The sequence below is a fragment of the Sinohyriopsis cumingii genome, chromosome 6, assembly GCF_028554795.1.
Source record: "Sinohyriopsis cumingii isolate HCF-2022 chromosome 6, ASM2855479v2, whole genome shotgun sequence".
NCBI lineage: Eukaryota > Metazoa > Mollusca > Bivalvia > Unionida > Unionidae > Sinohyriopsis > Sinohyriopsis cumingii.
Window position 1 is genome coordinate 133,079,489 of NC_142966.1, and position 144,179 is coordinate 133,223,667.

At 36.9% G+C, this 144,179-nt stretch overlaps 2 protein-coding genes across 3 annotated transcripts; both read left to right on the forward strand.

Annotated features, from left to right (window-relative positions):
* Window positions 1-6,996: 6,996 nt before the first annotated feature.
* On the forward strand, window positions 6,997-13,207 carry LOC149798016 (P2X purinoceptor 7-like). Its single transcript, XM_089963106.1, has 3 exons — window positions 6,997-7,237; window positions 8,106-8,254; window positions 12,898-13,207. Exons 2-3 carry the CDS (start codon window positions 8,249-8,251, stop codon window positions 13,153-13,155), a joined length of 264 nt encoding a protein of 87 aa, XP_089819232.1. The 5' UTR covers window positions 6,997-7,237; window positions 8,106-8,248; the 3' UTR covers window positions 13,156-13,207.
* An 11,013-nt stretch (window positions 13,208-24,220) lies between these two features.
* Window positions 24,221-79,552, forward strand: LOC149798017 (uncharacterized). Of its 2 annotated transcripts, XM_089963078.1 has the most exons (9): window positions 24,221-24,363; window positions 60,610-60,723; window positions 63,315-63,389; window positions 67,177-67,342; window positions 74,251-74,822; window positions 75,852-76,053; window positions 76,362-76,442; window positions 76,660-76,737; window positions 77,146-79,552. In XM_089963078.1, exons 2-9 carry the CDS (start codon window positions 60,677-60,679, stop codon window positions 77,872-77,874), a joined length of 1,950 nt encoding a protein of 649 aa, XP_089819204.1. In that variant the 5' UTR covers window positions 24,221-24,363; window positions 60,610-60,676; the 3' UTR covers window positions 77,875-79,552. The 2 variants fall into 2 exon arrangements, with proteins under 2 accessions (XP_089819204.1, XP_089819205.1); XM_089963079.1 differs by lacking the exon at window positions 24,221-24,363 and having other exon boundaries at window positions 60,609-60,729.
* The last annotated feature ends 64,627 nt before the right edge of the window (window positions 79,553-144,179 follow it).

Genomic DNA, 144,179 nt, shown 5'->3' on the forward strand with positions numbered 1-144,179 from the left:
TTATTATTGTTTAGTTTTTTTAACAATAGATTGGTTTGTCTAAGATAATTTTCTCTTGATTTGGTGTTGTTATTAAGTATGGAGTTTATGACGCTTAGCGAGTCACTTATTATTACCGCTTGGGGTATTTTGTTTTCTTCGATCCATTTGAGTGCTTCAAGTATGGCCCAGAATTCAGCTGTGTATATGGAGCAGAGGTTAGGTAGTCTTCGTCCTACTTTAATGTTAAGTTCGGGAATTGCGTAAGCTGCTGCTGTTCTGGGTGGTTCTGTTGTTTTTTTATCCATCAGTGTAAATCTTAATGTAATTGCAATATTTTGAGTTGATCTCTTCTGTACAGATTGTGTTTAATTTGAGTTCTTGTTCGTTTTTATTTCCATATTTCGTAATGAGGGTGTTAACTGAAGGGTTGGTATTTATCCATGGTTCTTTGTCATAGTGATTTGCAATTTCTGCTTGGAGGAATTTCCCTGCTGTTTATTTGAACGTTCCGACTCGAAAACCGTGTAGGGATGTTTTCCTTCACGTCCGCGCTTTGACTATAAAACCGGGGGCAGTCTCCAGTCTAACCATCCACTCATCCTCCTACGAAGATGTGCTCTAGACTAGCTAAGCTAAACGAAGCCTACGTAAATTTGCATACTGTCAGACAGTCTGATACCGAAGCCTGAAGAGATAGAGAATGTTAGAATGTTAAAAATCACTGAAGACCTGATAGAAGAGCTCTTCAGAGAAGAAATTAACAGGGAGAAAGAAGAATGGACAGAGAAGTACAGACTTCAGAAACAGCAGAGAGAGCAGCAACAGCAACAACAGCAGCAGCAGCAACCCGAACCTGACAGAGGCTTTGTCGACTGTCGTATTGATACCAAAGAGTTCTTGTTCTCTTTCCGAAGAAGCAGACTTTATCCTGGGAGAAAACCTATCGTCAGAGGAGGCCGCAATCTTAGAACCTAAAAGATTGCCATGGCTTCAAGTTCACACACACACAAAAACAGCCCTTTTCAGGGCTACCCCACACTCTAGAAAGGAAATAACAATTGATTGCCTATAATAAGTTAAAAAATAGAAGTGCGTGTATAAGCACATGAATTATTTATCTTGTTTGGAAAGTGTGTGTGTGTGTGTGTGTGTGTGTGTGTGTGTGTGTGTAAGTATTTTATTTAAGTGGCTTGTCAAATTTTTTTAGAATAGTAATGGGTAGAATAAAATAAAGTGAGTGTTTCTTTTAGGTCCGCGCGTTGTTTGGTCATGATCTAGGTAATATAAGTTTTGTGTCTTGGGGGATGTTTTCCTTCACGTCCGCGCTTTTCGTATAACTTGAAAACCGCTCGGCAGTCTAGCTACCCTTGTTGATTGATCAACACTACAAAATGAGCAGAAGGCTAGCGAAACTTCTTGAACTCCATGTGCACCTAGAATATGCCAGGCTCATACTGAATGAGCTGGCCGCAGAGGCTATAGTGGAAGAAGGAAGGATGAAAGAGGAGGAGAAAAGAAAAAAAGAAGAGGAGGAAAAGGAGAGAGGAATGGCTGTACCACAACCACAACAAGGAAATTTCAGAATCCCAGAGACAGAAGATTGGGATTCTGAAGCCACTCATCCCGCCTCTGCACTCCCAGCACAAAGAGTGAAAGGAGACTGGAGTAGGAGATGCTTGTGCGGTGCCAGGCCGGGGAGGTGCAACCACTAACAGGTGCCTGTGGAGTTAAAATAAACTAGCACTTTTCAGGGCTACCCCATATTCTAGAAAAGAAATAGTAATCGATTTGTCAATGTGTGTATGTGGAGTAGTGTGAATATAAACAGTCACTCCTTTCCTAGTGTGATTGTATATGTGTATGTGTGATTGTGTGAGTGTTTGTTTGTAAGAGCTGAGGTAGGTTTGTGTGAATGGTAGATTATTGGGTTTTGTAAGCGATCACGTACGTTTATGTGAATAGTAGATTGTGGGTTTGATTTTAAGCTTCTCTTGTGTGTGGATAGTATATTTGGGTTTGATTTTGATGCTTATCATGTGTGGATAGTAGATAACATGAGATGAGAAAAGTAGGGGATGTTTTCCTTCACGTCCGCGCTTTACCTATAAGAACTCACGGCGTTAGTCGTTCGCACCATTCCACGGAATAAACAGAGAAGATGGAGGTGACAAAATTATTCAATCTGTTAAGAGATATCTATTTCTGGATAATAGATGTCAAATATGTTGTAGAAAGAATAGAAAAGGAATGGAGTGATGGAGATAGGAAAGACTTGTTAATCATTCAAAATAGTCTAAAGGTAGCCAGAGATCTCATTGTAGGGATGATAGAAGAAGAAGCGAATAAGTCAAAAGGATTTATTGACCCACCTTATGTCAGAGTGAGAAGTTTGAAAGAAGAACTGGATCATGTCATCCAAGTCCGGTGCTTCCTAGAAAACCTATTGTATTGGACGGAGTGGAGGAAGGTAAAATGGGGGTTGGACAAGTTGAAGAAAGGAGAAGATCTCATGAGAATGGTAATGGAGGAAGAAGTCAAGAACATCAAAGAGAAATGGAGTAAAGAAGGAAAAGAAAAAGAAAACAAAAAGAAAAAGGAAGAGTTTGAGCGGCTTAACAATAATTGGATAAAGATACAGACCAAGTTCAGAGCGTTGGGTCATCCTGACTGGATGCCGGAAAATAACGAGAAGGAGAAGAAGAAGAAGAAAGGAATGGTGGAAAAAGTCACGAACTGGATAAAGAACTGGAGAAAATAAAAGAAGAACAACAAGAAAAAGAAACCCAAAAGCCCTTTTCAGGGCCACTCCAATACCTCGAAAAGAGATTCCCTTTCATGCCTACATTTCTTTTTTTTATATGTCTGTTATCTATTATCTGTGTTCTATAAATCTCTCATATTCCATAACACTATACAGACCCACCATGTTAAATTTCCCTTGTCGCTATATAGACCAACCATATATTATCATGTTCAATTCCCCTTGTCGCTATACAGGCCCACCATATATTCCCATGTTCAATTCCCCTTGTCGCTATAAGACATTCAAAATTTTCCCATATTAAATTTCCATTGTCGCTATAAGGCAAACCCCCTATTTTAACACTAAAATCCCCTTGTCGCTATAATGCATATCATGTGCTCCCCATGTTAAATTCCCCTTGTCGCTATAATGCCAGTCCTGTATTCCCCATGTTAAATTCCCCTTGTCGCTATAATGCCTATCCTGTGCTCCCCACGTTAAATTCCCATTGTCGCCAAAGGGCAAACTCACTATTTTAACATTAAAGTCCCCTTGTCGCTGAATCGTCCCCATATACTACTGACGCTCTAACCATTAGGTAACCAGAGCGGTGAAGCAGCAGACGATGTATTAGATATGTTGTACACTAAAATTGGTATAATTCCAATACTTAGTTTTGTAAATCCAAGAATCGTGATTATAATAAAGGGAATTACATACTTTACACAGTGACACGGAGAGAAGGAAAAAGAATCTGGAGAAGCATGGCACACCAATTTTAGCTAGAACAACTCTAAAGAGACTGAAATAACCTAATCCAAGCTGTAATATATTGTCAGTGTTACAGAAACATAATTAAATAACAGAGAAGAAGAAACTTGCAGAGGCTGTAAAAATCGAAATGACAGTAACGGAAAGCATGAGTAGATCCCTTAAAGCAACGTACGATTGCAAATTTGAATGATAAGATCCAAATGATAAAAGATGCTGCATTCACCAAATTTTATTTAAAACGTATATACCATGACTGAACACTAAAACAGATACATCTTGAACTGATTAATCGTAGTGGTGTAGTAAAAGGAAGAACTGACGTAGTAGATAAACGATTGATTATGAAGAAATAACGCAGCAGATACAAATGTTTTTTATAATCAAACCCCTGGAATGAAGTGGTATAATCGATGCGGTTAAAGCTTAAGACAACATGATCATACGGACATTCGACACTGAACTGAATTCAGGAATGACTGGAAATATAGCGCTGTTAGATATAATCAGAACACGGAAAGAGGAAATTAATAACAACTAGAATGAGTGTGATGTGAAAACCAGTGCGCATATGAAATATGCAACACATACTAACTATAAAAAATATAATGACATTCGATATATGTACATAGCAACAGTTAAGATTTGAAGAACAATAGCATATGCTTTCCGCAAATTCTAGACTATTACACATATGAATATTGCATTCCAATGTTCAAGTTAATATCCTGAACTCTGATATTGATTTTATGATCGAAGGGTCTGACTGATTTTTAGCTTTGCTAGCCTGTGAAACAGGATAACACAAATAAATCTTGTAAACGCCGGTCAGGGTGAACTTTGAGCAAACAGAAATGGCAGTTACATGTTTGTGGGTCCCCTACTTCTGGTCATCAGAGAAGAGACAACGAAAACAGAAACTGTCAACACAAAAAAGTTTATTGCGGTAGCTATCAGTTAATACGTATAGATATGGTTCAGATCTGTCAATAAATATATTTAAGCACAATTCAAAATAAGAGAATGTAGATGTGAAGAAAATTGCAAAGGAAGAATTGAATGAATTGTTAAGAAGGGAGATTTTACTCCTAGCATTTAAGACCGATGTAGATGACATTATATTTATTATGTGACTTCAAGTAGAATGTGTTGTCTCCTGAGAATAGGATATGCATTTGTGATCACCACCATAAATAATATATAAGGTGCACCGACGAAACACTGCCGATAACTGTAGCAGAAGGTGAAAACGGGAAATACACAAGTGAAGGTGTACTGAAAGCTTGACACAAGGAAGTACACCTTATATTGTGGACAAAGATAGAAGGTGCTAAAAATGCGCGATACCATACACGAAAAAGGTACAGTTAAATCAAACAACCATACCAATAGTCTTACAGTATCATGAGGTGCACACATTGCAATCCTCAGAATATGCAAGTACTAGACGAAAACGATGAAGGTACTACCCACAAGGTGCACAACCCTAATATAAGTGTAATGACACTCAATACCTATTGCCCCATAAGGTGCATTGGCTCCGGCCTTGTGAGAGATACGCACACACTATGAAAGTAGGCTCTAGCCTATCGTTACAAAAAGAGCAAGTTTCGAAGATGCATAAACCACCACATTGAGGGTTCAGTGTATCAATAACAACATTCTCTGGAGATAACCACATCTCTGTGATTAAAATATTATTTCGGTATTTCGTATCCTCTATACAACAGCTTTTCTGAGCAATGTTGGGTTTTCTAAAGGTGAAAATAACGATAGATATGGAAATGTCCAGCTGAACGCTCCGAAATCAGATTGAAACTGCAGCGGTAGGCACTGCTGCGAATGGCTTTTATACTCGACAACCTAGCAACCGTGTTTAGCAACCAATCAGAACGCTCCCGAGATTTACGTACGTCACAAAGTATCTCTCGAATGGATAAGACTGCTATACAAACACATACAAATCAGATAATGAATTCAGAATGTATGAAGATTAAACAATAATCTGTGCTCAGGTTAAGTTGTACACAAACAATTATAGACCCCCACCCACACACAATTCATTGAGCAATCGCCTAAACTTACGAATAAATCCATTTTCCTAACAATATGAATGGATTCGGTCATTTAACCCAATTTCTGGTTATACATATATGAAGAATACCTTGAAAGATACCACCTAAAGAATTTATTGTTTCCCAGTAAATATTTTTTTAATCTATTTAACATAACTTAGCACGTGGTTACATACTGACATGTTTGAAATATGTTCCATGATTTTATATGCGTCATATCAGGTTCGAGATGAGAGACTATGGCAGAATTTTGTACTGCTCATACATGTATCTTGTGGTCATATCAACTCAACTCAAACTTTAAAAAATAAAAACGATAAATCAATTTATAATAGTTTTATAAAATTTGTCACAGAATTAGGCAAAGAAATAACTTGGTTTTGTCTTAGAACTATTCGACTATTTCTCGTTGTACATGCGTAGAACGTTATCTAGGGTGAATGTGTTTTTCCAGGTAAGCGACTGTATTAACATGTACCTAGCCAGAGATTACTTGTGACGAGGTAACATGACTAACATGATATGCACGGGTATTCTACCCTAACTTGTACTCACTCTCCTATGGATTTAAATAAAACCAATTTCTAAAACCACACTGGTCGTTTTTGGATCAAGTCAAGGAGTGTACACTCTCCATTGTTCTCCAGCCACAGGGGTAAGTGTTAAATTTACATTTTCATTTGATATGCGAAGCTTATTCGGTTTGTAATGTCTTATCGCGTAATAATGCATTTATTACAACGCAGATTTAAAGTATTGAATTACAAGTCACTGTTAGAGGTTAAAGTATTCATATATATCTAGAGATTATACAGAAACTATTATTATGACCAATTTAGTTTTATTGTAGCTGACTGTTATTGTAGCTGATTGTGACTTTCGCTGTGATTGTGTCTGTCGCTATGAAGTGTGATTGTCAATGTGACTGTGAATATGACTAGAGCTGTCTGAAGCTGTCCGAAGCCGTCTAAAGTTGTTTAGAGCTGTCTGGAGTTTCCAGAATATTTTTTGCTGCGTGCTGTCGATAGGTATGTATGTATGTATGTATGTATGTACGTATGTATGTCTGTGCCACGGACGTAGACTTAGCAAATTAAAAAAGGTGCTGTATGCTGTCTGTACGTGTAACGTATGACTGTACTCGTGGTGAATTCATAAAGGGTGCGAGCGGTCGATAAGAGTGTGGGCCAACCCAAGGAATCGTGCGACTGTACAAGGGGTCTAGAAGCATACGTTTGGATCAATTGTTGTTCCATTGCATTTTTATATCCATAAGATTATTTTGAATCTTAGTTGTGTTCATAAGATTATTTTGAATCTTAAAGGCACAATAGTGCAGCTGACGGTGAATTTTCTTGCAAAAATGTTGGGACATTTATGTATATCAACTGATTAAATACTATTTAAAAGGCATTACTAGGGTAATATCAAGTACGTAGGGGTTCTCGTTATGAAATACGAGCTCTCTGAAATCTTCGTACGTAGAGTAACGAATCTACCGTCTCCATGTTGAAATCCCGCTCGGCAGTGATCGGCAGATCCCGAATGAATAACACACATAATTCCGGTGACCGAAATTTGCATAATTATAGGCCACATTTTAAACACTGAAGCTGATGACGTAAAACACAACCACGCTACGAGACCGCCCAAAATGTCAACAACGGTGAGTACGATCTTCTTCTGATCTCGTTCTTTTCTTCTTATCCTTTTCCTTTCTAATTTTAATTTTGAGAGGAAACAATGAAATGTATGTAGAACTACTTTTATAGTTATATTTCAAAGTTTTTGTGGTACGAGAATAATTTAAATCGACGTGCTCTGTACAGTATTGCAAAAACCCACAGGTACTCTATTTGTTGCCCAGTAGAATTCGTACTCCCTCACGTCCCCCCCACTCAATTTTATAAATGAAAATCATCAGGGATATTTAAAAATGCTCAAAATTGAGTAATTTCATTAATCAATTTATAAATTCTAACCAGATTGTCACCAGTGGACCCCTAATACCCATCTTTCTGACGTTTCAAACAAAGCGGAAAAGAATTTCTCCAAGTTAATACTTTACATACACAAGGTTTTAATTTTTTTTTTTTTTTTAAAATCTGCGACTAGACTATGGAATCTAGGTTCAAAACTCGGGGCCATATCATAAAAAAGTACACACACAAACGTACAGTCACTTGTCAGCTGAAGTTTGACCACAGCTTTATTCTTGGACATGTTTATTGGGTATTGTGCACACTGAGTAAATAGACACATAGACTTTGCTTTGGTGCCCATTCGAGGAAAGTAGGGGCCCTTTTTAAATTTTGGATCCCCACCCCACCCAACACTTGACCTGATCCAGCCCAAAAATACTTCTATCAAATCACAACCTCTCATGTATTAATTTCTGATCCAAAGTTAGCACTATATTCCTATAAGTTTAATAAGTAATCATGAATATATTAGTTGTCAAATTATGAAATACATTTACATATTAAAATTCATTAGATAGACTTAAATCAGCTCACTTTCAAGCTCAATTCTAGAGCGACCTTTAAGAGGAAGAGGGAGGATGAGGCATGGAACAAGAAGTTGATAAACCAGATGGGGGAGAGGAGAAAGACATGCTGTGCAGCCTAAAAACTGAGCTGACCAAGCTCTACACATAGTTCAGACAAGGCAGACAAGAATGAGGGTAATTGTTTATTTATATCTTGCAAAACAAGTATTGATAGATATTGAAAAATGTTTGGTACTGAGTAAGTTGGCAAAGACTCTAATATCTATGTCAGTAGTGTTTTGCACAACTTAGAAAACGCATACTTGTATTAAACGATTAGTTATTTTACCAAACAATGTATGTTTAAACTGCTTTACTTTTTGTTGCTATTCAACACCCCACCCCAATATGATTTGATAAAGGAAGACTATGCACAGATACCATAGAAAATACAGAGGCCACCTCATTTATATGGCCACCTTATTTAATACCAAAATGGTAAAAGTATTATGGAAACAATCTCATAGAGTACCCCATTGCACGATGAAATGCATATAATTGATATGAAACTAAATACAAAAGGTTTTAACATGGGTCACTTAAATGTACAAGGTATAGTGGAAAAAATAGAACAGATTAAGTTAATGTTGTCTTCCAAGGAAAAGAGTATGCATGTTTTAGGACTCACTGAAACCAAATTAAATGCTAGCCACAATGATGATCTATTTCATTGTCAAGGCTACAATAAACCATTATGCAGGGACAGAGAGACAGTGGGGGGGGGGGTCTTGTATACATTACAAGATGTAAATGCAGAAAGGCGACCTGACTTGGGGTCACATGAAATTGAGAGTATTTGGGTGGAAATTTCTCAAAATAATGCAGAATCATTCCTAGTTGGTTTCATTTATAGGTCACCTTCCTCCAAAGCAATTTGGAATGATAACTCTCTGAAACAAATAGAAAATGTTCATGCACAGGAGAAAGAAACATATATACTCAGCAGTCTAAATAAGGACCTACTCAATACTCAAATAAGGAGTAACTGGATGGAATTTTTTGAATCATTAGGCCTAGTCCAGCTGGTAAATGAGCCCACAAGTGTAACAGAAATATCAAGCACTCTTATCGATCACATTTATACCAACCTACCAAACAATGTGGCTTGTGTTAATGTACCAAATGTTGGTCTTAGTGACCACTATCCTACTTTTTTGACAAGAAAGGTTAAATGCAACATAAATAGGAACAATACACACAAAACTATCACTTACAGATCTTTCCAAAATTGAAGTAAATAACAATTTCAAGATGACCTATATAAAGTTCCATTAAATATTATCCAAAATTTTGATGACATATGTGAAGCTCTAAAAGGGTGGACTGATTTATGAATGTAGTCTCTAAGCATGCACCACTAAATGTACATTGAGTAAAGTATGAAATCCAACCTAACTGATTTACTACTGAAATTCTAGATACTATGAAGACACGAGACCAATTGAAGGCTATGGGAAACCATCCACAGTATCAAGTATGGGGAAATAACATAACAAGTATGACTGAAAAGGCTAAAAAAACACCTTATTTTCAATCAGTGCTTGAAAACACAAAGAGCAACACAAACTCCATTTGGAAAGTCTTTAGTGAACTCATTGGGGTAACACACAAAGATCAGACAAATAAAATTCACTCACTTCTGGTAAATGACACAAAAGTCATTGATGACACTGACATTGCAAATATTTTGAGTGATTTTTTTTCACTAACAATATCACTCAGTTATAAGAACCAGTGATAGAAAACAACTATAATGAACTGAAACATGCCTAAGGTGGGATGTTTCTCTATCCCACAGGTATAAAAAAACTGCTAAACAATGTCTCAGTAAACTTGATATCAAGAAAGCTACAGGACTTGATCAGATTGGTCCACGACTCATTAAAACTTCTGCCTCAGCTATTTCAGATAGCATAACATAACATTCATAATCAATTTAAATATTGCAACCTCATCTGTCCCCAAAATATGGAAAACTGCAAAAGTAATGCCTATGCACAAATCTGGTTCTAAGAATATGCTGATAACTACCAGCCAATTTCAATACAACCAAAACTTGTCAAAATTGATTGAAAAACATGTCCATGACTCGTTCATGTCATATTTAATGAAACAGTTGCTGTTACACCCTATTCAATCAGGCTTTAGACAGAAACATTCATGTGAGACTGACTTGATCTCTCTAACTGGTAAATGGCTTCAACCACTTGATCAGAGTTGAATAATAGGATCTCTATTTGTAGATTTCAGGCAAGTTTATGGGTTGGTGTACATGAAATTCTTTTAAGAAACTGAAAATCAACCAATGTGATGAAAGCACAATTAGATGGTTTACTTCAAAGTTAAGTGAGAGAACACAACATGTTTATATAAATGTTCTGTCAGAACCTGGAACAATTAGATATGGAGTACCACAAGGTTCAATTTTAGGTCCATTACTATTAATACTATTTATTAATGGCCTACCACTTTTCACTAAGGGACTCAATTTCATCTACAGATCTCTATGCAAATGACACAACATTGTCAGACATCCAAAACACAAGCACAAACTATAAATTTATTTACAGGATGCCCTAAACAAACTGGACAACTGGTACACATACAATGGCATAGTGGTAAATACTGGAAGAACTAAAATATTATTTATCTCAACATGGCAAAAAAGAAAAAATCTTGGTAGTGATGAACTATGTCTGACATGGAAGGATACAAATTTGCAAACGGTTTGTCATGATAGACTATTTGGTGTTTTGGTAGATAATAACCTATCATGGACTGATCTTGTCAGTAAAAAAGTTAATTCAAGTTTATGGCTTTTCAGTAGGATAAGGTACAGAAAACTATTTTATAACAGTTACATACAACCCTATTTAGACTACTGTAACACAGTGTGGAGTAATTCAAATGATAAAATCATAGCAAAGCTGGCACATCTTAAAACAAATACATTCAGGCTATATCAATCCAGAAAGTAAGCAAGGAAAATTTTAGCTGGTAAGTTAAAATTATTACCTATTAAAGACTGAATCCGTTTGAGAAAAGCCAAAGTAATGTACATGATATCCAATAATAGTGCTCCTGAATATTTACAATCACTATTCAAGTATAGGCTACCTGGTAATACTCCACAACTGTGATCCATGTCTACCAAACAGTATAAAATTCCCAAACCAAATAAGGAATTATTTAAAAAATGTTTCCAGTACTCTGGAACTTTGCTTAGGAATAGTATTCCAGTTGACTTTAGAAATACCAACTCTATTTCCTTCTTCCAAACCAATATATACAGCTGCTTCAGAGATACACTTAAAATAGATAAATTCATTTATATGAGGGCCTAAAGGTAGATTAGCTAAAATCATTTCATATATAGGTATTAGTGATCTACGCTAGTGGCATACAAACATTCAATACTATTAAGGTCAACTTGATCTTTTTTCAATTTAATTAATAAACCAACTTAAGTAATACATTTATTAGTTTTATTTTTTAAAAATACAAAATGGGAACAAAACTTCTATGCAATCTTACTTTGGAGTTCAGCAATTAGACCTGACTAGATTGCAGTTTTTTTTTATAAATTTAGACATGTACAGAATTCATATAGCCATTTAAGTCTTGTGAAATAAATACTACACTTTTATTCTTCTGTTTTAAATATGATGCATGCCTTAATGTGTATTTCTAAAGCCCCAAAATATGTTAAGATAATACTATATATGCAATATCATGATAAACATAAGGACTTAATAATCCTAAATTGTTTTATTTATCCAGAATTAAGACTGACATGAAGGCTTGCAAGAAACCTTTTTTTTTCTTCATATCTGATCTAACATTTTTGGGTAAGAATTTTAATTGCCCAGTCTGCTTGGCATTCAATGTTTCCACCTTTGAATTGGTGATTACTGCAAATGATTTCTGTATAACAAATTTACTCAATTCAATGGCAATTTTGAAATTTCTTTAATTCTTTCAATAACTTTTATATATTCCTTAAGCGTGTTATTGCCAAAGCTTAAAATTTTTATGTACAAAATGTATATCACAAAAGGTATGAATAACTTGACAGGTATGTTGGCTACATTACAGAAAACCTCTTTCTGTATACAGGATATGTGTAGCACATGCCTATAAATGTACAACTTGCACTTTGTACCAATAAAATCAAAATACTACATCAATTTACAAACAACTAAAACTTTGATAGTTATTCTTACAATACAACATTAACAATGAATTCCATTTCCAAGGTGGACTCTCAAAGATTGATAATTGATGTACATACATGATTGTTGTAAATGTTATTTCTTTGCAACCACTGTGAAAGAATTTTAAAATTGTAAGCCATCCAAAAACAGACATGCATACATATGCAAATGATAAGGACTTTGTTTTAATTTACAACTGATACTCATCGAGTAGATTCTTTTCATTACCTGATTTCAATGTGGGTACCTCACTATACTAAACAAATCTAAGCTGCAATCAGCCATTCCTATTTGATCCCAATACAGGAGTCTCTGACTTCTAGAAATGCTCCCCAAAAACTTTGAGCTGTCCATCTTAACATAAACTATCAGTTCTAGTTGCGATGGAACTCTGTGTTCATGTCAAAATAAAAACCATGTGCAGTTTTGATCCACGTGTATTTCACAGTGGAATTTGCTGATCAAAGATGAATAATGTTTGAATAAGCGCATGCTCCTATTATTTCTTAAAATATATTTTTTTACATTTTAGAAATAGCATATTACAATTGAATAATTTTTCAGATTTTTCAAGATCTAATCCTTGATGAGGATGTATATGCCTTGTCCAGGTTGTACAGACGAAATGTTCTTGTCCTCAACAATAAAGTTGACTTGATGAGTGCCAACAGTCATGCTACCTATAGGCAGTTCATACTACGGCAACATGGAAGGTTGGGGCCTGGACAGAGACATGTAATTCCCTCTTGCTGTTTCTGGCAGATACATGACAAATATCCCGATGGACAATATACTGGCTTCATCCCCTCTAGACTTGCATGAACTTAAACACTTTCTTGCATGTATGAGTTTGTATATAAATGAATACAATTGATTTTATTCATTGTTTTCTTATAAATGCACATAATATTGCATCAAACAATAATGCTTTCAGATTTTTTTTTTAACACCAGTCTATTTCTGCCTATAAACAATGTGGGCACGATCATAAATAATCAATATAAAAAGTTTTCAGCAACTGCAGATACAATATTATACATTATTTTATTTTCAACTACTGATATTTCAGGATATTATATAAAGTGTAACCTGCCTTAGCTGACACCTCCATATATCAGACACTGTTTCATATTTTACATAACTAAAATCGAGAGATCTCCTTCACCACACCAAAACTAGAGTTGATGGTGGTTCTTGAGGTGCCAGGTTTCTACAAATTCTCCTGGGATCATCTTCCTTTAGTTCTCTTCTCCTCTGCATACCCTGCTTTCCTTCAAGTTGACAGATGAGGGCTTTCTTTATGAGCTCCCTGATGTGGGGATGTTTTCTTTTCCTTGCAAGGGTAGACGGACCATCTGCCACTTTTTGTTGTAACATCAATGCCTGTTTTAAAGAAAATTTTATTTTCTAACATGTGTGACAAACATCCCCATGCTAACCCATATTAACTTTTTACCCAATATTAGAGCCTCATGATCAGTTCCCAAGAAGGAGTTGTTGAGGGTTTGTTTTAATTCTTATTTGTTCTATCCACAAAATACTATGTGAGACAGCATGCATTTTTGCCCATTCCTTCAGAAAGCGACATGTTTTCATGAACAGGTATTAGCTAGTAATCATCATGATGACAGCATCTACTCCAAACGTCCTGAGGACATTCCATAAACCCCATATATCCTTAATAAAGTGTGTCAGTCCCCTGGGAAAGTGATACACATATCACTGGATCTAATTACTAGACTTGCATTGCTCAAATAAAAATAAATATTCACTAGAATGATAACAATACTAATTACAAGATCTGTATGCATGAAAATATTAAGATTCCTTACCACAAATATAAATGTGTGCCGACTTGAGAAGGAGAGTCACTATACATGTATCATGTGCACACATCTTATGAATTCTAATTTATTCAGATCTTCAAATGGTAAATATATACAGTAATTTATTATTTAGTTGAGAATAAAAATATTTAAAGTGGTCTTCACATTTTTCTTTTAAATACCATGCAATTGTTGCAATCCTGAAATGACATACCTGAAATTTAAGTAATACTCCACTGTTTAGGAACCTTTGGTCCAAGAGCACCTGTGCCAAGGTTTTCAGCACTTTGGCTTTCTTCTTGGGATCATCTTCATCAAGCCAAGGCTTTGTCAACTCTTCATTCTCCAGGTAAGGTTCATGAAGACATTTATTAATGCCTTGGCCATGTGAGAGGATCTACTCATGTGTATTGGTGATGTGATTTAGGACACTCCTCAAGATACTCTGAAAGAATGCCACAATCAATACCTTTAGCACCTAAAGCTGGTCTCTTTTGTCATGGTGACCCCATATTGATAAGACAACTTGATTTATATCATAAAGTGAAAGCTAATAGTTAATAGTTAGCGTAGAAGGATTCAAATTTTCCTCAGATCATTGTTCCTTCAATATTCCACATTACTATGACATTTCAAATAAATTACTTTTAATAAACTACATACCTAGAAAATTTGGTGATGAATATATATGGATAAAAAATACATTAAAAGAAATCAGAAGATAAGGATTATGCACTGTAATTTTGATTTCATACAAAAGTATACAATAGCAAATGTTTACATATATGTTTCAAATAAAAGGACTGAAAACTCACAAAAAATTGTCCATAGCTGCTAGCAGTCTTGCATGAAAAACCAAAACTGGTTCATGTCTTGGGACCATTGTAATAAAGCCATATTATCCATTTGTTTGGCAACCTTGAAAAGTAGGTAGATAAAATAAAGTTAAAAATGCATGAAGAGCAATCATCAAAACAGAAACAGCTTTTCAATTCCAAAAGTTTTATAACAGTAAAGAGTGAAAACCAACAAGTCATTTAATTCCCAAGAATAAAAAATGAAATTTAAAAAGAACTTACAGTATTGTAAATTAAATCCTAAATAAGTTATATCACCAGTCCTAATGAATAAAGTTCTAATGAACTGCCAGTGGTTTCCAAAAACAAACTTCAACTGTTATCTCAGTATTTTGTTTTTAAATTAAATATGTCTTATGTGCATTCATCAAGAGCTAAGTGGATAGATGGGAAGAGGGTGTTAGCAAGAACTGCATGTGGGACATAGATACATGTATAAATGGGAAACGGCATAAAGAAAGCATATGAGGCATGTAGACACAATTTCAATATACAATCACTGGTCCTCTAAGTATTGAGTGGGGGAAAAAACCCAGTATACCGGAACTTTTTTGCATAACCAAAACAATGACAGTTCAAATTATGCCTTTTTCTATGCATCAAGTGGCACAGTTGAAATACCCAACCCCACTTCTGAGAAAGCGAAATTCAAATTCTTTTTTATAACTCAAACTAAGAAAAGCATGAAGTGGGAACTCAACCTGCTGGCAGTTATAATAATGTCCTTTATCAGCATTGCATTTGTTACATCATTGTTTTCAGCACAATGACAATTGTAAGACAACCCCCACCCATGCACAAAAAAAATCTGCAAGAAATTTGTCGTTTTTACCTTCCTGATTCAATAGCAAATACTTCAGATACTGAAGGTGTCTTCATTCTCTCAGCATGTTGCAAAAGCACTTGGCCAGGTGTTGATGTGAAGCATGAAAATGTACTGGCCATCGGTTCTGTATGCTTGGGTTCATCTTTTGCTACATTCTTTGTAACTTAAAATATGAATTAAATATTCATTTGTATTATAAGTTATGCTTTAAATCTGTTTCTTTGTGCACTGTGTTAAACACTTAGAACTGAAATACTTCATTTAAGCAAGAATACATAATAATAGATCTAAAAAAAATTCACATCAATAAAACTAACTTGACTGCAGCTCAAAGCTTTAACTGATAACAATCTGCCAGCCATATATTCTGGTAGCACTACAACATCCTTTCCTATCATGACTAGAGCTCCTTTTGTAACTGTAGTCAATACAGTGCTTTATAATAGATTTACTAGTAGTTGAAAGATTTACAATAAAATCTTATTATTTGTTCCATCACGTTTACATGATAAGGTTATTACACTTTTATGCAAGTAATGTGCATGTCACATTAACCTAAGGTGTGTGTGTGGGGGGGGGGGGATAGATTAGTCCTACATGTAAGACGTAGCATATTTTGATTTTGTAAGCAACAACATAAATATCAGCGTCTGGTCTTACAGGTAGGACTAGGGGATAGATATGATATAAATAATGATAACGCTTGTAAATGTATCTAAGTTCCCTCGCCGAATTTTTTTAAAAATACCTGTCTCACGAAGATAATTGACAGGTGTACAAAATGACCTTTATGAGCAAGCTGTTATAAAAAAATAAATAATATATTCCACCCCAACATACAATATACACAATGCATTCACGGAGTGAATTTCTGATCAGCGATCACATCTATTTTGGGAATATTACAAAGCAAGTCCTTGTGCAAACATTGTATTAATAAAACAGTGTGGTTTCAAACATACAGCAGGAACAAAATATTGAAAAATGGAGAACGCTTATACATAGACATCAGTCACTTGATTCTGGGGAAACTAATGTGTATCACCATATAACACAGACATTGGCTTACCTGTCCAACAACAACTTCGCCCTTTCAGTGCCTGATGCCAGTCCTAACTCTTACATCAATGCTCTCCATCGAACAAACTGGTCCCCAAGACGAATCCTTGATAAGTCCCGTTCGGTTTCTCAGTGTTTCGACGTTTCTTCTCGGAAAGCGACAAGCGCGGGCGACCTTTACGTTTTTGACTCTCACGTGTATCCGCCATTTTTGTTTATAGTAGATATTTAAATTACAACCACGTGACTCATAACCCGCCCACTGGACGAAGATGACGTATACGTTTTTGTGGTCACGTGAGGCTTCCGTAACAGTTCGTGACCTACAAGTTTCAATTAAAGCGGGCCCCCACAAAAAGTCATTTTCTCTCGTTTATTTATCAATTGCACAATTTAATCTTCTCAAACTCTAGGTTATTTTGAATTATTTCAGCTTATAAGTCGACACATTTCACTAGTTACATGATCTGTAACATTCACAAAATTACAAACACTCTGCACTATTGTGCCTTTAATAGAATTCATATTCGAGATTATGTGAATCTCTTATAGTGTAAAATACTGTGTGAAGCGTATCTGCAGTCCATGAGGTTTCTTGGATCTGTACTTCACATTGATTTAATATTTTTGGTTTATTTTCGATGTGTGAATGTTGTGTAGAGTGATTTGAGTAAATCGTATGTTGAGAGCGTGAGAGAATCATTGTATTTTTACATCATATTTTTATCATTATTAATTCGTTCATAAATTTCCATCTTTCTCACATTGTGTTTGTCTTATTCATTTAGTCCAAAAATCCACTCGGTTTTTATTCCGCGACAAAATTTAGTAAGTAGGAATTTCTCAAGATCAGAGATGGTTTCGGTATTTGGCAGTCAAATAAGAAACAAATTTATCTTTACTTCCAGTAGAGTGTCGATCATTAAGAGTGACTTATGTTTTATTTAAAGTCTCTCTCATTTACTTCGTTTCAACTGAAAGAAAACAAATACTACTTTATGGCAGTGAATGCATCGATGTACAAATGTCATAGAATGGTTAGTTTGCCAGGTATTGGTCGATGGTAGTAATGGGGGTGGGGTGGGTACTGAATTAGCTTCTGGTAATTGAACATTTTCAAGGGGATGTATATATTCCATCTTAAACCAGACCCAAATAGGGATTACTTCATACCTTCGTGGCAGCTCTCCTGTCAATAGGCATTGTTATTCTCTCCACACTATTGCCACACATTAACATTTACGTAATTTTAATGTGTGGTCAGTATCCACTACACCAGCTATATTTGGATATCCAAAGTTTTTAGCTTTCCCTGCATATATTTGGCATGTGTTGTTAATGACGATACCTTTCCAAGCTCTTGAAAAGTGTAGTTTAAAATATTCATTGATCCTCTTCCATAACGGCTTCAATTCAAACCACCATAGAAGGACCTCGTTAAGGTCAGAGAATTCCAGACTGTGAAACAAAACGAAAGAGAAAATAAGTCTCACTGACATATTTACTCATCAAAAGGAGTCATTGGTGCATATAAAACCTCAAACGTTTAACATGACGTCTGATAAAGTAGAACATGTATTTATATTGATATAGTGATGTCTTATCTGAGAAGCGATATGCGATGTAGATCGGCAATAATGGAAGCACAGATGGATACATTTCAGAAACATATAATGAAGGGTACTTACAACTGACAGCTGCTAAAATTCGTGCAATATGATAATACTATTCAGTAAATAAAGTCACCATCTGTCCAAAGGAAGACAATAGCAACATAAAATCTAATCTAATTATTTTTTATTAATGTTGTAAACTATACTGTATCTTCGTAGCACCCAATATATTTCAATTCCAGTTTGTCCACTAGTTGAAAACCAGACGCCACTTTATCGTAAAGTTCGTGTATTAAGTCACTGCTTTTAACCCACTGCACAAAAATCTACCTCTGCGTATGACACCGTTGAACATATGATCTAATAAAATAATATTTTGCAGAAAAACATCAATGGCACATGGAATTCTAATGCAGGGTATGTACATTCAGTGACACTGGTTTAACAAAAAATGTCTTCAGTTGTTGTCCAGGAACTAGAAAAGAAAAGATCAGATCACCTTATAATATAATCGTCAGCTAGAAGTAATATCTATCGACTCTCAAGGCTGTGCCGGTTCATGTAAGTTTATCTTTCTTAGCCCAAGGTAGCTAATTTTGTCTGAGTATGAAGCGATGAAAACAGATTGTCACTCTTTTACTTGTTTATATCATTCCTAGTATAACTCTGATACCTGCCATCCCCCTAGCTTATTTTCTATATTCTTGACGGATCATACCCGTTGTTAAATAGTCATATGTGGCTGCATCAAATGGTGGTATAGATATATAGATAGGAGTAGTAGTAGCAGTTGTAGCAGTATGAAAAGAGTATAGATAGAGAGAGCGATAGACAGCTAACTTACCCCTTACGAGGAGTGAATCAGTATGGTGACAATTTTTTTAAGTCTTTTTTTTTCTTCATTTATATGAGATGCAAATCGTAAATGGCAGATAACTAAACATGCGTCCAAGACGATTCTGGTACTGCCATATACTGCTTGCTTTTAGAACAACCATTATTAACATGTAAAACTTCATTTTAAATTACCTTCTGATAATATGTAACTTAGGCTTCGCTGATCGTGTAAAATAAAATAGGGAACACAACAAAACTGTTACTACCAGACGTATATACAATGGGACTGAAGCATATAGAAGTACATATGTTGAAAACGTAAGATCTTCATTGTTACAAAAATCGGATTCGATATTCCAAAAGAAGTTGCTAAAATGCAGCATTTCAGAAGAAAGTAAGAAAGAAATATCTCTTTTTCGATAAAAAATTGATCTCGCACATGCTTATAAAGCACTGCTTTCCTTGTTGATCCAAGCAAAAACCGTATTATTAAAGGTTGCAGAATTCAGTTCCTCGTGATTTGAAGAATGGGCAAGATGAACAAGATGTCAGTGTCAAATTGGGGGAGAAAAGAGACCAGGGAGACAAAATACATAGACTTGAAATAAGAAGATGATGAATTAAATCCAGCGCAAAATGATATCAAAAGAGAGCAATTTGAGGTGAAAGAGAAAGAACTTAAAACAATAAGGGATGACATTACCATGAAGGATCAAGCAGCCCCAGAGCAGGAGAACAAAATTCGTCAACTTAAACGAAGCGTTGAAGCAGCCTATAAAGACCTGAACTCTTTAAATCAAAGACTTTTCGACTGCCACAATGAACAGTAAGCGAAAAAGAGGAGCCTGAAAGAACAGGAAAAGGCAATGGAGGATATTAAATGGGCGACGGATGAAGCATTGACAAGGTTAATTAATGTTTGCTGATGAAGTATAATATGTTACATACAAGATCACCTTTTGTTGTCGTTCAAGTCTGACATTTCGTGATTGTTATTAGGCATTTATACAAGTAAAACAAAACGTTTTGTATACGGCAAAATTAATATGTCAAGTTAAGTCTTTTGTTCAACAATGCCACTAAGGAAGTCATGGGTATACGCCCCAAAATGCACTCGTTAATAGTTACTCCCAAGGACCCGGTGGCACACGAAAAAACCATTAGGAAACCCAAAAGTGTACCACGTGTGGTTGTGCAAAAGGATCTTTGACCTGACATGTGCGTGGCATATCTACTCAAGGAGGGCGAATTCATGAAGCGGCAAATACTATTCAGTCGCGAAAACATCACATGGCTATTTATGGTTGCACCGAAGTGAGCTTGTCTCCACTGGACATCAAGCGATATATTTTCCCTGAGGAACTCGTCATACATGTGTGCAGGATAGATACTAGCGATAATTATGTTTTCGAGGGGATGACTTGTACAGTAGCAGATGAGATACACTTAAGAGATCTAGATACAGACCTGTACATAAGCACTCGGGGGATTGGACTCTTCACAGGACTGAAGCAACAGTGGAACTTGGCATCCCAATGGGTGACTGTGCAGCTCTGCTCACCTCAGTAACATTAGGGAAGGCTATAAAAGGTGCTTGCTTGCTTCATTTAGGCTGACAGGAATCACACCTTAGCAGTCGAAAACTTAGCAAGAAGACGAAGGTGACGCAAATCCATATGAGTGTCTTCAACATACGTACAGTACAAGACAGTACAAGAGCAGATAACCCACAGCTGAAGATGGTCGATAGATGGCTAGACTCTACATCCATATAGCAGCCTTGAGTGAAACTAACCTCGCTGAGGAAGGACAACTCACCAAAGTAGGAGCCGGCTGCACCTTCTTATGGAGTGTAGAGGAGCAACGTAAAGGCTTTGACATACTTACCCATGGAGGACCTGGGAAGATCATAGCAAAATTTGATTGATCAGAGAAACATATCATCATGGTTCGGTAATTCCATGGTTCCATTCCCAGTCACCAATGGAGTCAAGCATGACTGCTTGTTGGCCCCAACCCTCATCAGTACGATGTTCTCTGCCATGCTTACTGTTGTCTTCCGTAACTATGACACTGAGATCGACACCATGAACCCAATTAACGGCAAACATTTCAATCAATACATGCGAAGACTAAATTACAGGAAGTGACTGTAAGTGATCAAGTGTATACCATCACAGCAAATGAATAAACTCTCCTGACAGTGGACAAGTTCATATATATCGGCAACACACTGTCACGTGCAGTCCACATCGATGATATTAGCAACGACAGAATTTCTTAAGCAGGTCTTAACTTTTTGCAGGCTACACGCAAATACGAGGGGCGCAGAGAAATCAGTCTGCAATCAAAACTTAAGGTCTACAAAGCTATTATCTTGCGGACCCAGTTATATCCTTGCGAAAACTACGTTGTACAGATGACATGTCTGTACGTTGTACATATGTCATGTCACGAACTTTAATCATTTTGAGATGGATTTCCTGCTGAAATTAATAAGAATATGATGACAGGACAGGGTTCAAGACACATAGCTTCTCACACGGGTATGCATTCCAAGCATCCACACTCTTCTGGTGAAAACACAGTTGAGATGGGCAGGTCACATTACCAGGATGTCGGAAGAGCGGATACCAAAAATTTGTCTACGGTGAACTGAAGGAGTGAAAACGATCTGAGGGTGAAGGGGTAGCTACCATACATAATGAAAGCATGCTTGCAACTTATCATCTCGACGAGATATGATCAACACTATACATGTTTTTAAAGGTTACCGAAGTACATTCACTTTGGCAAGTGTTTAGATGCATAAAGCTGTGAACATAAAGTTATTCGCTGAACGACGACAGTGTAAGATAAACACATTAAATATTTCTTCTTATCTCATACAAAAACTTTACAAGTTACAAATATTCACATATAAGTAATCTCCCAGCTTATATCTGCATATATCGAATGCAAGATATCTGCATATCAAATTGTAAGATAAATTTTATATGATTTGAGTTTTATGTAACATATGTCAATTAATTTTTAAGACATGCTACAAATGTAAATATCGGAAATAAATGTGAAGGCAGGACACCATGGAATTTTATCATCTAAAGATGGTCAGATAGGGAAGATTTCGGAAAAGGAAACTGAATTATACACTTTTCTTTTGTGCTAGAAGAAAACGGTCACCTTTTTACTGTTTTTCCCCTCGACGGCGACAACGGGAACATGGAACATTTACTATTCAATAACCTTATAAAATAATGAAATCATAACAAGACAAGGAAATATCATTACAAACGTATTGCTTAAATTATTCAAATTGAAATATTTAACACATTTTAAACGATATGGAAAATGCATTTGTACACCAAAATAATGAGAACCATTTGACATATGCGTTTCAAGTATAACAAGACAGAGTGCCAAATGTATCTCCCTATATATATTTCTATCTGATTAGCCATCGTACCCATACATGGCTTGTTTTTCGGTTTTATTCGTGGCGCAGGAGATTCAACCATATAACAACGCTTAACACCGAGAACTTACAAATACGTAGAACGCTTAAAGCTCTTGCCTTAGGATGATGCTGCTATACAACGACCGCTGGATACACAGGCGTTCTGTTCTGATAGGGATTAATAACACAGACTGAGGGTTTACAAATATTTATTGCCATGGATCACTATAAGAAAGATTATACTTACTGTCGGCATTTATTAATTAGTAGCGAGCGGCACGATAATCCGCCTGAATAACAAAGCTGATTTTCCAGAATGAATCGTGCCTGCATTTTGTTATTCTCTGCCACCAGTCTTGTCAGAATAAAGGTGTAGTACAGCTTGTTGGACTAAGGCACGGGCGCCCGCACATCAAGGGGGAGGTGAGGAGGGTCACAAGGGGGAGGTGAGGAGGGTCACTACATTTGTGGCCCATCCCACCTCACACAAAAAATAATTCTGCGGGCGTCCCTGGTCGAAGATCGTACATGTTGATCAAGTATATTTTTGTTCCCTTTTCCGCCTTATCTAAGCAAACAATGTGACATTTTGTTCATTAGGATAGTTTCAGTGACGTTGCTAGCATATTTGGACACCTATGCTACGTTTTCCGATGGGTCCCTGCAATGTTAAAAGCAATTTTGCTGGTCCAGAATTACGGTATTTGATGGGTGGTATATTACCTGTTCCTAGTTTATTTATTTAGTGTTAAAAAATAATTTCTTTGGAAGGGCTTGTGCACAGGGGCTCGTATCGTTGCTTACAATTGACCTGTCATACATGTACTATATAATTATATAGTACCTGTATGACAGGTCAATTTTTTAGCAACGATACGAGCCCCTGTTGGCTTGTGGACCCTCTGTATTTGTGGTGTCCTATGCTTTCCATGTTCTTGGCATATGGGTAGCCATGCCAATGGATAGTTTCGACGCTAATTATATACCTTGATGTAACTACTTATGGAAGTCGTTGTTGACTACAATCGAGTGGAGAGAGAGAGAGAGAGAGAGAGAGATTTATAATTGTTCTCTTTACTGACAGCGCACAGATCATCTCAAAAGAAATGTAACAAAATTGAGCAATGAAAATTAACCAAAATTCACAGAGATCAAAAACCCATTGAGCGCCCCTCTCTATACACATGTAAACACTTCCCACGATTATGTCTACACATGTCAATAAATTTGCACAGATCAAACGATCTTTGTCCGATTTACCATATTTTGTCAACTATAGAAATGAAAATACAAAAACATATACGATAAAATTACAACAAAAAAAAATTGTCTTACCTTAGTGGTCAAGTTTATGGATCAGATTTTGAAACCCAAGGGACTATAGACCAGGAAGTAGAATATGCGGTATCTATATATAGCGTCTGGGTTTCTATACATGCATTGTTCACCGAAAGCCTCGATTTCAGAATCGGACTTCTAACCTGACAGCAACGGTTGTGATTGTCAACACGACTTCTTGTAACATTTCTGTTTCGACGTACGAAATACGCATCAGGTAAGTCAAGCACATTGCTTAATTTATTATGTTTTAAAGCGAGAAGTATAGTGTAACACAAACTCCAAGGCTGAACTATCATGTTGTACTTAGTGCAGTGATCACAACTCAACGTTGAAGGTGTTAAGCCTCATTTTAAATTTAAACCGTTGCTGGTCTAGATAGCTTAACTCTCCAAAATCTGGAAAGCACTTTCTTTTATTTTTTATTTTCGAGCCAACGTAAAGTCATGGCATATGATATTAGTGGTATACAGGACCAGACCGGGGTGTCCATGGTTTCCGTCCCACCCCCACCACCGACCTATAAAAACAAGGTACACACACACAAACTTAGTTACTGGTACTTGAAATTTGACCATCGTTTTATTCTAGCACACCTTTATTGGATATTATGAACACTTTGACCAAATAGACATAACGCTTGACCTGATATGGGTATAGGCATATTATCACAGAATATCTGTACAAAATCTCACTGATCAATTGTAGCGATTTAAAACAAAAATGCTTCTTATTTCAATCAATGACATTGAATAACCACAACGTATTAGCAGGCCCCTTCCGAGGTTTAGGTAGGTCCGGGCCACTTCGAGAGTTGAGGCCCATAGTCCCTGGTTATATAAAAATTTGGAATGCCAAAACAAGCCTGTATAAAATTTACTATTTAAAGATTTATAAAAAAAAAAACTAAGCACACAACGATGTATATTTATTTTTTCGGAATTTTTTAATTGAATTAACAAAACTTTTCGAGGCCCCTTAGGGGCTGAGGCCCAGGCCAGATGTTCCACCACCCCCATTTTTTCTACCTAGTAGTAGGAATCAAACGATAATACCGCAGTGCGCCATTTTTCTCGGAATCAGTAAACTGTCTTTCTCCATTTTTATCCGAACATATTTTAGTTTTATGTGATTTCACCCTTCTTCAGTACATGATAGGCAATGCGTGGCGATCTGTATATTTGGTGGAGGAAGAATTACCGACCCACGCATAGCTACTAGCAAGATTTCTCATATCCCCAGGTCGGTCGAGCCGAGACTCGACCTCACACGGATCGAGTTGAGATGCATGAGTGACTTGTGAAGGCGAGCTTCCTTAGACCACTCGACCACGCGGGGCCCCTATATCATTTTTTAAAAAGTAACATGCTCTATAGTCCTTCATTCCTTTTCGCTCTCGCTCTCTCTCTCTCTGAAATGTAGACGATGTTTAGTTTAAATTTTAGCAGTTACAGTTATAAATACGGTCAGTTTCACTTAAAATATCACGATTTCTCCCTTAAACTGAGTCTTTAAAATATATTTCAAATGTTGTTTCTGTATTCATCATTTCCTCTGAACATCAAACAGGAAGTGACGTCCCATCTTCGCTAGTCAAGGTTCCGATATCTACATACGGTTGTCACATCGTAACCTTGGCTAGCGAAGATGATTAAGTCCTTACATTTTGAATTCCATTGTAAGTTTGTTGTCTGCTACGAAACATCATTATGTTTGGCAAATCTGACAAATACTTTTTTTTTTCAACTGAAATAGGTTGACTCCAAGTACATGGAAGCAAGTATTTGTAATACTTACAACTCTCAGATATTTTCAAGAGTGTTACGCTCAAGAAAACAGTTAATCTCAACTCTTGACGAGAAAATTGTTTGTGATGGGCGCATCTCTCAATCTCTCTCTCGTTTTGTTTTTCCCTTCTATTTCTCTTTTTGTTTAGTCTCTTCATTGAGACATCAGTCGTTAATTGATACAAAGAGACAGACACACATAAATTGTAATTATTTGCATTACCTTTCATTTTATAATCTAGATATGTGATATCAAATATAAATTTTGGTCACCAACATTCATAGATTGAGCAATAAACTTCCGGATCCAAAGTAGGTCATGTTTTGGAGAAAGGTAGGGAAAGAAAAGAAAATGCATCTACCTTTATAAAAGCACTAATTTGGATGAAATTGTTGCCATATAAGGAAAGTGCTCAGGTAAAAAATCGAATCGCGTTCACCGATCAAGTCCAAGTGTATAAACTTATCGTTCCTTAGGACTCTTACCTTGTGTCGCGTTCAGACATGTTCACGTATTTCCCTCCAGCGATGCAAAAGATCTTACTCTTCATATTGAATGCTAATTTGGTTGTCTTCTCTCATTATCGATCCTTTATTTAATGCTACCTACATTCGAAAAATATAGGATCAGTGCATTATAGAGAGTTAAACATTGTGTGATGTGTATTTACTACTAATAGCGAATGATTTTAATGTTACGTTTTCCTCTGAATGTATGTAAAACTGCTCTTCGTTAAAGAATATGTGTTTCTGGCTATCTTTTTATTTATACGTTGCTTAACTTACAACGTTTGCAGAGGGCGTTATATTCATAAACGCTAACTGTACCTCACAATCTCATTTCAAACTGTTAATTCGGGTTTGTGTGTACGCCAACTCCCCCCCCCCTCTCGTAAAATAAACGGTCATTGTTACGTATTATTTGTAGCTTTCTGATACGTGTTTTTTGCACAGCACAAATATGCATGGAGCATGTCTTTTTCGTAAACCCTTTCACCCTAAGAGAGTTCACTGAACCAAACCGCTATATAATTACAACTCACGCCCACTTCATCATCATTGCTAACCAAGCCTCCAGTGTGTTAGCCCTATCGAAACCTAGGTGGATCAATCAGAGTTTTCAGTGCTTCAGGTCTGTGTATTTCATTGGATGCGGCGGCAACCCATCGTATCAAATCAAAATCAAGTTGTTAAAATATGAACGTTGTTCCTAGAAGGGGAGGACTTAACTGGAACGGACTGAAACTAAGCAAATTTCCATTGCCGGTCCCTGTTAGTACAAATTCATCCTTTCCCTCAAAGACACATGTAATGTCTTCTCTCTAGTACGTAGTAATCACACTTTCGATGTTAAACTTACAAAGTATCATTTTGAAGTCAATTGTAGAAACCATTTTCGACCGATAGTAGTGAAGTGGGACACCCTAGCGACAAGGGGGACTTTAATGTTAAAAGGGGTATATCCACTCTGGCGAAAATGGGAATTTAACATGGGGAAATTTAACATGGAGTGAATGGGGAATGGAACATAGCGACAAGGGATTGGGCCACTCTAGGGACAAGGGGACTTACCATTACAAACAGGGTATGTCCACTATAGGGACAATGGGAATTGAACATGGGGAATTTGAACAGGGATGGGTTTGTATAGGGACAAGGGAACTTACCATTACAAACAGGGTATATCCACTCTGGAGACAATGGGAATTTAACCTGGTAATATATTTTGGGCTTGTCTAGGGACAAGGGAAATTGAACATTGGAATATATTTTGGGACTGTATAGCGTGAAGGAAAATTTAACATGGGAGATGGAGATAACACAGACAATAGACAAACACTGATACAACACATTAAAAAATGGGGAGGCAAGAAAAGTCAATTATTCTCGAGGCCTATGAATAACCCTTACATTCACTTCACCTATGATCTAATATCCACACACGCGAAAGAGCCAAAACTAAACACTCATCTACTATCCACACACGCGGAAAACCAAATTAAACCCAAACTATACTATCCACACACGCCAAAAAAGCCAAATCAAACCCCAAAATCTACTATCCACACACGGAAGAAGCTAAAAACATAACCACAATCTACTATCCACACACCCGAAGGAGCAAACCGAGTTCTTACTTTGCTATCCACAAACCCCAATTTATACTATCCATACACGCGAAAGAACAAAATCAAGCCCACAATTTACTATATATACACCCCAAGGTACAATAACTAACCACTAAATATACTATCCGCACGCGATGAAGCCAAATCAAACCCTAAACTCTACTATCAATAAGCTAAAAACATAAACACTCATCTACTATCCACACACGCGAAGAAGCATAATCAAACCCAAAATCTACCATCCACACACAAGGGAAGGTTTAAACAACCATACACTCTACTATCTACACAAACGTACGTAAGCGCTTACAAACCCCCAAAAAATCTACTATCCACACAAACGGACGTGAGCGCTTACAAAACCCAATAATCTACTATCCACACACGTGAAAAGCAAAATTATAACCATAATCTACTATCCACACACGCGAAGAAGCATAATCAAACCCAAAATCTACCATCCACACACAAGGGCAGGTTTAAACAACCATACACTCTACTATCTACACAAATGTACGTGAGCGCTTACAAACCCACCAAAAATCTACTATCCACACAAACGTACGAAAGCGCTTACAAATCCCAATAATCTACTACCCATACACGTGAAGAGCAAAATTATAACCATAATCTACTATCCACTCACACGAACAAGCAAACAACTAACACACATTTACTATCCGTTTAATATTTTTTTTATGTGGCAAGAAGAAATAGTACAATACGCAACAAAGGGATTGTAAGTTTACACTCCAATCTGTCTGCACTGCAATGGTAACAACGCTCTTGCGTTGGCATTATTTTGCCACACTACCTTAGGAAAAAAACAATGCATCACTCAATGAGATCGAGAGATTGAGAGAACAACGGTGGTAAATCCAATAGGATGACAGAACCAACACGATCAGTGAAGAAATAAGTTTGTTTGATACCTCATGAAGATTATTTTTTTACAATCTAGTAGTCCCAAAAGTGACTTGTAGAAAAATTTAGAACAATGACATACACCTACACGGTTTCATTAAATGGTTTACGTCAATGGTTGCTATTTCTTTGTTATTAAATGTTCGTACAAACGATATGTGTGTAAGCGAATGCTAACACACACGCACGCACACACATACAAGTGTTACTGCCTTGGGTGACAGTAGTCTGGAGTGTTTTGAGAGATGGACAGAGAGACTTAACATTACAGTGGAGAGAGAAAGAAAGAATGGGAAAAAAAAAAGAAAAAACAAACGTACGACACCATTTTTTGGTTCCGTTATTCTTGCGGTATTGCAGGACAAAGATTATTGAGACAACCATACATTCTATGTGAAATATGTTCCTTGTTTTCATTCATCAATTTCATAAAAAGGTAATGTAATGTGATATTTATTGTCGACTGACTGCTTAACATATCTCAGATTTAAAATATGTCCTGTGTTTCGCAGCACACGCTACCAACAATGTTGCAAAGTTTCCACAAATCTAAGGGCGGAGAAAGAACAGCACTATAACGCTCCTTGTTCTATCCACAGTCTAAACTGAGAGAAAATAGGTCGAATATTGTTACATATTTTCTGAACGTGTGTTTTGGTTTTAAAATTCAGAATTAACCATGGGCAGGGTTATACATTGCAATGCCACTCGCGTCATTCTTGAACATTGTTACCTTTTTCCTGAACATGTGTTTTGGTTTTAGAATTCAGAGTTAGCCATAGGCAGGGTTATACAGTGCAATGTCACTCGCGTAATTCTTGAAAAAGCCTTCTGTTTGTTTCCTTTCTTGAAAAACGGTAGATCTAATGTTAGAATTTTTTCCGTGACACATTGCAGTGCCAAACTAAAGAAAAAGCTGCGATATCTGAATTGTACAAACTCGTCAACTCAAGATTTTATTTCATCCAACGATTTACTGATTTACAATTTGTAAGGATGTAAGTGTTTGAAAAAAAAATTACTTGACAAACGGAACAGTTCACTGAAATAGGGTGACTACTGATCACAATTTTGGAGAGGTATCTTCACACAGATACCATTAAGATTTCAATCAAAACTACTATGACGGAGAGAGAGAGAGAGAGAGAGAGAGAGAGAGAGAGAGAAAGAGTTATTCCTACTGTAAAACATATCAAGACACTTACGTTTGTTTTTTACGGTATATCTTCGTGAAGAAAGATTAAAAAAAAAACACTCATTCCACTCAGATAATCACAGCCATAGAAAACTTCACCATTGTTAAATATCACCAGAGTGAACTGTTTATTATGAAAACTAAAAAATTCCTCCTTTTTTGATAACGTGGATGTAAAGCTCTCACAGAATAGTTCATCCAAATATGCTTTGATGTATTTGATTATAAAACTGACACAATTTCTGTGGGATAGCCCAGGGTACGATTGTTCTTGCGTTAGTTTTACTTTTTTTAATTATTTTATAAATCGCTTAGCAGTGAGACACGACCTATCTCGACACTGTGTGAAGAGCTACTGAAGTCAATTCGTAGTGAACGCGGTCAGAAAATAAGACTAGCCAATGAAATCGTTTATGATGAGTGATGCATTGTTTTGTTCCAAGTTAGTGTGGCAAAATAATGCCTACGCTCTTGCGTTGTTACCATTGCAGTGCAGACTGACTGGAGTATGAACTTGCAATCCTGTCTTGTGTATTGTTCCATTTCTTCTTACCACATCAAATATTAAACGGTCACAGTACTGGTTCACGTTCTGAACTGTCAATTTCTATTTTACCTCACTTAAACATTTTGACATACACACTTACATCGATAGAGTCAGAAGTGTTACAGTATTGAGTGGCATGGTTTTTTGTTTGTTTTTTGTTTTTAAAAAATTGTGACTCGGGGATTTTTATGAAGTAAAGAAACTAATGTACAGTGAACCTCAAGAATGATGACCCAAGCTGACTGTCTATTGATGCGTGTATTTACTTAAGAAGAAATATGACCTCTGAAACACAAAGATATACGGCAAGCATGATTAGAATGAACACAGCGGCAGCTAACTGTAGTAACATAGGGGGTGGTTTCCTTCACGTTCGTGTAACTTCGAGTTTCCTATCCTCTTTCAAGAAAAACTTGTATCCTTTTGTAGGGTTTGAAATAAAAAAACTGAACAAACTTAAGCACTTTGCTCTAGATATTTCCTTTTGCAGCAACAGACTATGCAGCATAAATACTGTTACAACAATAGAAAGCTTTAAATCTTCTAGCAAAAAGAAATACATAAAAGAATAGAATTAAAGATTAACGATGACTAACCAACAAATCTGAATTTAACAAATGCAATGACATGTGAAGAAATGCCTCTCACTTTGGAAAGGTAGGCGAATGTAATCTGCCATGCACCATCAACTTGAAAAATAATTATAAACAGAGAGAAACCTGAATTCAAAATTTTGAAAAAAAATGAATTTTGAATTGATCATCAACACTTGGCGCTTCATCGATATCAGTGATAAACTCGATAACATCATCACCGTTTTCATTTAACGATTTTGCATTTTCATTAAAATCCTTTAGTACATCATAGCACCGCTGGTCATCTACAGACGGAGCTAACAAATACAGTTTATCCCAACTAAGCCATCTCATTATCAAATTAAGTAGCAGGTGTGTTTTACCGCTTCCAGATGGTCCAATTATGATCATACGGACAGAATTTGGTAGCGCAGCATGATGCTTGACTGGTTCTTGTTTTCGTGTTGCAGAAAAATCAATTACGTTCATGATATATGTAAAAAGAATATGGATTTATATTGTGTGAAATGCAGGGCGCGTACACCAATAGGTGATCTAACAACCATTACAACAAAAAATAACAGACCAGCGGTTACGGGTAAGTAAGAACGATGCGGTACAAAGAAATTTAAATTTATTCCCGCTGACAAGTCAGTTCAGTCGGGTTTTAAAAAAAAACGAGGAGGTGATATTGCAGCAAAATTAACAAAGTTACCTGGAAAATCCGTGAGCTAAATATCCAGGAGAAAAACATCTTCCAGGATATAATTACTGCGGGCCTGGAACCCGACTTGATCTCAGACTTGACAACCAAGACCAACCAAAACCAGGCGAGGAACCAATACACGCTATTGATAAAGCGTGTCATGCTCATGATGAAGCTGATAAAAGTAAAAATCTACAAGATAGGCATTTCGCAGATGTGAAATTCATGCACTAAATTCCATCACTGATAAATCTTTCAAGGAAAGGTTAGCTAGTTGGTTAATAAAATCCGCAATGAAAGGTAAATTAGCGCTAGGTGCTGGTAATTTATAAATTTAATCGATATATTATTCCCCAAGAGGATACTGGAAGGGTACCGCAGCGATTAGTAAGCTCGCTGAAGCAACAAAAGTTACGCGTGTTACTGCTAAAAAGTGGTTATCCAAACAGGCAATATGGCAAATTTATCAACCACCACCTAAGCAAATTCACTTTGCACATTTCAATGTCAGTGTTCCTAATGAAGTTCATCAAGATGATATATTATTTCTGCCACATGATACCGTTGAAATCCAAACACGTCAAATAACATATAAATACGTGTTAACTGTAGTTGATGTTGCAAGTAGATATAAAGAAGCAGAACTGTTGTCAACAAAGACAGCAACTGAAGTAGCTTCTGCGTTGAAAAGAATTTATCAACGCCATAGCTGTTACAAGTTGATCCTGGCAAAGAATTTCAGGGCGCAGTATCATCGCTTATAAAACAACATAACTTCACCATCAGACGAGGGCATACTAAGATTCATCGTGATCAGGCAATTGTTGAACGATTTAATCGAACACTTGCTGAGCGGTTATTTGGATATCAATACGCGAAGGAATTCATTCAAGACAAGAGATCTCGTGAATGGGTTGCACGATTACCAAGCGTGATAACTGCATTAAATAATGAAATTACTCGAACAACCAACATGAAACCTATTAACGCAATTACCAAAAAGAATATACCCGTACAACGACGTGATTTTTCAACACAACCGGTGCTGGGCAATGACACTGTGAGATATTTATATGAGCCCGGTGAACTTGAAGGCGGTAAAAAAAGAGCGACTGATCCTATCTGGAGCATCACTACACACAAAATATCTAACATAAATAGATCCTCAGGTAGACCTGCAATCTACAGACTGGATTCAACTGCTCGTCAACGTGTATTTACGCGTGAACAATTACAAGTAATTCACGCGGATACGCAATTACCGCCCAGATCACTTAACTAGCGCCTCTTCGTCGATTACATTCAGGACAGGTCAGCATCATATTTTCTCGTGTATGACCAAGATGGTTATCTTTTCTATCTACGGTAAATTGTCTTGGGTGTTTACTCGAATATTGCCATAACATCACAATTACAGCTCGCACAGTGATTATTCTGCTGTTGTTTCAGCGTGTTAATAAATTCAACGTCAAGATCAAAGTCGCGTTTGTTTTTGTTTTTTTGTCACTTTGTTTATAACCAGCTAATTTTTTCTTATTATATCGTCGTTCACTTGTCATCGTCGTTAATTTTATCGGTTATTGACTCATCTAGGATAATCCTTCGCAGTTGAGATATTTTTCTAACTCTGGACACCGCTAAGTAAACTAAGTTCGACCATTCGATGCGATCATCAACGATCCAAACAACTGTGTCACTGATAGTCAGTCCTTGTGATGAGTGAATGTCATCGCGTATCTTAGCGTCCATGGAGATGGGTCAGCGCATAGAGCATCCTCAACAACATTGACATCTACTGCGACAATATCATTCAACACAAGATTCTGCTTCCTCCTTGACTCTGTCAAGGGTCCTCGTATATCAACGTCAGTATTCTGTAACCGCGAATCAGCTGGTCGATAACATAGCGGCACTGGCAGTGTTGGGATTTTCTCTTTGTGTAACTGAAACAACCGCTGTTGAAGTGTGTCTCTGACTATCTTTCTACTTGCCACAATGAAATTGTTTGGTCTCCATGTTTCCCAAAAGTCGTTCATAGAAGTTTCTGAAATTATTTTGCGCGCTATTTCACACTGAATTTTGTTCGGTTGCAGTCTGATTATTTTCTTGAACTCGTTTAATTCTGCATCAAGAGATCTATAATCATCAGTTATCTCCGAGTAATAATCAACAAAACTCTTCAACCAATCATGTGGAGATGGTCCAACAAACGGCGGTGGTTGACCGTGATCGCGCCACATTATCACAGCTGTATTTTTCAATAATTACCAATCGAGAAATGTTTTTAATATTTCCAACGACACTGTGCACACTTCATCCCAAATGATGATCTTTGGAATATATTTTTCTCCCATTCGATCTGGAGTCCACACACTGCCGCTGTATTTGAAAAAACTATGATAAGTACAAGAATTGACTCCTCGTTGTTTCATCTCCCTGGCAAGTCTGTGGGTTGGTGTTAGTACAATCATATCATCGCATTTCTGTCGAAATAATTCAATTACCCGAGTTGCCTTACCAGAACCTCCTGTCCCGTTCAAATAAACCGTTTTGTGTCTGGATACTGGATCACACACGGATGGCTCCGACGATAATTCTGATAATTCTGATTTCCGATAACTATCTTTGACCGCAACATCCGCGGATTCACAACAACAATGTAGCATTTCCTTTTTTATTCTCCACGAACCCCATGATTCACCAGTGCTTGTGAAACGAGCCAGTAATTCTAAATATTTTTTATTCAAGTAAAATGAATCTGTTGCAACTCTAACTGCTGTGTGAGGAAATCTGTTTATCATCGATAGCAAATTTATAGAAACATAAGCTAGCATCGAAGATCTTAAATGTGTATACTGAGGAGATTCTCCATCAATGTAACTAACAATTGTGCCCAACCGTGTTCCGTCAGACAAGTAAGCATCTTCCCGATTACAAAATATATTTCTCGCAGCGGCATCAGCAATTATAAAATCTAATTCAACATCATCCATAATCAATCGTGAATGATGCCGTTTATGATCATATGCACCACCCTGAGTAAATTTACCGATTATTTTTCTACCAAAATCTTTTGGTGCTTTTTCACTGTTGCTGAGTTCAATCCTGAGAATATTAGGAGCATCGTTAACAATGACATCAATATGAGTATTTGGGCATTCTCTTGCATACTCTTCGATGACTTCATCGAGACTGATACGCTCCGTTGTTGGTAGCCAAACCGAAGTCTGCTTCCGATATGATATAATCGCTTCACTGACCGTCAATGATATCAATACGCGGTTGTCGATCATATATCTCAGTAACACTATTGGTGCCCAACGCGTCTCCGAGAAGTGTCTGCCAAACCAAATATAACAACACGGATGAAGATTAGCAAATTCAAACGACATTACACGAGCGAATCCTGTCAGGGGGAACGATCCATTAATCGCCACTCGTGTCATCTCGTTTGTGGGATGGCCAAATCGCGCAAAATACTCACTACACTCGCCCATCCCGAGAAAACTTCCTGGATAACACGCGGTCATGTCCACAGAAATCATCTCGTTGATATCATACCCAGTGTTCCATAAACCACCGTGACCATACTCGACACAACTCGCCTGGACATCTTCGAGAAACTCAGCGCGTGTTTGTTTCCATGAATTCTTTTCTCGAGCAGCATGGGCAGCACCTGACGGAACTGTAAAACAATTGGTTGATAATTGCTCAGTGTTTTCTGAATATTTCCATGCAAGTTTTTTCATTTCTTCGGGAAGAGATTCTTTACGATATAATTCACCGTTAGGTCTTACAAATTGATCATACTCGCCATCTTCAACGCTCTTAAACAGCCACACTGACACGGGATCGCTTTTACTTATCCGGTTGATAGAATCAAATATGTTTTCACGGGAATTTTTCCCAGAGTTCTCTGACGAGTAATATCTCACAACACGATCTCGTGGAAATATTGTTACTGCACTGATCCAAGCGTGAGCGTTATGGTCAATAATTTCAATTGGTGCTCCGTTTCCCTTATTCTCTGATTCATATAAAACCTCTCCGGTTAATGTTTTTACTACCATTGGAAATTTTAATTTACTTTAATTAACTCAGCGACATCGTTTATTGACGCTCCTCTATCCTTGACCGATTCTGCCCACTTCGCTATTTTTTCACGTCGCAGATCAGTTAAACCGTTAACACGCTTCGCATTTTTAAAATGTTCTGTTACTCGCTCGGCTACACAATTTTCAGCTTTGAAAATCTCATCGGGGTAAGATCATTAATGTTAGGTCTATCATTTAGCTGATAAATTCCATAAACAACCGTGGTCAAAAGATACGATCGAGCGTAATATGGTCTGTCAATCCCAGTTAACATTCCTGGTTTGGAATCTTTACTTAACACAGCGGTTTTTCCATTAGCAAGGACAGGGTCACATTTGTCAGGGATAATCCACGTATCGGAATCTGCTTGCACAATAAACTTTATTCTGAAAAGATATTTCTGATTGAGGTAATCGATAATCACTTTCGCTCGTGCATCGTTCATTATAGCATCAATGACAGAGTCGACATTGACTTCGTCAGCGTTGCGTTTAATTTTGAATGTAGACCACACGTGAGATGCTCCATCATTACAAAATTCTTTTTTGGCATCTCTGATAATATCAATCAGATCAGTGAGAGATCGCCTCCGCGAGTCAGGGGTTAGTCTGTCAAGATCGAATCTAGAAGCCTTCCAGGGCTTCATTCTGGATAAATCTCAAACTCATCCATATATAATTAAGACAAACATTGAAATAAAAAATATTATATATACAATGTCTCAAACAAGAAATCGGCGCAAATGGTTTAAGGTAGTATCTGTGACTCCATGTGGCAAATCCTGCGTAAACGAATTCTGCGGGCAACATTCGCAATGTGTTCGTAATGGTAGTTTAGGTCCAATACCCTGCTTACGATATGACGTCGGAGTCTGGGGAAAGACACAGTTATGTGCAAGTTGCGGTGGTAAACGGTATAGAGAGCTCAAAAGATATTATGATACAAAAAACCAGACTCAGTCCCTGACAAAATCAGGGGTAGAGTTATAGCGTGTGAAGAGGATAATTTAAATAAGTTTTTAGACAAATTATAATTTAAACAAATGATATTATTATATAAAATGAACCAAGAATTTCTCAGACATCCCATCATCAAGGATTATGAAGCAAATCGTAATGGAATAGTTAGACACTGTAGGCTGAAGAAACCAGTTGGTGTTGTTAACAATCACGGCTATCTCGCGTTTGGTGCTGGGAAGAAAAAATATTACTGTCATCGTTTCGTTTTCGTATGTTTCTTTGGAGAGATCAAAGACGGTCTTGTGATCGATCATATTGACGGAAACACTAAGAACAATTATCTTCAAAATTTACAAGCTATCACACAACGCGAGAATTCTGCACGAGGAGGGACTGGTAAATATAAAACAATTGGAAAGAGGCGGATTAAATCCTTCAACATAGATACTGGCGAAGAAAGAATATTTCAATCAATGAATTCAGCTGGCAAATATTTTGATATCTGCACAGCCTCAGTACGAAAAGTCGCAGAAAATATATACAAATCCGCATTCTCAAAGAAATATAACCAAAAAATTTTCAAATATTAAGAGATAGCTAAGATGTAGTATTCACTAACTTTTTTCGGTCAGAAATTCCTATTTACATACTACTTCTTTTTCGACCTGAAACAAGGGAGATAATTCTGTAATATAGCTTTCTCCTTAGTTGTAGTCGTAATTAACTATCTACGTCGTAATTAATTAATTATCTACGTCGTAAGTAATTACGTCTTAATTAATTACGTCGTAATTAATAACACAAAGATATTTATGGTTTCTGACTCACAAATATAAAAATAACTACGGTTACACATTGCACAAGTGAGATATTTTTAGATCCGCTACGAGATACGTGTATTTCAGACCCAATTTTATCAAGGCAGAACACGCTATTATATATTTTATTCAAAAACCTCTGTTATATCTATCTTGAATGCAGAAATATACGACGTGTTCAGAAACCGATCTGTAGGTAACTATATAAGAATTTTAAAATCCTATATCAGTAGATTAGAGCCATTGGCGCAAGTGGTAGAGCGGCTGACTTTCGTTCCTTGACGTTGTCAAGGGGTCGGCGGTTCGAGTCTCGTAACGGGCATATTGTCGACGGTACCGATTTAAAGGATTTTCCTATATAAGTGGGGAGCCAGCAATAGCCCCATGTACACCCACCCCCTCATCACGTCAAATACGTGGTGAGTGCGTCATTTGCACTTGTCCCGGGATTTGATCTTGGGGAGGTGTACGTGCACAGACATTTCATTTCGCTGGCGACCCAAAATAAACAGTAGCATGGATGCATAAGCTCTAAGTCACATGGGTACATCACAGAAAGAATGCGGCCAAAAAGAAACGGTCATCGGGGCCGAGAAGATTAAAAAAAAATCTCAAACAAAGACAAAAGTCTCAAACAAAGACAAAACTCTCAAACAAAGGCCTCCCATGAAAGACACACAGGCCAGTGCAGGGAAACCATGACTGATAACCGCTCATCGTAGCTACTGTTTATTTCTGGTCTATTTAAATATATAATATTCAGTATAATGAATTACGAAAATGTCAATGATATAATTGTTGCTATTAAAAAATTAGAACATGACGGTATAAATTTATCTCATGAACTAAATCCTGAAAAAATCATTTCTGATTTTGAAACACTGCAGGAGGATAAACAACAAAGAAGATATATTCTGCCGGCTCAGTATGGATTTATAAAGAAAATTCAGACGGCTATGTATCAATCACTAGCCACAGTAGAAGAAACACGAATAAAGAATTTTGTTTCGTTGTCTCGTGCAATTGAAAAAATTAGGTCGGAATTGTCTTTTGAATATGAATCAAAAAAGATAATTCTCGTGTGAGACACTTAAGAAAAATTATGTCAGCTCGTGAAGCGATCGAAAATGAAAGTTAGACTCCCTTGATTTACTTGGAAATCTAGTACGTGGAAATGAAATCGAAAGTAGTATGTCAGTCCACCTTGTTAATACAAGGGACGGATAACTTTTTTCCTTCGCCGTTGACAGATTTAAATATTTTTTTTTTGTTTTTCACTGACAATATTATATTTTTTGTTTTCACTGAAAATTGCTGGATTTGCACGATTTTTGCTAGTAAATACCCTATCAGAATTAGCAAATCCGACGATTGTCATGATTTTTACTAGTAAATACCTTATCAGAATTAACAAATCGGTCGATTTCCATGATTTTGACTAGTAAATACCCCATCAGAATTAGCAAATCAGACCATGTGCACAAAATATATACATAAATAAAATATTTTTACTGTTGCCCGTGCACAAAAAATAAAATTATTATACTAGCCTGTGAAATCAATCGATGCACACGATTTTGACTAGTAATTACCCCTTCAGAATTAGCAAATCGGATGATTTCCATTATTTTGACTAGTAAATACCCTATCAGAATTAGAAAATCAGGCGATGAGTATGATTTTGACTACCTAAGTACCCTTCAGAATTAGCAAGTCGGACGATTTCCATAATGCTTACTAGTAAATACCCTATCAGAATTAGCAAATCAGTCGATGTGCACAAAATATATATAAATAAAATATCTTTACTGTTGCCCGTGCACAAAAAATAAAATTATTAGACTCGCCTGTGAAATCAGTCGATGCATACGATTTCAGAATTAACAAATCGGTCGATTGCCATGATCTTTACTAGTAAATACCCCTTCAGAATTAACAAACCAGTCGATGCGCATGACTTTGAGTAGTAATCACTCCTATGAAATTAACAAAATCGTGTGATGCGCAGTAAAAGAATATATTTTTTGTGCACTTGCAGATTTCAATATATTTTTTTACTTGTATCAATCTGATGAGTTAGATAATATTTCCTTAAGTCGATCAAATTTAATGCAAGAGTGTGCATAATTTAGAATTTGATCTTTATCACACGTGACCATAGAAATATGTTCTCGCTGTGCTTTATCCAACTGCGATTGTGTCAATAGAAAACTTCTTTACCGTATACATCAATAACCAGATCAACTGGGCTGACTAGAAACTGTGTAAACACTTCTTTGATGTAGTTTTCAAGTACTTGCTTGTCGTGTATGAAAACCTTCACGTGTTGGTACATTATATGATACTCGCTTGATTAATTTAAGTTAGAAATCAAGGTCTGTCAGTAAAAAATAAATTTCTTATGATGCACTTGCAGATTTCAATATATTTTATTTTGCTTTTTACTGGAAAATTCGCATGGTTTTGACGACCTTATTACTTTCCGAATCAACAAATCAGTCAACGCGCATGGTTTTGACTAGTAATTACCCCTTCAGAATTAACAAATCAGTCGATGCGCATGATTTTGACGGCCTTATTGCTTTCCGAATCGTGCAAAATGTAACATCCACCTGAGAAAATCTAAGATGAGATCTCTAGGATCGCACAAGTCAATTAATATGTATAGTTTCACCTCGAATATCCAATAAGTGGCCTGACTGGTCTGTTAGTTTGAAATGTATTCTTGATAACAGTGGACTATGGCGTCGTAGATAGACTGGATTGATCGGCTCCTGCACAATCAGAAATCTATATGGTGTTACTTTTGGTGTGAATGAATAAAGAACAAATCCTTGCTGGGCTTGATTTAATACTGTCGTGCCCGTGCTGTAGCTGCCATCAATTACATCACACACAAGATTGACCGCGACCACTGAGGTTATATTTACGATTTCCGGGGATACATGTCGTCCTTGCCCGTCTGGGTCATTGTTGTGCCGGAGAATAGTTGCCGGCGGCAGTGTTTTTTTTTTTTTTGTACTGTGCGAGTATGTCATCAAAGAACTCATCAATGATATCATTGACTGATTTTCTTAGCTCGGTTGCGTTATATTCGGGAAATTTAAAATTCGGTAATTCAGCTTCTGTTAACGAATATGCAGTTAAAAATTTCTGTTTATCGTTGTCGTAGAAGACGCCGCCAATTATTGCTTGAATTAATCGCCGGTTAATATATTCCTTGTCGGATACAAGCTGATTTAATATCTCAGTTCGCGTAATGATTTCGCCGAGTGACGATAACAAATCAAAAAGATGCTCATGAAAACTCTGGCGTAGTTTTTCTCGTTGTGTTTTATGGTCTTGATTAATGATTTTAAAATATTCAACGATTTGACTTGAACCAAAAGCAAGACCTCCTTCTCCTATAGGACCTTTCTCAGAAACAAAACGCCATTCCATACTGTCCTTGCTGAAGAATAAAAATCTATCAGTGAACCTTGCATTTTTTATCCTAAGTAAACGAGCTTTGTATGATGGTTCAGTTCCGTGGTATGAAGTATTATCCGTGACATAATCAGACTTTTTAGGTTCTGGTGGCATTGGTGGTGTTGTGGTTGAATTTCAGGCCATCCTAACACTGTTCTGATCGATGATTGATATATATTCACGGCGTAGTCAGGAGAGTTTATCTCGATGACCGAAGACAGCGTTGGTTCATGAGCGGTTATTGCTATTTTGGATTCTTTTCCTGTGATATATTTTATTCGACGTTGTAATTCCACATTGATTTCTTCGATTTGATAGCATCCGTCTGGTATTCCAACGGGTATCCAGTCGGGTTCGCCCGTGTTTGGGTCGTTTTTATTTGCAAACACAAACGAATTATTTGCTGGTAATCCGCCAAATGATTTTGATCTGATATTGGACCAACTGTGGTATACTCTCAACTGTGCCAGCGCGATTTCATTCACCGGAATCGCAGTTGGAAAATTAATACTGAATTCAGGCTTGGTTGAGCTCACTGTTATCATTGAGGTTTTCACGGGACTTGTATTTGCGGCTATCTGCTGAAGTAATTCTGTCATTATTCATTTTCGTTGTTTTCAAATGGCGGACTTGTTTGTAGTCTTCGTATATCTTTGCCATGTTCGTGAATTCGGAATCTGATGTTGTATCGTCCAGGCTTGATGATCTCAGCGACGACAATTTTGAGTATGCTGCTGTTGCTGTGTTTAATCGTGTAACCGCGTCGTGTAGTTTTGTGCTCGTGCACGTTGATATCTTTTGCGCGATTATGTTAAAAACACCAGCCGCGGCCGCTGATGATGAAATGCATATTATTACTGCGATTGCAGTTGTTACTGGCGTTAGCGCTGATAATATTACTCCAGTGGATGCAACTAACGCGGATACCGAGTACACTAACGCATCCAGGATAATTACACGGCGCTTGTGTTTTTATACTTTCAGCGTTTACTCGTTGATGGTATTTTTTAACTCTGACTGCCATTCGCGCACTTGATCGTATCAATATTGTTGCGCATCCAATGTTGTCGTTGACGCTGTCATTGTCGTCCTTAACTCCGTTAAGGGGGCCATTTATTGTTTTACGCAGTAACCAATTGAGGGGTCTCAGCTACAAATTCCAAACACCACCAGTAAGATGTTGCGGTTAATTTCTTGTCGGCTGCTTCCAGTATAAACGTTTCTTCGGTTCCGCTATTTAATATGATAGTCACAACCCCGGAAAACTTGTCAGTGGAATGTCGCCAGGGATGCGTTGTAAACATCTCAAATTTTGCAGCACTGAACATAGACAGTCTATACACTCCAGTGACTGTTGCGGTATATTTGATAGTATTATTTTGTTTTGACCATGTTACGAATCCAGATGATACCGTGTATACGATGCTGGTTATGTGCCCGGGAGTAACTCCAGGCGGGATTTTAATTAGATTAATTTTGTTAACAATATCAGGAATTCCACTTACGACATCTTCTTGTGTTCGTTTGATCGTGTCGATGTTCGTCTTGATATCAGAAAGTTTCATGCAAGCGGTGGGCGGAGTACCAAAGAATTCCTCTGCGGTTTCATTAATTTTTCTAAAGTTTCTACGGAGATTTGCAAACGCGTTTACGTGAACGTCATACTCAGCCCGCAACGTGGATAATTTATTGTCTACGGTGCTTTAGTTAACGTCAACATATTTTTTCGTCGCGGCATCTTCGTCGGATGTTGGATCTCTTAAAACCACTATTTTGTTCCCGTTCATATTGAGTTCACCTGTCATTGTGTCACGGGTGTTTTTTAAACGAGTAGCGAATATGGTTCCGACGGTTGTAAATAGCGCGTCAAAATACTTTTTCGTCGCGGCATCTTCCGGGCATGTTGGATCTCTTAAAACCACTATTTTGTTCCCGTTCATGTTGAGTTCACCTGTCATTGTGTCACCGGTATTTTTCACACGATTAGCAAATCTCTGCATGATTTCATGGATGGATGTAAACGATATACTTGAATCCCTGATTTTTCCACTGTCAGAAAATATGGGGATGTTATCCGGGGTAGCTCCAAGAACCCTGCGAACTATGTCATTCCATTTGATATTGCTGTTTTTTAGCTTGCCATGTCGGTCCTGAAAAATAACCTCATCTGGGTCTATCCCGGAGAGAGATGAAAGATTGTCGACGTCATCTTTGGTCGCATACTTCTACATCGCCGCGTTTTTTTGTTTTTTTGTTTTTTTTTTTTTCTTTGCTTCGATGAGAGATCTTCCGTAAATATCAACCATTATTCTTTAGGGATTGTTTAAAATGTTAAATCGGTCCGCGGTATACTCGTGCACGACTTTGTGAGGCGGTTTAGTCGATGCTGATATCGTTGCAAGCACATTAATTACTTCACGGTCACATATTGGTGGATCGGTTAATGTTTGTGTTGGTAGCGTTGAATACTAAACTGGAATGGGAGTACTTTGCACGTGTTTTAAGAATTCAACTGGCGGTGCTAACCCATACGAATCGAAATAAACAATTCCACATTGATGTATCGCGTAAGCAACCCAGTGAGTTCCTGGACCATTGCTGTTATCGAGATTAATAATTCCAGTTTCTGCATTATTCGGTTGTCTCGGTAACTGATCTCCCATAAAAACACATCTGAAATTTTTTATATTTAATTGTTTAGCGGCATCGATTAAATCAAAATTTGACATCGGCGTCAACGGCCTTTGGGATACCATGAGGGCGGAGTTCCTGGAAGTCTTAGACCCGCTCCCTTTTTTTATATCCTTTTCCGGTTGCTTTCTTTAATGCCATTCCAGCAGCGGTTCCAACAGCACCTAACGCAGCTGCTGTTGCTACAGCTGGGGCTGCAGCAGCTATTAACGCTCGTATTGCTCCGAGGAGTGGAAATATACCACCGTTTTTAATCATGTTGCCGATGGCTTTTGGAGCGGAACTAAGTTGAACTCCAGTTTTTGCTTTCTTTGCTTCGTTGAGGTGATTTATTTGAGTTTTAGTCAACGATAACTTGTTTGGACCACCACTAGCAATTTGATCCCGCGTTAGTGTTAACGTTGCCCCACATGCGCTCGCGTTTTTCGATTGTAATTTTTTCACCTGATTAGGAGTCAGAGTTACATTAGCGTGACTATATGACATTTTTATAATAAACGCGGTTGGTCTAATTTGTTTACATGTTTTCCGCTGGTGCATCAGTAACTCTCATTCGACCACAACACCCTCAAGTAGCATTGCTTTATCGCTGAGTATAACAGCAATTGCTCTGTAATTAGCTATAGCCCCTCTTGTCACATTAGCTCGAAAGTGTACATCAACGACAGATTGTCTGGTTAAATCAAGATGCTCTAGTGAAAAGTAATAGATTGGATAATATGTCATAAAATCCAATTGTGATATTTGCAAGCCAATATCGATGTTTATATCACGCGCTAGATATTTCGTCAAACGTTGATATACACGTGCAACATGATTATTATCAAAATCTAACAGTATGTTCTCAGATGGTTCTTGATGCCCGTTTATCCTTAAAGATACTTCAGAGACACCAAGTTTGTCAAATATCATATGACTCCGTGTTTGTGAGTTTATTCGTGTTATATCTTGAAGAGCAATGAAAATATGTCGCGGTGCAGAAACTCACTGCTGTGATGCTATATGCCACGTAAATAAACCATTATTATTACTTTGAGTACTATCTGTGGTTACTGTAAGCCATGATAACAGCAATTTACCACCTTGATCCATGAAAGAAAGTAGTCGCTGTTCTTCAGCAATTGCCGGAGTCATTACCGGCATCCACAGTGATAGTTTTTTTATTTCTACTTTACCAGCGTCACTTATGGGTCGCCATAAAGCATCATTGTCATCAGATTTTCTAAAAAGCACAACCGTATGTTTTGCTCCATAAATTACCTTTCGGACATCTCTACAAAATCCAAATATATGCGACAGCGGAATTGCACAAGAAAATTTTCTACGATCAACACTTAACATTAATTTACGTGTATGAAAACCTAAATTAAATTCTGTATTAGCACCAAGAACCACCGCCTGTACATCAGCGTCAGCGTTATTGGCATAATTTCTTGGTCGTCTGATATTGTACTGATCATTGTAAGGAAAATCAGAAGTGTCCTTAGCAAACATCATTGATGGGCCAGCTGATCTTGTATAATCATCAGAATATCTTGCCAAACCTATTATTGTTGTAGCCACATCAACATTGTTCTCAATTGACTCAATTTTTTTTTCGTCAATGAGATACGCAGCGCTTTCAAACAAGGCCATAATTCCGTTATTGACAAAGCCAACTTTAACACCATCCCCGTATTCTGTATCATCTGTTTTTATAATTTCACCTGCTACTTCAATAAATGCTTCAGCGGGTAAGAAATATCTACTTGTATCTTGAACTTGCAATTCAGTTCGTCCTCGTTGATTTGGTTCTCGTGCGTCATAAGAATAATACTGAAAATCACGCACTGATTCATTTTTAAGAACCGGTTCGTCTGTGTCAAACGCTGTGTCGGATTTACGTTTAAACATTTTATTATAATTTGTTATTGTCTAAAACGAAGACCACTTCCCGACACCAGACTTGTATTTATTTATTCAGCCCCTTGATTTATCAACGCTGCTAGTTTTTGATTTGCGGCTTGATTTATTACTTTACTGACATTTGCGGGCATCACTTCAGTACTGGGTAATTTCACTGGTGGTGATGGTTTACGTATTAATCGTGCTAGTCTGTCCTTGATTGCCAAGAATGCTTTACTGGCAACGTTACCAACAGCACCAGAAGCTTTATCACGAATAATATCCATTGCTTTCATCGATAATTATTTTGCAATTGGCATTGCTTTAGGGGCCATCCTCGCGAATAAACTCCGAACAACATCACCGAATCCATTTCCTTAAGTCATCATGTATACTGGTAATCGCGAATTTACCACCCCAACCATAGCTGGTCTACGATGAGAATTGTGTACGATCATTTTCTTTAATTATTCATTTATCTAACAACTAGTCACTGTGATAGTCATTAACAAGTTCTCGGTAAATATTAGTATCCATGATACCGCCTTGAAATAATCGTCGACAGATATCAGCTGCTTCAATAATTATTTCTGGTGAGTTATTTCCAGCTCGCTTTCCTCCTATGAGAGCTTCTAATCGTTGCACGTCCTTGAGGATATTGTTAGGACAAGCAATAAAACCACTTCCCAAACCGCTTCCGGTTGCTCCCTCTTCTGTTGTTTCCGCGCCTTTCTTAAATAGTCTTAAGGGTGATCTTTCTTCTTTTGCTTTTTTTAAGTAGCTCCTCAGACCTTTTAAGTTCCGACATCAACTGTTGTTGCGGTGAAGAAGACTGTTGTTGTTCGATCTGTTGCAGAGGTGGAGGAAGTTGATAAGACTCTTGCTCAGGCGGCGAATAAGGAGGTGGTGGTTGTTGAGGTTGTGATGTGTATTCTTTATAAAGTCTATTTATTTCATTCATAAAACTCTCAAATCTTGGATTAGTATCTCCAGCTTGTTTTTGGTCGTAATACACGCGATATATCCATTTTATTAAATTTTTATCGTTTACGGTAGCATATCCTGGTTTTAAAATTTGTTTTTTCCGATTTAGACTCGCTAATGTTTCAGCGGATAAATCTTTGTCTTTTATTTCTTTAAGTTGCTTAATAACACCTTCGTTAAATTTTGCAATCAGTTCAACATTTTCTTTTACTGGTTTGGATTCAGGCGCAGGCTCCCCCTTTTTCAAGTCGGCGACTTCAGTACGAATTTTACCAATACCTTCAAGTATTTTTTCGCCGACGGGTGGAGGTTGAGCTGCAGCCATATCAGTCGGAAGATCTCGTAAAATCTTTTTTTTTTTTTTTTTAGTTCTTGCTGCTATTTTTTTCAGTTTGCTCAGCGGTTTGTTTTAATACTGGAATAATACCCAGCTATTTTTCTTTCCTCCTCATCCTTAATATCCCCCCATATAGCTTTTTCAGTAGTCGCTGCAACTTTTTCAGTAGCTGCTGTTACGGGCCTAAATAACTGTTCTGTACCCGTAGCAAATTCAACTTGTGCTTGCTCACATTCTTGAAGTTTTTGCCTTACAGAATCACGAAAGGCAAGAGATTTTTTGATTGCTTCTAGTCGCTCTCGAGCTAGTGTAGCGGAATGTGCTTCTCCGATATTTGCCATTATTGATAACGCGATGATTTAATTCATAGCAGCAGAGAAGGTGCGGCTCCAACTTGTCACCGACACAATCGCGTATTTTCCTTCGGTGTATCACTGGTAATTTCGATAACCAGTAAGTGGGGTTGGAGACTAATAAAGTTCTCTGAACAGCGTCGTCTCATGTCGGATACTTAAAAAAAAATCGCGATTGTTGGTGTTTCCCAGGAAGGCGTGTTTGTTTCTTTACTTCATAAAAATCCCAGAGTCACAGTTTTTAAAAACAAAAACAAACAAAAAACCATGCCACTCAATACTGTAACACTTCTGACTCTAACGATGTGCGTGTGTATGTCAAAATTTTAAGTGAGGTAAAAAAGAAATTAACAGTTTCAGAACGTGAACCAGTACTGTGACATTTCAGTAGTTGATGTGGTAAGAAGAAATAGAACAATACACAAGACAGGATTGCAAGTTCACACTTCAGTCAGTCTGCACTGCAATGGTAACAACGCAAGAGCGTAGGCATTATTTTGCCACACTAACTTGGAACAAAACAATGCATCACTCATCATAAACGATTTCATTGGCTAGACTTATTTTCTGACCGCGTTCACTACGAATTGACTTCAGTAGCTCTTCACACAGTGTCGAGTTAGGTCGTGTCTCACTGCTAGGCGATTTATAAAATAATTAAAAAAGTAAAACTAACGCAAGAACAATCGTACTCTGGGCTATCCCACAGAAATTGTGTCAGTGTTATAGTCAAATACATCACAGCATATTTGGATGAACTATTCTGTGAGAACTTTACATCCACGTTATCAAAAAAAGAGGAATTTTTTAGTTTCCATAATCTTCAGTTCACTCTGGTGATATGTAATAATGGTGAATTTTTCTATGGCTGTGATTATCAGAGTGGAATGAGTGTTTCTTTAAATCTTTCTTCAGGAAAATATACTGTAAAAAACAAACATAAGTGTCTTGATATGTTCTACAGTAGGAATATCTCTCTCTCTCTCTCTCTCTCTCTATCTCTCTCCGTCATAGTAGTTTTGATTGAAATCTTAATGGTATCTGTGTGAAGATACCTCTCCAAAATTGTGATCAGTAGTCACCCTATTTCTGTGAACTGTTCCGTTTGTCAAGTAATTTTTTTTTCAAACAACATCCTTACAAATTGTAAATCAGTAAATCGTTGGATGAAATAAAATCTTGAGTTGACGAGTTTGTACAATTCAGATATCGTAGCTTTCTCTTTAGTTTGGCACTGCAATGTGTCACGGAAAAAATTCTAACATTAGATCTACCGTTTTTCAAGAAAGGAAACAAACAGAAGGCTTTTTCAAGAATGACGCGAGTGACATTGCACTGTATAACACTGCCTATGGTTAACTCTGAATTCTAAAACCAAAACACATGTTCAGGAAAAAGGTAACAATGTTCAAGAATGACGCGAGTGGCATTGCACTGTATAACTCTGCCCATGGTTAATTCTGAATTTTAAAACCAAAACACACGTTCAGAAAATATGTAACAATATTCGACCTATTTTCTCTCAGTTTAGACTGTGGATAGAACAAGGAGCGTTATATTGCTGTTCTTTCTCCGCCCTTAGATTTGTGGAAACTTTGCAACATTGTTGGTAGCGTGTGCTGCGAAACACAGGACATATTTTAAATCTGAGATATGTTAAGCAGTCAGTCGACTATAAATATCACATTACCTTTTTATGAAATTGATGAATGAAAACAAGGAACATATTTCACATAGAATGTATGGTTGTCTCAATAATATTTGTCCTGCAATACCGCAAGAATAACGAACCAAAAATGGTGTCCTACGTTTGTTTTTTTTTTTTTTGCCATTCTTTCTTTCTCTCTCCACTGTAATGTTAAGTCTCTCTGTCCATCTCTCAAAACACTCCAGACTACTGTCACCCAAGGCAGTAACACTTGTATGTGTGTGCGTGCGTGTTAGCATTCGCTTACACACATATCGTTTGTACGAACATTTAATAACAAAGAAATAGCAACCATTGACGTGAACCATTTAATGAAACCGTAAAAGGTGTATATCATTGTTCTAAATTTTTCTACAAGTCACTTTAGGGTCTACTAGATTGTAAAAAAATAATCTTCATGAGGTCTCAAACAAATTTATTTCTTCACCGATCGTGTTGGTTCTGTCATCCTATTGGATTTACCACCGTTGTTCTCTCAATCTCTCGATCTCATTGAGTGATGCATTGTTTTTTATCTAAGGTAGTGTGGCAAAATAATGCCAACGCAAGAGCGTTGTTACCATTGCAGTGCAGATTGGAGTGTAAATTCAGGGCCAGTAGTGTAGCGCCAGCCGCAGAATATAAAAATACACGTCCGAACTTATCCCTCTGCGAAAAGGTACTGAAGTCAATTCGAAGCGAACGCGGTCAGAAAATAAGTCTAGCCAATGAAATCGTTTATGATGAGTGATGCATTGTAGTGTGGCAAAATAATGCCAACGCAAGAGCGTTGTTACCATTGCAGTGCAGACAGACTGGAGTGTAAACTTACAATCCCTTTGTTGCATATTGTACCATTTCTTCTTGCCACATCAAATATTAAACGGCCACAGTACTGGTTCGCATTTTGAAACTGACAAACATTTTCAATCTTGCTCAAACATTTTGACAAGCACACTCACATCAATACAGACAGAAATGTAAAATATCGGTTAGCCAATGAAGTCACTTACAATGTGTAACACATTGTTTGGTTGTAAATTCAGGGCCAATAGTGTAGCGGCCACCCGCAGAATATAAAAAAAAAAAAAACACGTCCGGTCTTGTCCCTGTGCGAAAAGGTACTGAAGTCAATTCGAAGCGAACGCGGTCAGAAACTAAGTCTAGCCAATGAAATCGTTTATGATGAGTGATGCATTGTTTTTTTTAAGGTAGTGTGGCAAAATAATGCCAACGCAAGAGCGTTGTTACCATTGCAGTGCAGACAGATTGGAGTGTAAACTTACAATCCCTTTGTTGCGTATTGTACTATTTCTTCTTGCCACATAAAAAATATTAAACGGATGGTAAATGTGTTAGTTGTTTGCTTGTTCGTGTGTGTGGATAGTAGATTATGGTTATAATTTTGCTCTTCACGTATGTGGATAGTAGATTATTGGGATTTGTAAGCGCTCACGTACGTTTGTGTGGATAGTAGATTTTTGGGGGGTTTGTACGCGCTCACGTACGTTTGTGTAGATAGTAGAGTGTATGATTGTTTAAACCTTCCCTTGTGTGTGGATGGTAGATTTTGGGTTTGATTATGCTTCTTCGCGTGTGTGGATAGTAGATTATGGTTATAATTTTGCTCTTCACGTGTTTGGATAGTAGATTATTGGGTTTTGTAAGCGCTTACGTCCGTTTGTGTGGATAGTAGATTTTTGGGGGGTTTGTAACCGCTCACGTACATTTGTGTAGATAGTAGAGTGTCTGGTTGTTTAAACCTTCCCTTGTGTGTGGATGGTAGATTTTGGGTTTGATTATGCTTCTTCGCGTGTGTGGATAGTAGATGTGTGTTTATGTTTTTAGCTTATCCAGGGTGTGGATAGTAGAGTTTAAGGTTTGATTTGGCTTCATCGCGTATGGATAGTATATGTAGTGGTTAGTTATTGTACCTTGGGGTGTATGGATAGTAAATTGTGGGCTTGATTTTGTTCCTTCGCGTGTGTGGCAAGTATAAATTGGGGTTTGTGGAAAGCAAAGTAAGAGCTTGGTTTGCTCCTTCGCGTGTGTGGATAGTAGATTGTGGTTATGTTTTTAGCTTCTCCCGTGTGTGGATAGTAGAGTTTGGGGTTTGATTTGGCTTTTTTTGGCATGTTTGGATAGTATAGTTTGGGTTTAATTTGGCTTTTCCGCGTGTGTGGATAGTAGATGAGTGTTTAGTTTTGGCTCTTTCGCGTGTGTGGATATTAGATCATAGGTGAAGTGAATGTAAGGGTTATTCATAGGCCTCGAGAATAATTGACTTTTCTTGCTTCCCCATTTTTTAATGTGTTGTATCAGTGTTTGTCTATTGTCTGTGTTATCTCCATCTCCCATGTTAAATTTTCCTTCACGCTATACAGTCCCAAAATATATTCCCATGTTCAGTTTCCCTTGTCCCTAGACAAGCCCAAAATATATTACTATGTTAATTTCCCATTGTCTCCAGAGTGGATATACCCTATTTGTAATGGTAAGACCCCTTGTCCCTATACAAACCCATCCCTGTTCAAATTCCCCATGTTCAATTCCCATTGTCCCTATAGTGGATATACCCCGTTTGTAATGGTAAGTCCCCTTGTCCCTAGAGTGGCCCAATCCCTTGTCGCTATTTTCCATTCCCCATTCACTCCATGTTAAATTTCCCCATGTTAAATTCCCATTGTCGCCAGAGTTGATATACCCCTTTTAACATTAAAGTCCCCCTTGTCGCTATGGTGTCCCACTTCACTACTGCCGATGTACAATGCACCGCTTTTACACGCTATTGTTTAGATGTCATTATATACTGAAAGAGACAACTCTTGAAATCCAGTAGAGATCACTAGGACAAAGCGGAGATGTGACCGTCCGATCGACCTTTTGCCAGAGGAAAGTTTCGAATAAAGAATGTCTTTGGGGATCCGTCCGTCATCCATCCGACGTACATGGCTCAGCCATCTGATGCGATGTTGGCGGAGGAGTGTGACCATGCTGGGAATCTTGGCACGTTCAAGCACCTCGTTGTTTGCTACTCGATCGCTCCAGGTGATCCCGAGTATGCGTTACAGGCATCGCATGTGAAAGGCGTTCAGTCGTTTCTCTTGTGAGGCGTATAGAGTCCCGGTTTCACTGGCATACAGGAGAGTGCTTAGCTCGCAGGCACGGTACACGGAGATCTTAGTGTTCAGGGTCATCGTGGTGTTGTTCCAGACTCTCTGCGAAAATCTGGAAAGAGTTGTTGATGCCTTTCCAATCCACTTGTTGAGCTCAGCATCGAGCGAGAGGTTGTTGGTGATGGTAGAGCCGAGGTACGTGAACTGACTGACTACCTCAAGTTCGTAGTTGTTGATGATTATGCTTGGGGGGTCCACGTCCTGAGCCATCACGTTTGTTTTCTTTAGGCTGACGGTCAGCCCAAACTCATCGCATGCTTTAGCAAAGCGGTCCATCAGGCGCTGTAGCTCACCTTCTGTGTGAGTGGCTAGCACAGCATCGTCTGCGAAGAGCATGTCCCTGATGGTTGCTTCACGCACTTTGCTCTTTGCTTTCAGTCGTGCCAGGTTGGACAGCGTGCCGTCCGATTGCGTGTGCAGGTAGATCCCTTATGTGGACGTCCTAAAAGCGTGCTTGTGCAGGACAGCGGAGAAGATGCCGAAGAGCGAGGGGGCAAGGACGCAGCCCTGTTTCACTCCGCTGCGGATGTCAAAGGGGTCGGACGTTGAGCCATCGTACTGCAATGTGCCTTTCATGTTATCGTGGAAGGACTGGATCATGCTTGGCAGCTTTGGAGGGCATATATATTCGTTTGTAAGACAGCCAATCATCCTACGATTTTCAGGAGCACACTTGTTTCCTTTCTGAACTTCACGTAATTTTCTTAAGTCCACTAAATATTTTCTTGTTTGTTGTGTTTTATGTTTACTGTTTTGTCGCTATTATGTCAAATGCGTAGCTACTAAATGCTTGGATTCAGTATCAACACTTTCGATTTTTATCAGTGGGCTCTCGAATATCAGCACGCCGTCTTTAACAATATCAACTATAGTGTAAGCTTAATCATCCCACTTTAGCTACAGTTGTAAAATTGCAACTTGTACAACAGTCAACATGCTAATAGCAAATTCATCAACTATAAGGTACTGGCCATTTAATTTTTGGCTGGTGGTGAGGTCGTAAATTTTTTGTTAGCTGAAACACTTTATTTTATTTTATTTTATTTCAAGACAATTAGTATTTTTAAAAAATAATATGGATATGAAATGGTGTTATATTGCATAAATCGGAGCAAACTAGTTTTACAAATATTGACAGACAGAAATTAAATACAATAGTGTCAAGCCGCTGCCTCTAAACATTAAGATGTTAGTCCCTAATACAACTGCGGTATACCGTGGTACATTTGCTTGGTACGTTCAGGCATACCCCGGTACCCAGCTCTACCAGATATAATCTCTTATACGTTTCATTCATAAAATGGTACTTATCACAGTGTCAACAAATCGTCTACTTCACAGATATCAACAGTGCAAACAAAATTGGTCACACAACTTAATCTCGTCGATTTGAAGAATCGTTATCTAACTTGTGTGTGCATTAATATGGAAGCAGATTACCGTCATAATTATATTAATAAATTTTGTATTAGTATATGTTGTATATTCTAGTTTGAATTTTCTGTGTGTTTAAGATGCACATTCTAGATTGCATTTTTCAATCTGCCAAAAACCATGCTATTACAATAATGCAATTTCTTATCTTCAGGTTCCATGTGAATGATTTTATGCGCATGCGTTAGGACACATTAAAATTTGTAATTTGTGTCTTTCTAACTCTAAATTTCCTCTTTGCTATTGACAGATTTCATCTTATAACACACTGTTCAATATCACACTGAGCAGCCGAGTGGTCTAAGGCGCTCACCATTACGGATCACTACCATCTCACCTCTGTCTGCGTGGGTTCGAGTCTCGGGTTTGGCCAATGTGAATATGTGAGAAAGCTTGCCAGTAGCTTCTCGTGGGCCGGTGGTTCTTTCCGGGGTTTTCCCGGGTTCTTCTTCCGCCATTTATGCTGGCCGCCATGTATATCCAATTTTGTGCTGAAAAAAAGGCGTTAAACCCAACAACAACAACTATCACACTGATAACACCCTCACACACTGAAATTTACAATATAGTACAATGAAAGTTGGTCATTAGCATGACGTAAGATGCAGTTTATCAATATCCTGTTAAGACAACAAAAGGCACCGTGATATCTGAATGAAAATAGATATACGATTCAGGTATATTTGCACATTTTTGTCATGCAGGACTGAACTACGGATCCGACTAACCCAAGTCTCGATAGCAGCTTTGTAACTGATGAACAATAAGGCGAAATACATTTCTTCTTCCAGTTTATTGTTTATTTCTTTATTAGATTTTTTTGTTGGGGTTTTTGTTTGGTTGGGGAGAATCAAATAAATGCTTCTGATACAGGTGAAAAATTATGAGGAAACCACTCTTCGCATTCACTGTTGCAGCATGCATATTGATTTTCTTATTCAATTTGTATCTGTTGTAACGTCATTGTTTTAACTTTAGGGTCACATGGCTAATTGGTTATCAGGAGAATAGAAAATAGAGATGACTTTTTTTAAAGTTCAACACTCTTCCCAATCCTCCAAGTGATAGATCTCTCTCTCTCTCTCTCTCTCTCTGTGACCTTACGATATACATGTATATGAAATCAGGGATATTAGCAAGATCTGACTTTGCTGAAATAATAGTCATCATGACCATAGTTCTATCAAAGACATTCGACGCATTGTTTCTTCAGAAACTTACGATTTTGTTTCCAAATGCTTGTGCAAACCTGCAAATCAGCCATTTAACTTCATGTACCCATATGTACTATAAATCATCCGTTCCATGCCATGTGAATGAAACGTGAGGCTTGCATGACCATTTTAAAGTTGCAAAAAGCGGACTTGTGATTAATCACAGACATAAGTGCCTATCCGGATTATTTTGTTAAATGTGGCTGTTGTGATAGTTGCATAGAAGCCAAATGCCCGTACTGCATTAGAGACAAGAAATTAAAAGACTGTTTGAACAGTCAGTCATGTCTAGAGAAAGTAGAGGGAAAGCTACAACTGAAAACAAAACGCATGCATATTACTAGCAGGTTCAATACCAGATATTTATTTGCAAGAAAGACTACTGTGATTTCATAGTTTGGAAGAAAAATGACTTTCATTATGAAAGGATTCAACCTGACGAGGAGTTTCGGGGTGTTGTTTCAGAAAAGGCTAATCAGTTTTTTGAAAAAGTGATCATTCTTGAACTTTATGAGAAGTTCTTCTCAAAACCAGCAAGAATGGACACCTGTGATATTTTATCTGAAAAACCAACAAAGTCAGCTGCTGATAAATGTAAATAACAGGAATGCTGGGAAGTCATTTCAGGATTTGAGATGAACCTCAAAAACCTTGAATAACCTATGAATTGATTTTGACATTAGAAACCTAAAAAACTGAATGAAACCTAAATGAAAAAGAAAATTCAAAGCTTTGAAAACAAAATATTGAACGGCTCTGTCTCGACCCTATAGAAAATGCCTTTTTGCACACCATTTTTGTTAGGCTAGCCTAACGATCGAGAATGCATGTAAGTTATGCAAATTAAATAAATCCGACCATTTTAATTATTTATTAAATTTCACTTTATCTTCATCTCAATATTATTTAGAAACAAACTCAAAGCAAATTTTATCAAATTTTTATATGTTTAGTGCACCATGAAATTTGAAACTGCCTTGTGTCTCAAACCAAAAATAAAATTAAAACCTTGAACCAAACTTTAAAACCCATAAATTTTAATATTCAGTTTCACTTCTAACCAGCGGCGTCGCTAGGGTTGGTGCCACCCAGTGCGGTAAACTCATGGTGTCACCCTCCAGACTTCCACCATGGATTTCTTCTTCTTAAAATAACTCCAAATTGCTCCGACCATCTCTGAATCTCATTCAAATAAGCACCAGACGCTCTGCAGACTGCATGGTGGCACCCTGTGCCTGCTAGTCATGTATTTAACTATGATCGGTTATCCGCTTATGAAATCCGACTAAACCGAGCAGTGTGTGCTCTGTAAAATTTGCAGTTTTTCATTTTGGTGTCACTCCTCTGAGATGGTGTCACCCGGTGCGGTCCGCACCCCCCTAGCGACGCCACTGCTTCTAAACCTGTAATTTGTTTAAGCACTGTGACCCTGATGGTGATTTTGTCATAGGCTGTGACAACGAAATACCTTCACAAGTGACTACAATTCAGATGTGTCAACCTCAAGCGAGTTCCAAAGAAAATGATATTGTCCTACATGTCTCTCTTTGTCAAAATGTGACAAAAGGGGAATCAAGTCAAAAAGTTGAAAACAGTTGTTTCTAAGAAGACTTACTTTCTAACCAGTACTACATGCATGTGTTTGGTTTACCTAATTTATGACAATGTCTTATTTCATTTTAATGTACATTGATCTTTTATCATATGACATGTCTTGTATATCCTTTCATTTTCATGTATATTGAAAAGTCATAAAACTAAGCAAGTGTTAACTTTTGAGTATTCAGCTCTTTAAATATCTTTTTTTGTGGGGGGGGGGGGAACACCATATCCCTGGTGTTAAAATTATTATTTTTTAGGTTGAATAAACTGTGTAAAACCATAAAAGTAAATCTTTGTTGTTTATTTGCGTACAACACCTCTCTCTCTTTCTCTCTCCTATTGACTGCTGTGCTAGCCAGCTATATGAAAAAGCATTAGATCAGAAACAATCTAAATGTGTTCAAAACAAAACATTTTATTTTCTGATGCTGCAGTACGTGAATCAGCATGTCTTAGGTTCTTGGAAAGAGTACACCTTTGTGAGTCATTCATGCATTCTTCTGATAAGTGATACATTGTCTCAGAGTAAGGAATGATTTAATATTTAACTTTTTCATCATTACTTCTAAATGAATCCTCGGAAAACTCAGTTTGTATTTTCTGACGTATGTGCTCGAGATTTTCTAATGTCAGTCTATTTAGTTCACTCACAACAAGTACGTTTAGTTTTGGATGATTTTCAGTGCTTTGATTTTGAACATAGCCTCCTACATCAAGCCTACCAGAATGTTCAAATGGCACATAACTTTAGAATCATCTGCTTCACAAATTTTTATCATGGTCTTGCTCAGTAACAGCGGTGGATAAGTTCAGTGAAGAAAGTGCAGCTTCGTGCGTTTCCTTCTTACGTTCTGACATTCTTTGATATGTGTCACTGGTCGGTTTTGAACTATTACAAGGCGATATTATGGGGCCCAGTCCGACTTGTTTCATCATACAATGCCGCGTGTTTCCTTGAGAGCAGGGCGTACCGAAAGTATGTGCCACCCGGGGCAGATCCTTCCTTTGGTACTCACACAAATGAGGGTTATTTTTTTTATTTATTTTTTTTTTTCTTACTTTGGCGAATATTTCATTTAGTTTGAAAACTTGTACTGGTATTTCAACTCTCCCGATGTCACCCCCCCCCCCTTTCTGGCTGTCACCCAGAGCGTACTGATACCCCCCCCCCCCCGCACGCCACTGCCTGAGAGACACACGCATATTCCTGTTGAAACAGAAGCAAACAAACAATGTTGCATGTTTATTTTGGTCTGTATTTGAAATCATGGAAAATCGAGAATAACTCAAAATTGTTTGTGTTACATGCAAAGAATATTTTGATGACGAAACGAGAATAGAATATGCAGCATATTCTGATAGAAAATGCATGCATATAATTTTGACAGTAATCCGCTTTATATATTAAGAGTATGCTATCAAAGTTTCCTTTCAATATGGATCAAGGGGCCCCGAGTGGCCGAGTGGTCTAAAGCGCTCTTCGTTACGGATCACTGCCATCTCACCTCTGTCTGCGGCGGTTCGAGTCTAAGATTCAGCCAATGTGGGCATGTGAGAAAGCTTGCCAGTAGCTTCTCGTGGGTCGGTGGTTCTTTCCGGGGTTTTCCGGGTTCTTCCTCCACCATTAATACTGGCCGCCATGTATAGCCTATCGTGTGCTGAAAAATGGCGTTAAACCCCACAACAACAATATGGATCAGCAATGTAAAGGTAAGTTAATGAACACCGTCATTCTTTCAAATTCATCAAAGATGTTATCGATACATTTAAGTTTTCAAAGGTTTGGATTGCGTCAAATATTCCATGACATAATATGAGAAAGTATAACTCATAAGTAGGCCTATTTAATGCATATATTACAAATTGGGCATACCAAGACTTTAATTAAATATACGAATTTTGTACATTTTATTTTAATGTGTCGCCCTTGCATAATTCATCCGCGGTTTTTTGGGGGTGGGTGGTTTTTTTCTACTTTGATATCCTACTACCGAAAGACACTGTATTCCTCAGCTGCCGCGGTACTAGAACATTATCTTTAAAGCGCCTTCTGTTAGAGGTTAACTCGTATAACATCGATCGGTATTTCAAAAACCTAACCGAAATTTCCGAGCGATTTCTCAAATACCAATCACTTTGACGGATTTGTTCATCAGATTTGAAAATCAATCACCGTGACCAATGATACACACGTTAATTGCAAATGAAGTATGGTGCAAATGAAAAAATTAGTTTACTGAAACGTTTTAAGGCATATTTGTTTTAAAGTCGTTACACGGTAGTAGGACGTTCAGGCCAATCAACATTCGTAATGCATCACGATTAAAACAATTACATATGACAGTAATCATACTAAAATCACGCTAAAAGTGGCCTTTTTGAATTCTCTGCATGCACCCTTGATTGACATTGCGTGGATTCATAAGTATGCACGATGAAGTACAAGACGTGACTATGTGTACCAAAGTTACACATGTAACATTTGAATTCTGAACCTGTCTGTTCTGGACACTTACCACCTGAAACTGCTATAAGCAAAAGGCTCACGTGATGTACCAAAACAGAAATAAATTAATAATTTAGCATTGCACTGTTGTGAGCGTTTGTCACTTTAGACAGTCGTGTGTGAGTTCTCATATAGACTTCATTTACGTCCAAATGACCGAAATACCTTCCAAAATTAATACATTCCTTTCTCTGAAGTGGACCATTTATGGTAATTGACAGCGGTCTTTACCAAGCTGTCGTAAGCAATTAAATGTATGTTTGATTTTTTTTTAAAGTAATTTTAGGGAATATATATATATATATATATATATATATATATATATATATATATATATATATATATATATATATATATATATATATATATGCAGATATGTTGTTTGATCCTGCTTGTGTTTTTTGGGGGGCATTATTTTTGTTTTCTATCTGTTGCATACTTTTTCCCCGCCACTTTTATATATACTATTTTTATGGTCAGTATGGATGTTTTCGTGATTGTGTAATTTGGATTTATAACGTAGCTTTACCAAAATTCGATTCATATCTTTACGATGTGTACAGTGTGGCAGTTTATAGTGATGCCTAGCACTGGAGCATCATGCTGCAGACATGCAGCATGATGTCCTACCCAGTCACATTATTCTGACACCAGGCCGACCAGTCCTAACACTAACCTCTTAATGCCGAGCGCCTAGCGAGGAAGTGGTTAGTACCATTTTTTATAAGTCTTTGGTATGACTCAGACAGTGTTCGGACCCACGACCTCCCGCATCCAAGACGGACGCTCTAACCACTAGGCCACCGGAGTGGTCTCGTGTATACAGATTTTTCACGTCATAGAATATTCAGAAATATCCACATTTATTTCATAGCGATTTCTTTGCGGGATGGGGGTGGGGGTAGCAGCTGGGATGACATCTCTTAGAAATTCGAGACGTAATGCTAGGCTTGCATTGTGACTGTACTATATTGTCTGTATTCAAAAATACGAAACGTTACGGCTGGAAGTTAATTTTCATTTGCAGCTCCATAGATTGGATCTGCTCTTTAATTGTATACCTGACTACGATTTTAACAACTGGATCTAAGTACGTCAACTTAGGTCTGGTAGAATTGGCTTTTTCATTAAAGAGGAAGTCTGCCTGGTTCAGCAAGTGACCTCACGGTAAGGTCTGTACAGTCTTTAAATAGGTGCATTTCTAGAGCTAATCTTTCATTACTGTCTTTATTTATCAAAATATAATGCGGGAGAAAATCCACACGTGAATACAGGCCATAGTGGTTGTATGAAAACATGTCCTTTATACTTTAGCGTTTAATAAGGTGTATACATCTCTTACAGTCAGAAAAGAATAAATTCACTAATATTGAAAACGTTGTTCCTGTTTAAGATAAAGGTGAGGACATTTGATGCTGTTTCAAGGACAAAAGGCGAGTAAGATCATCCAGAACAGCTAGATGACAGAATACTGGCCTGTTTACAAAGTCAGATCTCCGGATGAGAGGTGAGAGTAAGTTTTGGATATAGGTAGTTGAAAAATTATACTTGAATTTAGACAAAATCTTACGATTAAATTCATTTAATATGCGTTTCTGAATTTTAAGTAAATTTCTGCTTTCAAAAACAGGTTTGGGCTTGACTTGTAAGGAAGATTTTAGCTTAGAAATAGATATCAAAATTGTTACGTGTTTAAGCTCTCATAAACAGTAAAAAGAAAAAAGTGAAGACAACAAGCTTTGTAAAACTTAACAAATAATTTATTTCCGTAGAAAAACAAGGTAAAAATGAGAAAAAGAATTACGGTTTTAAGAATCAAATCAAAAAATAAACCAAGAATAATCCAAGAATTAAAAGACAGAAGTCCTAGTAATAAAATATTCTAATGAATCTGAGTCCGAGTCCCGACGAAATCCAAAATTGAAGGCGATGACGCATGCTGTTGTCAGTGTAGTACTGATGTCTACAGTTCTTTGTTGAACCACAGAAAATAATATTCCACTGTTTGAATTCTGTAAATTTCGATAACTGTCTTTGTCCAAGAATTAATTATGAGCACAAGTATTTCCAGGGGAAAATAATCTCTTAGAATCAAATTTATTTGAAGAAAAAATTAAAAATTAAACTCAAACTGGTCACAACAAAGAAACTCTCTGACGTCTGAGTGTTTAAAACCCAACTGAAATTATTTCTCAAAACATGACTATTAAATCTGGCTACTGCGCAAAATAGACGCCCTAATAAGGGTCAACGTTCCGGTTAAACCAGAATTTCGAAATAATTACTACATGTTTCTAGAACAACACAGAAGCTATTTACATGTCTAATGTCACGTACTCCCAGTACGGCCTCAATTTCACACTATGAATCCCACACTAAGAACGATAAAAAAGTTGTTTATTTTAAATCATGAATTAAGGTCACGAACTAGGTCAGCTTTAGATACAAAGTTCTAATATTTGGTTTTCGAAAAACTGAACTGAATTTCTAGACAATATCAAATCTAGTAACAAAAATTACATTACAATAGCATGTAATGGAATAATAAAATAAAATTAAAAAATTTAAAACTAACAAACAAACAATTAAATAAAATCAAATATAAATTAAATCAAATATACATAACAAAATATACATTAATAGTAGGCAGATCTCGATCTCGATCTCATTTTTATTTCCTGAAGTTTTTTTCAATTCGATATTACTCATTCATGCATGCATTAAGCTACAATTTAACTTGACACCTTTTCTTTAATGACTTGAATACTGAAAGTAGTTTCCTAAACTGTACACACTAGAAACATTACCGAATTCCCAACTGAGCGGCCTTTTTATTTTAGCTCTTTTGTTCATAGACCAGAAAAGTTTATGGATTCGTCCGTTTTCCGACATCCGTCCGTCCATTAGTAGAAGTTTGTTATCGCTACAGCTCCTACGCTTCTTCTAGGCTAGCCATGAAAATACATAAGCATTCACTTCATAGTTTAGTTGGCCCTAAATGCAATTGGTGCTGCTTGCAAATCCAATATGGTCGCTACATGTTGTTATCGCTACTTTTCCTGAACGGATGATCACATCAACATGGAGTTTTCAGTGAAAGACTTCTTAAGATTTGCAATGTGTCTCCTGAATGAATGGTCTTCTCATGATTCGGGTTTCTCTAAAAGGCTTATCGTGTTTTATTGATCTGATATTAAAATGGTGTTGATCTGACACCCACTAGGTCGTCATTGTCACAATCGTGTTTAAACTACTCATCTTAAAGGGAAAATCATTTTCATAGGGGGTATTCATCAGCAATCTGATTAAAATCAGATCTACACTCTCCTACATGAAGATCTGGCAGCGACCACTTAGGGGTCATGTTCTGGTCACCTTTGAATTATCCAGTGGAGATGTAAGTAGGACATTGGAGATCCGCTTTTAATCAGATTGACTTATTAAAAGTTCTTATGGTGTCTACTTAGTCCTAAATGAAAACGACTAGCCCTTCATTTGGCCACCATTGTCGTTATCTTGTATTTTGTTTTAATGTTACTCCCAAATGGATGGCTATATTAGCAACTGACTTTCATGAGTGGACTTCTTAGGATACCTATTTGGTCCCAAATGAAACTGCTGTCAGTCATAAATGTAGCATTACTGCGATGACTTATGTAGTGAAAATTTTGTTGTTACTTATCCCACTTAAATGGATGCTCATTCTGACATCGGGTTTTCCCCGAAAGACTTTTAATGATGTCAGCTTTGTCCTAAATGAATCTTGTGCCAATCTGGCATCCACTGTATGTACAAGAGCAGCTAATTTGAAAATACTGCTATCACAAATGGATATCAGAGATGGTATCAATATTCGATAGATAAAAGGAAGAAATAGTCTTATATTGAATTCCTGGAACTTCTTTTTGCCCATTAGAGCATCAGTCCCTTCAAGGGATTCTTGTATTTAATGAAAGTGATACAAACATTAAAGAGGTTGTTTGTAGCCAATTACAGTAGAGAACAAACCAAAATTTACACCAAGGGACCAAAGAATAATATATATTTACATTATCACCGGTCTCTTCCTATCATAATTGTTTTCATTTTTTGTTGTAGGCTTCATTTCAAGATGGAACCTAATCGTAACGGAAATTTGATTCATGGGAAAAACCAAAGACCAGGGTCAGCGAGGTATATATTTACACGTGGCACATTACTGCCCACATGTATCACACACACACACACACACACAATATATATATATATATATATATATATATATATATATATATATATATATATATATATATATATATATATATTCTTCATTATATTGGGAAACGAGAAACATATGTGTTCTGAGTCCGTGATTTGTTTCACATTGAGCCTTATGTAGTTTATTTCCAAGATGTTTGCACCAGATTTTTGTTTTAAAACATGTATGTTTTAAAAACACCAAAATCTGAAATGTCCAAAATGTCGGGAACACTTGAAAGTTCGCTTTGATGGCACAAAATCGAATCTGTATTTAATACAAATAGGTCTCTAAAAATCATTTGCATGGGCCAGTGGGTTTGTGAGTGAACAAGGTCAAATTTGCACAAAATGCACTGTTGTAGTTAAAACTAATCAAAGTATAGTGTAATAAATACATAATAATATCACTGAAATTTTATCAAAGTCTAATCGGTTTATTTTAGAAATTAATAGAAACATAATCGTTGAATTTTACTGCTCGAGAAGTCTATGCATTATCATGCTTAAATGATCCTATTGAAAACGTCGCCAAAGTTTAATTCAAAACATCATAAATCATACACTAATCACACAATTTGCACGAAACTTTGATGAACATTATTGATAAAAGCATATCCATAAAATTTCAATCGCATGTACAAATCAACAACGACCTAGCCGGGACAAACGGATGGTCGTGTGGTCGGAAAAATCGATATGCCCCATGTTGCAAAAGCAGTGGTATATTTCATGTTTCTAAATGGGTCAACAAAATTAAATGTCTTATATATCTAGGTTTTAAAAAAAAATTGTCCACAATCCAAATAAAGTACTCATGCAGTAGTTCTGAGTCTGAAACATGCAATCCCTTTTTTAATGATATTTGTTTTTCTCATTCTCCCACTCCAGTGAATTTTTATTTTCTGTGTGGATTTCAGTATTTTGCAGAAGCTCTACTCATATTTCATTCTGAATTTTTAATGTCAGTTTTACTAAAAGACATATAATTAAGTGTTTATGTTTTTGTAACATGCAACTAGTCTGCGTGCTCCATGGAATAATGGCTTACATGTACTTTCTGTATGCGGATGGTGAAAACAGTTGACACAACTTAGTAAGGCACTTCTTCTTCTTTGACATATATTGAAATAGTAATTATTACGACAACATGTCTTTTAGATTTATATCGAACTTAAGAAAAGCTTTACCGAGTGGTAAGTATATCAGTAAAGACTTAGGAAAAATTTTACTGGGTGATAAGTATATCAGTATATATTTTTTTTCTTGTCTCAGCTGCCCTAGCTTTTGCTATACTTATGGTCACTTATCCCAACAATGGTGTTGGCAGTGATGTCAGCATTGGTTAAGGATTTGGTGAATGTGTTTCTCGGCATAGTTGTAAATCCTTAATTGTTTGAGATATTACATTGGTGCCGGGGACCATATAATCAGTGCACGTTAGTGTCATTTCTATAAGCTCATCACCCTCGCAGACAAGGGAAGGGTTATTGGAAAATCTTGGTTAAAAGTTTGTATAAAGTTTTTCTGTATGGTCACAAGTCTAAAACCATTAGAGAGATGGCTACCTAATGTTGACAGTATAAATGGTAAGCATTGTCCTTTCAACTCTATATAAGCTAAGTCAAGGTCATTTGCCCCTTAAGCTAAGTCAAGGTCATTTGATAATCTTGTTTAAGTTTTCGATTAAAGATTATCAGTATGATCATATGTCCCAAACATTGGAAGGAATAACTATCATACTTCAACTGCAGAATCAGAAACAACTGCCGATTCATAGTTGTGCATCACAATCCACCATCATGCAAAAGCAAGGTTATTTGAACATTTCTGTTCGGACATAAGTCCTGAATGTTAGCTTGGATCAGTATCATATATGAATTGTTGGATCTGAAAACTTCCTCTTTTCATATTCATGTACCCTAGCCTTCCATCTGACCCTAATGCAAGGTCAAGATCATCTGAATATCGTTGTTAAGTTTCTAGTTAAATGTTTTTTTTCTTCATAGCAGTAAGTCCCTAACCAATGGAGAAAAAGCTATCATACATGAGATGTAGAATTAGTAAGGTCTGCATTTTAATACCTGTGCTTCTTGGCCATCTCTCAGACCTGTTCAATGTCAAGGCCATTTGTAAACCTGTAAGCCTGTTTACATCAAAGTCCCAAACTCTGAAAGGGATAGCTACCTACCTCAACTGTAGAATCAGAATCATCTTCAGATTCATAGTACCACTACCTTCCCTACGACCTTCTTACAAGATCAAGATCATTTGAAAATTTAGCTTAAACGCTTGGTTAGAGATTTTCTTGTATGATCATAAGTTTAAAATTCAGGAAGGATAGCTTTTACACCTGAGATATTGAATGAAGAAAATCCACCATTTCATATTAGTTCACCATAACTCCCTGTGACCCCCATGCAAGATCAAGGTTATTTTAAGGTTATCAAGCAGAAAACAAGGTGAGACATAAACTTTCTTGAAATTTATTTTCTTTTTGAAATTGTAGTGCAATGCACCTTATTTATGTTTCCAAATATTGATATCACTTGCAGCAAGTCAAAAGCTGCAATAACGAGTTTGGTAGAGCGTCAGACTCGTAATCCAACTGTCATGGGTTCAGTACTCGCCATGACCAGCCTGAGTCTGCTATCTCAGTGTGTTTCATTTTCTCAGCATGATAAAGCAAATCATGTGTTATTACTGTCGTTAATTGTTTTTTTAAAAAGTCACTTGCACTAACATAAAATAAAGAGACTTTTTGTTTTTGTTTGCAGAAGACGATAAATTGGTGAAATTGAATTATTTACTGTATATAAGAGAGATATCTAGCCCTATGACCTAATGATAAAATATGTGACTTATGTCCTAGTTTTATATTCATAGTTATAAAAACAAAACTTGCCATTCCATGCGATGCATAATGCTCTTTGATCTTGCTGTAATGAATCCTCTGGCATTCGAGTTAGAAGCAATGTATTTATGGATTGAGTATCCTCAAAAAAACATTGTTGCTTTAGAATTTGCAGATGAATCACCAAAATGGTTTAAAATCATGCGACCCATGTTTGCAACCTTGAAGTGTCAACATTGGTGATAGATTGCCATGCAGTATTCAGTCTGGTTAATTAAAGTAGTTTACAGTTATCTCAATTAATGCATAAGGGTCTTAAAAATCATACTGGACATTGATGTAACTTTAATCTTTGAGCCAAACACATCAAAATATGGCACATGTATTTGTAGCACATTTTTAGCAGCCAGGAACAAATCAGTTTCAAATGTTACACTTAACCATTTTTACACTGACCTTCAAGAAGTGACTTGAATAAAAAATCATGAGATATATGCTGATTGTATATGACACACATAAGAGTACCAGATAAGCGAAATACTCCTTACCTTTTCAGATTTATAGACAAAAATGTCAGTAAGCTTACAGTTGAACTAATAAATAAGATGGGCATGTAAGAAGAAACTATAAAATCAAATCTTAGCACAATTATGAATGGCCATATAAAAAGATAACTGGAACATTGCTGTATAGCATTAGAATCCCAATAGCACATTCTTCCATTTTACACACGAAGGAGACTATTTCGTTGGAGAACATCCAGACAAAGTACAGTACTGACTCGGAAACTTGATCTCTCTTGATATGGAAGAATCAAGATTGTACAGAGTAACATACTATTGTTATGTAGGTGTTCATTTTATTTTACAGGAGAACTAGTGAAGATGATCCCTTTAACTATGGAACTGCCATGGATCGAAAGTATTCGCAGTCTGAAATCGTGAAGGGCAATGATGAAGATATGAACAAGTTCTTTGAAGCATTGAAGATCATCAAAAGATTTAAGATAGAGCAATTAGAACAGCTCCTACCCGAGGTAGTATTACGTTAAGCAATGGATGTGTTGTTCATGTTTTGTCAGATAATTTTGGCAAAATAAACTACATTTCGCATGCTAATATATTAAATACACATGTATTTAGTTCAGCAGATTTTAGTGACTTGGAATTGAAAGTTGTTTAAGGCCAATAAAGATATTATACATGTACTTTGGACATTGTCCTAATGTTTGGCTCTGAAACCTCTCTGAATCAGGAGATAAAAGTGATTAATACTAAATGATACAAAGACAGTTTATAGCAAACTTGTGGAAAAGTCAAACCTTAGATTTTCTTAATGTTATAGACCTATGGACTGACTACACCTTCAATTCCTAAAGTCCATTTTGAAAATGATATGTCACTATACTCTTTAAGGTTTCTTAACAAATACTGAAGAGAAGATTATAAATTATAACCAGAAATGTTAACTATTAGAAATGTATTATTTTGAGTAGGTAACCATGGGAGGTAACTGAAGCCGAGACGTGAAAGAAACTATTAGACATAAAAACTAATGAACGAATGTGCCAAACATTTAAAGTTACAATTTGATAGTTGAAACTAATTATGGACAAAAGAAACAGTCTTTCAAGTTTAATTATTACAAGAATCTATGTAGAGTTGTATGTAGAGGGTGTTGTAGTAGGGCATGTTATTATTCAAAACTATATAGTATTATTATCAGTGCCATTGGGAATAAATTTTATCCTTTTAAAGTCCCTATTATTTCTAATGTAATCTAATTTCTGTGTAATATCATAACATTTTAGGCTTGTAATAATTTGTTTATGTCCGGACATTTCTCTTGATGTGTCTTAAGCAGTGGAACATTCTGCATGTGAAGCAACATTGGACGTTTTAGTATTTCATGTATTCTGAGTTTTTTTGGTAATAAAAAATGCAAGCACCCAAAAATGTCCTATTTTTTAAAAGAAATCTTGATTCACGTTTACCTTGTAGTAAAATGTTTGTTTTTCATCATGATAATGGCAAAAGTTACATATGTTTTGATAAAGTATTTTTCATTTAATTGGTTTAAATATTTTAAATTCTTCTATATTGATATTATGTCCCTTTAGGTTGTACAATATGATTCTGATTCATCGAAAATATTTTCTTTTGCAAATGCAATAAAATATAGATACTTAATGGCTGTGTCCATTGGAAACAATCACAACTATTCATAGATGGATAAAAAACTGTCATCCCTGTTTCATCTAATTTTACCACATTGAGGGGCAACTTATAAAACATTTAATTTCTTTAGTGTTTGAAATGGAGGAATTTAGCCACCTCAATATGCTTCTTTCAGGATTTCCTTCCCAATAAAGTGGTTTCACTCTTTATCAATGTTTTAGTAGCAGCATTCCTCAGATTGTCACTTCAGAGTTTACAATAGTAAACAAAAAGTAAATCATACTTGTTAATTTAAAACAGACAAATAAAGAGAAGTTGGGTTATGTGGTTTTTTTTATTTCCTTATATCTACTAGTCATAGACTAGAGCTTATGGGATAGTATGTTTTCTGTTGTTTGTCTGTCCGTTCATTATCACAAGTTTGTTGTCACTATTCCTCGTGATCTAAAAAGATCCTAAGTGAAAACAATGTCGCTCAGACATTTAATATGTGGCCATCTTGAAAATGCTGTTATTGCTACTTCTTCTGAATGGATAATCATATCAACAATGGGGTTGTACTAAAAGACTTCTTATATCCGGTTAGTCTCAAATGAAAATGGGACCAACCTGATGTCCAGTAACTTCAAAATTTTGTCATCTCTACTCCTTCTTGCAATGTCTAGCTTGTCAAAGTGACTTGTGACAAACTGGTGTCCAATATGGCCAATACAGCAGCCATATTGAAATTCGTGTTAACACTACTCCTTCTGAATGGAGAGTCATATTGATATGGGCTGTACACATGCAGAATTTTTATGATGTCTAGTTGATCCAAACTGAAAATGATGCCAGTCTGATGTCCATTATGGCCATTGGAGCGGTCATCTTGAAAATCCTGTTAATGCTTCTCAGTGTGAAGGAACGATCATCTCAGCATGGAGTTTGCACTAAAAGACTTCTAATAATGGATAGCTATTCCTAAATGAAAGTTGGTTCGATTTAATTTCCATAATGGCCACCACATTGAACATCTTGAAAATCTTCTTTTTGCTAATTCTCCTGAATCAAGTTGATATTTACCGTGGGGGTTTTCACCAGAAGATGCTTTGTAATGTGTAGTTTGTCCAGAATTGAAAATGGTGTTGATCTGATGTTCAGCATGAACATCTTGAATATACTTTATCATTACTCTTTCTAACCAGATGGTCGTTTCACTGGAAGACTTTCTCATCATGTCTAGTTGGTAGAAAAATGACAATAGTCCCAATATGACTTCTAATATGACTGCTACAATAGCTATCTTGAAAGTCTTAAATCACTACCTCTCCTAGATGGCATTATGCTTCTTATGATGTCTAGCTGGTACTATATTGATGTGGTGCCAATCTGATATTGAACCTGCCCACCATAGCATCCACCTTGAAATTTGTATTACCATATATAATCATGTATAAGACAAATAATTTAGGAAAAAATAAAAGCCCAGAAAAGGGTGGTTGGCTTGTCCACAGGCCAAGGTCTAAACTTTAAAAATTTTAAAGTTTTTTGCTGACTAATGTAATGGCTGTAACTCTTGGGACATGAAAAAATAATTATTTTTCCAATATCCCAGGAATTGTATGCATGTAAAGAAAAAATAATACATTTTTGGTGTACCAAAACATACTAAACAGTTATAAAGTACTATGACTGTTTTTGTTATTATTTTGTATGTGCATATTTTCTAATTTCTCCAACATTAAATTAAATAAAGGTAAATAAAGACTTTATTTTTCATGGACCAGTTCATGTTTACCTGGGTGACTATGCTGTACTTTCATCTACTGTACCTACACTTAAATCCTTGTTTATTCCCAAAATTATTAGATGCAGATCTTGTTATATTCATTGTTTCTTCCAAATCACATTCTTCCAGATCATATTTCAGCTAGACGTAGATAGCTATTTCATTTACGTTGATCCATGTACACACAAGTTACTTTTTCTCAGTGATATATGCGATCCTACAAATTGAGGTAATCTTTATGAAAAGTTACACATGTAATTGTACAAGGCACATAACCAGTGTATATTCATACACCTGTTACACGTTCATGAAAGGACTGTAATAATAAAGACCAAAATTCTCAATATAGGTCGACTAAGATCATCATCAGTTTATTTTAGTTTATGTTTTGGCAGAATAAAATTATAATTTTCCACACATTAGAAAGCAATATATGACTATACCTCCCCATCCGATTTCAATAACGAAAAGTATAAGCAAGATCAGAAATGCACAAAATTTATTCAGTTCATTCATTGATTTATAATTTCTAACGTGACTGTGACCAGGGAGGCCAAAACACTGTCATCATCTGCGCATTTCATGCTTAATGGAAGTTTTAAATATAGTGAAGTCCATTTTGAGTGAAGGGGTGTTGTATGTCTATTCATGTACATACGTAAAAGGAAATACTATGTCTTCTGCTTCTGGTAATTTACAATGTCAAATCAAGCAAAGGAAAAGAAGGAAAACTACAAATTGACTTTCACTTGGATTTAACAATTTTTATGTTCATGTGTACAGAGGGATATAACTCTAAACTCTCAAAGTTATGGTAATTTACAGAATTATCTGGCAGTTACCAAATAGGATGAATTATGTCACTATGTTGTTGGAGGAAAATAAACTAGCCCATAGTGTACGCAATATGGTGCCATGTTAGTATGGTAAGTCTGTTAAGCATGAAAGGCACAGAGGATACCAGTGTTAGAGACACTCTAGTCACAGTCAGATTAGAAATTATAAATCAATGAATGAATTTGCTAAGTTCTGTGCACTTTTTATCACATTAAAGACTTCCATTATTGAAATCGGTAGGGGGCTACAAACAAACGGAGAGGTATAGTCAGACTATAGTTGTTTCAACATCACCTTTGTTTATAATTGGCAGATTTGTCTTTTGTTTTCTGACAGCAATTCAGGTTAGTTAATCGTTAACATCATTAAACTGGCAATTATGGGTTAAGAGGGAATTTTGTTCTGTGGCCATACCAGTACTTTGATGCTTAATTGCCTTTTACTCCTCAATATTAGCACGATTGCCATAGCTGAGTACACAGGGTGTAAGGTTGCTTACATCAAAGCAAATTTCAACTCATTTGTTATGGTATTACAATCATTTTCAAATCATTATTTCTGAAACTTTATTATTGTATTTTGGAGATATCATTTAAGTGAAGTGTAGTGGTGCCTATGATTTAAATGCAAGGGATGTACTTTATTTAGCAGAATGTACTTCATTCAGCACGTGTTCAGACTTTCAATATACATGCAGTGGTGCCATTATGTAAATATGCTCACTAGCCTAATTGTGAGCATTGAACAAAACTATGATTATTCGTTGTTGTATTATTGGGATCACAGTTTGTTGAGTAGATATTTACAATTTCATGACAAATGAAAACATAATTACTGGTACATTGATACAAAAATTCTAGTGCAATAACGCTTAAACAAACAAAAATTAACTAGAGTCAATGAGATAAAGTTACTGTTACAGCAACCCGTGAATGATCAGTTCGTGTCATCGTCTGATCAAATCATACACAAATCTGAATTAAGCAAAAACAATAAGAAACCAGAACATTTACTGACTTTTCAAACGAGTTATACCAACTTATATACTCTCCATATACTGTAAAAATCATACATGCCAACCCTGAGATAGGTATACACATACTTTTTGCTGTTTGCCTAAATAAATCCATTTGGAACTTACCGCATGCATCTTGCGATGTCATCCTGGACTTACGAGTCTGCTTATGCATGTGTTTTCACCAGAAGACTTCTTACGATGCCTTGTTGATGCTAAATAAAAATGTTACTAAGTTGAAATCCAGAACAACCAGTTTGAACATTTTTTATCGCAGAAGAATATAAAAGATTCTTTTCTTTATCTCTGCACAGAACAGAATAATATAGTTTCATCATTGTTGTGACTCTAGGGTCTTAAACAAAGTAACAGAAAAGAGCAAAAACCAACAAGTTTTCTAAAATTCAAGAAATAATTTATCACCCTAGAAGACAAAATGAAAATTTCAAAAACACCTTAACGTAATTTGAATTAAATCCCAGAAGTTCATAGAAAGTTTTGTCACAAGTCCAAATGAATGAGTTAGTATTAAATTTTAGTAATATTGCAAACACGCTCCATATTGAATGTGTTGATGTACCTGTAGTCTCCAGTGTGCTAATGTGCCAGTGTTCAGAAGTGTCAGTCTCTTGATGTGTCACAATAATATAATCTAAGATTTTATAAGTTAACAAGATTATAGAACCCACTACTTGATCTAGATCACACTTACCATTTTCTGGAGATACTCCACTAGTGGAATTTTTCTTTCAAAATGTTTCTAATTTCAGAGTCAAGAGGATAAATATGTTTACTATTAATGATTTGAATATTTAGTCAACAATGATAAAATAGTTTTAAACTATTATTCTGTTGTGTACAAAACAAATGTCCCTAGTCAGATGAACAATGAACTTGATTTTGGACTTAGGTCAATTACAGATTATATTAGACTTAGGTCAATTACAAATTAAAAATATATGTAACATTCAGTCATTAAGAAAAGCCAACAAATGATACAAATTAAGTATACATAACATCATGAATTCCTGAAAAATTTCTTTTCAACCAGTAGAGTGAGAGTCCCATCAATGGAATCTTGTTTAATTTTATTTAGTATACATGTAACACTCTAAGATCATTTATCATTTGTATTTGAGACATGTATTCATAAGCAAAATATTGCCAGTCAGGTCAAGGTTTACATTTCTTACTGCTGAGAATTTTTTATATTATTTACTAAATGTGTTACTATAGGGGTAGGTGTAATTTTGAGCAAAACATGGCTAGACGATGGGAACATAGTCTATCTGGACCATTTTTATTTTTTCACCAACTAGACGTCATGAGAAGTCATCCATTGAGAACCTCATATTGATATGACTATTCATTTAAAATTAATTATATCTTTGATGCAGAAATAATAGTAAATATCTTTAAAGTCGTACTGTTCATTTTATCATAAATTATAAATTAGTTTCATTTGTCTTAATTGATACATAATTTACTAATGGATTTTCACATTATTTCAGACATTTCTCCTCTTTATATAAAGACATCAGCAATTCCACATATACATGTAACTGCATGTATTCACTGTATGTATTAAATGAATCAAATGGCTTCTTTCACTGCCAGTTTATTTCAAAACAAGAACATGGTAGGAATTGGTTGGCTTTAATTTCAAGTAAGAATTGTTTTTGAAGCCAGCTTTATTTGGAGTTTGTATAGAGATCAATCACACAATTACTTAAAACAATACAATATTATTGTTTACTTGGTTATTTTAACCTTTTTTTAAAGAGTGCTTGACATGGGCACTACCGACTCATCTTTTCTACTGCTTATTTCTTTCTTTCTAAAAAAAATCAGGACATAACAAAGCACAGCAAATGTTATTAAAGAAGAGAGAAAAGAACATGTTGAATGTACACATTAACAAAGATTACCAATGATTTATTTCCCTGACTGTACCTCTAGGTTAATTTAGCTAGGATGATTAGTATCATTATAACAGGAGTAGTGCTTAGGAGTAGCAACAGCAAATGTTGGTACTATATAACAGCAGTATAATTTAATTTTGTTTTCATATTGTAAGTGTTGTCATTACTGTCCTTTCTTTTTTGCTAATAAAGTTGTGCAATACTATTCTGACTTTAACCTTGTAGCACAATGCTGCAAAGGCAACGACCGGGTTGTATGGACAAGAGAGAGATGCGAAATGGGATGACACAAGATCCTGGCAAGAGAAGTATGAAATATTAGAAGAAAGTCACAAGGACTTGCAACAGAAATTTGATAAGATAGATTCTGAAATGAAAGCTGTGAAGGATAAGAATCAAATAATGGATAAAGAATCAAAGTCTTATCAGGCACAGTTGCAGGAAAATGAAAGGAAGCTGCAAGAATATGAACGAGGAAGACACTGGCAAGTTGAGTATGAAAATTTAGAAAAGAGGTACAAAGACTTGCAAAGAAATTTGGAGCAGCATCAGTTGATGGTAGCAGACAAAATCAAGATAGAAAATGAACATGAAATGTTAAAGAGCATGTTCAGTAGCAAAGAACAAGAACTATTAAAGGAAATAAGCGAAAAATCTCAACTCTTAAAAGTTGTTGAAAAAATGGATAAAGAATCAAAGTCTTATCAGGGACAGTTGCAGGAAAAAGAAAGGCAGCTGCAAGAACAAAGAGAAGCAACAAAGAAAGCATACGCAGAAAAGGATGATGCATTGACAAGGTAACTTGAAAAGAATTAAATTTCTCGACTTTTAATTTTATTGGGATATTTCTTTATGTCCATGTAAGAGTTACTGTGAGGTTAAAGTTTTCTTCAAATATTTTGCAGGCAAAGAATGGCACTAAATCTGGTCAGTGTAGAAAAGCACAATTTGTGGTATTTAGTCCAGTTGTCATATAGTATATACAGAGTATATTAGCTTTATTTTCTTTGCATGCTATTTTTTGTTTGCTATTATCTGGCTGCACTTATCTTTAGCATTTTGTATTAATCCTTGGTATAGCTGCCAACATATATCTGAGTGTTTGACATATTCATATGCATCCTTATGATTTAAAAAAAAAACAAATAATGTATTTTTCCCTAGCATTTTCAAGTTATACTGCAAGCATGGGCTCTTGCCTCAGTTGATATATTTGCATCAAAAATGCAGTTTTATGATTGGTAAACATCATTTAGGGTTAATACTTAGTTACTGATTGTTTTTTTTTCTTCTCTCTTTCTCATTTATTCAACATGATTGAAAAAAAGTATATTGGATTTTATGACATACTGATTTCAAAACAATTTAAAATAAACATGTCTTTAGAATATTTGGCTTATCAGCATTAAACATTTGCAACAAAGCTATCCATCTATCTATCAGCCTGCCAAACATTGATGTTTTCTCCTAACTATTATTTAATCTATACCTGTGTCTGTTGGTATAAGTAGGTACGTAAGCATGCAAGTATATATACACATAAATACCGATGATTCAGTAAGTACAGATAAACTCTGATCAGTATGCAGTGTTAAATAGATGAATCAATATGTATACCAAAGTAAAGGTTATTATTGTTGATTTTCATGTGATATAAGGTGATTATTTAGAGATGGGAATTATGTGAGAATTAGTACTGTGTGTGTAGTAAGAAGTTCAGAATTTAATTTCATGAAACCCAAAATATACACACCAGAAATGTGCTTATCTGCTTGTTAATTGGCAACAAATAAGTTTCAGTCGATGATCTTCTTAATCACACTTAGACTCAGCCGTCACATGGGTCACCAAATGTCGGAGGGGAATCCAAACATCACAGACCTGAGTGACCAAAATAGACCAAGCAAGCTGGGAGAAAGATATTTGGAGTTGTATGACAATGAGTGGACAAATGCTTTTGAGGGTCTGACTGACAAATTTCAGATGGATGAAAGAGTAGCAATTGATGTTCTGCGAAACATTTTGTTGGTATGTGGCTTTTACTCAAATGCAGGATTCCATTATCCTGAGAGAGAAAAATATAATAAAATGATTGTCCTTTTGAGCTAGCAGCTGTTTTTGTTTGTTAGACTTTTTCTTGATGAATTTATTTCTGAATTTTAACTCTTAGTATCTTCAAAAGAAATTAAGGTAGAAGAAAATGCCAAACGGTATTGTACAAAAAATAATTCAAATTGATTTTACAGTTTTCAATCTCAATAATAATTACACATTTGATAAATCAGAAGAAATGATTGTTTACATTCTTTACTTGCAAACGTATTGATATTTTACAGGAATCCTACAAGAATGCCTTTGACATTTCATGCAGTCAGATGGAGGAGGCAGAATATAAGCTGTCAGGATCCTCTAAAGAGGTTAGTGTATTTATTGGAACTGTCTTTTTCACAGTAATTTTTAACTTCAAAATTTATTGTCAAAATGTTGATATAAATATCAAAAGTATGTTTGATAATTAGTTTTTGTTCTTCTTCTTCCTTTCATTCTTTCTTCTTCTGTTGATCTTTAAGCTAGCTCTGTTTATATCTATATTGTACACAATATCAAGCTTTCAGTCTTGTTCTTTTTTTAAAGGTTAGTCCAGAATGCAAACGGTTGTTGAAAGAAGCACGGAAACATATTGATATCAAACAAGCTGACAATCTTCTTAAGGTAGGAATTCTCATCATTTTGATTGTGTCACTTTTGTGAAGTGTACCTTTAAACTGTTTTGCTTAAAGATGTTTGACAGCTTTTAAATGCACATTTACTTCAGTTATTTTCATTATAAAGTAATGGTTGAATCTTGCATATCAGCAATCAGCGGAACGTATCCAGTATTTGTGCAAATAATAAGTTTATAAGTTTTACAGTAATTGAGTCGATCTGTCACTATGGTTATAATTATTTTAAACTGTTAGTGATATACATATACATGGCATCAAGCTACAGATACCAACTGAAATTTGGCTGAGCTACATTTACAGCTAATGTTTACTAAATTCATATTAAGGTAATTTATTATCAAGGAAATGGCAATATATAATAACGAAAAGTTGAATGCATCCTTCCTTATTACAGAATGCACTGGAAAGAACTATCATGAAAGACATGAAATGGAAATACCTAAATGAAACACTGGTACATGTATTTGCCAAGGAGTGCTTCCAGCTTTGCTGGCTCATGTCAATACAAGATCCACCTGTTGTTCTTGCCAAAGACCCCATCCAGGGCAGTCATTTCGATACGAGCATGTACAAGCATTATGTAAATTCTGGCGATATAATTGAGTATGTAGTATGGCCAGCACTATTACTCCACAAAGGTGGACCATTGTTAGCAAAAGGTATTGCACAGCCTGTTCCAAAGCTTAGACCAAAGTCAGCATTTCAACTTGGGGAGAACAAGAAAACAGACAATGGGACATCTGATAAATTTAGTCGGTCTTTGTACGTTGATAAAGTACAAGATGTACCTTTGCCTGCTGACAGAAGAAATCCATCCCAAGTTGGATACACAACCCAGTGGGACTCTTCTTCCAGAAAAAAGCTGGATAATGATAAAATAGAAACTCGAACCAACTTATCACAGGGAGGTATGGCACAGACACAAAGACGTTCGACAAATGCGATGCAGTTTGACATAAATCCATCATTGGTGAATACACAGGACATGGAAAACTTTCAACGTTTCTGTGATTTGTATCCTACAATGACTGAACTGACTATGAAACAATGGTTTGGTAGTGATTTTGAGCGCTTCTGCGATCTATACATTGCTAAAATATATGGGAATCACAGTTCTGCTTAGTTCTTTAGAGTGGTGTCTGCCAGTAGAGGACCAATACCTGACTTCATCTAATGTCTGAACATAATTTCTGGTGAAGCCCAAATTTTATCTAGTATAAAATATTCAAATCATTCACCTACATATATTCCTTAACGCTATGCTTAAATATGACTGGCATGCTATAAAGAGGTGGGTTGATTTCTAAATGATTAGGTCACAAAATTTGAACTTGACTTAAATGAAAGTATTGTACACAAGTTAGCATAGCAGGGAATAACAAAAATATTTAATTTCATTTAGTCTGTTTGGTTTCCTTGACTGTCCATATGGTTCCATTTCCTTTCAAGCTTTGCATTTCACACAATTGTGAGTGAATTTCTATTATTAAATTATTATTTTGACAATTAATATTTTGAAACTATTTAAAGATATGGTTACCGTATTCCTACTTCTGCAATAGTGTTAAAGTAAGCAATTTGGAGAAATTAGCATACATTAGATTTAAGATCACAAGGTGAAAATAGGATTGGCTAATCTAAGCAGGGTTATTCTGTTATGATATGAATGGAACTTTTGTGATTGACCTGACCAAATCATTTACACTGAGCACATTTTTATTCTTATTAGACAGGATAATCCATATTATCAGCTGTTCCGTGTGTGTCTGCAATGTGTTTTAATATATGCATCTAACAATGATGCTAACAAAGAAGAAATGATAAATAATTATCTTGCCATATATGTGTGTGATAGAGTTAGTACTTATTTTATTCAGCTCATGTTATATTGGAACTTGTTAGAGTTGTCTTGTAGTTTTCATACTACTTCAGTTGTAAGACCAGTCAAGGTGCATCAGACAGACTCAAGTCAAAAATAAGTATTAAACTAGTTTGGGCCCATGCCTTACATTAACTGAGGTAGTTAGGGCCCATGCCTTACAGTAGCAGAGGTAGTTAAAGCCTGTGCCTTGAAATAACAGAAGCAGTTAGGGCCTATGCCTTACAATAACAGAAGTAGCTGAGGGTGCATGCCTTATAGTAGCACAGGTCCTTAGGCCCCATGCCTTGCTATAACAGAGATCATTAGGGCCTATGTTTTACAGTAACAGATGTAGTTAGGACCCATGCCTTACAGTAGCAGAGGTAGTTAGGGCCTGTGTCTTACAATAACAGAGGTAGTTAGGGTGCACGCCTTACAGTAACACAGGTACTCGTGTCTTACTATAACAGAGATTGTTAGGGCCCATGCCTTACAATAACAGATGTAGTTAGGCCCCATGCCTTGCAATAACAGAGGCAGTTAAGGCCTATGCCTTACAATAAAAGAGGCAGCAATGACCCATGCCTTGCTATAACAGAGGCAGTTATAGCCTATTTTACAATAACATAGGTACATAGATCCCTTGCCTTAAGGTAATAGAGATAGTTAGGGCCTGTGCCTTACAGTAACTGAGGAAGTAAAATCCCAGTCATCTTTCCTCTTTTAATCAATGGTCCAGCTGTTGAAAATGTATTCTGCCCCCCTTTTGAAATCATGCTTTATTTTTGTAAGAATGACTGATGCTGTAACTCAGATGAAGATCCAAGCCCTTCTGGACAACCAAAGAAAGTTTTGATTTTGTCTAGTTGTATTGTTAATACTTTTTAAACATCATTAACAATAAAATACAGGTGTTGGAGCTGCACTTTACAAATTTTAATGTTTTTGTTGTCAAATCTGCTGTATGTATGTACATATATGTATGTGATGTATGTATGTCTGTATGTATGTTGTGTATGTATCTATGTATGCACATTACATGCATGAGAGAAAATCTTTTTCCACTGAAACATCACAGATTTTAGTTTCATGTGTCCTATTTATGTAGTTACTTGTTCCTTTTGCAAAAATAGCTAAAATTGTTTAGGACACTAGAAGTCAATATCAAAGAGTTCAGTGACTCATTTTGAAGAATGGGTCTCTTGGTTATGTCTCCTGATAATTGATGTTCCCTGACAGAGTTACTGCAACACAGAATACACAAGCAACTCAGATGACAAGAGAAAAATTAATGTGACACATTATCAGCAAGAAATCATGACTACTGTATAAAGACTCCAATGTTGATTGTAATCATATGCTAGAGAGCCTTTTCCAAAAGCAAATTGTATTTATGGAATGAAAATGAATGGTGCAACAACAGGCATATCATGTTTTCTAATAAAGTCTTGCACTGAGAAAGCACACACTTGTATTCCACAATACTTCACTCTTTATTTACCATGTAACTGTTTTGTTTCTTAGAGTTGCTTATTTCATCTTATAAACTTTATTTCTAGTGTGTGTCAATGATGATTCCATTCCTTTAAGTGCTGGTATATGTATCAAGGACATTGAGTTATTTCCTTTGCATTATATTTAATTTCCAAGTTTGCAGATTGCACTCCACGGTTATCAGTCCACACAGTAAAGCAACGAAAGAGAAAAACTTTGAAATTCATTTAATTGTTTTCTATTCCTTTCTTCCTTCATTGGTTTTTTTTTTTTTTTGGTGCTTTAATTACCAAAGACAACATGTTTACTTCTAACCTGTTTAATTACAGAGTGACACCAATTGACCTTCACAGAAATTAGCAAAGATGTTAAATTAGATGACAAGACAACCTTTGTTTTGTCCACCTATAATAAAATGATGCGATACAAGCTTTATAACTTCATGACTAAATAGAAATGAAATACATCAACTACTAAGAACACAAAATGTTTTATAATGGATAATCATGCCTCCTTTACGTGTGAGAGAGAATCTCTGCTGATAATTTGTAAACAGATTATTATTATAATTGTCAAAGAGGTTGACTAGATATTAGGTACACACTGTTTTCCTTTTGTTCTGAACTGCCAATATGTTTAAGTTAAATCATTTCTGGCCACTGGCATCAATGCTTTGTCAAGTAGGTTCTAAGTGTTAGCCATTAATTTTGGTAGATTTATATAGAACGAACTTCTTCAAACCACATGATAGGTCATATTTACCTTGTTCAAATCTTTACATGATTGTATTAGTTAATAATAATAATAATATATATATATACATACATACATACATACATACTTGTGCGTGAGAAAACTTCTGATAAATAGTGCACAATTAGTTGGTTTTTTTAACTAGCTGATGCACTTTTGACACATTCTATCTTGGTCAGAGGCAAAATTTCAAACAGACAAGACAAACAATAAGCACACAAGCTAATGTTGCCATTACAAAATGTAATTTGGATGTAACAGTAGTAGTTTCTTTAGAATTGTGGAGACTTTGCCTTATTGGTTTGAACTATATTGATACACCGTGATGCCAGTTATATGTGAGCATGTGTCTGACATAAACCCAATTGATGACAGTTTGTCTTTCAAAACGTGTGCATATGATATCCGTGAATTTTCTGTAGAGTGTAAACTTGTGAAAATATTTTAGCTTTCAGTAACCCTAACCAAGGTATGCTTTGTCTGAACGACACAACACCAAGGTCGACGTTCTTTATCATAGGAAATCTAATCCCTAAACTGATATGTAACATATAGTCTGTTAACTTGGTGCAAATCAATTTTTATGCATCTTGATAGAGACGCTTGTAATTATGTAACACAGTGTAAAAGAAAACCAAAAGAAAAAATATTTTTTTGTTGTTAATGGTATCTTTATCCTTCCTTAAGAATTTATTAACATTGGTTTGGCCATGACTTCACAGCCTTGTTAACATTTTACTGGAATGGAACTCAGTTCAACATTATTAAATTGAATCACATGTTCCTGTCATATAACATTTTGCTGCTGGAAGTTGTCGGTTTAAAAGAGAAATAACAAAAGAAAACAATTTTTTTCACTACTCATTTTACGAACTCAGAAATGGTTCATGTCATCATTGCATTTGTAGCTTCTGTAGACAAAAATCGTATTATATATTTCCCTTGTACAGCTAAATGCGAAAGATACTTCACTTCCCTTCTTTTAGAAAACTTATAGATAAGGTATATTAGATATATTAGACATATGAACAAGACGGTATTATCAATCCACGCATGCATGAAGTCATCTCTTTGTCTTTGTATATATACAACTAAGCAGCTTTCTGACATAGGAATCGTTCAGAATTTTTTTAAAATTTTTTTTTGTCTGATAAAAGAAATATCCTATGGTGATTTAGCATCAGATATTTATCCCTATTTCATCTCATATGATAAACACCAATATTTATGCAATTATGTGATTCTAGTTCCGGCATGCTAACACAGATTAAGAATGACAATATGCAGACACACGTATCAAGTAGGAGTGTCGACTTCAAGGTCAAGATTTGAATTTGATGAACTCGACTGAAAAGTAAAAAAATTCAAACTATTTTTCATGGCTCTGTCTATTAATATTCATAATGAAAGCATAGGTTCGGATAAAATAAGAAGCGTTTAGTGTCTAATAATCTGAACTTCTGGTATTTGTGGTAGTCATATTGTAATTTTAAGAAGACAGCAAAACACGTTTCAGAAAAGAAGTTCATAAATGTATCGTGATCTTTAGCACAAAAAGATGCCAGAGAAATGTACTTTGAAGCGCTATAAATTTAGTACATTTTTATAAGTTCTGATAACACAGAATTATTACTTTTACTAAACATCCATGATCATCTACTACATTTTAAAAAGTATTCATTATTTATTATTGTAAACATTAAGTCAGAAAAAAATAAAAGCAAAAATTAAATTTTATTTTCTAGGCCATCACCAATGCAATTTTCACCATACAAAATTATTTAAATCGCAATGACAATAATGCTATTAATGAAATGCAGGCAATAGGCCCATAATACTGCAGTTACATAACATCATTACAAGTATATTTAGCACAATGAGGTCAAGACAATAGGAAAGATCCAGCAGCCACAATATAATTAAGTAGAAACAAAAACTAAAATAGCATTCCAGAACTTAAATACTGCATGACACGGGGAACTTTGCCTGCTATTTGTTTGTCCACCCGTGGCTGGTACGCCCTATTTTTAGGCAACCTGGACCCCCATTGTTGCATATACGTTTTTGCTGTCATCTGTCAAATGCTGAAAGGGTAATTTGTGCACGTTGAGATATAATCAAGGGTTCTTAGACTTCATCAGAGAATAGATTTCTTCACATGGATGGATTTTGTTTAGATTTCTGGTGTGAATCTGTTTCTAAGATCTGCATAAACTGGGCATTGTAAAGCAAAGTGATAATCATGTTCTGTTTGGTTTTTATCACATACTATATTACCTATACGTTGATTGGGAATAATGTCTTTATGACATCCTTCCGCTATAGCTAAATTATGAGGGAAACGTCGGAGTATGGTTAATTCATTTTTTGGGTGGGTTGATAAATCAATGGTTATCTAAAACTAAACGGAAAAAGGATAAAATGTTTTATTGTGATATGTTTTATGTAATTTATTTACAGCTGAATTCCAGTCATGAGTTAAACTGCCTGACGTCTGACATTGAGCTAATTTACTGTTTTAGTTCTTACATCCTTTGCGTACCAAATATAACCAAATAAACATCTGAAAAGTATGTCTTTAACTTTCAAAACCATGTGACTTTACTCGATTCATCCATTGTTTCAGCATTGCATAACATTGTGTTGGATATTTATTATCACCCATTCTGATCAACGTAACCCAATACTTCATATATTTCTAATGATAAGAAAAATAGAGATTTATTCTTCCATATCTTCCTTGTGGGAACTGGGAGCATATGTCTCGAAAGGTGTATGTATCTAGTACAAAACATATGTACCTTGTCAACTGTATGCGAATATTCATATCCCCAAATTTCAGCAGCATAAATAAATTCAGTACTAATCATAGCATTAAATACTTTGAAAGCTTCTGTCTCAGAAAACCTGACTAATTTGTTTGAATGATATTCAGTGTATGTAGAGAATTGAATTGCAAGTTCTTTCTTTGCTTTCCTAGAAATGAATTAAGGAGTGAAATATAATGTCATTTATATTAACCAAGACATGATCTGAATTTGATTATCCTTATAGTACCGTTTTTGTCACTCCTCACAATCCTCCCTTTCTATATAAAATAATTTCCTTTGATCTAAATCAGTGGTTCCCAATTTTGTATGGCCACCGCCCCCTTCGTAATCCTCAGCGCCCTCCTTCCTTACCCAGTAACAAGCATTATTCAGCATCAGCGCCCTCCTGGGTAATCCAACTGCCCCCAAGGGGTTGGTACAGCCCACTTTGAGAACCACTGATCTAAATTAACACACAGTCCACTGTTTTCACAAAATGTCTCCACAATATTAATTTGCCTTTTTTAAAGACCCTACGGTATCAGCACAGTTATCAACGTCATCAGCATACAAAAGACCAATAATATCAGATATATTTTGTGCAATAATGATACAATTTAGACACTGTTCTGATAAGTCTAATAACAAATAATGCATAAATATTGAACAGAATAGGGTTTAATTGCAGCCTTGTTTGGTGTCAATATTGTACGTGAAGACATCTGTATGTTGCGTTTCATCTGCATGTACGAACGTGGCTTTTTGACAATCGAGTCTAGAATTTTAAACATCTTTCCACTGATATCTAGGCAAGTCAGTAATTTTGCAGGATCAATAAAGTGAAAAACCTTGAAAAAGTCTTCAAAAGACACTAAAAAAGGATTTTATTTTTAGTTAGATTTTTAAAAGCATTGTCTAAAGCGAAAATAAGTTTTCTATTGCTGAGTAGCCTTTGAGGCATCCTACTTGAGCTTCTTCAGTTTTCGTTATTAGCTTCGCACTACTGAATGAGGCATTGGTTTAAAATACTGACATCAGTGAGAGAGATACCCCTGTAATTTTAGGATCATCTGAAGAGCTTTTTTGTGTAATGGGAACTTAATGCTTTTGCATCATTGTTTGGGGAAGTGCGTTTGGAGTCATGTTTTTTTAAAATCATTTTGGCTATATTTGCATCCGGTCCACAAGAATTTCCTAATTTTAGAGCTCGGACACTTTTGAAAACTTCAGCTTCAGAAATGAAAATTTCAAAAGTATCATCGGAAGTTTTAGTCATGCAATAAATACCGTGATGATTAATATCTGAATCATTACAATACAGCATCAGGCTGAAGTATTCATACCACTGATGACACGATATTGCACCTTTACTGCATGTTTGCGTGCACATGTTTGTTAGATCAACTTACAAGATATATGACTTTGATTCTATTAATGCTTTTTTCGTTTTATGCTTATAATTCTCCTTTTTCATGTGTATCAGATTTTTAAACATATTTCCACTCAATTTATAATCCGTCAGATTTTAAATGGAAATATTAACTCATAGTTTATGGAGAGAATACATTTTCTTTTGCCCTTTTAAGAGAGCAATTCTTTATCCTGCCAAAAAGTTGTGCTTTCTTGTCATTGTTAAGGTTGAATCAATCAAATAGTCAACCACGCTAGCCCCATTACTTTCGATACATGTTAACTTTCCCTCTCGATTTTTGTGTATTCTATCATTTAGGATACATATATCAATCAGTGACAAACTGAATCCATTATACACAGTCTTTCGATTTTCTTTGAATACATATCTCGACTGATACAAAGACAGCAATTTTCACCTAACATAAAATCAGCAGCAGCATTTTACTTAAAGCAATTATTAGGATTACCAGTTCAACAATTGAGGTCCCCAGCCAGAAAGAGAAAATCGCCACGGTAGGAAGTTATTATTTTAAGCAGAATTATTTCTTCAAAACGTTCGAGGCCATTCACTTATATATCCGTCGAATAATTTTTGGGAGACCCATATGGAAAATAATATATCAAAACTTATGCAAAGCTAATTGGTATCCATTTAAATGGAGACACAGACCTCCAGTTCTAAATAAGTTCTTTTCACAATATATTTTTCTACTGCTTTTGACATTACGATTACAGTCATGCCTCCTGAATATATACTGAACTAATATGGGATGGTTTTTTTTTTTTTCGTTATAGTGCTGAACGTAAAGTATTCTTCTGCACAACAGAGGAATTGACTGCCTGGCTTTTCTCACCCATGCGACAGAGAAATCTAGCTGTTTTGCTTACCTGACTTTTCTTATCTCCGTCTGGTCATCTCAGACCAGTCATCTCAGTCAAGGTGTCCACGCGCTCAAAACTGCTATTAAAAAAGAAACCCTTGTTGTCTTCTGCTGTGCCTGACGTAGTTGTTCTAAAATCAAACAACAACAAATATACAACAAAAACATGGTAACTTAATGTCAATCCATCTTTGAGAACACACCATACAAAAACATTTCGAGTGACAATGACACACACGCATAAGATGTCGAGCTTTTTGGTATTATGCAAGTTCGTTCCACACAGCATGGTCAATTTTATCCTATATGCAGGCCTAAGTCAGTACATGTTCAGGTCAGCGTCATTAAATGTAGCTAAAGCTACCTAACTAGTTTTAAATACTTCATGTTGAACAAATTATATACTGTTAGCTACATTTAATGACGCTGACCTGAAAATGATTGTGCTACAGATAGGATAAAATTCTCAATGCTGTGTGGAATGAATTTTAACAGAAAACACTGATCCATGTACATAGACTATAAACCAATACACTTTATAGCCTTCCAACTCTCTTAACATTACTACGAAAAACTTGGTAACATCCAGAAATGTGTAATATCAAACATGCTTTATTCTAATTTTGTTAATCATCTCCATTGTGCCCCAGTTGAATCAAAATTATACCTACAATATTTAATGACAAATAATGCACCTACCACCCAGAAGGAATCACTTATCCGTCAACACTTTCATCCATAAGAAAATTTTACTGTAGCATTTGCCATATTTCCGAGACAGAAAAATAAATTTTCAAAGAATCCATGAACTTGAAAGTTTAGCACATGGATATTCGCTAAGGTCTGTATTAGGATGATCTTTTATACATGGGGGTAATTTTACAATCAATATTAAGGACAACACAAGTATGTAACAAACAGTTTCACCTCCTCCAAAAGAAAAGGAGAGCTATGTACAGTAGTGACACAGATCACTAACTCATGAATAATCTAATGCAAAATGTTATTCTTTGTTACAGCTTGTACTAAGTAACTATAACTACAGTAGAGCTAAGTACCCAGTATCGTTTCATTATTTACAAGATAACTTTTCAAAATTGGAACTGATGAAAATGAAACAGTTTCTTGTAATAAATATTAATTATTTATTGTCAATTTCACATAACACCCGTATATTAAATGTTATAATACCTCATTAATATGCGATGTTTTATGTAATTTTTCTTTTTTCACGCGTATAAACTGTGTACTTCGGATGCAACGGTCACACCACAGCCCTCATTAACATATTTGTAATAACGAGCCGCATGTAAACATTTGCACGTGAACCATATTACACTAATGATGAGTTCTTTTTACTTTAAAGGACAATATTGGGTGATAAAAATAATCTACGTTGGGGTTTGGACCGAGACAAGGAAATCCCAGTCGCGGGGTTACATTATATGTCTTCCCACTCGGCAAGCCTCGTGGGGAGACAAATAATGTAAACTCTTGACTGGGATTTCCTTGTCTCGGTTCAAACCCCAACATAGATTCTATATATCCAAAAAGCGCAGATGTCAAATCTTGTGAGAAACAACTGAAAATTAGATTCAGGTTTATATTTAAATTCTTATATTTATTTCTAATCTATGATATGTACTTTCCAGCTCCTTTTCTTCTAATTCAGTCCCGGCTTTGCTTCGCGATTCAACATCTTAATTTGTTCGTATCAGATGAATTTTACTTTTTCCCCACAATGGTATCGCTCCAGTACCTTGTTATGTGTTACACTGTACATCAATAGGTTCAGATGTTATCAACATAGCGCTTATCATTAGTCTCGTGTGTTGTTAGAACTTCAGAACTTATTTCTTTCATAAGACTAGATCCTCGGGGCTTTCAATCTGTAGGTACAAGACGTTTTGTACCACCAATTTGTGTGATCGTTCTATCAAATGCATTGTCAAATCATTCTATAGATTTCTTATAAATTTCATCATTACCATCTTTTTGCATATATCTTGAATATTTGCTTATAATGGATATACCTACTTAATAAGCAGAATCTCTGCGTAGTGTTTGATATTGAATTTGTTTTTGCTTAATTTCTAGATCATCAAAACGTCTGATTGTCTGCTCTCCTACATCACTAGTAAGGATTACACTATCATCAGCTTGAATGTAATCTTGTATCGCCATCATGATCATCGTCAACGTAAAAAAGATTTGAAATTCTTTCATTTCATCATCTATATTATTTTCAGTCATTTCTTTCATTGTGTAAATAGAAAAAAATATACCAAGGCACAGCTACAAAACTAAATATGATTTATTAAAGAGAAAAATAGCGATAGTTCCTGAATAGTGCAAACAGGAATTACAAATACAACGTACATAATTTGACAGCAATACTGGTCTGAACAACTGGTGGAAAAAAAGAATTAAAAACAACGCCAGATGTTCGAAACTTTTATAATTCTTTGTCAGATGTCGTAATGGATAGTGTAACATCATTATCAAACATGTTCCAACAGACAATTCAGACATTTTACAAAATCAGCTGAAAGATGACGACGTCACTTCAACAGGTATCAAATAATGGAGTTTTGTAATGTAGCTTGGTTTGTCTTGCTATCTTTGGATGCAAGTAAGATGACTATTTGCAAGATTTACAGAGAGCATAAGTTCTGTTAGAGTCGATTAAGTCTCTTTTTCTATTTCACATCTTGGACTTAAGTTATGTATCCATCTCTTATATTTACTCAAAAGCATATCAAATTAGTTTTTATACTCGCAATTGCCGTTGTAAGCCGTTTTGAAATTAACATTTAAAACGTCTTTGAATGAAGGTTAGTTACTTTTTCAATTATTTGAACACTGAAAAAAAATGGAAAGTGAACAAAACAAATGCAAGAGGAAACTAAGGTTAGAACAGCTCTGAAACGGAACTTTACTAGTCCCAAAAGATTTTGGTAGACAACTTTGGAAACGCTTGCGGTGACTTTAAAGAACAAAAGCTCAACATCTGAAACAAGTTCAGATTGTATAACTATTGCATAACTATTATTTGATAGAAACTATTGCACTTATTTTGTGCATTTTGTTCAAAGGTGCTTCTTCACATAAACTTGAAGATTCATTTTATTAAGTGGTTGAATTGGACAATAAGCAAACAATCAAAGGACAAAAATATCTCCGTGTCCTGTCGTTAGCTTTTCAGATAATAAATTAAACAAATTTTACATAGAACGGTATGCTGATGGAAACGATAACAAAAGCAGAAAGACAACTCCATTTACCATACAACACTTCTATCTGCAATCATAGCTGTATAATGTGTTTTTAAAGAAGTGTTTCACATATCAATAGATCATCTATCAAACGTGGACATCAGAAAGTCTGTAAAACGAATCATTCCATCTTCACTACGTTCACAGTCAACTAATAGTAAACGTGCTTTTACCGATTAAATTCTTAACACCGTACAAACAAAAATAAAATTACCATACGTTGCTAAATGCTTTCCATTTTGTTGTCAATAAGTGACACAAATAAACCAATTTACCACAGAACATTAAAATTTTGTCTCACTGTAGCCTACAACATATTTATGAAAAGGCTATTGAAACTTACAAAAGGACCATCTTCAACAGTGTATACTGAGTTAGTTTAAAAGCTAATAATTCATGTATACTTTAGGCAGTTGGCAATCGATTACATCTGCAAAATATGGATACTCAGTTAATATATGTATCTTTGGTAGTTTTAACTCATGAAGACAAAATAAATACAATCTACGCAAAATGCTGCATTTTGGTTTTCATGCTTGTAATGGTAATAAATGCTCTACCGTTAGATCCTACTGTCCGTATCGATGTTTAGTAAATCATGTGAAAAACTTGGCTCACTTTATGTAAATTGTGCATAGAACTTACATGACAATCAAATACTTAAGAATTTAGAGGAAAACAGTTTGAAAGATATTGACGCGTGGTGAGAAAATATCAACACATGAACAGCTTTGGAACGCAATGATAATGAGCGAGAGGAATAAAATATAAATATTAATATATCTAATATATAAAAACAGATTGATCATAACAGATAAAGATTTTATAAATTTCTCACAGACATTGAATATATACTGCATACTTTAACTGGTATAACTTTCTTAATTAGATTTGTTAATCCAAGTAATGTTAGGATAATAAACGGAATTGTATAGATTAGAATGTGACATGGGGAGAAGGAAACATAATATGGAAAACTTTGACGTTGTGCAATCTTAACTGGAACAACTTTAAAGAGATTTAAATAAGGAAATCCACGAGCAATCCTACGAAACTGAAATGCTGATGAATGATATTAGCACGTAAAGCAATGATCCCTACCACAAGATAGCAGATGGTAGTAAGATATTGTCGGTGTTGCTGAAAAATAATAATTTGACAGAGAAGAAACCTGCAGAGGAGGTAAAAACAAAGTGAAGGTGAATGACATCATGATTAGAGCTATTAAAACAACGTACGATTCGATTTTGGATTTGAGTGATAAGATCAAATTGATAAAAGAACCTCCATTCTCCGAATTTTAGGAAAACGTTTATGCTATGGTTTAACACTGAAACATATATACACATGTTGATAGAGAGATGATCAACGATATCAGAGTGGTACTAGGTAGAACTGATGCAATAGACAAACGAATGGTTGGGACAAAACTTTGCGACAGGTGCAAATGTATTTAAGTGAAATAGATAAACAGCCTCTGGAATTAAGCGCTAGAATCGATACAGTAGCTTAAATGAACAACATCATAGGAACAATCAACGTTGAGTTAAATTCCAGAAGGATTGTACACATTAGATATAATCAAAGCACGGAAAGAGAAAATTAATAATAATTAAAAGGAGTGTTATGTGAAAACCAGTGTGCGTATAATTACGATTTTCACATTTTGTGAAATAGGGGTATCCAGATGGCATTGATATGTTTGAATACTGTACATACGAAATGAACTTTTAATTGTCAAGGGTTAAAAAATGTTTTAAAATCATTACTAAATCTTCATATCTTTGTCATCAAACAGCGTTGACAGGTCTGATGGATGTTTGAAAAAAAGACATTAGCTGAAACATTTGTTTAACTATGCTTCGTCATGTTTGGGCTAAATGGAATGTACACCATAAAGCTTTATGACATTTAAATTAAGCAGTTATTATGATGCACAATTTTGTAATCTTATCTTTTAACAATTTTACATTTTGTTGTACTTTCTGTAAATTTTACATTGTATTAGTGGTAAGCAACTAAGGTGTTGTTTATAATCTTTAAAAACCAATCTGATGATACCTGTGATAAAGCAACTGATGACGTTTTGAATTCCTGAAAACAAGCAGGTACGTACTATCTGGAAGAAAATATTATATAATACTTGTATCAAAATATAATGACATTAGCAGTTGCTTTCAGTAAATTCTAGACTGTTATGCAAATGCATATTGCATTGTGATGTTCATGTTGATATCCAAAACTCTGATATTGATTATATGGTCGAAGGGTTTTGACTCAGATTTTTAACTTGGCTATCCTGTGACCATGATAACACAAGCAAATGTGAATAGATTCGGTTATTTAACCCTATCGCTGGTTATAGATGAAGAATATATTCAATGATGCCACGTAAATAACTTCCTGTTTCCCAACAAATATTACTTATAGATTGAATATAGATTACTTATATATTTAACATAGCATAGATTACTTATAGATTTAAATAGATTAACATTTACTAGATTTAACATAGATTAACATTACTTATAAATATAACTTATCATGTGGTTATATCTAGGCATTGTCTGAAACATGTTCCGTGATTTTATATCCATTAGGTTCTTGATCTAAGACTCTGACAAATAATGTTTTACCCCTATTACATGTATCGCCTGGGCATGTTAACACAATGTAAATGCAAAAGAAATTGGTTAAAGTTCAATTAATAAATAATATGTTTATAGAATTTGGTATGTATGTATTTTGCAAGAATAACAGATGATTTAAATACTTCATCTTTTTGTCCAGAGTGTGTTGGTCTATTCGAGCGACTTTTATTTTATTTAAAGTTTCTCTCATTTGTTTCGTTTCAACTGAAAGAAAACAAAAACTTATTTTATAGCTGTGAAAGCATTTAAGAATGAAATTCATAAATTGGTTATCGTGCCAGGGATTGGGCGTAGATAGTGATGAGGGTGGGAATTAGATTTGATTAGGGTAGTTGAGTATATTACATTTTCAAAGGGAGGTGTATATTCTATCTTACGGTTTACTGCACCACTTCTTAGCATATGCTTCTCAAGCGTGATTTAAAATATTCATTGATCTTCATCCATAACAGACTGAATTCAAACCAGCTTAAGATGTCCTTAGTACTGAGACAGACTACCAACCTGTGCAGAAAGGAAATGAAAAATAAGTCCCACTGACATATTTTCGCATGAAAAAGAGTCCGTTCGTGCACATAAAACCTCAATCATTTAATATTACTTTTATTGAAGCTGAACATGTGTTGATAGTGATAGAGTGATCTATTATCTCAGAAGAAATATACGATGCACATAGGCAGTAATGGATGTACAGCGAGGTACATCTCAGACATGTAGCGTAGGGATTTACAAATGATATTTGATACAATTTAGCAATATGGTAATACCATCCAGTGGAATAAGTCACCATCAATGCAAAGGAAAATAATGATTACACAAAATATAATATAATTATGTTTTATTAATGTTGTCTAAATGTGATAACTGCAGTAAAGCTAAATTATGACCCTTGTGGATTCACAACATACACAAACTATTTTGGATGACAAATGTTTGAATATTTTTATAATCACTGTGTCTGTCAACGAAGATATGAGCTAAAAGATAAGGAGAATAGCATATTGTTCTGGACGTTGTAGGCTTGGTTACTGCCCACTCCTTGGATCATACTAGAGGAACTCATACATTACATAGTTCTTTTGTTCTTTGTTTCTTTAATAAGAGAAAAGTATATCTAACCATTTCTATTTAGGCTGGATTTAAATAATTAGCAAACATTCAGGATAAACGATCAAAAATATGTATTTATAGCTTTTATTTGAGAGGACTATGCAAGGCATCTCAAAGGTAAAATAAGGGGAAAAAGCAGTAAGATAATCGACAATACGACAGCAAATAATTTTGAATACTGTGTAAAATACATATAACCAAGAAATCTAAAAGTATTTTAAAATGATAATATGTCGAAGCTCAAAATGCAGTCTATCGATGATAATACCTTGTCATGAGTTAAATACTTGATGTTACCATTTCACATACTGTCATTGCTATATTACAGAAAGCATGATTAATATCTTTTAATAACTTTTCCCATATGGTAGTAATAAATGCAGTACGTCCAGTAAGAAAAGTTATAGAAATCTCATACGTTCTCATTCACCAAGAAGAAATCTACCCAACAATATTCGTGATTTTCATCACCATGAGCCAAATTATGCGTAATTATAAATTACATAGATTGCAACTATTAGAGCGATTATTTTTAATAGTAAGTCCATTCTTTAAATAGAAAAAGATTTCACTCTTTGCGGCCCTCGATTTTACTTGTTATCATGAATTCCTCCTCATCTAGCCAATCTGCACTTTCTCCATTCTTCTAGTTTGTGATTATGAACATCATCTCACGTTGCCTACGAGCAACAATTCTCAGTAATCTGATGCGCTTCGATGGAACTGATAGATGTTTGTGCTGGACAGAGTGGACGCGCCGCATGACCAGAGAGGCGAAATACAGGTGACATACCATTTAAATCCTGTCGCTAAACACAAAGTCAACTGACGGACAGTACAGGTTGTATGGAATCGTCCGAAAGGTATTTACAGACCATGGAAGGATGTCGTCCACAGTCAGACTTTAATATGCAGACTGGGATGGAAACATGTGTAGCAACAAATCTATTGCTCTTTAAGGAACCTTAAGTCCTTCGCCTGTTTTGTTCGAGAGATTGAGGATCTGGAACAAACCTACTGCCAACTTTGACCAGATTTCGGCCAGAGTATTTCTGGCAAAGTCAATGTTCTTCTTCACCAGTTTAGCATTGACGATGTTATCCCGTTTCCCCAAATGATTACCTTAGTGTTTGTCAGGTAAAATCAGTACACTCAGTTCCTTAATCAGTGGCGCCATCTTTCACTCAACTCTATTAATGGCTCTTCATATATTTATATTAAATTACTTACAATGCCTGCTTCTGAAAGGAATCCAAGATAGTATTATTATTTCTAATCCACTGGTATAAATCATTTCAAAACAGTTTCACGATAACATAATTCCCCCAAACAAAAAGATGGTTTATTGGTCCTGGAAAAACCCGTACAAAAATAATCTTTATTATAAGTTGATATTAATTTTTTAAATAAGTGTTTGTCACAAGAATTCTTTGCAGTAATTTATACAGAGACCTAATTAGATAAGAGCCTCTTGCAATTGTGTTCTGTTAAGGCAAAATGGTTCGTCCAATCCAATTTATTAGGTAGATTATATTGCAATTTCCATTTTAGAAACTCTTTCCATTAGTATCTATGTCAGGATTTTGCAATTTTATGGGGGGTTGGTGGTTGGGTTCTCGATTTGCCAATATATCAATCTTTCTTCCATGCTGATGTAGTTGTGATGCAAAATAAAATTTAAAAATTGAATTTCTTATCAACAAAAGACCTCGTTAACTCTAGATGTGTGATATTTTTCATCATCTATTTCAATGATAATGAATTTTTGATAGTCATTGAAAATCACCATTGTCATCCTCATTATTGTCTTTCTTTCATCTTTGTCTTTTTATATTGTTGTTTTAATTATGTCTTTGCAACCATTCGTCTCTCCATGTTGTCTTTCTCCGCCACTCGATCAAAATACACAAACTTGATTATCAGTGCAGGCAAAATATGGTTGATGCATGTCAGGATGATTCTTTTCTTTGATATGACCTTGCGGTTCTTTGCAAAATCATATAGTTCCCCTAGTAAAAGTTACGAAAATGTGTATGTGCATTGCATCGTGAGCAGTACCATTCTGAATACATTTGTGAAGATCATTTTCACTGACTTCTGACACCTTCCTTTCCTTGGTTTAAACTATATTCGTGGTAGCACAGGGAAGTAATGATTTCCTTGTTATACTCGTGGTAACGCAAGGAAGTAATACGTTCATTGTTAAATTTCGTCGTACATATATGTCGTTTTATATACAGGAGTATGACGCCCACGGACTCGTCCTGTGATACGGAACAATTCTGTCGTCAAGTTAGGTGAGTAACCTTTATCAAAAGAGTGATTTATTTTTCCAATACGATCTCAATCTTTGGCGTTTAACACTTCTCTCTTTTTTCTGTCTTTGACGTTCTAAACAATCAATCAAGTACAATAATTTCGTTTTCAGTGCCACGTCTTCTGGAGCACATCCGTTACTATAATAGTTTGACAAGTTCTGAATCAAAATCATAATGATGAGGTAAACGAGGAGAAAGTCACTTTCGTCTCTGATTAGAACTTTTCTTTGGAGAAAGGTGTGAACTTAGTAATATCTGATTACAAGAGGACAAAAGTCAAATGAATATCATCCAACAATTCCTTTTATTCTGGCATTTGTCTCCATTGATTGTCTGGACATAAATCAACTTGACGTTAGTACTACTGGTGCTCTCAGAGGACTAACTCTTGTTATTACTTGTTAGAATAAATCCAGGAAACTTTACAACATGTTTGTTCTGTTATATTCTTTTTTCTTAGGATATCCCACTTTTTGGGCTGCATTAGTAGCAGCTAGAGCAGTAAAGGACATCGAATTAGTAGAAGTTTCCATTTGCACATCAAACTGGCAAACAAGAGCCTTAATCAGGTTTCACAGGCATCGTCATTAATGAATGAGAAGTAGAAGAAGAAATGGAATGAGAGAAAGTCACCGAGCAAGCTTTTTAAAATACATGCGCGTTCTAGGGGCATTGCTTCCCTTTGGGGATTTCCTTTTCGTTTTAGGGCATGAACTTGCTGCATCACCCTTTTATTTATAGTATGTCATTTAGGTTTGACTTTTCTTAGCTTAAGCGTTGGGATTTTGTTTTAAAAGCAAACGAATAATGACAGCTCATAAAGATTGGGTTAAACATGACTTTTTTTATACTTGAGTATCGCGTCTTGGAATAGCCAGTTGTGACAAGGCTGCTTTATGTTTTTCAAACAATCGCTTTCTTAGAATTTTAATGATGCCTTGAAAGTAATTGACGTGCTGTAACAGTTGAATGACACTACTTGCAACAAATGTGAACGCACTAACAAAGGTGGGATTTTTTGTGCTATTGATGCCATACAGTGCACGAATTAGTTTGTCAGAAGGATGAGATTGAAATTATGCCGTGTTGATAACTATTAGAAAGAAATTAAGTGAACGGTGTTTAATAGTCTTCGTATGCAGAGGAAACCGAGGAATGTGACATTAAATGATTGGCCTTCCTTCAGGATACCATATCAGAGGTGGTAGGTTTGAAATAAATGAATAACTCATGTGCCAATTGAGTGAAATTGTCAGAAGCATAATTTGGCCAAGGTTATCCTAACTGTCGTTGCAAGGAATGTTTTTTATAATTCAAATTAATTTTCATTGACTTTCTTTTAGTAACTCGGAAGCCTTTCAATACTCTTTCTAACACCAGAAGATACGTTGTGGAGGACTATCAAACAATTGTGATTTGTGTTCGATGATGCATTTGCCATACTGAGTTTTGCTCGAACCACTAATTGCAACATTTAACATGTTCAAGAGATGTTCCATAACTTTCAAGTTGTGTTTGAAATTCCGAGAATCTATCAGCTACACAAGACACTTTACAAAATTTAATAAACGTTTAATTCTTTTCTTTACTTGTTAGTCAAACACTGCAAAAATAATATATCCATTTCAAACACGCATGGTGCTTGTTTTGTTTTCTTTGTCATTTTTATCACTCCCGCATGTTTTTGGAATAGTCAGCTACCTCTTGTCGAATCTGTAACGTTTCCAGTAGGGTCCATCCTTCCATTCTTAAATCTGTTGGTGTACATCATAAGTCACACACATCTATTGATTGTCATGAAGAGGCGATAAAGCGCGATGAATCTCTTCATCACTCAGAGGTACAGAAGTATTCATCAGAAATTGCAACACTTCTAACAGGGCGAGTGTTTCGTACGCATATAAAGTTTTGGTGGTCGTGTCCGTGCGTGTGATATTCAAAACATGTGACAAAAGTATCTAATGGTAAACGAAATCCAAGAAATGTAGCCACTAACACTCACAAACACCACACATAGTCTCGATTTATGGAATCAGTTCTTTTAACAGTACCAGATAATACATTAAATCTTGAACACGGCCATTGACTTCTTCCTACACATACATAATTTGGTATCACATTGATGATATATTTCATGACATGGTAAGTTTTGTAGTCTGTTCTCAGTTAATCAATGTGTGACAATTTAAACATTTTCAAAAAGTAATTATTCCCTTCATTGTATTCAGATACGATTGAGTAAACGTTATTTGCTGTTTTGGAAATAATTGTTCTTGGCCTTTCGCTTGAAGTTTGACAAACCATCTGTAAATGCGCTCAGTAGTTCCAGTGGTCGATTATGATGTGTTCTTCTAAATTAGTAATTCACAAGATTTTCTTTTTCCACGAAATAGTCATGCATTTGCCAATGGAGTTTGCTAGAAAAGCATATCGAAGAAAGTCAATTACTGACCCATAGTTTCTTGAGTAAGGCACTCTACTCTAATTGCCTTGACACTAAATAACCTACTTATGTTGTTCCAAAATGCACCTAAACAAACCAGAATTTAGTAAAGCGTTCATTTACCAATTGTTAAAATGTTTATGTTTAAGTGGATGCAGTTGTTCTTTGCGTTTCACTTGAATCTATACAAAATCTCTGTAAATGCATTCTCGCGGCTTCGTATGTAGATTTATAATTTGCTATTTGTAATGGCCATTGACAACGCCTTCGCCTTATGACTCTGCTACAGTCTTCTTCAAACGAGCATTTTGTGGCATTTAGGTACCAGTGGTTATTCATTTTATGCTGTATTAGATGCAGAATTTTATGTGTTTTACTCGAATCCTAACAAACGTTCTGTAAATGCATTCTTGCAGCTCCAAAGGCAAACTACTGATCTTTTCAACTTCTAAAGTCTTCAATACGAGGACCATCCTTTGGGCTGACCATAAGAAGGTAGCTACAGCACTGAGACCGTCTGGAATGTGCAGTGAATGCTGTATATTTTTTACTCCCATTCGTTACAATTCACAACACAATTTAGATGATGTACTTGGTCTCCTCATCCTAAGTAGACAATCTTGTTCTGGCTAAAGCTTTTGGAGCAGGTCCTTTTATATAGTTTGGCCATTTCTGTTTGGACGTCTGGAATCAACTTTCATAAATTACTGTAGCCAACCAAAGTCAAGGTAAACACCTATTATTCTTTGTTTTGTCTTCCTCGATGAAGCATTTCTGGTAGTATCTATCGAGGTATGTGAGTTCATGGACGAGACCCTTAGGTAGGCACTCCAGCAACGTTTTTCAAAGTAGTGTGGCAAGGTTGTGCTACATGGTTTACGTCTTAGGATACGTCATCACTGAGATCGCAAGGTATATCATGGGAATGATATCATCTGACTCGATGTCATCAGTGGGTCCATCACACGCTTTCTGTGTTGAATTCATCATGATCTGCTGAATTCTTTGATCACAATGTCTTTTGTTTGTTTTTATGTTGTTGTTATTTTTTAAACATTTTATGCTAGAGCTCCGCTGCGTACGGTATCGTATTGTCATCGGGAAGTCGAATCGTTTCTGGTCGATGCATTGATAACTTTCTCCAAGGGTCGATTGATGGTTTGGCAAACCTACAATTGTTTGTGGTGACAATGTGATGAAGCAAACCAACTTGATCTTGACCTGACTTCAAACCATATTGTACAGCATAAAATTTTACCTCTTGACTGGTACGATACATCGTGTCAGTCCTTGTACTTTATATTGGGTGTGAAGTTGACCATTTATGTTTTAGTACTGGTAGCCGTAATGTGTTGGTCCCCTACTAGCAAAGGTCAAGATAGTATCATCAGATTGTTCATCGGTAAAGCTCATAAATGTTCGCCTTCGATGTGTGGGTGATAGCTTCCAGGGTTATCATTGTGCATGCATATTGGCATTAAATTAAAGGACTCAATCTACAATTTTAAACGGGCATTGCCTGTCACATAAGCAGCAATGATGGCATTACCAAACTGGTCGCGTGGTGAAACCTCTGCGATGTCTTCATAATTCACAAAGATTAAATCTTCACTTGGCTTTCCACGTGTTTAACGTGTGATGTCCACATGTTTAATTAGTTTCCATGTATCGTCGACGAGTTAAAAGTGTTGACTTGGATCTACCAAATAGCGAGCTAGTTCTTCAAGCAAAAAGTATACCTTGACCTTTACCAACAATCGCCTTCCTTCGTTATTTTAATTCCTCTTTGTCTTCTTGCTTAAGTTTTAGAAATTTACTGACGTACCTTGAAATAAATGCGTAGAAGATAAATAGACTCGAGCCGTCGTCTCGTTCCAAAGTGCCAAGGTGTGTGTGTGTGTTCTCAACACCTTCGCGTCGGATAGTGTCGAAAAGGTGGGTGTTGGATAATAATCAAAAAGTGATTTGTTGGTTAGTATTCACTAACATGGATGTTGGATAGCAATAAAATAACATGTGTTGGATAGCAGTCAAACACTGGGTGTTGGATAGACCTCGAAAAGTGGATATTGAATAGCGGATAACAATAGCAAACAATCACTGGTGTGCTGGTTAGATTACTACGTGCTAGATAGTAGATAACTGAGACATTTTTCATTCCTGTTTTCCGCAAAGTGTAAATGTACGGCTTAATGTTAATTAACATTTGTCTCCAGATTTCACATTACAATTTCCGTCTACCTCGTTAGAAACCCACACCCATTTTCCCAACATGGAGACATAATCGTAATTTCCCGTTTTATCCCCCGATTGACCCACAATACGAACTTGCATCGTAATGTTAATTCCGTTTGTTCACAGGGTGACACATATTACGAATGATCTCTCTTTTCGGGTATGGCGAGCAAAGATATTGCACGTGTGCACATGGAAAGAATACCCAAACTGGATTGACTGGGTATGTGATTCGTATATAAAAGTCTATTGCAAAATTTTAGAATATTCCTTTTAGTCGACTTTTTTACTTTATCATTTTATTTTAACGTAAACTGACGAAACTTTAATAGGAAAATTTACGAGAGCTTTGTTGATGTATTTTTTTATTTATTTACTTGATTTATCGGCGTTTGACTGAGTGATTCACTTATTTCTAATTATATCGTCTCACCTTTTTATGTTTTACAAGACGTAAAATAAACGAAACATTGCAAAAGTGCCAATAATCGAGGTCTAATGTTTTCGCATACACACCTTGCATGCAGTCTACATTTGCACCCGTACCGTCACTGTGAACTACTTTTTCACACTCAGGCGAACACGGTCAGTGTTTACTTTTAAATTAAAGAATAATGTTAGTCGAAATGTCACATACTTCCTCACCTTCCTGATTCTGAAGATCTCATATAAAACAGACAGACCGAAACAGGCAATTATTCACTTTAATACATCAATAGTAATGGGATGCAAATGATACTATCAAGACTACAATTATATATGTATTGAAAATAAGGTACTAATAAACAATCTACATGAATACTTACAACAGCCTTGCCTAAGAGGTCTACATTAAGCTTGTATAACGTTTTATCACAATACGTTAACGTTATTGGGGTCTTGACTCGCTGTCATAAAAGGAATTATACTTTTTATAACACATAGCACTCCACTTATCAACGTTACTGAGCAAATAAATATCCCTATAGTTATACGATAATAAAAAAAAACTGTTCAACATCATGTGACAAAACATATGAAACCAGTTACATTACACAGCTCGTGGCGTATAATATTACTCACTTAATTTATGCATTTCAGATAAAATTTACACCTGTGTAAACTCATTCATATTTCCTTCATTTGCATTATATATATATATATATATATCTATATATATATATATATATATATATATATATATATATATATATATATATATATATATATATATATATATATATATATATATTCATGATCAGCATTCTGTGAAGTAAATGTTATTTCATGGAAATATTTATTTATGTCATGCAATTATTTCACCCAAAAGGCGAACATCACTGGATTTATTTGAAAGAAAGAAACCGGATATTTGAAATAGAAAGCGTGTACATATTTATAGGGGACGAGACGGGGTTGGTAGCGTGTTTTATTCGCATTCCCAAGACATGGTTTCAAGCGATGAGATGCGGAGAAATTACTCAGTGCACTAAACGTTTTTTTTTTTAAATTCAAGACCAAGATGTCAAAGGAAAACGGTTACTGGTAAATATATTACATTATAAATATAAATATATCATTCTGTTCATTTCTCAAGTTAATACTTTGCCTGAAGCTGAGACCCGTTTTCGTAGTTTTCTTTTTCGTTTTTTGCCTTTTTTGTTTGTCTGTCTGTTTGTTTGATTTTTCTTTCTTAATAGCTACATTTAAGCAATTGACAATACGTATTTTCTATATTAGTGTATCTCTCCATGAAGACATATACTCATTGGTCTAGATAAAGCAAGTTAAGATAAAAAGACACGTAATGATGAACTTGTATAAAAACTGTATCAAATGGACAGAAAACGTTGACTTGGAAAGGAAATACAGCTTGTTAGAGGCACAGAAAGAAACTATCTGAAAAATGAACTTGAAAAGCTTTTGACAGAGAAAAAGACACGTGATCATGAACTTGTCAAAGTAACAACCAAACTCAAAGAAGCGGAGCAAGAGTCCAGACAGTAAAGGAGCGAAATCTTACGACTCAAACAAATTACAAACCTTCAGGCCCTTGAATTAAAACATGAGCGGCAGAAAATCGCAAATCTCAAGGAAGAGTTGAAATCAATGGAAAGGAAACTTCAAGAGCAAAGACGCGCTAGAGATGAAGCTGAGAAAGCAAAGGAGGATGTGATGACCAGGTTAATCTATAAAATAATTTATGGCGTTTATCTGAGCTTGTTCATCTTGTCGTTTTATTAATACTTTGTAACCATTTTTTTAAAAACTTTTAACATGGAAACTTTGGATTTTATCCGTAGAAACGAAATCATCTGCAACGCGTATATGATAAATAATTTATATCAATTTACTCTTATGACAGGCAAAGGGGAATACAAATGATAAATTAATATGTATCTGCCCAACTATTTACGTGCCAAAATGCACCACACAAGTTTTTTTTTTTTTTTTTTTTTGTGCTTTTCAAACTGAATAATCAAAATCTAAGAAAGCATCGTTAATTTGACAATGGTTCAGTTTTTGATAAATGTGTTCAGAAACATACCAGTTTTTAAAAACGTTAATCAGGAATTATATATCACAAACGTAAACAAAATTCAAAGCAACTTACAAGTCCACACCTTTAAACGAAAAAGCTTGTCTGAGTTACCTCCGCCTGAAATAGAAGAGCAATATACGTATTCGAACGCAATCGATTTGTCATCGGTCTTTTTTCTTATCGCATTGGCCCAGGAACATTTACGCCGCGAGATGAGATTACCGAATATAACGTAAACACTGCTTTTTCTTGTGTGTCGGCTTATTAAAGTAAGAGAATATGCTTTAATTGTTATGAATGAGGAGCCTAATTTCTACTTTGCGATTTAAGGATGCAGAGTTTAATACACGGTTACTTAATGTTACCAACCATGGTATGCAAAAAGACTACCTACGTGGATTGCGCTCTGATCTTCCACCACAGCATAATTGTCTAAATATCTAACACAGTTTGGGTAAGGTCTAAACTGACTAAACTTAAAGCCCATTTAGACCCATGATATTAAATAGACCTGAAGAACAGATTGTAATGATTTATCTTTCTTTTCTTTTATAAACACGCTTTGATATGTGGTCCAAACGTTTCGTGACAAACAGGGCCTAGTATTTCAATTTTCAATGAATTCAAATGTTAAACACCGCGTGAAGGCACGGTGTGCAATCATATAACATTTAATCTATTTTAAACGAGAATTATCAGAACCTTAGTTTCAGAATGGATGACATTTTAAAAAACATAGTATGTACAGATATGACACATTGGTAAATGATGAAGATAACGCTGGATTTATAGCAATAAAATATGAGATACATGCATATATACATACATGCAAAGATATACAATTGCATGCAATTCAAGCAACATACATGCAAACATATATCTTTTTCATATGAGCATTATATTTTGTATATATAGCTTAATAGTACTGTTGATAAAAGTGAACCTCGGTACCCACTAGAGCAATCCTGAAAACTGCATTTTATTTATTTATTTATTTATTTATTTATTTATTTATTTATTTATTTATTTATTCATTCATGTTGTATGGCATTAAATGAAGTTTCTCAGTACTAAATGTTTTATATTCAGACTCATTCGCCAAATGGGGTTAAAAGTGTCCGAGGGTAACCCCACCATTACAGACCTAGTAAGCTGGTAGAGCAATATTCAGATCTGTATGACAATGAATGGACGAATGCATTCGATGTTCTGACAACTAAGTTCCATTTAGAGGACAAAAAAGCAATTGAAACATTGCAAATGATTGTGCCTGTAAGTTCGCAGGCAATCGCATTTTTATCTCACTTTGTTTAATCGCGAAACAAGAAAAACCAAATACTGATGCATGAAGAATGGAATTAGTATCTGTGAGCCACTAAATAAAATGAAATTAATTAAATGTAAAGTTTTGATGACAATACAATATCATTTGATTTGACTGTACTTTCAGCAGGAAAAAAGTATAATATATGTATATTTTTAATAGTTTTCAATCCTAACGTGCTTCTGTAGGTAAACATTGCTTGAAATTCTTCTACTTTGCACTCAAGTATCTTTTCATTTTTCGACGAATCCCATTCGTATGCTGTCAGATTGTCTCCGAGACAAATCTTAAGGGCAGGGCATATATTATCTGGATCATCAGAAGAGGTTTGTGTTTATGCATGATTATTATTATTATTATTATTATTATTATTATTGATTTAAAACTTCATGCGGTATCCTGTGTTTGACTCTAAATCGTATAAGTATCTTATGCGTAAGTTTTGCTTTACAGCTTTAAAGAGTGATCTAGAATCTTAAAGTCAATATGCTTAGAATCCAAATACGATTCGCAATAATTGAAGAAAGTCTTTTAGTAAGGTTAAAGAATTATCCATAAAACATCCAGCCAGTGTAAAAATATGTTTATTTGTATTTATGTCATAAAGATGGCTTTAAATCCTATTCAGTGTGTTCCCACATAAATGGAGTAAAGTTAGTGGATGTATTTGGATCTCCTGGAACACAAATGTTCCTTTATAATTATTGCCATAATCAATATCACTATTGTTGTTTTTATCATTATTATCACGTTTATGTGTGATATGTGTAGTATTAGACCAAAAGAGAACGAGTATAGAAGAATGTATTTTTGAAGATGCCATTTTTATTTATTTTTTGGCTCTCTTGATAGGTTGGTCAGAGTGCACAGGGTTGCTGAGAGAGCCACGTAAACATGTCGACATCAAGAAGGCGGATGATCTTTTTAAGGTAGATTTTAAAAGGGTTTGTCGTATATCGATACTTTACAAAATTCATATGTGTGCAAATATTAGATGCAATATTGTCTCGCATAATCGGTATAAGACCTATTTGAAGTTTAATTTTGTATTCCATAACGTATGCGCTGTATCGTGATCCCAGTAGATTTTACATAATTTTAAAATTAAAATTACTTTTCTTACAGGGTTTCATCAATAAAACACTTGACACGTCTATTGGTGAATGCACGAAGGAAACTGTCATGATGCTTTTTGCAAAGGAGTGCTTCCAACTATGCTGGCTCATGTCGATTCAAGATCCCCAGGCTGTTTTTGCCAAGAACCCAGATCACTGTGACCGTTTCGATACAAACATATGCAAGCATTACACTATTTCTGGTGACGAGGTCGACTATATTGTTTGGCCAGCAGTATTACTCCATAAGAAAGGGCCAGTTCTTGTCAAAGGTGTAGCGCAACCCGATCTAAGAAGAGGGCCAAGTAAGCACCAGTAGCTGACCGATTTAAGGACATAACCGATCTTACTCGACACGAAGGCAGTGTATGACATATAAAGTCTGCATATGACACATCAAGACAGAATCAGTGTATAGATAGATGATCATGGGTCAGCGGTGGAAGACTATTACAACCAGTCAACGACTCGAACCGATTATACACATACTACCTGGTACCAAGGGTCAGCGTCTACCGCAGAAACGACACGAAAGAGTGTGAAACCAGATGACATGTTTCTACAACAAGAGTAAACATTGCGCAATGATAATGATAAAGAGAGGTTTAAACCATTCTGTAACGTATATACTGCAGATGGTCACGAATTGTAGCAAGGATTTTATGGTCACAATTTTGATCGATACTACGATCTATACATACAACCATGTTACGAAAGAGACAGCACAGCTTGACAGTGTCGGCATTTTATTATATCCTTATTTCTTTTTCTCCATTAACTTTAAGTTGTCAGAATCGTGCAGTATTTCTCCATACTGCACTGCTTTATACTGTACGACACGTGTCTAAAAACAGTATCGGATAGTAGAAACTACTTTTTATTTTAAACAATGTACACTCTTGTAGCAGACGCGAGAGCCTTTGATTAATTAGATGTTAGTGGATGAAGTAAGCAAGCTGTTTCGACCATTTGAGAGTAGCTATGATAAAGTTAACGTTGAGGATGAATTAAATGAGTCGCAGAAGTAACTTTCAATCAAGCAAACGACTGAACGTGATATCCGCAATGTCCAGCGATGGATTTAGGACAAAAAACGTGAGGTTCCTGTATTGAAAATATAATTTTGATCATTTAAACACTTATTTTGCAGAAATATCTATAATGATTCCCAAATCGAAGGATTAAGACTATAAGCCATGCAATCTAGAGTCTATACATAAAGATCATAGAATGGCATATTAAGGCCAAGGGCTATCCCGCCTGTCTCAGAGACCGCCCATTTTACAAGTTAGTCCAATCACTGAATTCGAAAACAAATGCAACTGAAGAAGGCGCAGTCTGGTAGAAAACGAAGAGCCAATAAGCCAAGATGGCGACAAAGCCTTATTTTCCGCTTGCGAATTGTGATGTCACAGCACAGATTCTTTGTAATTTTTCCTGTTTTACTTTATTGAGAAAACGCTTGGAATTATAGTACAAAGCTTGTATTTATAGTGCAAGTCATACAGGTTATGTAAACTGGTTCCCCCAGCAAAGACTATGCAAGTGACAGGGCATAAAAATATGCCATCGATAGCTGGTAACAACAATGACAATAAATGTAATTAGCTTTCTGCATCATATATTTCCTCATAAATGTATTTTCTTAGTTACGTCTGCTAATTAAAATTACATGGGTTTCAAAATGTTAATCCTCGGCGTGAAAATGTTCTGCAATTGTCTAACAACATTTCGACACAGAAATCATATTCCAAACGAGAATTTACTTCACTTCAAAACGAAATTAATTTTATATTCTCAACAACAAGACATATTTAATCCTGCATTTTCTTGAGAGTTTCGATTAAAAGAGTGTCATATTTGTCTGCAATATGATTCCAAGATATCAATGGCAGACGAGAAACACGCGTGTAGCTTTCTTCAAGACCAGACCCTCCAAAACATTTTACATGATACGGAAATGATCCCTCTAATACCTCTAGATAAGCCAAATTTAGCTGGATCGACATGAAAGCAATCTGCGTCGATTCTATACAAACTAGAAAAGTTGTTCCAAGGCGCAATCATTCACAATATTTACTCTAAATTTCAATTTTAAGTAGACCAAAATGAGATTTCCTTTTTAATCTAATGACAGCTCCCGGTACACTATCAAATGATAAGGTCGGTGGGCGGTACTATGTGTGCATGAATACTGTTATGTTTGTACGTTTACTTTGGAGTCATGTAGAAATTCATTTACTTTGTTTCTTATAGTGTGTACTTTTTATTATTGGGACTTAGGCACAGAAGCAAAGTGAGTATAGAATGATCAAGTTACTACATTTGTATATAAAAATTTGCACTCGTTTCTTCTGAGTTACACTATACCTTTAACGTCGTGCAGCATTACTCAGAAAAATTGCTCTTATTTTGACACACAAATGCATTAACATACATATGTCTGGCTCATCAAAACCTTTCGGAGTAATATGGACGAAAATATACAACAACGAATGGAATACATACGTGAATCGTTTACTTTACTAACGCAAAACGCTACCATCAATGCTGCTGGTAAAAAAATGGCAATTACCGCGTAGAATAAATATCTGAAAGGATTCATGGCCTCAAATTAAAATGTGAAGATCTTTGTACCTGAAATCGTGAAATTACACCATTCTTTATAAAAGACCTTCACACATCAGGGAAATGCCGATTTAGCATATTTGGTTTGTGTTACCTTTGATGGGATATTTCAGCCTTGTAATTTGTCTAAAGAGAGAAATGCCATGTTTTAAGATGTTGGGTTGGGCTTGCACCTATATCTAGACAGTACTAGTATTATTATATGTTATAATTTATTGTTAACTTTGACGGAAACGAATGATTTACAACATTGTTTATAGTAAGTTGATAGCAGAAAGCAGATGAATATTTTTAAACAGATTATACAGTAAGTTGATATAAGAAACTGAGAAATTTACAAAATAATTGAGGAATATATAAGATACATGTAAAATGATTCCAAATTAGTGAAAACAATAAGATTGTCAAAGATAAAAAGTATATATTTAAAAGTTTTGATTGAATGTCACTAGGTAACCTGAAAAAGAGAAATAAATAAATTCCTTTAATTCTGAAAAAGGTGCACTTGCCTCGCATATTTTGGGTGAAGTTGCGGAAATATGCTCTGCTTCACTGTTTTAAAAACCAATTGAATTTTGCCATGAACTTTTATTAAATGTTATTAGTAAATTGCACCAGTAAAAGAAACGGTCTTTTATGGTGATCTGACTGAATGATACTCTATCAGATATGTTCTAATATACAGATCCAGTTCTTACAGTATTGATGTATTACTTGTTTGATGGAGTTGTTTCATAATAAATCCAATGGAAATTAGTGGCTCGTCTTCGTCTATGCTTCTTGGATTTCCCATAGTTAATAAATGAAGTCAGGTGATAATATTAGTCACTTTGCAATCAACCATACCTTCCGGGCAATTCACATACCCCCACGCCTATCAATTGGTCGTCTGCACAAAGATTCCGAACTATTATCATACGTACCATAGGGCAGGAACAAAGTTGAAACGGATGCATTTGTCCTTTGAGTAACTATTCGAAAGTTATGATTCAAAACGTTTAATATTTTGTCAGGTACATTATATATGTTGGATGATGATTAATTGGTTGACATATATCCCACGGTTAATTTGGATGGATATAACTATATCTCAGCCTACATACAGTATAATACATTCATTGTAAATTACCATGCTTTTTCTCCAAATAACTCCGCCAAGGACGGTCCCAAGCCAGGCTGAAAAAGGAGGAGGGTTGGGCGTGGGGCTAGCAACCCCACCCCGTTAAAACAACTCTTGCTACGGAAACGACAATAAGGGAACAAACGACAACCGGCGCTGGGAACGAAGCAGACCAGGCAACTGGCTCTATGACGGATGGAGAACAAAACCGCAAGGACGTCCCCATCCCGATAGCGGAACTCCTGACGCCAAAAGCATGGATCAGAGTTGGATACTGGAACGTGCGAACGCTCAACCAGACTGGAAAACTGGCACAAGCAGTGAGCGAGTTGAATCACTACAACTTGACCCTCATGGGTGTAACAGAAGCACGATGGACATGTGCCGGCAAGCAGAAGTTGAACTCCGGATAAGTCATTATCTGGTCCGGAAGGAAGGGCAATGACCACCTGGAAGGGGTCGCCATCATTATCATCAAGAACAAGACCAATACCGTTCTACAGTGGAAGCCAGTGAACGAGCGCCCGCTGTACGTCAGGATGAACTCCAAGTACGCCAAGCTGTCTGTTGTTGTGGCCTATGCACCAATAGACGACGCGGAAGAAGAGGACAAAGACACCTTCTACGACGCTCTTCAAGCCGTTTTAGAGAACGTCCCTCGACATGACGTGCTGTTGCTACTTGGCGACTTCAATGCTAGGGTCGGCTGCGACAATAAAGACAGAGGGAGGACCATGGGGCGCCATGGAATAGGTGTGATGACCGACAACGGGGAAAGACTGGTCAACTTTTGTGAAGAGAATTACTTGGTCATAGGAGGGACCCTGTTCGAGCACAAGGACATTCACAAGCTCACATGGACGTCACCAGATGACAGAACTCAGAATCAGATCGACCACATCATCATCAACGGCCGATGGAAACACTCCCTGCAGGACGTGCGAGTGATGCGGCACGCTGACATCGGCAGCGACCATAGTCTTCTGGTGGCCAAGGTGACTTTGAAGCTTAGGAAAGTTAGGATAGGGGTCTCCAGGAATCGGCGCATCGATGTGGCCAAGCTGAAAGATCCAAAAGTGAAGGAAGAGTTTAGGCTGGGCCTAAGAAATAGGATTAGTGTTCTAGAAGATGAGACAGCGCTGACCATCGACAATTTCAACAGAGCAATGAGGGAAGCAGGAGAAGTAGTTTTAGGTTATAGGAATAGTAAGAAGACAGAGTGGATATCAGGAGAGACGTGGACTCGCATAGACGAGAGAAGACAGATTAAGAAGAGACTTTTGGACACCAAGTCACCAAGCCTGAAAGAGAGAATTTCGAAGGAGTATAGAGGAAAAGACACGGAGGTGAAGAAATTAGCAAGGAGAGACAAGAGAGAATACACAGAGAGACTGGCAAAGGAGGCGGAGGCAGCAGCAGAGCAGAAAGACATGAAGACGGTGTGCCAGAAGACCAAGAAGCTGAAGGGCGACTACGGCCAGCACCACGACCTTCCAGTGAGAGATGAAGATGGAACTCATGTCACAGTGGAGGAGGAGAAGCTGAAGAGATGGAAGCAACACTTTGAGTCCATACTGAATCGCCCAGACCCACCAGTACTCGCTGACATTCCTGAAGCAGAGGAGGACCTTGACATCAACTGCGACGACATCACTGTTGAGGAGGTCAAGCAGGCCATCCACAAGCTGAAGAATGGGAAGGCACCTGGCGATGATGGAGTATGCCCCGAGATGCTGAAGGCGGAAGACACAAAGACACCGCAACTTCTTTGCCAGAGTCTCCAAAAGATCTGGGATAGTGAAGAAGCACCGAATGACTGGAAAACAGGAATCATCGTCAAACTTCCCAAGAAAGGAGATCTGGGGAACTGCAACAACTGGCGAGGAATCACCTTACTATCCATCTCCAGTAAGATTTTCAGTCGCATCATTCTCCAACGCATCACAACAGCTGTGGACGGCATCCTACGCTAGGAACAGGCAGGCTTTAGGAAGGGCAAATCCTGCATCGACCACATCTTCGTTCTGAGACAGTCCCATGAGTGGAGTGGATCCTTTTATGTGGTCTTTGTGGACTTTGAGAAGGCCTTCGACAGCCTGCACCGAGCCTCTCTGTGCAAGATCCTACGACACTATGGCATTCCCCAGAAACTTGTCAACGTCATCAAGCCCCTGTACGAGAACTTTGAGTGCAGAGTCATCCACAACAACCTACTCACTGAACCATTCAAGGTGGAAACCGGAGTGAAGCAAGGATGCATTCTCTCGCCGATCCTCTTCTCACTGGCCATTGACTGGATCATGCGCCGCACCACAGAGGGCAGGAGGCAAGGAATACATTGGACGCTGACCTCAATGCTAGATGACCTGGATTATGCCGACGACATCGGGTTGCTGGCAAGTAGACACCAGGATATCCAACAGAAGACACAATAGTTGGTACAGACAGCAAGCACCATAGGTCTTCGAGTCAATATAGGGAAGACACAAGTCTTGAGGAAGAACACTAGAGTGGGCGAGCCAATCACCATCAACGACCGGCCTCTGCAAGAAGTAGACGAATTCACGTACCTGGGCAGCAAGGTCGCCACGGATGGAGATTGCACAAGGGTAGTCACCACAAGAAACTGCAAGGCCAACCAGACAATGCTGAAGCCCATCTGGAGGACAACAAACCTCAGCGCCCACACGAAGATCCGTATCTTCAAGAGCAACGTGCTGAGCGTCCTTTTGTACGGGTCAGAGTGTTGGAAGACCACTGCTAACATAGAACGCAAGCTGGAAGTCTTCCAGACCAAGTGCCTGCGACGGATCATGAGGATCTTCTGGCCAAACATGATCTCAAACGAGGAACTCCGGCACAGAGCGGGCGCAAGCACCATCGATGAGACCATTGCAACTCGTCGATGGAGATGGCTCGGCCACGTCTGCAGAATGCCCCCTGACTCACTACCAAGGGTGGCGCTGAGATGGACTCCATAGGGGAAAAGGAACCGTGGCAGACCCAAAGAGACCTGGCGCCGAACCGTGAAGCGAGAACTCAAGACCAGAGGCCTCACCCTGCAGACCGCCCCCATAACAGCAGCCGACAGATCAAAATGGTGCTTCCTTGCTGTCGCCTCAAGCACCAGACGGCGCAGAGAGGATTGATTGATTGATTGATTTCTCCAAATATGCTTTAAAGAGGATATTCGAATAAATTTTTAAAAAATTCAACATAGTACAAAAAGACTAAACACAATGGCGTTTCCACATTATTATTTGTATAAATGGAATCTATTTATCATAGCGGTTGGATTCTTGAAAAAAATGGAATTCCAATGTTGACCTATCTTGAGATAGGCAAGAAAAAGAATCGATGGCTTGATCTTGAAAATAACATAGTTCATGTTTAATAAGGTCTTAAAAGCTACCAAACCATACTTGTATATTACTCTTAAAGTGCATCAGATGAAATGGAGACAAAAGTATCTGTTTCATAAAAATATGAAGTAGATTGCCTTCTCATTTGTACATAAATTACGTTACAAAATAGTAATATAACACAATGAAGACTAAAGAAAAGATCTTCAATATACCAGTATAATATACAAATTCGAGCACATAGGCAAAACATGTATACTATGCAATATATTTAAACGATACAAATGAGGAGGGTAGGTGTGTCTTCATAATAGAATTACATTTATTTCGTCGGGTTTACTACCAGTTTTGTTTTCTCTTTTTATGTAATCTTTAGATAATGTTATATTTCTCTCGTTCGGAGTTTTGCTTCTGTCTATTGTACTTATGTAAGTATTGTCAAAACAAACCAAACACTTGCACTTAAGTTTTGTTTTGATTCCTCTCTTGAGATGGGGTTCGATTTATTCATATATAGATCTATGCCATAGGCAAGGACAAGTTCATACATCTTGATGCTACATTCCATATATGTTGTAAAACATTCCTAGCGTTTATTGTAGCAAGGCCACTCACGTATATAAAGACGACTGAGAACGTCCATGTGGAGAATTTGTAACACTGAAGTTCAGTAGAATATACGTAAGAAATCGCTGCATAAATTCAGCTAAGACGTGTGAAACACTGCTGAAAGTCATTGTGAAACGAGTTCTAGATACATCTCTTTTTTGGAAACCACATTTTAAATGAGTGGACCAGAAAGCTTGAGTAAATTCGATATAGAAAAATAACTTGAATTACGAAAATCACAGTGTTGTTAGATTTCAAGTTATATACATGGAAAAACTAGTACATGCTTTATCGATTTACATGTACTCTGACGTCACTGAAACTAAAATACACAAACTAATCTAAAATTATAACGATTAAAGTCGCGTAACTCGTGTGACACTGCCACAACTATGTACGAGTAGGGTGTAAACATACAAATGTTTCCATGTTCTGTGTGACTATACATCAATCGTTTCTGAAGCATTCTCATGATAATTGCAGTTGCAATGTAAAAACAGATTTAATACATGTGATGATATTAAGGAAAAAGAAATAAAAGAATAAGACTTCCATTCAGGAGCATTATAATTTTTGTTTAAAATTAAAAAATATGCTTAAAAATCTATCTGAATATCATCAATAATATACTTGAAAGGACATTGTTTTTTGCCTGTGCTTTTGTAATTGTTTCTGTCGTATAGAATGGATGTAAATCTCTATATGAACATAAGTCTGCATTTATTTTTTATTATTATTGCTATTATAATTGCTATTATTATTATCTGGCATCAGCATTATCTCGATTGATATAGCGTCTGACTCGTAATCCAATGGTCGCGAGTTAAATACCAGTCCATACCAGTCTGGGTCGGCTGCCACAGAGTCCGGAGGAAAATACTCATGTCACCTTTCCTTGGCACGGTAAACAGACAAAACCACAAAAGTGTTTTGCTCCTAGTGGGAGGAAAGAACGAGTTTGATAGAGCGTAGAAATATGTCGAGGCCGTCAGACTGAGACGTATGTTAGTAGTATATGGGGCCACCCTAGCGTCAATGGGACTTACCATGCAAAAAACGGTCCATGCACTCTGGCGTCAAGGGGAATTTAACATGGGGAGCACAGGATATGGAATATAGCGTCAAGGGAAATTGAACATGGGAATATATCGTGGGCCTGTATAGCGTCAAAGGGAATTGAACATGGAAATTGAACAGGACCGGTACTTTAGCGTCAATGGGACTTTAACGTTAAAATATGGAGTTTGCACTTTGGCGTCAGTGGGAATTGAACATGGGAATGTCACCTGGGAATCAATGGGAATTAAACATTGGTGACGTCATAGGTTTATAGGGTCAAAACCTTTTATAGGGTGAAATGTATTTGTAGGGACAAAGGGTTGATAGGGACAAACATAGACATACAGAAACAAATAAATACACATCCAAACACACAGAAAAGAGGACAGAAATATTCTAAAGAAAGACTCACAGACAGAAAAGAGACTCGAAAAAGAAAAGTCTGTTGTATGGGTTCAAAACATTTATTCAAGTATATATATGGGCTGTCTGGCCTGTGCTTTGGTCTAAGCACTATCCATTTAATACATAAACATTTGGACATAAAACAAACCTATTTACGAGTTGTTTAGTTATTGATTCTAGTAAACTAATGTTTAAAATTAACGTTTACTCCTTTCTAAAATCACTTCATATGCAAGGAATTTACATTAAATGTTCGTTTATAAGAAAAAGCTAAAACAAAACAAGTAACAAACAATCAAATAAGAGAAAGTTCATGTTTGTCTCTCTATTCGTCACACACGTTGTTTAAAATCTGGTCAGCTACCACTTGTGTCCCAGCATAGATGTTTCTCATCACGTACTCCCTTTCAGTCGTAAATCTGTTGTTACGTCCATCGTGCTAGGTACACTTATCGGTAAGCAGATCAAGAGCAGTCATCGTCTTCTTCCCATGGAGGTACAACATATGCCATATGTTTTTCCATCGGTGATGTCAAATTTTTCTCTCATCGACTGCACGTCTTCAATAGCCCTCAAAGTTATTTCTGCAGGTGTGCTAATCAGAGACGTACAGGCGAGTTCAAACTGTCGTGATACATAGATAGGCTCAAACGACCTCGATCTTTGACTTGGCGATGACATTTGAGTTCCTCTAATAGTGAGTCAAGTAGATCCGTAATGAAACCTGACACTTGAACGTCAGACGCGAAGTCTTTAAATTTCACCGTGTAGTTGTAAGTTGTCGTTCTAAATTTTCTCCAGGTCGCTGTCTGAGTCATTTGGATGGTAAAATACTCCTTTAGGTCTATTGAACCCTTTCCCTTCTTGAACGAACTTTGCTGTGACGGTATGGTGGTGAAAGAGGTCAATGATGTTTGTTCCTTCTCTTTTTTCTTCTGCATAGGTTATTCATCTTTCTCGTCGCTTGTCCTCGCAATGAAGTGTGGTTCTTGGAAGTCGTCACTTGTAAAAAAAAAGTCGACCTGTTTAGGACGAAAATAGGTTCATTGCTAATTTTATACAATCTCCTGTCAAATATATTAAAGAAAGTGATACTTATCAAAGCTGTAATGCCTTAGGTATGCATTCGTACAGTGCAGAAGTGCTTGAAAGAGATCCCAATGTCAAGAAAGCAAACGAATGAGATCAACGCTGGAGTTATCTTCCGGTTGTCGATTTTCTTGCTTGGGTGTGATTTTCTGCTAGATATCACGGGATCTGTGATTGCGATGATAATGACACAGTTGTATCAATGATCCAACGTTTTGTCCTAGCAACATGGGACGGAAAATTATCATCAAGGAAGCATAATTCCCTATTGGGAAATTTACTTGTACTAACTGGTCATATATTTTCATCAAAGATGCTGATATATTTATCAGAGTCAATAATGCCCTCAATTTTTGTCAAACCTCCAATACAGTTTTAATTTATGCACCCCCAATACACTGCCAAAATCCTCTTGAAATGTGAGTGTGCAATCGACCAGCTTAAACTTTTCTGGCAGCCATTGTTTATCAGTTTTTTCTCTGAATTTAAACTATATTTTAGTCCAAAATTAACTTTTGTTTAATCGCTTAAATTTAATCTTGTGCACTGGTTTTCAGCTGTCTTTTTATGCTTTATTTTACAACACGGAACAATGTTGGAAGCCGGGGATGGAGCGGTGTGGGAGGGGTAGATGCATCATTTTATGTAACAGTTGTATATACTGTCATGCTTGAATTATAGGTTTAACCTCTTGACTACTTATAGGATTAACTTAATTCATATTTAGGTCATGTTTCTAATTTCGTATGATTCTTTAAAAATGTGATAACACGTAAGTGAAAACGTACCTATTTTGGCAGGATTACTCTTTTTCCACTCTAGTTCCAGCAGAGTTATCTCTCTTAAATGACGTAGAGTGCATGGTTGTCCTCGTGTGTGAAGGTCCGGATCGGGGTATCAGGGGTGTTGGTGGGGTTTCTGGGGTTTCCGGACACCCCACCCCCGATAAAAGAAGAAAACGTACATACACATAAGTACAGTTACTGGTCACTTGAAATTTGACCATCGTTTTATTCTTGCGTACATTTATTAGGTATTATGCACACTTTCAGTGCATACTCATAGACTTTTGCTTTCGAGGAAAGTCAGGGCCCCCTAAAAATATTGGACCCCCCTCAACACTTGACCTGATCCGGCACTGGTGTGTGTGTGTGTATGTGTGTGTGTGTAGTAGTAGTAGTAGTAGTAGTATGTATACTGTATCAATGATATACCACGAGATGTATGCATTTTTCATTAAAAGGAAACGAGGCTTGCCTAGTTTCGTTTTAATTAAAAATGTATACAGCCAGTGGTATCTCATTGATACAGCGTACATACTATACATATATTTTATTTATATCAGATACAAATATACATATTTGCACTTTGAATGGAGTTACGATATGCTCCGGACATCTGAATATTGACCGAGTGATTGAACTCTTCACATCCTTGCGAGTGTGTCCTCTTCAAAATGTAGCTCTACAATTTTTCTTGTTGTTCACAATCACATATGCAAATTGATAAGTTGATTGTTTTCTTTTTAAGGCATTCACGTACTCCGTATGGAAATTGGCGTGGAATAGAAGCTAAGCGAAATGACTAACCAACAAGAGGTAATTAATATTTTAATATATTAACAGTTCATCTAAGTCATTATTATGCTTTAATTAACATTTTTAAAGACTATTAAAAATCTCTCTCTCTCTCTCTCTCTCTCTCTCTCTCTCTCTCTCTCCTTTGACTAAACTTTGCAATCATTCAGATGTCCAGAGACATCGTCGTATGACAGAAGCAAAAATCTCCAACGCTCGTATTTTCATGGATTTTCACCCATATCTAGCTATGATAATCCAGAGGCGGGGGGGAGGCCGGGCGAACATTTGGAATCTTTTGTATTTAATAATTAATAATCGATTTTTGGAACATTATAGTGGGTTTAAGAAACAACAACAACAAATCATCAAATACGCTAAAGTATTTGCCTCGTAACGGACAAATTTAACATATAAGTCTAGTCTCAACTGGCTATTGCAACAATGTATCATTGATATTATGAACACTGTAGATAGAGATCCCAATGAAAGAGTAAACATACCATTACGACGAACCAGACTAATGTAGGTTACTTGGTACAAGTGCAGTTTTAATGTTTTCGTCCAGCGCAATATGTTTTTCTCTCTCAATCCAGAGTTTTACTTATGTTGTCCCTTACGCACGAGAGGGGAGAGGGGAATGTAAAAAAAAGAAATGATTCCGATGAAACTGTGTACTATTTTAATTTCATTTAGAAAACAGGGAATAATAATACTTTTTTTCGTTATTTTCATGTCTTTTATTATTAATGAATGAGCAGAAATTCATCATTGATCTATAGTCCTGCAGGTAAAAGATTGTTTATATATTCGTATTATTGCGCCATGGGTGGATCACATTTTGATATACCAATAGTATTATTATATCAATTTGCTTTATACAAACACTTTAAATGCCATGTTATTTTTAATGTATGAGGTATACACCAGACAAAACGGAAAGTGCTATCCATGGATTCTTCCCTATAAAAGAATGCTTGATAATAGTACAAATAATACTATCATACATGTTAGAGAATTTTTAATCCGTACTCTACGGAGATTCTAACCCAGGTCCGCGGTAAACGGCACCCATTGCCTTGACTGCACACACGAGCCCATATTCCCTCACGACTAAGCACACATCACCAAAAAATGATGTTACTTAATCGATGTTCCACGCACTCATGTGTAGCAGACATTCGCATGACGGCCTAATAAAATTATTTCGCATGTATCTACACAATCATTCCGGATATCAAAGTATATAGCAAATGTACATTATCATTGATGATCAAAGATCGACAGGCTTATGGCAATAAACTGTATAACATCTTCAGAGTAGAGTAGTATGGACTGAGGGCTTGGTATCAGTTGTGTTATCGCAAGGAGTGGCATACGTCACCGTGCGAAAGTTAATAAATCATTAAAACACAGTCTCATACAAAATTGTGTATGCAGGGCAAAACATGTCATACAGTGACCACACTGGTCACCAAGTGTATATTCCTTCCATGTATCCTCAAGCTTTACTTTATACTTTGGGTCCCATGGCAGAAATCCACAAAAGCAACGGATTATATGGGCATGTTCATTCCACATACCGACATTTTTGTGAACATGAACTATCAAATAAACATGGCAGGCTCCATATCTCTAGGAACAAAATTGAATCATACTCTCGTAGTCTCTACTTTACTTATAAGCCTGAACTTTAGGATCGTATTTTGTGAATGAAATGTTTTAAGGAAAATTTAAATGCATACAATTTAATCCATTTTTCCATGAATTAAATTTAATGTATGTATTTAATTGAGTTATATCCCTTATACCATACGAGCCATTTTAATAAAACAATTTTCAGTGCTAGTTTATAAACATAACGAGAGCTTCAGTAGGAAATATTATATTAGCCCTAAATCTTTATGCAAATTTAAGTACAACTCACTAAATAATTTCTCATGGCAAAGTTATAAAGGTTTTGTTGATACATTCAGGGATTTGGTAGTGTCATTGATTTAAATTATTTACACTTTTATATCAGTTTTGGTGAGATCCGGAAGGTAGCGGGTTCGAACCCCGGTGGAATCATGCTCAGACTTATAAAAATGGTACTAGCATCTTCGTCGCTTGTCGCTCAGCATTAGGATGTTAGTGTTAGTACTGGTCGGCCTGATGTTAGGATAATATGATTTGGTGGGACATGATGCTACATGTCTGCGGCATGATGCCCCAATGTTAGACATCACTATAAACTGCCACACTGCAGAAATCCTAGTGAGATGATTGAAAAATTGTTAAAGCTACGTTAAAAATCCAGATCACACACACACACACACACACACACACACACACACACACACACACACCTGATTCGGTGCCTGTAAGAGATGTAATAGTGGAGCACTACTTCTACACATTTGTCTGCGGTAAGGTGATTATAACTTTTTCTGAGTTTCTCTTCTTTGCTGATTTCTCTTCTTTTGCTGATTTCTCTTCGTTTGCTGATTTATCTTTTTGTGCATTCAGAATAAGATAAATGACCCAATGGATGCAAATTTTCTTCCTGTTTCTAACTCCCCTTGACTTTGCTGTACCTTTTATTTGTCCTTAGCATTGTTCTGTATTTTAAACCCAAACACTCACCCAAAATCAAACATAATTGGTAAACACGATTATTGTTTGAATTTTATTCATTATATTGCGCTCTATTCAACTTAGATAGAAGTTGGGGGAGGTTCAACTGTGTGCAAGGACCGGGTCTAGTAAATTCTTGATTAAAATTTTATGACGTAGGGGAAATACTTGCAAAATTACTAAATTGACATTTGACCTGGTTTGTACATACTGTGACATAATATAATGTATCTCATATCTTCAATCTGAAGTGCAGTAAGTGCTGATATGAATAAAACACAACCCATGCAAATAACAATCCATTTTAATTTTCAAAAATGATTCAGGAGGCACAGGGGTGGGGGAGGGGAATGCTGCGGTGGTGGTGGAGTGAAAGGTGTGAGAAAACAATGTATTCTAAAATAAGTGACAATGTTAGCTTTGATTTGTGCAATATGAGACGTAATTTCTGAGAGGATAAGGTTGAATTTTTAGCTATATGTAGGAGTAAGTTAATTTATATTTGCGCCATATTATTTTAATGATAAAAACATAAAATACGACTCTTTCCCAGTCAAACTGTCTAATATCCCTTTCTATGGCAATGTGTGACACGTTTGCTGAAGTGGGGCAGAAAGTATATTTACATATGCATTCAGGTCAATGGAGAAGAAAAAAACAAGTTGTATAGTGATTATCAATAGGGAAAAGCAGCCTCGCAGTGTATGCACAGAAATGTTAGAATGAGGAGCCATTTATAAATTATAAAAGAGCGATTTAGGAACATCGGACATTTTGCATCAAATATGGACAGGCGTGTAACACCAAAATTCTTCATAAAATAGCAGATGATGGCTTTGGGGTGGGGCTTTTGATAGGATAGTTATTGCATGCAAATAGCTGTACGCGCGATGGCTTAGTATCAGTGGAGTCACTTCATAGATTCACATACATATGACAAAATACATTTAAACACAATGTACCACGAACAAATTTGCCCTATCTTGTTTTGAATATCCCTTAGGGCACTTATAAATTCTTCCAATTTCGATACTTCATTTCTGCAGACGAAATGTTTTGTATGCACTCAGTGCTCGTACAGGACGGCAAACTTTGTGTACACTCGATGCGAGTACAGTTTCTGTTCTGGTCGTCTCGTTTGAGTTTGCTAAATCCGACCTGCAATTAAAAAGTTACTAGGTAGTAGTTTCTGTTGCATATCATGATATTATCCAAACTTATTATCTTTTCTAAAATTTAAACCAAAAGAATGTGATAAATAAACGCCTTTTTTTAGTAATAAAATATTAGCTTTAAAATGTGTTTTATTTTCACCCTTGAAAAAGGACATATAAAGAATTCTATATTGTTCGACTTTTTGTTTCTCTCTATCCGCACGTACCTCACAATATACCGATATAAGAATCTGAGTGGAACTTAGGGCAACAAGCTATAGTATAAATATGTGAGAAATTTATTACCAGATTATAGAACTTATAACAATTTATGAAATAGATTTGTTGATTTCTATGAATGTAACACGATCAGAAAATGTGTGTGCGGGGGGTTGGGGGTCTAATTTATTTTTGGGTCTTTAAATTCACAGTTTCGGGCAACAACGAAATCTACAAAAATTCGTACCCCACGAAAACGAGTGAAAGGACATGATGTCGTACATTGCCCCTTAACTGGTGATAAGCCCTTGCAAATTTCAACAATGTTATGTTGCTGAACTTTTCACCAACATCAGTTGTGTACATGTGGCTCAGGCTCGAAATAGGACAGTAATAGCCAGTTAGTGAAAACTATTCCAAGACTTAACATCTTGGCTAAATTTTGAAATCGAGGCTTTTTTGCAACAGCGCACGTAGTGACCCTGGCATCGTGTGTATATATTATGTACAGTACATTACTTCCTGGTCTATAGTGCAGTAGTAGATTTACAATCTAACACTGACATCTTCGGATAATGTAAGATCTGATTTTCATTTCTTCCATATATAACTTTATCGATTATATCAGCATGCGACACGGATCTAGTCAGTCGAAAATATCAACAGTTTTGTACATAGCCCTTTTAGATCAAGCTTAATTCAAACGCTGACCCGTTGGGGCTGTCTTGAGGGAGATTTGCAAGCCCGGATTAAAAGTCGAGGAAATGGAGCTCATTCTCCATTGTACTCCTTGCCTCAGGTGAAGTAGGTTTGTTGGGAGGAGGGGGCGGGGGCAGAATTAGGACCTGGTACCACCTTAATCCGACCTTGGTATTTGAAGTCCATTTGTAAACAAAGTGGAGCTCACTGTGGTTTCCTGTCATAGAGAACTAAAGATCTTATATATACTCAAATGTCGTTTAGTTTCAACTCATTTAGTACAAATTTACTCGGCGAAAATGGAGAGCAGGTCGCCATTATTATTTTCGTCTCTAATCGTTTGTAGTTTTTCCCTGACTTTTACTATCGATTTGTATCAACAACTTGTTAAAATTAATTACACTGTAAGTATCATCATTTATAACAGGCGGTAGCATTTTCAAGTATCCATAATTAATTACTAAGCTTCAACATCGTTTATATTTTGCTCACTCATGATAGAGAGGAAGCATACTTTAAATTAACTGGTAAATACGAAATGCGTCCTTGTGTTAGCTAACATCCAGCATAGACGTTTATTTTCAATCAGCCTTCCAATGTTATGCTAAAGCATGTTATAATTATAAGGATATGCTGTACGAATCAGTTCCCTACCCCCCTTCGACTATAATATTTGCTTTGTACTAGTCTGTTTAACTGATACAAGCTACGAATTCATTTCTCTCCGAACTTAACAGTAAATAATCGTTGCCTAATCGTCATTTCTACATGAAACAAAGCGGTCCAAGATTATTTCCGGTATATATTTCCTGCTCAACAAAAAAGCAATAAAAAAGACAGCATCTTCGTCATGTCTTAGATAATGTCTCAGTCGGATGGGTTATAGATGTTATCGTCGATGAAAGAGGATTTAAAAAAAAAAAAAACGAGGAGCTAAGTTTATCTGGGTGAATAACAGAGTTGTTGTTGGTGGTGGTGTTGTGGGGTTTAACGCCATTTTTCAGCACACGATAGGCTATGCATGGCGGCCAGTATTAATGGGGGAGGAAGACCCCGGGAAAACCCGGGGAAGAACCACCGACCCACGAAAGCTACTGGCAAGCTTTCTCACATACCCACATTGGCCAATAACAGAGTTAATCGATAGATAAGTAAATATTAGGCATAATAATCGGTGATATTGTAGTCGCAAATGAAAAATCAAATTTATCTGCATAAAAATAAAGTACTCATTTTCACACAATTAACTTTGTGATTCTTTATTGAATTTTTTCAACATATTCATATCCCTCAAATTGTAAAAATCATGAACAATTCAGCAATTTATTCTGAATAATTCTTTAGATAGTTGTTTGGTTGGGTAATTTAGTAAAAATTTTCAACTTCCTTAGAAACTCTCTTAGCTGTTTAGTTTGGAGATATACAAGATTTTCTTTTTTTACTTATATTTGATTTAATTTAATTATATCTGATTTAATTGTTTGCAAGTTTTAAAATCTTTATATTTTTGTTTTAATTTCATTATACGTCAAAATAATGTTTGCTAGGAACTCATACTTTTTCAAGAAAACAGTTCGACCATGACTGTTTATTTTAATAAACATCAAATGTTGACCTAGATCCTGACCTTGATTTAAAATTAGTAGCAGCCACGTAAATAAGTTCTATTTTTATTTTAAAATGGTTGGTTGTTGTCGAGGTCATGATGGGACTATGTGGATTAAGAGGTAAACAATTTTTTTTTAAATTTTATTTCTTAGAGTAAAATGATTGGTTTTCGTCAGGGTCATGTTAGGCTTACGTGATATAAAAACGATCACGTGACCGTTTTTCGATTTCACAACTTGGGTATTTTCGAAACTGCGTTTTAGAATACGATATAACCTTTGTTTTGGAGAAAAATTCTCAGCTGGGCGTTTACACCGGAAAGTGTTGTGTCGTTTAGAGTTATTTCAAATTATTTGGATTCAAAAGGATTTGTTCTTTTATCCTGGAGATATTCGTGTTCTCATACGTAATTCTCGAGAAAAAAAAGACATATCTTATAAACAAAATTACTCGGATTGATATTTCTTGTTTCTATAAGGAATTGTAGACTTCAACACACTTCAAGGTTACAGCATACGTCATTGTCTTCCATCTTGGATTCTTCGTCGGGACTCGAACTTGAAATCATTAGAACGTTTTATTATTAGGGCTTCTAAAATGTTATTCGTGGACTATTCTTGGATTGTTTTGGGAATTGATTCTTAAAACCGTAAGTTCGTATTTTTTCATTTTTACAGAATTTTTCCAGGGAAATAAATTATTATATTTTTCAAAGCTTGTTGTTTTCACTCTTTCTTGTGTTACTGTTTATTCGAGCCTAAACACGTAACATAATATCTTTGAATAATTTTTACATTAAAGATATATCTGATATATCATTAACATAAAATCATATCTGCATTATATGCAGCAGTAAAAGTCCTTTTTCTTCTCAGGTTGGAGGTCTACGACAATATGTTTTTTCAAAGATGTCGTTCTAGACTAGTATTTTTATAAGTCGTATAAGTGAATACAGTTGGCTATGTCACTGCTGATCTCCTCCCAAAAATAATTTTCGGTTAAAAAAGAGAGAGAGTATTATTAACTTTATTAAGACGACTATTTAAATTGGGTTTAATCTGATATTAAGATATTGATTGGTAAGGGGGGGGGGATGTACAGGTGTGTGTGTTTTGTGTGTGCGTGTGTGTGCACTGAAATATGTCTGAATTGCTAGAAGTGAAATGATCTCTTTTCATTTTATTCAGACAACCTGCACATACAATATTACTTTGAAGAAAAACAGGACAGAATTATCATGGTCTAAATAAACTTGTATTGTTCTTGATGTGTTTAAATTTAATTTTGTAGTGATAGTTTGCGGTAAGATTTAGAACATTACATTGGTGCAATAGCGTAAAAGGGCATTGTTTCTGATTATCCCACACACATACACACACATCTGTGCCCTATTTTTATCTGTTATTTATACGAGTCCTGGCCCTTTTCGTAGAGGTAATTATTATACATTCATACCAAATCTACTTCTTTGTGACCATATAATTAACTTTTGTTCGCCAAATAAAAGCAATTATTTTTCTTTTCGCTTAAAGTTTAAATACGAAACTGTTCTTACAGCTTTTTTGCATAAATTGTCTTATAATGAGTGAATAAAAATAATAAGACAGTAAGTTGTACATTTTGCATCTACTTATTGAGTTCTTTCTTCCATGTACTTAACTGTAAGATGCAGCGTTCCATTTGTAGCTATTGTTTAAGAGATTTTCACTAGGCCACCTTAATCTGGCGGTTTAATTAGACCCACATTAATCAGAGGATAGGAAAATGAAGTTAATATCATTAAGATTTTATATTTAATAGGTTGGCACTAATGGTTTCAACATAAGGAGTCCGAAAATGGTAAGATATATTATCTTAATTAAACAGAAAAAAGAAGACAAACGCCGATTTAATGTCTTACAGTGCTGATATAGTATATATATTGATACACCGAAAAATGAAAAAGACAATATTAGTTTTCAAAACCCTGTGAAGAACGGTAAGCAATTTGATTGAACTTAAACCTCCACTGTCGTGCGTGAAGATCTGACATCAACCGCTTATGGGTCATGTTCTGGTGACCGATGTTTATCATCAGATCAGACGAAGTCTTATATTTTAGGATTTGGGTGACTGATCATTATGACTGAGAAGCATCAATGTGAAACGAATGATTCGATACACTTTCAAATTTCTGAAAGCTGTATATCCATTGGCTAATTGAAAAGTCACCAGAACATGACTCCTAAGCGGTCGCTGTCAGATCTTCGCTTAGGACAAAAGAGATCTGATTTTAATAAGATTGGAACTGTAGACCAACCAATTGTATCTTGCTTCCACCAACTTTCATAATCCTGCCAAGTGCGAATATGTCAGCCACTCAACACATATATCTTCATCCATTAACCCTTCCAACATTGTACATATGCTTTCTTTATTCATTCCTTTCCTTCCTTCATCTGAGCATCTATCCAGTAAAAAATAATACACCTCTATACATCGATCTTTCTGCACATACCCCATTTTCTTTATCTTATCGTCATTTCATCTCGTGAAGAATAGTATCGCCTAATAATTTTGTTTTTCTTTTTCTAAATGTTACAAAATATAATTAGCATAAACAGCATAATACGCAATACAAAACTACTACATAGGAACTTTTAAATTGCAGGTCGTGTTTAGCATATTCAGAGGACCAGAAGGGAAAGAAAAAAACCAGTTTGGCATCCGTTACTCGCAAGGAACTGATAAAAAGTCCGTTGTCCAGTACTCGCTTCGAATTCACACAAAATGTACCATCCAATAGCCCACTTGCATGGCGTGCATACAGAACCTATCGTCCAGAGAGAATGATGCGTCCAGTATGGAAGAATTGATAGGTGCCATAAGAGACATTCAAAGCGTGGATTTCGATAAGCTAAGGGTAAATTTGTCGCAGGTAACAACATGTTCTTGTTAAAGGTCTGAATAAGATTGTGAATAATTAACATATTCCTTTAACCTCTCGTTTACAAATCTGAACTTTCTCACTACTGGGCAGCTGTCAAAAATTCACCAGCAAAAAACAAAATATTTGCAATAAACAACACACACACACACACATGCATATATATATATATATATATATATATATATATATATATATATATATATATATATATATATATATATATATATATATATGGGTGGTGCAATGATCCTATATTGTTAACATTTTATTGCTATCACGATATCTTCAAAGCACAAACTTCTTTTACATGGTGGTCATGGTGTTCAAAAATTCAATACTGCTTACGATTTGGAAATGTTTCTCCATTTAAGAAACGGTAATATAATCGCTATGGTAATGTATATTAAACAAGGTCTCGTATATGTTATGAAAACATAAATTTATATATCTTTGTTCTTGACCAAACAATGTAAATTATGTAGATCAGGAAGGAAAAGTCTTGGTTTGAAGGATTTCGACTTGAGGTGGGGTGAGGAGCCTTTTTGTTGTAGTTGTTATGCAGAAAATATGTTATGATATTTGTTAATTTGCTCTGTGGCTATTGTTGGTCAGTAAAGTAAGAAAATTTAGCCTTTGACAAATATATGTAGTAACACAATATGAGAATTCCCGCTCCTGGATCCAGTTCTGTTCAAATCCTGTTTTCTACGTTAATATTTAATTATATCGTATTTTATTGAATTCCCGATTAGTGTATCAGACCATACCCACATTTTAATGTTCAAGAGAGTGCTAAGAACAGCCATGTTGCCATGGCAGACTCTGTGTTCGGCCGTAATATGTTAGTAGTTTAATCGTGAGTAACTGCTCTACGAGTTTTAATTTCGCACACCGTAGAAGAGGAAAAAACAACACCAAAATGAATTTATTCTCTAAGAACCATGTTGGAGGCCAACCTTCGAAGCAGGGTTCTAAGGTCACAGAATTGTCGATCAGTACAGTTAGTGTAAATATTTACATAATCTAAATGAACATGCATAAAAAAAATTATCTCCTGCTATCCTGTACCACATAACAATTTTTCAGTCCTATCGCTACGATGTCTGCAATGTGGCAGTTTATGTGACGTCTACCACTGGGGCATCATGCCGCAGACATGTAGCATGGTGTCCCATCCAGTCACATTATCCTGACACCAGGCCGGCCAGTCCTAACACTAACCTCTTAATGCTGAGCGCCAGGCAAGGCAGCTGTTAGTACCGTTTTTGTAAGTCTTTGGTAGGACTCGGCCGGGGATCGAACCAACGACCTCCCGCATCCGAGGTGCACGCTCTAACCACTATGCCACAGGAGCAGTAGTACTGAACATAGCGGACAATATATATATATATATATATATATATATATATATATATATATATATATATATATATATATATATATATATATATATATATATATATATATATATATATATATATATATGTGTGTGTGTGTGTGTGTGTGTGTGTGTGTGTGTGTGTGTGTTCGTGCATGGCCGAGTGGTCTAAAGCACTCTCAGTTACGGATCACTGCCATCTCACCTCTGTCTGCGTGGGTTCGAGTCTCGGATTCAGCCAATGTGGGTATGTGAGAAAGCTTGTCAGTAGCTTCTCGTGGATCGGTGGTTCTTTCCGGGGGTTTTCCCGGGTTCTTCCTCCACCATTAATACTGGCAGCCATGTATAGCCTATCGTGTGCTGAAAAATGGCGTTAAACCCTACAGCAACAACAACAACAATGTTCGTGCATGCATGTGTGTGTGTGTGTGTGTGTGTGTGTGTGTGTGTGTGTGTGTGTGTGTGTGTGTGTGTTTCTTCACGTATAGGAATACAAGGACATTAAGGGCCAACATTTACAATTCTAGCTAGACTATGGAATATTTTCGTATTGTTTTTGTTCCCATCTCGTCTGATGAAACGAAAAAACATAACATTTTCTTGGCCATCAACTAAAAATCAAAATTAAACATCATCAGTTTTTCGTCTTACCACCATCCTTTATGTAGATATGATAACATTTAAGATCAAAATTAAACATTTACTTGACCAGGTAGAAGATTGAGCTTGTAAAACATTGATCTTAGTAAATTGTTTCAGAAATATATATAAAGAATAGAATAGGTTGCGAAACCAGTCAGCGAACTAGCACAGCCAAATTAGAGTATGCCTTTGGTACCGGTACAAAACAAAATTTCAGTCGTATAATGGATATAGTGAATCATAATGCAAATGAAAGATAACATTTACATTTTTGGTCTCTATCATCTGATCGATAAGATGCAAATGTTGTTGGATGTTAGGCTTCTCTCCTGATCTTTCTCTTACTGAAAAATCTTGTATGTTTTCGTCAGTTTGTTTCAGTAGCTCTGCGATTTCGTTGCCTCTTTTATTGCCACTATGGTCAAAAACTGTTGTTTTATTTTCAATTTATTTGGGTATTACCGCCTCATTGTTCAAGTCGACTAGTAACTGCATAAACTAATATAGCAGGATCCCGTAAACTGTATAATACATTTATTGCTGTGATTTTGATTAGTATTAATAATTTCGTCAAATCCCCTTTTTTTCTCAATATTTCAAGGCAAATAAAAGGACCTCTCTTGGGGATATCAGTGCCGTATTGCGCTTGTTACTTCATGTGAAAACCATGTGACACTTGCATATATTGAAATAACGTTTCCATATTTTAACTTTGATGTTGACAATAAATCTGTTAATTCTACCCATCTGAATTACTTGAATTGATTATTAACATTGTGTGATATTTTCTTCTTCAAATTGTATTCATTGTAGTTATTACCTTACCTCTTTCTGTTTGAATTTATTGCCTTGCTCCAAAGAATTTTGTATAAGTTTTTCTATATCCACGTGCAGTAAGCTTCTGAGGCTTTGTCTTTTTTATTGTTTATTGTCTTCCGCACCGCATTGTTTTATTCAATTGAAACTCTTTTCGACTCAGTTATCTAATAAATTGCAGAAGTCTTTGCATCTCTTTCTAACACCTCTATGGCGTTTGATTTCTTAAACCAAATAATTTTATCTCGATATTTATCTTACATCATAAGCTTAATATCATGGTCAATTATGTTTGTACTGTTTCCAAGATACTCATTTATTATTTCCTAAATTGACTAATAATGTGTTCGCTGTGCCAAACCATTTGCTGTGTATTAAAAGGCTCAGAAAGGTTGAGTCGCGGATACAAACACTTGCTGAGCAGCTATTTTTTTCTGTAGTTATATTAACCGATCATGTTGTATTAAGCAGTCAAATGTGAGTTTGAAGAAAGAAAGCGGAATCGTTAATGTAAAATTTCTTCAGAATCTTTGCTTGACTGGATCGATTTTCTACATTTTTTCTCACCTTGTCTTCAGTTTTATCTTTTTCAATTTCCTTTTGTACCTCCAATACGACATGTCTCCCTTTACAATGCATATGTTTTATACAACTTTATAATCCGTATGATTTAATCCAAGTTTAAACGAGTTTTTGGATTTCAGTAAATGTTGCTGTATCCAGCTATACTGTAGATTTTCATGAACATGCCACTCAGTAAAAAAAATATAAAGTTGTCATAACATTATAGTCCACTTGTACCTTTTATACTAGTATAGACTCGTGGAATCTGTGCATACTGTTTCCTCAGTCTCGAAATCTGTTTCACCTAGAATTTGTTTTTCAGATAATGTATAAGGAGTATCAGTGTAATATATGTTCTTTGTTGAACTTGTGTACCTTATATGCATAAACTTCCAATACCTCCATCTGTCCAACAGATACTATCTTCTATTAAAGAAAAAAAAAACATTTGGCAGCCCGTTTAATCGTTAGTTCTGTTTTGCTGTCAGTAGTAGTGAATGGGGATACCCTAGGGACAATGGGAATTACCATTACAGGACCCCTTGGGACAATCTTGGGACTATGTAAATTTAGCATGGGGAAAAATCATGGGACAATCTGGGGACTATGTAAATTTAACGGGGGAAAAATCATGGGACAATCTGGGGACTATGTAAATTTAACATGGGGAAAAATCATGGGTCACTCTAGGGACAAGGGGAAATGGAACAGGGTATTTTTTTTGTTTTTTTTAAAAAAAATAAAAAAAAAATAAAATAAAATAAAAATAAAAAAAAACGGGTAGGCAATTGAAAGTCGATCTCTTTTCGAGAGATGTGGGTGGCCCTGAAAAGGGCCTTTGGGTTTATATATGCCCTTAACATAAAGGGCATCTGTGACTTCTTCTTGTCCTTAGGCTTCGTCTCACTGTAGGACCGTAAATCAGGACTCTTTTGAGGCATCCTTGCCTCTCCACGTAAATCCTACGTATCCATAGGTTGCTGGCGGTCCTATGGACAACTGTCCATTCGGATCGGACATACATCGGTATGTCCATCCTGAACATCATCGAAGACACAAGGGTTGATGATTCGACTGTGGTCCACATCTTGAGGCGCCGAGAACAGGTGAATCAATGAAGTGAATTGCGCTTATTTATAGGTAGAGGAAGGATTGAAACGGATTGAGTTCATTGACCAATCCAAACACGCGTTACAAAATTCAGTCAGCCCGCATCCAATCCGAAGAGAACAGTCTGTGACGTCACGTGGTCTATATAGATTCGTTAGCGCTTGTGTGCAGTCAGTCTGTGCGACAGTGATTCAACATGACGGAAACTCAGAAAACGATCCATTGGGGTGCACCAGCAATGGAGACCACCCAAGGGAACCCGGACTTACTTTCAGAAGAGGTGAATTGGGATTTTGTGGATTTTCTTACCTCGCAAGAATTTGTTCCGGAACCTTCATTACCATAGGTGGAGAATTTTAGACAGAGACAGAAAGAAGAATTGGAGAAATTTATACAACGACAAAAGGAAGCGGAACAAGCTTTTCTTTTACAGCAACAACAGCAAGAAGAGGTAAGAAAAAAACAAGAAGAAGAAGCAGCAGCAAAGAAACAAGAGAGTGAAAATCAAACGGTCACGGTACTGTTAGACATTTTAGCGGAGTTAAGAAGTCTGAAACAAATGTATCAGACTTCTTTATCACGACCGAAGAGAATACGACCTTCCCGAGCTAAACACGCCAACCCTGTGACTAAGCCTACCGTACCACCCTTAGTGATTTCAACCCAATCATCATCATCAGAAGTAGGCCTCGGCCGTGGCAAAGGCTTAAGGCAGTTAAAGTTGATTGCTTAAATTCACCCCTACACCAAAAACCAAAGGCCCTTTTCAGGGCCACCCACTTCTCTCGAAAAGAGATAGACTTTCAATCGCCAATAACTCAAAAAAAACCCAAAAAAACAAAAACATTTTACTCCTATAGTACGTGTATATGAGTGCGTGAGTGTAGCTTCTTATTTAAAATCAAAACCCAAACACACTTACCTTTTTTACCTAATTTATTCTTTTATCAATAGTTACAATCCAATTCACAATTCACAACAGAGCACTTTAAAAAGGACATTCACTTCTTCTGTCTCACTTTTTAGTCTCTCTGTTTTTTAAATTTCTTCACCGTCACAGTCTTTTCCTCCTCTTCCTCCTCACTTTCTTCCCTTCTTGTTTTCTTCTCATGTTTCTTTATCTTCGCCTGTCTGCTATCTTCCTCCTCTTCTTCTTCTTCCTCTGAAGAATCCCTCTATTCTTCTGACTCCTCTTGTTTCTTTTTTGGGCAATCTGGAGACCAATGTCCTTTTTCTTGACAATAATAACAGGTATCTTGACTTTTGTCTCTTTTAACCCCTGTTTTTCTATTTTGACGGTCTGGACACTCTGAAGACCAATGCCCTTTCTTCTGACAGATATAGCAAGTATCTTCACTTTTATCTCGAAAGGAAGGAGACTAGTCCGTCGCCTGGTCTGAAGAAAATTTTATAATGACCCCTCGCAACGCTCTGATGAAACGTTCCATCTGGGTAGTCTCTTCCATCGTTGTGCTCGGCTTGAGAGTGAAATGAATAGTGAAAGGACAAGACAAACACCCGTTTATATACGCTGGTCTGCCATGACTATAAATTAGTCCATGGTGTTTAAACTTGAGTCATTTGACGTTTTGCACTCAAGATGAAACGATCCAATTCATTTGAGAAGAAAGTAAGACGCAGAAACGTGATCTATCGCCTCGTACCAGAGCTGAAGTCTTGGCACAAATTCATGCCAGTGATTTTGAAGAGGACATGAGTGAACCAGAATCCAAACCCTCTAAACAAAGTTCGCCACCCTTAGAAAACCCTGAAAAATACTATTCAATTCGAGAGACCGAAAAGCGCTCCTCTAGAAAATTTAGAACCACGGCTTACAAATACACGGTGAAGTTTAAAGATTTCAAGGCTGAAGTACCGTTAGAGAAAGCAGAAGGGTTCATCACCGGGGTGTGGGATTCTTTGCTCACCACACTCAAGCGACAATGTCAACCCAAAGAAGACGATTGCTTGAGACTCTCCATACAACACGACGGTTTGAAATCCCCTGTTTGGATCGAGTTTAGCACCCCTGCAGAATTGACCGCTTCCAAAGTCATGGGCAAAATTCAACACGTACAACAATCCAATGACCAGTTTGACATCACCGATGGAAAAGCCACACTGGACATGACCCACGTCTCTCCTCCTCAAGGGACTGGACGTAAAAAGATGTTCTTGGTGGACGAGCTTCGCAGCATTAAAACAAGTCTCGTCCGAATTCACAACCCTCAAGACCAGATGTGTTTAGCCAGGGCTATCGTGGTGGGACGAACCTATGCCAACAAAAACGACACGGTAGAATGGAAAAGAGCCTGGGAGAATATTCGAAAATCGGACCGAGCCAAACAACGAAGTGAAGCAGAAGTCCTGTTGCAACAAGCCGACATGCCCAAAGACACACCCTGTGGCATTCCTGAAATGCAAAAATTGCAAGATGTCCTAGCTCCACGATACACCTTGAAAGTGTACCCTCAAGAAGGGCGCGGACCTCTGTTGTTTCGAGGGAAAGACTTTAAGGACGGAAAATACATTCATGTCTTTTATCACGATGACCATTTCGATACCATTACCAGTATCACTGCATTCCTGGGATACGGTTATTACTGTGAGAAATGTGACTATGGTTATAACAATCGAGAGCAACACAAGCATTGCGGATCGAAATGCTCAGGATATTTGGCCTCTCCACCCTGTCTGAGCGAAGGACCAGTGCATTGTTCAACTTGTCTGCGCACGTTTATCAGCCCTACCTGTTCCCAAGCAACATTTGAAGACGCAAGGTTCACAGCAGAAATGTGCTTGTCAACTGCTGCGATTGTGCCCTACGTGTGGACAAGGTCTACGTACCAATAGTACCAAGGCACACGTATGTTCAGGAAAGAAAAAATGTCACATTTGTCACCACATCGTGGACTTGGAACACCAATGCTACGTGCGAAAATACCAACCCCCACCCGAGAAAGAGGATGGACACAAGAAGAAAGGCAATTACATGTTTTTCGATTTTGAATGCATGCCAGAAACTGCCATTCACATTCCTAATTTCTGCGTGGCTCATGGAGCGTGCGAGAAGTGCATTCAAGAACCTATCTTCAATCATTGCCCTCACTGCAGCAAGATTCCCGGAGGGCGTGAAAAAATCTTTCGGGGACCGAACACGCTAGCCGATTTTGCCCAATGGGTCTTAGACCCCATCGACAAGACGTGGAGCCAAGAGGACATCGAACGTTACGGAGATTATCATCGTCATGCCACAGTGATGGCTCACAATTTCTCCGGATACGATGGACAGTTTCTTTTGAGATACTATACGGAACAAGGCACCGAACGTCCTAAAGTCACTTTGAACGGAGACAAAATCATTTTCATGCAAGTGGGACAAGTGCAGTTTAAAGATTCGATGAGTTACTTAGCCATGTCTTTGAGTCGAATGCCTAAAACATTTGGAATGACAGAAATGGCTAAAGGATACTTTCCACACTTTTTCAATACGGAAGCCATTCTATCCCATTTGCCTGAGGCTCACTATTACGACCCTGACAACATGCGTACCGAACAACGAGAAGCTTTCTACGCTTGGTACCAGGCTCACGCCTCCGACCCTTTCGACTTTCAGGAAGAAATGTTAAAGTATTGTCGTTCCGACGTGGACATTTTACGGCGTTGCTGTTGAAAATTTCGAGAACTGTTCATGGAACACGGAGGGGTCGATCCTTTGAAAGAAGCTTGCACCATTGCCAAAGCGTGTTCCTTAGTGTACCGGCAACGATTCATGCCTGAAAACAGCGTAGCTGTCATCAGTCCTCAAACGACCAACTATGTCAAACGTCAATACTCGGTCAAAGCCCTACGCTGGTTACATTACTTGTGCGACAAGGAAGACAAGTAGATTCAGCATGCCCGCAACGGAGTGGGCGAAAAGACCATCGGAACGCATTCGGTCGATGGTTGGGACTTAGAAAACCCCAAGATCGTGTACGAGTTTAACGGTTGCTTATTTCACTGATGTCCCGTCTGTTATCCTGACCGTGGCACTAAAAATCAGTTTTTACAACGAACCATGGAACACTTGTACCAGGCCACTTGTCAGCGACGCCTAAAGTTAGAACAGGAAGGATACCAAGTTGTGGAAATGTGGGAACACGAATACGATCACAGTTTGAAAACCGATCCCGAGTTTAAAAGCATCGTGGAAAGTTACCAGTTCATGGACCCCCTGAACCCAATGGATAGTTTGTACGGAGGAAGAACCAATGCCACCTGTTTGCTGTACCAAGCCGACGAAGAGAAAGGAGAAGAAATCAAATACTTGGACGTGTGTTCGCTGTATCCCTACGTATGCAAATATTGTCGCTTTCCTGCAGGGCACCCACAATTGTTCACGGAACACATCGACCTGAAAAACATTTGACAATACGAAGGCTTGATCAAGTGCAAAGTTTTGCCTCCCAAGGACTTGTACCATCCCGTGTTACCTCACCATTGTCAAGGCAAACTGATGTTTCCTTTGTGCCGTACTTGTGCCGAAACGTGCAACCAAGATCAACCTTGCCACCACACCCAGGAAGAACGCGCCTTGACGGGGACGTGGGTCAACGTAGAATTGTTCAAAGCTCTGGACATGGGATACCAACTGTTAGAAGTGTACGAAATTTGTCACTTTCCCAAGACACAACAATATCACAAGGGTGACCCCACGCAGAAAGGCATTTTCGCCGACTACGTGGATGCCTTTTTGAAACTGAAACAAGAAGCCAGTGGCTATCCTTCCTGGTGTCACACTCCCGAAGACCAAAAGACATTCAAAGAGAAATACTGGGCACAAGAAGGCATTACTTTAGAACACATCGAGGAAAACAAAGGCAGGCGATCATTTGCCAAAGTGATGTTAAATTGCTTGTGGGGTAAAATGGCACAACGTCCGTGTTTACCCAAGACGAAGTATTTGACAGAACCTTCCCGCTACTTTCAGATGATTCACGACAAAACCAAATTCATGAAACACGTGGACGTCGTTCGCGAGGATTTGATCTTGGTCAATTACGAAGAAGATCTGGACTTTGTACAAGAAGACCCTTTTGGAAATGTCATCATTGCGGCTTACGTGACAGCTCATGCTCGCTTAAAATTGTATGAAGCTTTAGAACTGTTAGGGGAACGCGTCCTGTACTTTGACACGGACAGTTGCATTTACATCCATCACCCGAGTCAACAGCACCCTGACATCGAAATAGACCGTTTAGGAGCCTGGACAGACGAGCATCCCGACGACAAGTTTCGTCAGTGGCGGTCCAAAAAATTGCGGCTACGAATACCGGGACCCACAAGGAGAAGTGTACACGAAGTGTAAAGTGAAAGGATTGACTCTGAATTATCGTACCAGTCGTGTGGTCAACTTTGGGGTATTGAAAGAAGCCTTGCAGTCTGGAGAGGATGAACACTTTAAAGTGACCACCTATCAACCCAACAAGACTGTACGTTTACCCACTCACCAAATCGTCAGTCGACCCTTAGAAAAAGTCTATCAAATCGTGTACCAGAAGCGGGTGCGACTTCCCAATCATTTCACCTTACCGTATGGACACGTCGGTATTGGTCTGTATATAAAAAGGAACCCTAGGCAAGATCGATGGTTCATTGTGACTACCAAGACCAAGCGAACAAGATGAATACTTTCAGAGAAACACAAAACAAGTTTAGAAAGGCACAATTCAAGTTTGGGGCTTCTGAAGTGGAATGCGATTGTGAGCCTTGCGATGGGAACGATGCTGTACGCTGTGACCTTAGCGATGCCGTAAAGCATCATGGGAACTTTGTTCTCACTACCCCTATCATGGAAAGTGATGCTGTGCGTGTCAAACCTGAGGGATGCGAAAGCGATGCCGCTCGTCCTCTTGGACATTTTACTGGGTTTCGTTTTAAAGGTGGATGTTCACCTTCACGTCTACCTCCCTACGGATGTCATCCAGCCCTGAGCAAACTCCTATCCATGTCACCCAACCCTCATCGAAACGAACCTGTGAAAGGCGAATATTCGTTTCCTGTGCGTTTGTCGGAATACTGCGACTTTGAAAATCGTCTTCAATCGTTCAAAAGAAAATGACCTAAGTATCTCGTCGGACCGACCCCCGAAGAATTAGCCAGAGCCGGATTGTTCTCCTTGGGCGAAGGAGATAAAGTCAAGTGCTTCAGTTGCGGTGTTTCACTTCACCACTGGGAACCACAAGGTTCGGCCTACGTAGAACATGCTCGATGGTCACCGAATTGTCATTACTTACCCTTAGTGGGACCGAGACATTGAAGTAACTTACCATAATCTGTTTATGGATACTTTACAACAGAACATTCGCACTTTGCCTGTGGAGTTGAGAGAAAGGATTTACCGAGAGCTGGTCAAAATACAAGTGAAACGTAAAGAACAATTGTATCCGTTACGTCACCGGTGTTCGAACCACTGGTACCTGAATGCTATACAAGGACTGATTCAGTTGAAAGTGTTCCATTGGACAGACATTGATCAACGATCCCCTAGTTTTAAAAAGGATTGGTTTGCTATTGATGATTCCAAGACGAAACATCTAGACAAACTCTGACGTTTCGGTTACAGTATGCAAGATGTAGATTCCCTACTGGAGAACGAAGATGTCTAGTTAGAAAGTACCTTTATTGCTTCCGAAACAAAGAGACTATAAAATCAGGAATCCATGCCACGGCTTATGTCACATGTAATTGAACAGATTCCGTGGAAGTAACTCAATGACCATATTCAAACCGTGGATCATTACCATCGATTATTACAAGAACTGTATCCATTCAATTTGGGTCGACAAGTGGTGTGTGTCTTAGTGACTTGTTTTCTGGGATTTCGTTTACCAGCCGATTCCTTGTGGACTCTTTACGAACAGTACTTACCACCCCAATGGCCTTAAATGGCCACGAAAGACTCCTTTTGCTCAAAGCCTTGCGTTTTCATCTGGATACTTCTCGACCTGTACGGGAAAAAAAGATTCGTCAACTTTTAGCTACCGAAGACGTGTATGACGATGTGTGTGTAGCTTTTGACTTACACCCCCATTGGACAGATGTCCGTGACTGGAAAAAAGGGGGTTTTGAGGCTTGGACCCAAGAAGTGGCCCAGTATGCACGAGAGTTGTTCAAGGAAAAAAGTTACTTTTCAACCTGTGTTAGTGACAGTGCCAGAAGAACCCGTCACCAGAAGAACCCGTCACCCAGGACAGGACTGTCGTGGACATGCCTGAAAGACCCTTTCGGGAGGACACTTGTGTGACCTTACCCCCTAAAGAACTGGTCAGAACATTACCCAAAACATGTTGTACAGACACTTGTGTTTATTCCACGTTGATGGTTATCATGTGCCTTTTATCGTTGTACTTAAGCCTTTGGCTTTTATGTATTTTTGTCTTTCGTATTCATGTTTAAAACATTCAATAAGCGTGTCCTGAAAAAAGTATATAAACTCTCGTCTTGTCTGTTTTCGTGTCACAAGTGACATTCCTAACACTATGGCTACCTCTGCTGTCTCTGCTCCCTCTTCCTCTACTGTCAAAGTCATCGACGAACACTTAGATCGTGCCAGTTGGGAGGCTTTGTATCTTCGCCATCCCTTTAACATGCTCATTGCTGGACCTAGCGGTTCAGGCAAAACCGAATTCGTCAAACGCTTGATCGAACATAAACATAATTTGATCGATCGACCACCTCAGCGCATCGTGTGGTGTTACACAGAGTGGCAATCGGCGTACAGCCTCTTGCGAGAAAGTCAAGGCGATTCCATCGTGTTTGTGGAAGGCATTCCTAAAGAAGACGAAGTCATCGTCTCTGACTCCCGTCAAACCCATTTGGTCATTTTCGACGACATGTTAGGAGAAGACGAAGAAGAAATTAAACTGTGGTTCACGCGCAAAGGGCATCATCGTAATGCCAGTGTCGTTTACATCACTCAAAATTTGTTTCAACAAAGTAAAGCCCATCGCACCATCAGTCTCAATGCGCATTACGTGGTCTTGTTTAAAAGCCCTCGAGATAAATCGCAAGTGCAAGTCTTAGCCAAACAGTTAGGAACGCCTTGGCTGACTCAGGCGTACGACGATGCCACTCAAACGCCACACGCCTATTTACTCGTCGATTTGAAACCTACGCCCCCCGATGATTTGCGATTTCGTACCCACTTGTTTCACCACTGGTGCCAGGACGGAGGGCCTGTCCTGTACACGTCTCCGTCCTCGACTTAACTTCATTCAACAAAAAAATCTATAAAAACCTCAGACCCTTTTCGTCTGTCTCACACAACATCAACATGACGTCCCTTCAGTCGCATCTTCCCGTCAAATTGATTCGTGCCTTGTATGGCATCAGTCGAGAAAAAAATCCACAAACACGAGCTCGTGTCTTAGAAGCTAGTCTCAAAGAAGTCTTACGATGGTTCACGGTGACGGCATGTCAATTACTACAAGGGATCATTCAGATTCCTCATCAAACCAAACGCTTTTTTGATCGAAACAAAGTTGCTTTGACCCAACTGGCCGATCCCCGCATCGACACTCAAACCAAAAAACAAATCATTTTGAAACCTGGAGGGAGCGGTACTCTAGCAGGGGTCATCATTCGCTCTCTCTTAAGATGGGATCCTAATGCCCCCAAAGTTCTCCCCAAGAAAGAAGTCAAACGAAGTTCCAAGAAGAAGAAAAAGACCAGGTCCCCAAGGAGACCCGTGACTCCAAGAACTTCTCCAGTGGCGGGACCCTCCTCTTACCAGTCACCACCCCGGAAAAAGAAAAGAAGCCCCCAGAAAAAGAAACAGAGAAAAAGTCCCCAGAAAAAGAAAAGCCCACAGAAGTAAACTAGTCGCAAGAGAGGCACTTCGGCCAGGACGCAGCCTCACACTCGCAAACCACGACCAGCAAAGGCGGTGACCGCGTCTCCGGTAGCCTCAGGTTCATTCACTTCTCCGTTGATGACACCAAGAACTGAAGAGTACTTGGAGACGTTGATCACACCAAGAACTTCTCCGTTGATGACCCCAAGAACTTCCCCAGTGGCAGGACCCTCCAATTTAGTGGCAGCGGCTGCTGCTCACAAAGCACCTTCTCCCAAAATCAAAGTCCAAGAGAGATCGGGCATGTTACAAAGTTTACTGGATTTGTCCAAGCAAGAACTGGCTCGATTTAGTCCGTTGCGTACCCCTGCACGACGTATCATGCCTGTCCTGAACTTGATACGACGTAAAGACAATCAGTGGCGACGCGTTCCAGTATAAAAAAGGTCTGTGACCAAGTAGGGGTATCAGTGTTTTTGGTGCTCCTGAAGATGTCACCCTCCAGAAAACATCCCTCTTCTAAACAACCCCAAGGAAAAAAAAGGAAGGGACTGCCTCCACGTTTAGTCAAACATGGGGACATGTTATCTGTCCTGTCCAAAGCTTCTCCGCCCCTACGAAAAAAACTCATTCAAACAGCCTCCAAAGATGTCATCGATACCGTGTGCGAATGTTGTTTGAACGTCTTGAAAGGTACGATCCCTTTGTCCAAACACCAAAAACAATGCTTAGGCAAACATCGTCACGTTCTTCGCCACATGGTTCAAAAGAAAATCCCCATTCGTCAAAAGAAGAAGTTGTTGGTCCAACGTGGAGGCATTTTACCCCTCTTGTTAGGCCCATTGTTGAAAGGAGTCTTGGGAACCATGTTGGGAAGACTGGTGGGAGCAAGATAAAAAGGCCCTCTGAAGTCCCAAGATCTCAGAATCGACCCTTGACAACCCCATGGAAGGACGAAAACTAGCTTTAGTGTCTTACAAACGATGGATGGAATTCCATCGTTGGCAAGAACAACACACCCCGCATTTACCTCCCAATCCCCATTTGAGCGAAATGTCCCAGTTACAGCATGAATTCCAGTCCTTGATGGATCGCAAAGATTTGTCCGAAACAGAAAAATCGCAAAAGTACGGTCAACTCTTGCAACGACTGCAACTCTTTCACCAGAAAGCTTTAGACGAAACAGCTCTACCCACTCTGAAAGATTTTAAGACCTTGATGAAAAGTTCAGCACCATCACCAGTACCACCACCACTACCAGTGACCAAGACAGAACAAGAAGAAGAAGAAGAAGGGTTTCAAACTCCACCAGAAAAAGTACGCAAGCTAACAACACCACCTACCTCCAGAATTGGATGGATTAAAAAGATGATGACCACCCCTTCTTCATCACAAGAGAAAAAGAAAGTGAAGACAGAAGTGAAGACAGAAGTGAAACAAGAACCGATATCCCCTGTTCCGACATCCTCCTCTGCGACATCAATTGCTGGTCGCACACGCAAAGCATTGCAATCCAAGAAAGTACCCCAAGAGAAAAAGAGTAGCATCTTCCAAGAGTGGGTACCTTATTAACACACAAACACAAAATGGCAAAAGTGTTAGCCAGCATTTACTACGATCCCTCGCATCCTGCAGGTTACGCAGGAGTTCAAAAATTGTATCGTGCTGCGAAAATGCGACTGAAAAGTCTCCGTTTACCTCAAGTGCAACGATGGTTGCAAGAACAAGCTACCTACACTTTACACAAACCCATTCGACACAAGTTTTCCAGAAGTCGCACCCAAGTGGAAGGCATCGATCATCAATGGCAAGCCGATTTAGCCGATGTCTCTCATTTGGCCAGCTACAATCGCGGCTACAAATATTTGTTTTGTGTCATCGACGTCTTTTCAAATTTGCCTGGGTCGTACCCTTGAGTTCCAAATCGAGCAGCGAGTTAGTGCGAGCCCTGCAACGAGTGTTGAAACAAAGCGGTCGTCACCCTCTTCGATGGCAAACGGACAAAGGCACCGAATTTCTGAACCAAGCTTTCCAAAAAGAATTAAAGAAACGTGACATTCATTTTTTTACCACCGAGAATCCCGAAACCACAACCAGCATCGTGGAACGTTTTCAACGCACTTTGAAAGAATGTATGTGGAAATATTTTACGCATCACCACACTCTGAACTACATCGACATCTTACCGCACCTGGTGCAAGCGTACAACCAATCTTACCATCGAAGCATCGGACGTGCCTCGCAAGACGTGACTCCCGAAAACGAAGTGCTGGTGTTTGAGCGCATGTTTCGTACGTCCCCGACGAGGGCTGCCCCCAAGAAAAGTGGAGTGTTGACCGTATGAGATTGGGTACGCATTGGCAAAACCAAACGCACTTTTGACAAAGGTTACTTACCTAACTGGACGACCGAATTGTTTCGTGTCACTGGACGAGTGCATGGCCGTCATCCTGCCGTCTATAAATTGGAAGACATGAACGGAGAAGTGCTCAAAGGAACGTTTTACTTACCCGAGTTACAACGTGCCACCAAAAAAGAAGACGACGTGTACGACATCGAAAGCATTCTCGAACGCAGAACCCGTAAAGTGGGCAAACGACGTGTCAAAGAAGTCAAAGTACGTTGGAAAGGATATCCACCCAGTTTTGATTCTTGGATCGACGCTTCGCAAGTCATCGACTATAAAAAGAAGTGACCATCATGCCCTTTCACACAGATTCAACTACGTCGACCACTCCTTCACCTAGTTCTTCTCTGCAAGATTCACAAAAACAACCCTTGTGGGTGTGGTGTGGAGAACGTGTGCCTAATACGCAAATCGTCTTTTTCTGCCAAATCTTCGTGGTGTATTGTGTCATCGGGGCAGCCATCGCCAATTTGAGTTTGCAACAAGGAGACAAACAATTGTGGACCATTTTATTGAGCAGTTGCATCGGTTACCTGCTTCCCAATCCCTCCCTGAAATTCTCCTCGAACGGGAACCACGGGAACCTTGTGTCCAGTGTCAGTGCCAGTCACCACTCCAACAACAACAATAACCCCATTTTGGGCGGAGACACGCCTCTGACGTCCAGTAACCCCTCGGACAGCCACATAACTCTGGAATTATGAGTCACCAAAACCAATTTTACTCAACCTTACCCAGTGACAGTTCCATGGAGGTGTTTCCCAAGAACACGTTGTGCTGTTACACGGCCAAATTACCTCAGACCATCCCATTAGATCACGAAGCCCATTGGGAAGTGGCTTTAGTAGAAATCATTCACCCGACCCAAGTCCTCAATGTCCTTCCCAATCAAAATTGTTTGGATGTGGAAGTTCATGACGAACAATTGCAACAGTACTTGGATACCCATGGCAAATATGACAAGAAAACTCCTGGCACAAAAAATCAAAAGTACACCACCTATCACTTGTTCGTTCCCCCAGGCTATTATTTTAGTGGTCAACATTTGATGAGCACCATAGCCTCCAGGTTTAATGTCGTGTTTCTGAAAGCTTTGGAAAGTGTCAAAAAAAGTGTCACCATGGAATACCACAAAGCAGCTCGTCGCTTCTTGATGAAATTTGACGGGAGTAAAATCGTGTCCATTTTATTTTGTCCTGAATTGTTTGACATGTTGGGCGGAGACATGGACATGAGAATGGCCATGATGAAGAAAAACGAATTGCCAGTCATTTACGACAACGAGTCTTTTAGCAAGTTATTTCGTGTCTCTGAACTGAACCAAGGACTGGATTTGATGTTTGTGTACTCCGATGTGGTGGAGTATAACGTGGTGGGACACACCTCTGTGCCGTTACTGCGTGTCATTCCTTTCAAAGTGGATTCTGCCACGGTCACTGACGAGGAAGGTGGAAACACTTACCACATTCACCGCGAATTTGTACATCCTCACTATCTGCCTGTCAGTAAGTCTTATTTGGACACGGTCAACATTGCTATAAAAGGAGATCTGGGACAAAATATTTCATTCACCAAAGGAAAAGTCACGGTGAAACTCCATTTTCGAAAACGGTTCTCTCACGACTTGTAAGTCATGTATCCAGTGTACCGAGGGGTTGCTCGACAGCGAGGACACGGTTTAGGAGATATGTTAAAATCGGCCTTTCGTTCGGTGGCCCCGGTGTTGAATCCGATGGTGACACGCGGATTGCATGCCTTGAAAGATGCGGCACTGACACAAGGCAAAGAATTTCTCCAAAATGTCATCATCGACAAACAAAATCCTAAAGAAGCCTTCTTCAGGGCAGGCAAAAATGTCTTGCTGCAAACGGGCAAAGACCTTTTGGGCCGACGAGACACACCTATAAATGCCCTGCACGCTACCGAATCAAGCATTCAGCAAGGACAAGGCAGAAAGAGACGACGAAGAAAACACCCTTTCACCAGACTTCACACGTCTAAAGCTAAAAAGGCAAAGAAAAGAAGAACCGTTCGAGACTTAGACGTTTTCGATTATTGAGAAAGAGAAAAAAATGATGCACCGAGAGTCTTGCGCCTGTTCCAAGTCGGAACTGGATCTGTTTGCCATGCCCCCCACCATGATGACCATGCAAGAATCCCAATGGGTGGAATTTCATCCCGTCTCCTCTTTGACGGATTCCTCCCGTTGAGTTTGAAATCAAAGGACAACCCGAAGATTACATCGATCTGAATAGCAGTTACCTGTATTTGAAAGTGAAAGTGATCAAAACGGACAACACCAATCCAGGAGGCGATGCTAGAGTAGCTCATGTCAACAATTTCATGCATTCCTTGTTCAGCGAAGTGGACTTGTACTTGAATAACAAACTGGTCAGC

What these genes read in the sequence shown, in the direction of transcription:
- LOC149798017 (XM_089963078.1), top strand. Translation starts at nt 60,677, where the DNA reads ATGACAGAATACTGGCCTGTTTACAAAGTCAGATCTCCGGATGAGAG. An exon ending in TTCTGCGAAACATTTTGTTG is followed by an intron (nt 76,054 to 76,361) that starts GTATGTGGCTTT and finishes GATATTTTACAG; the next exon opens with GAATCCTACAAGAATGCCTT. An exon ending in AAGCTGACAATCTTCTTAAG is followed by an intron (nt 76,738 to 77,145) that starts GTAGGAATTCTC and finishes TCCTTATTACAG; the next exon opens with AATGCACTGGAAAGAACTAT.